Below are 144,179 nucleotides of genomic sequence, written 5' to 3' on the forward strand. Positions count from 1 at the left end.
TGAGGTATTTGATGCTTTTAAAATTTTGCAAACGTACCCAACAACTTATCTACAACTAGAATGTTTGGAAAAAGTGGATGTCCATGCCGTATTGCAAAAAGTCAATTTAGCCACTGACTTTTGCTAAGCTTTGCAACTCCCAAGACACAATCACTTTGCAACTCGAGTGCTTGCCAAAGGCTGCAAGAACACTTTTATAGAGATAAATAGTAGGCAAATAGGTAGAGATGGACCCATGGGAAACTAATTTTTGAGAGACATCTTGATTTTATTAATGAAGAAACAAATAATTTTTTTTTGCAATCAATTTGATAATTCATTTATCTCTTTAAACATCTTAATCAAAGTGAATGTGTTTTTGACATGTTCTTTATTTTTGGGTTTTCTTTACACTCTGCTTTTTGAACAAAGAAAGTCAATCCCATAGAGTGAGAGAACTTGAATAATTTTAGTGTGCTATAAAAGTTAAAGACAATGAACATATGGGAAGCAAGGAACTTGCATGTGCTTAAGCTTGCTTGAAAGAAATGACCAACCAAAAATTAAAAACAAAAATTGAGCTTTCTTAAAGTAAATTTAATAAAGGAATATTTTTTTAGCAGTGGTTGCAGATAGGGATGATATACTTAAGAACTTAGCCACAACCTTTCTTAAGATATCAAGAGCTAAAAGTATATCTACAAAACAACCTAGTAGTACTTGTTAAGTATATTTTACATCCTCTTTCACTGTTAATATGCCACAAATTTGTAAATATCTTTATCAAAAGTTAACATGTTCACGAATTAATCAATTCTTCTCCAAAACTATGTCAAGAATTGGTGGATCTCCCCAATTTGTCTGGCCTAGTATTTTGCATCAAACACCAACGCTATGTTTCACGGGAATCCACATAGTCTGGATGCATGAAAAGAAAATTGGCAGATTAAATCTTAGGTAAAAATACATTCACCTACGGTGCACATTTGAGAATATCTCTATATCATTAATGAGAGCAAATTTTCACATTAAAGTTAAGTTAGAGGATCGAAAGCTTTAATGAATAAAACACTATATTATGTTCCATGGGAATCCACACAACCTGGATGCATAAAAAGAAAATTGACAAATTAAATCTTAGGTAAAATTACACACACCTACGATGCACATTTGAGAATATTTCTATATCATTAATGAGAGCAAATTTTCACATTAAAGTTAATTTAGAGGATTGAAAGCTTCAATGAATAATTGAAGAAAACACCAAGAAAACAATGTACACACTTAAAAAAATCCTTGAAATAGAAGAAGAGCCTTACAACCTTCCCATTCAATTCTTAGAGTATCATGCTCTGCCCCATTTCCTCTTTATTAGATGTTCACCATATTAATTAAATTAAATTTCACTGACTAAAACCTTTTTCTCAATGGCTTTAGCTTAAAGATTAGGAATGGCAAGATGGCTGAAAATTTTGTCGGTGAACCATATTTAACTTCTACCTAAAATTTGTCAGGGCACTTGGGACATTCACGTGTATTCATTATTTGATATTTATACTTAACACGATAAAGCCCAATGTGGGACTCAGGTAGTGTAGGGTTAGTTTTTTGCAGGATTAGATCAACCAAAAGAAAAAGATTTATTAGCAAGCAGATCCGATCTTCAAATCTATCTAGGGAAAAATCTAGGAGCATCACAATTTCCATCCACAAGGAGCCTATGCATCTTCTTTGTCACAAACAATAGCTTCTCTCATTGCTTGGGAAGTGTTTTTAGTTGATTTCTCCCCATTTCAAACATTGCAAATTTTAGTCTGTAGGGGCAAATATGAAAAGAGGAGTCGAACTATTCACATGCAATCTTGGTGTAAGTAACTTATCATTCGCTTCAATTTGTAGTTTCAAAGTCTCCATTCATGCATAATATACTGTAGAGTCTATTTTTAGTTTCTTTGATGAAATAACTTGATATAGAAGAAAATTAAAATTAAAAATTTAAAAGAAAAAAATTGTACAAGTGAGATGAGGACATTTATAGACTGTCAAATTTAATGCTTTTAGTTTTTATTTAGAGGATTCATATATGAATATAATAAATCTAGACATAATAAATATAATATATTTTTTTGTGGAATAATGAAAAAATATTTAAAAAATTGTACAAGCGAGAGGAGGACATTTATAGACTGTCAAATTTAATGCTTTTAGTTTTTATTTAGAGGATCCATATATGAATATAATAAATCTAGACATAATAAATATAATATATATATTTTTTTGGAATAATGAAAAAATATTAAAAAATTAAAAGATTAAAGAAACGTAAACAAATAATATATTGACACAACTTCAAATGCGTGAGGAGAAACATTCAATTATTTAGAATATTCTTGGAATAGTAATTCTGTGGGGTAATGCTCGGCTGATTTTCCTTGTGTTAAAATGAATGATTTTAGGTGTTATTTTCTCAGTTGTTCTTGGCTCTGCTATGCAATTTTTGATTCCTCAAGTGTATGAAATTGGAAGCATTCGATGGTGTAGTTAAGAAACCCTGATATTCCTGATGAGCATGGTTTAATGGCAGTGGAATTTCCACAGGTTTCTTGCAGTTTCGCCGAGTCTTCAAACTGAGCTTTTAATTCAGCTCATTGATTGGGCCACCAAACATGAGAGATCAAACCAGGTATTAATTCAGGCCATTCTTCCTGAACGCCGAAATAGAGAATTTAATTTTCTTGTTTTTGGGTTAGAAGAAGAATACCTGCATCGGTGGTTATTGAAGTCAATTTCAGCATCCTTTCCTTTTGGTTTTGAATGGATAAGCGTAGTTTCGGTGAGAGCAATGATCTTGTATGCAGTTTGCCCAAAGATTGGTTAAATTTGTGGCCTCCCTCATCTTCAGGGGGTGTAGGCTATCCATTTCATTGTCTGGATTCTCAAAATTCATTGGCTTTATTTGATACCCAAGATCGTTATGACCGTCCTCTCTCTCCCCCATTGATGAGGTCTAGAGACTGGTCAAATATGCCGTTCTCCTGGTCATGCCCTTCTGCCAGGCAGGATAATCTTAAAACCACTCTTATATCTCATCTCGATGACATCTTTGACAATATAAAGAAGAATGACCACCTAGACGAGGATCAATCAGATTGTTTCCATATGATCCAAACGCCAGATGTTACAGAAACGAGCGATGCCCCGTCTTGTGATGGGATCTGTGGACTAACCTTGTGCACGGGCAACCAATGTGACAATTTCACTAGTAATGTATGCTTTGGCGATCAAGCGACCAAGCTGCCACTGTTATTCACAGACAGTGATCAAGGTATGCTCTGAGCTCTTTACCTTAAATGCTTTTGAAAAATTCCTGAACTTATCGAGCTAATTTTCACTTGCAATTAATTCAGAGCACACCGTGCTGGCAAGAATCATAAGGTGATACGGTTCAGGACACTTTTAAGGATTAAATTATGCAATTCAAAAATCTTCCTCACTTTTCTTTCCTGGAAATAAGAATACCTCCCTCAGTGCAACAAATGCTTATTCTTGGAGTGATGTAACTAACGATTATTGATGCAGCTTGTGTGGAAAAATGAGCATGCAGAATCGACAAAATATTTGTCAGCAAAGTCAAACTACTATTATGAATGAACCTAATGGTTATTAGAGCGTAGCATTCTATATGTCAAATCATTAGGCTGAGGATTGACAATGTTTATCAATGAAAAGTTCATAGTGGATCAACATCGTGCTGAGAACTAAGTTTTATACCTGAACCAATTAGGAGTAGAATGTAGCATTTTAGAAAGGCCTAATTAATAAAATTTTGGAGAGAAAGAAATGAAGTTTTATTAGTGAAAATTGAGTATCTTCACCCTGCAAATGTTTATGGCACGGTGGCATGACTAGGATTCACAGAGACTTGTCCCAAAATGTATCGGGCAGTCAAAAGCCAAAGTTGAGTCCCACGGTTAGTGTAAACTAAAGAATGAAATGTATTTCTGTAAGCTGGTTTAGCCATGGGTTGGTAGTGCAGGACGTTCTGTATTTCTGTCAGAAGGTCTATTAGGGACATTTACAGGAAAAATGGACTAAATTGACACGTGTTAGTTATGGATAAACTGCTGTCATCATTAATGCATTTCTACAATTACGGTAGAGAATTTGCATGAAAAGGTCTTTGATAGCATTTGGATTATTCTGAGGAATGGTATTTATACTTCCAAGCATCTTGCTGCACATATAAGGGAAGATAAACTTGCCAAGGGTGTCTATTAGGGAAGTTAAAGGAACTGCAATAGTTTAACTGCTAGGGAAGGTTTATCTCGTTATTATATGTCAAGACTGTGTTAGAACAATGCATTTTTAAGCATTCAAGCTCTGGTTTGGGATTGGCAATCTATACTTACAATCAAAAGGACACCTAGCATACTTTGCCAGTAATGTCGAGGGGCAATCTATAATTGCAGCTACACTCACCATGGAACTAGTGGTTTGGGTTTTAGGTTCAGCCTCATGGTCACCCCCCTCAACCTCAGGGGCATAATTAGATTCAGTACTTTCACTGTGAACCTCAACCTCATCCTTGCTCATGCCATGATAACTCATTGTGACACTGCAATAAATAATATAAATTTAAAATTTATAAGTTTATAACTCTAAAAGTTTCAGCCTAGTTTGACAAACTTGAAATTAAGATTTAAAATTTTAATGTTGAATCTTGATGACAATATGAACAATAAACAATGAACATTACAATGAATCTATGAATATGCATTTTCAGCCATGTCTATGAAATTATGGTTAAGATTAAATTTTGAAAATGAAACTTACAATTTAAAAAAAAAAGAAGGATTAGAATCCTACCTTGTGCTTGAAAAATCCTTCCTTCCTTTTCTTCTTGCTCCTTCTCACCCCTCTTGCACTTGGAGCACTTCAATCACACACTTTCACTTTTTCACTCTTTCAGTCACTCTTTTGCTCCTTTTCAACCTAGCTGTTGAATTTAGATTGTTAGAGAAAATGAGGAATTTGGAGTGTTTTATAGAGTTTACAGGGCATTGGGGGGAGAGGGGGGGCACTGGCCATTAGGGTTCAGCCTTGGGCTTTGAGGTTGAGGGAAAAAAAGAATTTTTTGTCTTTTCACATTTTTTTGCCACCCTAGGATGGGAAACTTCTATGCATCTCTAGAACAGTCGAGGGACACCTGTCCATCCTTGGGACGTCTCGAGGACATCCTGGCTGTGTCCTTATTGTCCCGGTCACGGTGACACTTTGGCGGGGGGATGTTCCCTCCCTGTCCCCTCATCTTGGGGATGTCACCATTTCTGAAACGACTTGGATTTGGGGGGGATGCGTCCTTGTGGTTCATGGGAGTTATTGGATATGGGATTGTTGGAATGTATCTAGTGTCTTCCCTCGGGATTTGTGACAAGGTTTGACAACCTCTTGTGAGATCCTTAATTGGGATGGTAGCAATTTCTTGAACATGTGCACCTTTTGGGAAAAACAACTAGCTCAACTTCTAATAAGTGATATCAAAGCGGGGTCGCAAGTTTGAATCCCCTTGGGTAATGCTGGGGGGGGGGGGGAGATTGTTGGAACATATCCAACGTCTCCCCTCAAGATTTGTGACAAGGTTTTGACAGCCTCCTGTGAGATCCTTAACGGGGATGGTAGTAGTTTCTTAAACAAGAGCACCTTTTGGAAAAAAAGGGCCAACTCAATTCCTAATAGGGACATATTAGGCCTAGCTCGAGTCCCTTTGTTTCTACAATTGTCTTGTGCATTGATTATTGTGCACTTAATAAAAAGACAATAAAAAACATGTATCCCATATTTTGGATCGATGAGTTGTTGGATGAGCCACATGGTGTAGTGTATTTTACGAACATTGATCTTTGTTTGGGATACCACTAGATTAGAGTTAGGGAGCAGCGATGAGTTGTTGGATGAGCTACATGGTGCAGTGTATTTTGCAAACATTGATCTTTGTTCGGGATACCACTCGATTAGAGTTAGGGAGCAGAATATTCACAAGATAGATTTCACGTGTCACTATAGGCACTATGAGTTCTTGGTCATGCCCTTTAGGTTGATTAATGCTCCTGCAACCTTTTAGTCTTGCATTAACCATATTTTCAACAAGCGACTATGAAAATTTCTTTTGGTGCTCTGTTGTGACATCTTCACACATCGCCCCATTGCACATGGGGACCCCCACTTTTCGCTTTTTAGAGTAGAAGTTTTGCCTAATTTCCTAGTGTTTGCCTTTGTTTATGAGAGGGTTTTTGAATTTTGAATAGGATCATGTGTTTAAAATGTCAAAACGTTAGTGTGATCCTGAGTTTTGCCTAAGTCTAGGGGTTGCCTTAGGGTTTTTGATTTATTCTTGCTAAGTGTTGAGTTTTAATTCTGCCTTGACATTTGAGTGTAAATGCATCTAAGTGTGGATCTTTTGAGCGTAAATGTGTTTTTCAACGTCCTCATTGGTGATTTTTAAGTGCCTAGGTGTTTTAGGACCTTTAGGAGTTGTTTTCTCACTCCTAAGAAGTTATTCAAGTTGATTTTGCACTTTATCCTGATAGGTTTCCTTTTGTTTCGCTCAAATTTTGGTAAATTTGCCTAAGTCCTGATGCGTTTTATTGAAAATTCTAAGTGTCCAGATGATTTTGAGTGCTTAAATTGTTAAATTCTTGATGAAAATCCATATTCTAAGGGTCAAAATGTCAAAATTCCTGATGGGAGGTGCTTTTCCCCCACATTTCCGATGACCCATGGTTTTCCCCCACTCAAAATCCCGACTGGTGGTGAATTTCCATTGGATTCCTGATGGACATCTTTTTTCCCCCTCTCAGAATCCAGACATGGGGCGATTTTCCACCAGGATGCTCAAAATTTGACTGTGGGAAATCCTCCTGATGACCCACGTTTTTCCACCAGGGCTGCGGATGACTTTGATGATGACTAAAATGATGATTCTTGATGCCTGTCGATTTTCCACCAATGCTTTTATGACAAGATTTTGAGGATTTTTATGCGGATAGTGATTCCAAACCCTAGGCGAATTTCCATTGGGGATGATTTTGACAATTTTGAGTCCGGATAACTATCCAGACAGGGGTCGATTTTCCCCCAAGGTGATTTTTTTGTGCTAAGTGGCAAGTTTGAATCGAAATTTTCACTCTAGACATAAATCGATTTTCCCCTAATGGTCAATTTTGATCTAATTTTTGAAATATTTTAATAAATTGACCCCACACTTAATTGTTTTTACAAATGATGACGATTATTTAAAAAATAAAAACAATTAATAAATGATTTGCAAGTATTAAATGATTTTCACCTTCTAGAAGCAAATCGATTTTCCCCAGGCAAGTATAAGTATCAAGGTTTTATCCCACATTGCTTGTGTGGTGAAGTTTCAAGGTGAAATGTGTTGAAGTATGCTTGCCCAACATTAAAATATTACTATAAGTGCTGATTGTGACAGCTAAGTGGCAGTTTGAAAACATTTTAGTCGCTGCCTGGAAGTTTCCCAGCTAGGCGATTTTGATTAAAGTGTCATTTTGACACCATTTTCTGAGTTGGAGTTGCAGATTGGAAGGTTTACACACCTGGGCGCTGCCATTGGAGGGAGGTTACGGCAAGTTTGTGGATGTTCATGCTACATTGGGCGATTTGGTAGGGTGGCACCATGATTGGGAGTGCCATGATTTTGTTTGGTGGCTGATCATTTTACTTTGTGGGGTGATTTTATTGGTTTTTCTGAGTTTCATTGATGCCAAGGGGCTGCCATTGCACTTAAATCTGAGTTATACTCCATGGTTGGGCGCTATTGTGGGTGATTCTAATCACCATTGTTGCTGACCATTGACTGGAATGTGCATTCTCAGACCTGATTTTCATTTCCAGCCTTAGGCGATTTGTTGGGAGGCCATTTTAGGGTGGTTTGGAGGCATTTTCTGAGTACACCATTGCTGGTGTGAAGTCTGAAACTCCATTCTCAGGTTGTCTTCAGACTTATTCTTCATTTCCGGCCACTTCTACACTTGGGAAATTTCACTTGTGCATCATCCCTATGAGTTTTTTGGGCATTTGCTGGAGCCTCCATTGTTGATCTAAGTCTGAAACTTCACTTCTAGATTTGTCTTCAGACTTAGATATTCATTAACAGCCCTTTGTTTGTACCCCAGATTTGACAATCTTCACTTTGGGAAGGTAAAATCCATCAAATACAAGTGTTTCCTATGACCGAGACAAGTTTAAATGATTGATTTATTCAAGTTGCAGGTTGTCTTCAGACATTGGGCAGCCATTGTTGGACCTTGGAAGGGTGTCTTCAGACTTTAAGAAGTAAAAATCAGACTTTTCCACACCCTTTTCCAAGCATTGTGGTATACTTCCTGTTGCAAGGTGTGCGCCTTTGGTCTCCTTGTGCTGTGCAGCGCAATGCTCGAGTTTGTGACATGGCTTAACCGCCTCTTGTGGATTCTATAAGTCTAGTGGTTGTATCGGGGATTAATAGGTCGATCTTTTGGTGCAACGGCAACCACCCTTGTAACAAGTGGTATCAAAGCTTGGTCACAGTTTCAAACCCCTCACTTGCAACAATCTGCTGATCACTTTTGAATACTTGCCAATTTGCTTGATTGTTTGGGACAAGAGGCCTCACAACAAGCCTGATGTGTTGTTCCTTCTCGCTTGCAACATGCGCTAGTATGTCGAACTGAGCACCAACCGCTGCAAGCCTATTAGCATGCTTGTTCTGACTTCTAGGAATACTCTGGATGTTGAAGGCCTTGAATCATTCAATCAGATCCCAACCCCCGTGTTTGTATGATTTGAGTAGGTTGTTCTTTGTTATACTTTGAGCTCGGATATGATTAACAACCAATTCACTATCTCCAAATACTTGCAAAGATCTGATCTTTTTGTTTTGTGCAAGTTGGAGGCCTTGGATCAAGGCTTCATACTCAACGACATTGTTGGTGCAACCAAACTGAAGCTTAAAAGGGAAGAAATTTTTTTCTTGCTTAGGAGAAATAAGCATCACACCAGCATTTGCATCGTTTTTATTTCTTCAACTATCAAAAAATATGCTCCATAACCCCTCTGAATCTCCTTGTGTCTTGATGAGGTTAGGGATAGGAGTATCCTCTTCATGGATACAATAGGTACCAAGCCCAGTCTCTTCGGTTTCAGCTAATGGGTCAAACTGAAAAGCATTGGCCCATTCGTCCAGCAAACAATCAGGGACCTCTTGCAAAAGAGTAGCAGGCTCATGGACAGTACACTCTTCCCCGTCTTCGTGCAAAGTGCAATTCATGTTTATAGGGCTAGGGGTGTAGGGCTCAATGTGGTTTTGCGCAATGGGCTCTGCCCTTATGGTAACCTTGGTACCATACCTTGTTCGAAATGGCATGTGGGACCAATCAGAAGACAAGTATCCACCTATCTTGGCGGTGAAGTCTCTAGACATACAGATGGCAAAGAAGGCAGGAAGGTCGATGATTGATATGTCTTACAAGACAGTGCAACCAGGGCATGCATGCAATGTCAACTTCAAATTTTTAACAACCCCTACTGTCTTAATAGAAGTGCCATCCAATTAGACCACCCCTTTAGTCACAGGTTCATATTCTATGCCAAGAAGAAGATCAACTACCTTCTTAGGGATGACTGAGCTACTAGCTCCTGAATCTATCATGCAGTTGTGAACTAAGTTATCCCCTATGATTAAAGAGAGATAAAAGGGGGGAGGCTTGCTGATTTTGCTTGAATTTTCTTCCTCCTTGGGCTGTACCAAACTGGTGGAGACTGCCTTCCTGCTGACTGCTGCCTCATCACCTGACTGGGTGATGTCCTTCAGTGCCTCCTTGAGCAAATCCCTTTGAGATGGGATGGAAAGGGCCTCCCACATAGCGACATTGAGGTTGGCCTTCTTCATCTGATCTACAATATTGAAAGGAACACCAGTGATGGCCCCTTTGAGGCTACAAGGTCTACCTTTGCTCTTTGGACGACTCGGGCCTCCTCTTGCCTCCTGCTCCCTTGCATAGTATTTTGGCTTGTATCCTGGACAACTACATTGGGCATTGGAGCTTGGGCTGATGTTGAAGGTGGGACAACCTCCATGGCTCTCTTCTTTGATCTCGTATAACTCACCATTTGTTTGGTTCAAACCACATAATTCTGCCTCCTGCCAATTGACAAAGGTAGAATCTCCTTGCAAGTGAGCCTGATTGCCAACACTAGGCTGATTTGGGTCATGTTGTTGGCCAGAGGTGGTTGGCTCATCTTGCACCACTAAGGCTTGGACAAACTCTCCATTTTGGCATGCACCTTGGTTGTGTGGCTGATTGCATGGTTGACGCCAATCTTGCTCTTGGGCGAGGTTGTTTTGCATTGGAACTGTTGCTTTTGAGTTGCTTGTAGCTATGGGGTTCACACCATTCAAAGGCCTAGCGTTGCTCCATCGGTTTTGCCCTTGAAAGGGTGGCCTATTCTACTGATAGTTCTGATTTTGTGCTTGATAAGGTCTGCTATGCTGGGCTTGTTGCCTCTTTTTAGTGTCACCAACTCATTGCCAAAGCTTTGCAATAGAGTCATGACTTCATGGAGCTACCTCATTAGAGGATGCAGAGGATGTGGATGGTTGACCTGTAGGTGCCATGGGGATAGGAGCCAAGGTGGGTTGTTGAGTAGGAGCTTCAGGGAAGAGAGGCATTGGAGGTCTTGGAGCAATCTTCCTAGCCTGTATCAAACAATTTTTTGCCTTTATGGCCATGTCATATGCATCCGGTAGGGAGGCTCCACCCATTGATTGTATCATGACAGCTATATCGCTGTTGAAAGCTCTCAGATAATACAAGAAGGCATGATTTGGAGATGGCTTCACTAGAGTAGGAATTCTATTGCATGTCTTTTGCAATCTAAAATTGAAATCTCCAATGAACTCATGAGGTGCCCTCTTTATTGTAGTCAATTGCTCCACAAGTGATAGGTGATCACTTTTGTCTTCGAAATGGTTGCACAACTTTTCCCCTAATTAATCCCAATTGTGAACTGGGCTAGACGACAACCCTCTATACCACTGCAAAGCTTTTCCTTTCAAAGATGTGGCTAAGAGCCTGACAGCAACATCATCTTGAGTGACATTATGGATGGAGCAGATGTTCGCAATGTCTTGAATATGCTCAATGGGGGTAGTAGCTGTTTCACCAGTGAAGTATGGTATATTCTTTAATGCAGCCACTGGTATATCATTCCATTGGGTCAAAATAAGAGGACTTCCCCCATTGAAGGTAATAAAAACCTAATTTCTGGCCATGTGAAACAATGGTCTATTGATATGAGTGGTGGGAGCCCTAGATAGTAATGGTCTTGTAAATGGAGGGGTAGAACGAGACCTAGGTGATGGGGTGTTTACAACCTTGACCCCCCTGATTGGTGACAATGAAGGTCTACCTCTCCACCTTTTAGAGCCTGAAGATGAGAGTTCTACAAATTGGAAGCTACCTCTAGAAGACGCCCTTATATGAATTCTGGGTATGAAATCAGCAACAAGTCATGAACATGAGACTGGACTTGTGAGCAGAGTCGCCAAGTGATTGAAGATGATTGCCTCTAAAGGCTGAGACACTAAGAACAATATTGAATCCTTAGCATGTAAATCGAAAGTAAGTCCCACCGGGCGTGCCAAAAACTGTTATCACAAAAGCTTGCACCCTTGCTGAGTTATCAACTCAGCAACCTTGTGAAACATGGAAACAACCCCGAAGTGTGGGACCTTGCGCAAGGGGGTTGAATCTCTGGAGAAGGCCAGCTTCCTTCTCAATCCAAGTACAAATGTTGAACCAACTCAACACTCCAAATCTTACTTCTAAACCTATCCTAACAGCTTGCAGAGGAAAAGGGAAGAGAGAAATGCTTAAAATGAAAGGAGGTGATGCACGAAGATAAGAGATGTTTCTCTCCCCACCTAAAATGGCACAAAGAATCAACTGAAATCCCCAAGAGATGCACAAACTTTAGTTGCACGAATGACCTTAACGCACGTATGGAGGTTAAGACTTGCTGAATGTCAAGAGGGGAGAAGGTTTCCTACAAGTCACACCCAGAAATAGGTTAACACAACATATATGTGAAAGAAAGCCACAAACATACACTTACAATGAAGGTAAGAACACATACACAACATGCATAAGTTGAAGTAAGGCAAGAAGGATGATTTAAATTCATTATAAGGCCAATGGACAAACGTACAGTTGCAGAAATGCAAGATAAATATGTCTTTAAGAGAAGTGAAAGAGCATAGAGTAGCTCAAGCCAGCAGGGAGAGAACCCTTTACAATGAGGCATAACAGCCTTATATAGAAAACTGGTGGCAAGAGTTGTTGGAGCATTAAAAGCCTGAGTGTTGATCACACCATCTAGAAGTGTTGCAAGCCGGAAGGAAGTTGGGAAGACTTTAGAAACACAGGTTACCGAAGTTGGGAAGACTTAGGCTTGGGATTTCGGAACTTTGGGATTCTGGAGTTTCGGGGGAGAGAAAAGGAGACTAAGGAAAGGAACTTCGGAACCTCGCGGTTCCGGAGAAGAGAAGAAGAGGCTAAGGAAGGAACTTTGGAACCTCGGGGTTCCGGAGTTCCGGGGAAGAGAAGAAGAGGCTAAGGAAGGAACTTCGGAACCTCAGGGTTCTGGAGTTCCGGGGAGGAGAAGAAGAGGCTTAGGAACTTGGGAACTTGGGATTTCCGGAGTTTCGGCCAGACAACACTTCATACCTCATAATTCCATTGCTTTCTCCTTGATCCAACTGGGGCAGCGCTGCTCCATGGAACATATCTCCGATCGGTTCTCACTGATGGACCAAGGGTGTCATAAAATGACAACATTTTTGGCGACCTTTGCGGGATGCTTGCCTGCTAAGCATAAGGTCTAGAAGCCTTGAGCATGCATTGGGCATTGAGTCATTGAAAAGACCCAAAACATGTGTGCGCCATCACTTGGAGGGAAACTGTAAACTAGAGCGCACACCCTCTTAAGGAGAATGCGGCAGGTGCACAAGCACTTATGAAAGCAAAAAACAACTTTTAGTCTAATATTTACATAGTCATAAACACCCTCTTTAGAAGCAGAGTTTGAGATGAATCCCATTCACTGGGATTGGAAGAACTTCGCCATCAAGCCTGGAGAGATGAAAGGCATTGGCCTCCTTGCAACTAGCGATGACATATGGACCACTCCAGATAGCGTCAAATTTGGAGTGTCGCCCAACTTTGGCTCTGTCTGCATCCCACTTTAGAACTAGATCTCCCTCTTTGAAGACCCTATTAGTAGCCTTTTTGTCAAAAACTCTCTTGACCTGTTCTTGATGAGTTGAGCGTATGCATAGTCCGACCTCTAATCTCTTCCAGCTTCATTAGCTCAGCTAGCCTTACTGTCATGGCATCATTCTCTGTCAATTCTAGCTGATGTCTTAGTTCAAGAGAGGGTAACTCTAGGGAAGTTGGAAGTCTTGCTTCTTTCCCATATACTAGCATGAAGGGGGAGTTACTGATCGCCCTCTTAGGTGTGATCCTGTCAGCCCATAAGGCTGTCCTCAACTTAGTATGCCACGACCTTTGGTTGTCTTCAATCGTCCTTTTGATTATCCTGATGAGGTTCTTGTTGGAAGATTCAGCTAAGCCATTACCCTGAGGGTAATAATTGGATGACGTCTTTAAGTATACACCATGCTTAACTGCCCAAGAACTGTTTTGAGTTCCAACGAATGCCTTGGCATTATCTGATATGATGGTGGAGGGGACACCGAATCTTGTCACAATTCCATCAAGGAATTCCAATGCCGAGGCTTCAATGGCATCCCTCAATGCAACTGGCTCTGTCCACCTAGTGAAGTAGTTTGTTGCGGCCAAGATCCAATTGTGGCCAGCACTAGAAGGTGGATTTATCATGCCAATGAAGTCTAAACCCCATTGTGCGAATGGTTGATCTGCTCGGATGGGGTGAAGAGGTAGGGCAACTGCTCTTTGCTTTCCAGAGAAGAAAGCACATTTCTTGCAATTCTTCACCCATCTATGTGATTCATTGAATAAGGATGGCTAGTAATAACCAACCCTCTTTATTTTGATAGCTGTAGTCCTTTCAGAGAAGTGGCCCCCTGAAGAACCATCATGAAATTCTTCTAACAATCTGCTGACTTGATTTTGCTCAATACATCTTAACAAGACTCCATTAGAGTCTCTTCGAAAGAGGGTGCCATCCACTAAGACATAGGGAATGGACTGCAACCTGAAATGCCTTCTTTTGGTCATGTCTAGACCTTGGGGGCATCTATCTTCCATTAAGAAGGTGGTCATGTCACTTACCCAATTGAATTGAGTGTCGTTGCTAGTTGGTTGATCCTCTTGTAACACAAGGGCAACCTCTGAAGTAGTCTCAGAAGATGAGACAAGCCGTTCACATAGGCCCCTGCCTCTTACAAGCTTGGTGATCTTGATGTTGATGTCGTATTCCATGACCTTGGTTATCCACCCAACCCTCTTCTCACTGATGTCCTTGTTTAGAAGGAAATCCTTGACACTTGCATGTGGAACTGTTGTGACGTATTCACACATCGCCCCATTGCAAATGGGGACCCCTACCTTTTTGCTTTCTAGGGTTAGTTTTCTTGGTCTTCTAGGTTCTTGTCTATTGACCTTTTGCATTTGAAGGGTCGCCAGGGGGCTCATTAGGGTAGTAGGCTCTGCTTGAGTCAGGTGGATCTCCTCAAGAGGTCAGGTCAATTGAGTGATTAGGGGTAATTTAGATCATTCCTAGGGTGTTTTTTGTGTACTATCTGGTCACACTTCAAGTTGCTAAATCAAACCTTGGTTGAATGCATAATGTCCTCCTAGGTCCCATCCCTTACATCAAGGGTCCAGAGCGAATTCGCCTTGAGAAGTCGGGAATGTCATTCTGATCCTCAAATGTCCTGAAATTTGGCTGTCTGGAATGTCTTCTTGATCCTGAAATTCGACAAGTCTGGAAAATTGAAGAATCCTCCAAAAACTAGATTTTGCATTATAACTCTTGGAGGTCCGAAACCACTCTCAAACATCCTAACAATATATATGGAATATAACTTAAAGTATAAGTTCTTTCTTATACTTAAATGTTATATTCCATATATGATTCCTGACGGAGAGGCTAAAATGTCAAAATTCACTCCTGACCCTTCCAAAGGGTCCAGAGCGAATTCCTCTATAAGACACTCTACATTGCCCAAAGCTATGAACTAATCCATGTCCCAGGTATTATTGAAGGCAATTCACTTGTTTGAATGAAGAAATGTGGGAAATGGAGTCAGAAATCAACCCAAAATGCAAATTTCGCTCCTGACCCTTCCAATGGGTCCAAAGCGAAATTCCCAAAATCTTCTTTTTCTCCCAATTTTGTGTCAAGCCAAGTGTGGATCAAGGTGAATTAAGATTGGAGATACCACTAGGTATGCCTTTGAATAGCTTGTGACCACCAAATGTGAAGGAATTGAGCTATAACTTGAATTTCGCTCCTGACCCTTCCAAAGGGTCCAGAGCAAAATTCTCTATAGGTCCTGTCTTTGGCTATGATTTGGAGCGAATTTCTCCTTTCAGGCCTTCTTAGGGGTCAAACAAGTGTTGCCTTCATGAGAGAGGGATCCAAAGTTGAGTGTCAAAGGAAAACAAGGTATGAAGAATGAATCTAGGTGAAGGAAAACAAGCAAATCTAGAATTTCGCTCCTGACCCTTCCAAAGGGTCCAGAGCGAAATTCCCAAAATCACCTAGTTTGCCCATGATTGAGATTAAGAGATGGATTCCTAGGCCTTGGTGGAGAGAGGGCTAGCATGTGCTTGTCTTGGGAGGCATTTTGGAGTAGAGAAATGATAGAATGTCCTAGAATGTGAATTTCGCTCCTGACCCTTCCAAAGGGTCCAAAGTGAAATTCTTAAAACCTCTATTTTGCTCCAATTTTGCATCAAACTTAGTGTTGATTGAGATTAAAGGCATCCTTAGACATGCATTTGAGCAAGTTGTGGTTACAAAATGTGAAGATTTTGTCCTAAAATGCAAATTTCGCTCCTGACCCTTCCAAAGGGTCCAGAGTGAAATTCCTTATAGGTCTTGTCCTTGGCCAAGGTCTAAAGCGAAATCCTTCTTTTTAGTCTTTTTGGGGGTCAAGTCAATGATGTCTTCAGGAGTAAGCGATTCAAAGGTCAAGTGAAGTTCAAAGCTGAAGGAATGTGAATTAAGCCTAAAATGCAAAATTTCGCTCCTGACCCTTCCAAAGGGTCCAGAGCGAAATTCCTAGGAGGTCTAATATTTTGCCTAGGTCCTTGAGCAAAACCTATTCCTAGGCAAAATTTTGGAGGAGAATGACTTGATCTTGGTAAGGTAATATTGAAAAGGAGGTCTGATTGAGCAAAGTAGCAAATTTCGCTCCTGACCCTTCCAAAGGGTCCAGAGCGAAATTCTTATAGGGCCTATCCCTGGGGAGGATCCTAAAGCAAATTCCATTTTGATCCCTTTTTGTTAATGATTTAAGGTAAAAGTGCTATGACCAGGATAAATATATTATCTGTCCTTGATCACCTTTTGGTTTGTTTTGCAGATGGAAGAAAATCAGGCCAGGACAAGGACGACCTATTCTAAGCCCATCATCATCAAGGACGTTCCAAAGGCATGGAGGACTCAAGATGCTTCTAAAGCGTTGGAAGGCTACAAGTGTTTGAGGAGTTCCAGGCTATCCTCAAAAGACTCCATTCTACCACACAAAGGAACCACTTAATGACAGAGAAGGAGGACCTTACAAGCTCTTCAAAGCAATGTGAGCCACCAGAGAAGAAAGAAATGACTTGACAGTGAGGAGGCCTCATCAAGCACATGGAAGTTTAAGAGGTACATCTTTCTTTGCATCAAGAACAGAGGAGGATCAACCAAGATACAAACGTCAGACAAGGTGGCATCCCAGTCACTTTTCCTCTAGTCGGATTGGTCCACCTCAGCATGTCCAGATTCAATGTACCTGACTCATCGGGGATGACACAAATTTCGGTGTACCTACCCCTGCTTCCTATTGGTCCACACTCATTGAATGTGATTTTCTCATTGGCTAGAGGAGTTTGTTGTAACAAACCCTAATTAGGGTTTTTCATCTTGTAATCCTAGCCATTGATTCTAAGTCAATCAGAGCCATCAATTTGTAAAGGGCTCTCCATATAAAGCCTTGGCTCCTCATTTGTAAGGGTTAATAGTCAGAGAATAGTTAGGAGTTAGCAAAAGAGAGATAGTCAATAATTAGTAGCTCAATATTAGATAGCATTTTAGAGTAGAGTAGAAAGAGAAGGCAAAGATCCAAGACATTGTTGCAAAAGACATGTAAACTTCATTGAAGGAATGGTGAATTCTCTGTGTCGATTCTACAATTTGAATGGTCTCTATACTTCTCAAATTTAATTTCATGTTATTAGATGAATGGAAGAAATTTGTATGATCAATGGTGAAATTTGTATATCCATACTACTAGCGGTTTGTTGATTGCAAGCTTGCCTTGCGTAGTCAACTGGAATCATTCAACTTAAGCTTAACTTCAATTATCGCTTTTTCATTGATATGCATCAACCTGACGGTGTTTATGCTTGTAGCGGTGATCTGAACATCATAAAGCTATCCTTAGAAGATCGCACTAACCTTGTGGAGATGATCATAGCATGTCAAAGCAAGACTTAGTTAGAGTTTCATCAAAGGTCATCCATTGCTCCTACATTCTTAGTGTTAGAATTAGATTCCTCTCCAACCCTTATCCTTTTTTCCCTTTTTTAAAAATCAAGGATCAGTAAAGACCCACGTTCCAGTGATATTCAAGTAAATCAGACGCTCAGGTCATCAAATGTAAGTCCCCTTGTGATTCCAGCAAAATCACATCATACCGCAAGAGTTTATCCACACGTAGAGACCCTACATATCAGAACCTTGGAGTTGTTCTGATTGATCCTTCGACGAGATCTTCAACAGTCGGGGAAGCTTTGTTCAAGAGAGGATAAGATACCTTGGTATTTTATTCTGTGTTTGCATGTGCATGAAAAACACATCAACAGGAACTAAGAGCTGGATCATGTTGTTAGACAACATGTGTTTGAACTTTTTTAATGCCCTTACAACAATGAGGACATGCTTCTCTACATAGCTATACTTCAGCTCATAATCTTTTAACCCCTCACTAAAGAAGGCAATAGGGTGCTCCAAATTATCATTGTTCAGTTGTGTTAGGGCAACTGAGATGCTGGATTCTCCTCTGAAGGTATAGAGGATAAAATCCCTTTCATAGTTAGGGTTGACAAGGGTAGGGGCCTGAGCAATTGTTTGTTTAATCTCTTCAAAACCGGTCCTCCCCTCCTTGGTCCAACTAAAAACCAAATTTTTCTTCAACATGGAGGTGAGGGGTTTTACTGTGGTGGCAAGGTTGGGTATGAACCTCCTCACAAAGTTGATCCTACCAAGGAAACTTTGCAATCCCTTCTTGTGATTGGGGAGTGGGAGAGAAAGGATAACCTCCACTCGCTTTAGGTCAATGGTCAAGCCATCTTTGGATACAATGTGTCCTAGCAATCTTCCTTGATCAGTAGCAAATACACACTTGCTAGGGTTCAAGGACACACCATACTCCCTGCATTTTATGAACACTTGCTCAAGATGACCAAGATGGTCAGCTGCATGCTTTGAATAAACAGTTATGTCCTCAAGGTATATAAGCACAAACTTTGCTAATACACCCTTGAAAGCCATGTCCATTGCTCTTTGAAACGTGGCACCTGCATTGGTTAGCCCAAAAGGCATCTTGCAATAAGCATAGGTACCCCACTTAGTAGTAAATGCAGTCTTGTATTGGTCTGATTCTTGGACTAAAATTTGATTGTACCCTGAATACCCATCCAAGAATGAAAATCTTTCTGAGCCACTGACCCTTTCGAGAATTTGCTCCATGGAGGGAAGGGGATAATGATCCTTGAGAGAGGCTCTATTAAGGTCCCTAAAGTCTACACATAGTGTGATCTCCCCATTCTTCTTCCTTACAGGGACAAGGTTGGCCACCCAGGAGGAGTGCTTGATAGGGAAGATGATATTGGCTTCTATGAGCTTGGTTGACTCCTTCCTCATTAGTGGCTCAATCTTGGGGTTTATTGGCCTTTGCTTCTGTCTATTTGGCTTTGCATCCGGGTTTAGCTCTATAGTATGCTGGGCTAAGCTAGGGTCAAAACCCTTAAAATCTTCATAGGTCCAAGCAACTATGTCATCATATTTTTGACAAAGCTCAACAAAGGCCTCTTGTTTGGTTGAGGAACATACCTTGCCCAAGTTTAGAGACCTACCCTCGGCAACAACAACTAGCTTGTAATCACCCTTCTTTGCAGCCAGGTTCATCATCTTTTTCAATTGATCATTCGAGTTGAAAATGCCCTCCAAGGTAACCAAACCTTTAGGCAACTTGTTGGAGTTGAGTTGCATGATTTGATCTCTATACTGGTCTTGCAGCTTAGACTAATTTTTAACAGAAAATTCTGCTTCATTTTGCAAGAAATTAACAATCTGCTGATCACTTTTGAATACTTGCCAATTTGCCTGATTGTCTAGGACAACAGGCCTCACAACAAGCCTGATGTGTTGTTCCTTCTTGCTTGCAACATGCGCTGGTATGTCGAACTGAGCACCAACCACTGCAAGCCTATCATCATGTTTGTTCTGACTTCTAGGAATACTCTGGATGTTGAAGGCCTTGAATCCTTCAATCAAATCCCAAACCCTGTGTTTGTATGATTTGAGTCGGTTGTTCTTTGTTATACTTTGAGCTCGGATATGATTAACAACCAATTCGCTATCTCCAAATCCTTGCAAAGATCTGATCTTTTTGTTTTGTGCAAGTTGGAGCCCTTGGATCAAGGCTTCATACTCAGCGACATTGTTGGTGCAACCAAACTGAAGCCTAAAAGAAAAGGGGGGAGGCTTGCTGATCTTGCTTGAATCTTCTTCCTCCTTGGGTTGTACCAAACTGGTGGAGACTGCCTTCCTGCTGACTGTTGCCTCATCACTTGACTGGTTGATGTCCTTCAGTGCCTCCTTGAGAAAATCCCTTTGAGATGGGATGGAAAGGGCCTCCCACATAGTGACATTGAGGTTGGCCTTCATTTGATCTACAATATTGAAAGGAACACCAACTGATTTTAGAGGCCCCTTTGAGACTACAAGGTCTACCTTTGCTCTTTGGACAACTTGGGCCTCCTCCTGCCTCCTGCTCCCTTGCATAGTATTTTGGCTTGTATCCTAGACAGCTACATTAGGCGTTGGAGCTTGGGCTGATGTTGAAGGTGAGGCAGCCTCCATGGCCCTCTTCTTTGATCTCATATATTGTAGCATAGACTCACCATTTGTTTGGTTCAAACCACAAAATTCTGCCTCCTGCCAATTGACAAAGGTAGAATCTCCTTGCGGGTGAGCCTGATTGCCAACACTAGGCTGATTTGGGTCATGTTGCTGGCCAGAGGTGGTTGGCTCATCCTGCACCACTAAGGCTTGGACAAACTCTCCATTTTGGCATGCACCTTGGTTGTGTGGCTGATTGCATGGTGGACACCAATCTTGCTCTTGGGCGAGGTTGTTTTGCATTGGAACTATTTCTTTTGAATTGCTTGTAGCTATGGGGCTCACACTATTCAAAGGCCTGGCGTTGCTCCATTGGTTTTGCCCTTGAAAGGGTGGCCTATTCTACTGATAGTTCTGATTTTGTGCTTGATAAGGTCTGCTATGCTGGGCTTGTTGCCTCTTTTTAGTGTCACCAACTCATTGCCAAAGCTTTGCAATAGAGTCATGACTTCATGGAGCTCATTAGAGGATGCAGAGGATGTGGATGGTTGACCTGCGGGTGCCATGGGGATAGGAGCCAAGGTGGGTTGTTGAGTAGGAGCTTCAGGGAAGAGAGGCATTGGAGGTCTTGGAGCAATCTTCCCAGCCTGTATCAAACAATTTTTTGCCTTTATGGCTATGTCATATGCATCCGGTAGGGAGGCTCCACCCATTGATTGTATCATGACAGCTATATCGCTGTTGAGAGCTCTCAGATAATACAAGAAGGCATGATTTGGAGATGGCTTCACTAGAGTAGGAATTCTATTCCATGTCTTTTGGAATATAAAATTGAAATCTCCCATGAACTCATGAGGTGCCCTCTTAATTGTAGTCAATTGCTCCACAAGTGATAGGTGATCACTTTTGTCTTCCAATTGTGAATGGAGCTAGACGGCAACTCTCTATACCACTGCAAAGCTTTTCCTTTCAAAGATGTGGCTAAGAGCTTGACAGCAACATCATCCTGAGTGACATTATGGACGGAGCAGATGTTCGCAATGTCTTGAATATGCTCAATGGGGGTAGTAGCTGTTTCACCAGTGAAGTATGGTATACTCTTTAACGCAGCCACTGGTATATCATTCCATTGGGTCAAAATAAGAGGACTCCCCCCATTGAAGGTAACAAAAACCTGCTTATTGGTCATGTGAAACAATGGTCTATTGATATGAGTGGTGGGAGCCCTAGATAGTAATGGTCTTGTAAATGAAGGGGTAGAACGAGACCTAGGTGATGGGGTGTTTACAACCTGGACCCCCTTGACTGGTGACAATGAAGGTTTACCTCTCCGCCTTTTAGAGCCTGAAGATGAGAGTTCTACAAATTGGAAGCTACCTCTAGAAGACGCCCTTGTATGAATTCTGGGCATGAAATCAGCAACAAATCATGAACAAGAGACTGGAGTTGTGAGCAGAGTCGCCAAGTGCTTGAAGATGATTGCATATAAAGGCTGAGACACTAAGAACAACACTGAATCCTTAGCATGTAAATCGAAAGTAAGTCCCACTGGGCGTGCCAAAAACTGTTATCACAAAAGCTTGCACCCTTGTTGAGCTATCAACTTAGCAACCTTGTGAAACATAGAAACAACCCCGAAGTGTGGGACCTTGCGCAAGGGGGTTGAATCTCCGGAGAAGGCCAACTTCCTTCTCAATCCAAGTGTAGGTGTTGAACCAACTCAACACTCCAAATCTTACTTCTAAACCTATCATAACAACTTTCAGAGGAAAAGGGAAGAGATAAATGTTTAAAATGAAAGGTGGTGATGCACCAAGATAAGAGATGTTTCTCTCCACACCCAAAATGGCACAAAGAATCAACTGAATACTTATTTATTGTGATCAGACTTGAATTAACTCTGAAAATCAGGTTTTCTTGAGGGGAATTTTCCAGATTTCAATCCGGACCTTCATATTTTCCAGAATTGGTGCTACAATTTCCTAATATTACCTATCACAAGTTGGGACAAATGTCAAGAACAAAGTCGTGATGGTGTCCGGATGTCGACTCCATCGAATGATGATCCAATCAACACAAAATGTTCCATGACAATGGGTTTGGATGAGGGTCGGATTTCCACTCAAAGACAAAATTACAAAGGAAGGGATAACAAAGTTTTCCAGATAGACATTAAATTTCCACCAAGTGAAAGAATGGACAAGGATAAGGAAGATCAATACTTCAAACATTGGATGAGGATTTCAGGATAGAGATTCTAGAAGGTGAAGATGAGGACTAGATCAATCATGAAGAAGACTTCACCTTGCTGGTGAACAAATGAAGGAAAGCAAGCTCAAGACATGAGCACAAAGGGATTTCACATTAAGAAATCCGGAACTACATCAAGGAATTTCAACATCAAAGTGCGTCAAGGAAGGAAATATTTCAAGATTCCAAGGTTGGGAAAATTTTCCAAACATAAGGAGGGAACGGTTCATGAGGAATTCCTTAACATAAGGATGGAATGCAAAGTATCAGAAGGAATTCTAAATATCATGAAGAATGTTCAAGGCAAATTGATTAAGTGTACAAGGCAAGCTGAGGTGGCATCCTAGTCACCATTCGTCCAATCAAAGGGTACCAAGTCAACATTCATTCAAGGAGGGAATAAGTGACACATGGCGCTACACCAAATATCATTTATCTTACTTACTCTTGTTTCTCATTGGCCAATGTAATGGTGGTTGTAAGAAACCCTAATTAGGGTTTTATCTTGTAATCTTGGCCGTTGGTCTTGAATCAATTTGAGCCATTCATTTCTTTTGAGGCTCTATATAAGCCCCATTGCCTCTCATTTGTATAAGAGAGATTTTTGAGAATTGTTGGTAGATGCTGCAAATTTGAATATAAATCATTGTTCGACTTGATGGTGATTTTTATTTAAGTGTTGTTTTGCATTCAAAGTTCTCAATTCCTCCAAGTTAGATTAGAATTTTAGATTTAGAATTTTCTTTCAATGTTTGTTAGATTGAATGAAAGAACTTGTTGAATGTATTTGTGTGGAATCCGTTAATCCATACTACTAGCCTCTTGCTGATTGTAAGTGCATCGTGCGTGGTCAACTGGAAATTTATGCAAGCTTAACTTCAATTATTATACGTCCATTGTTATGCATCAACTTGGATGGTATCAATGTTTGATGGTAGTAATTTGAATATCTTTGAGATATACCTTAGATGATCGCACTAAGCCTATGTCAAAATCTGTTTGACTTGATGGTGAGACCTTGCCTAGTTTGATTCCACTGAGTTTATTCATCACTTATTGCATTCTAGGTTTAGAATAGATTTCCTATCCCTATTTCTTTTTCCCCCTTTTTTTGAAAGTATTGTTAGAATTGAATCAAGAACTTTAGTGCAAAATCCTAAGTCATCGGCATACCTATCCTAATCCATGATAAGATTGAGCATTCATGTACAACGTAAGTCCCCTTGTGATTCCAGCATTATCACATCAAACCACTGAACTTATCCACAAGTCAAGGCCTGACATTTCATAACCTTGGAGTTGTCTCATTTGATCACGAAGCATAGCATATGAGAGACTTTGTTCAAGAGAGGATATGATACCTTGGTATTTTATTCTGTGTTCGTATGTGCATAAAAAACACATCATGCTCTTTGATGATGTTCTTATTTACAACAAGACGTGGGAGGATCACATTAGGTATCTTGATGAGGTGTTGGGTATCACAGAGGCACAATCCCTATTTGTCAAAACTTCTAAGTGTGAGTTTGGATTGACAAAGATTCTTTATTTGGGACATGTGATTGGTGCAAATGGAGTCCAGGTCCATCAACAGAAGATGCAAGCCATTTTGGATTAGCCCCTACTAGAGACACTAACGGAGTTGAGGGGATTTATGGCCTATGCAGCTATCGCATAGCTTGGTGCACCTCTTACAATTCTAATTAAGAAGTGGGCTTTCAAATGGTCAGATGAGGCCCAACACACTTTTGATAGACTTAAGGAGGTAATGAGTGCTTGTCTTGTTTTAGCCCAACCAGATTTTTCTTAGCCTTTGTTTTGGAGTGTGATGCTTCAGGTAAGGGGATTGGACAGTACTTATGTAGAAAAAGCATCCCATTGCCTATGAGAGTAGGAAGCTTTGTGGTATTGAGAGATTATATTCTATGCTCCCCCAAGTTTTGGGGATGGGGATGATAGGGGATGATGGGACATGTTTCTAGTACGAGGGTATTCTTTTACTACTTTTTAGGGACGATAGGGGATGGCTATTAAAAAATAGGGAAAATTTAAAAAATATAGAGAAATTTCAAATATTCATATCATAACATTGATAAAGCATTCATCATAGACATTGTAGAAGCTTAATACATAACATTAGACTTGAATTGAGATCTCATATGAGAATTGACAAACAAATTAGCAAAATTCAAATGCTTTCATTGTCAATGTGCATACATTTTTAATTCTTTTTTTTAAAATCTAAAGTCTCTCTTTAATCTTGTAAATTTTGGGCCGTCTTTAATGTGGTTTGGAGAAGCATTGGATGCCATTCTTGTGTGGGGATAGGATTGAGCAGTGTCGTGGGGGGTAGTCTTAGACCACATTTTGAACTCTTAAACGTTGGTCATGCTTAATTGTATATTGTGTTTATTATATCATAATCTTTCCATATCTCATGGAGATTATGAGCCACAATAATTTGAAACTTGGTCACTTCTGTTATGAGTGTCCTTTATCAACATTATGCAGCAACCCATTGGACTTTTTTTTTATAGGTGAAGTAGGGAGTAAGGGTTCCTCACCCATTATATTTAACTCTCTGTTGTGACCTTTTTCACACATCGCCCCATTGCAAATGGGGACCCTCTCTTTTCCTGCTTTCTAGGATTTTGTTAGTATCCTTTGACCTTTTGCTGCAGTTTCACCAAGCTTTGTCCAATTCAGAGCATTCCAGGCCCTGACGATTGAAAGTTAGTTTTTGCAAGTTATGTGATTCCAAAGTGTGAACACCACCGGAGTGCTTAGAGAGGCCAAGGGACGAAGATCGCAATTGATTTGGATGAATTTGGATAACTTTCTATTTTTAGAAAGTTTGCTTTTTTGCTTTTTCCTATTTTTTAGGAAGTTTCGTTTTTGACATTTTTAGCCCAATCCTCGGTATGGCTATTTTTAGAAAGTTTTCCCTATTTTTTAGGGATGTCTGCTTTTTGCTTTTTTGGGATGCAAACCTAGGGTTTACACTTGTCCTACTGACCTGCTTCAACCGGAACTCGAAAATTCCAAGTTTTGACCTAAAAAAGCTAAATCCCTAGATTTTAGGCTTTTTGCTTTTTCGGGATGCAAACCTAGGGTTTGCACGTGTACTACTGACCAGCTTCGACCGGAACCCGAAAATTTCAAGTTTTGAGCTAAAAAGCTGAATCCCTAGATTTTAGGCTTTTTGCTTTTTCAGATGATCCACCTAAAGCACGGATTTCAAATTTCAAGTTAATCCGGTTAAATTAGATTAAACTGTGAAATTTTGAAATTTCTTTGAAAATTCTTCTAAGTCTGGCTAACAAGGGTTTTGAAGTGTTTCCGCAGGTTCAAACCCCATCACGAAGGTTGAAGAGGCCATGATGGAGCCTTGCATGAAGTCCGCCATGCCTTAGGAGGCTGTGTGGGTGCTCTCATCAAAGTCCGCCATGCCTTAGGGAGGCCACGTGGGTGCCTTGCCTAAAGTCCGCCATGAGTTTGGAGGTCACATGGGTGCCCACTCTAAAGTCCGCCCCACCTAAAGAGACCATGGAGGAGCAAGGGTTAAAGTCCGCCCCACCTAAGAAGGTCATGGAGGAGCAAGGGTTGAAGTCCGCCCAAGGCTGAAGAGGCTACGTGGGTGCCAAGCTAAAGTCCGCCCAAGGTTGAAGGGGCCATGAAGAGGCCAAGCTAAAGTCCGTCCAAGGTTGAAGGGGCCATGAAGAGGCCAAGCTTGAAGTCCGCCCAAGGAGGAAGGAGACCATGAAGGTGCTAAGGCCAAAGTCCGCCCCACCTTGATGGAGGTCATGTGGGAGCAAGGGTCAAAGTCCGCCCCAATGCTTTAGTCAAATTTTCGCTTTAATAGAGAGCCATGAGGAGGTGTCTTCAAAGTCCGCCCAAGGTGGGAGTGTAGCATAAAGTCCGTCCAAGCAAGAAGAGGGGCCATGAAGGAGCTAACAACAAAGTCCGCCCAAGCTTGCCAAGTGTTGGGAGCAACCTCCAAAGTCCGCCATAGGCAAGGAGGGTTCATGGGTGTCATAGCCAAAGTCCGCGAGGATGATGGAGACCTTGAGGGTGCCCACTCCAAAGTCCGCCCCACCTAGAGAGGCCATGAAGGAGTCAACACCAAAGTCCGCCATACCTTGGAGAGGTTGGCAAAGTTCGCCAAAATTTGAAAAAGATGGAGATAAAATTCGAAAAATCAACCTACACATGGAAGGTCAAACAAAGTCAACATGATGTCACAAAATCCAGAGAGATTTCAAAATTAAATCCAAAATGAAGAAATATCTAAATAAAAAAAAAAATCCTCAAAATAAATCCAAAATGGAAAGTTTTTTTTGAGAATATTGAGAGAATATTAAAAATTTATTGAGATATTAATTCAAAATGGAAAGTTTTTTTTGAAAGGGAATATTGGAGGATTAATGAATATCTTCAAACTTAAATCAAAATGGAAAGTTTTTTTTAGAATTAGAAGTATGAGTTGGATGATTTTAGGGGTTTTGCTTAAACCTTGTCTACAAATACTTCATTATCAAATTCATTATTACACCAAGAAGTTCAAAATTACTAAGGAGAGCTTAGTAAAGTATGTCAGTTTGAAGATCATCTGGAGGAAATTCTAGATATTGCTGGAAGTGGGATAATATTTTTTGGTAGAAGGCTTACAGATTTATGGAGAAAGGCATCTTTTCTGAATTTTCTCAATATTTTTGGAGAAAAGTCTAGCCTTATTCCTATCCAAGTCAGAGGTGAAATTAAAATTGTGAATTTTCTGAATATTTTCCAGAATTTAATAAATGATTTTTTTTCGAAAATTTTGGAGAAAAAAAATCATTTTTTTTGCTAAGTATGAAATTTTTTGAAAATTTTAACACTTGATGGTGACTTCAACCGACCTCAAGGCTGAGGGTCTGGAGGTGAAAATTCAATTTTTGTGGCTAAGTATGAGAGTGAAAAAAATGGAAAATTTTCCAACACTTAGCCATTTCGCGGCCCCGTTATTTTTTTCGAAATTCTACAGAATTTTTCTAACTTAAAGTTTTTATCATTCATCTGCAGGTCTTAAGCACCATGAAGTTCCAGGTAGATAAAGATGCTCCTCCAGAGTCAAGGATGACTTCCAAGTGGAAGAACATCAGCGACACCAACCTTGGACACATCAATCTGAGGGAGTTTAAGAAGCGAATGTTTGGTCTGGACAACCTTGTGCTTACCACCATTGCACGGAAAATGATGAAGAGTGGTATCGTGCACGCTGCCGGCTTCCTCCCCACCATGCAGTGCAATGAACTAGTAGTTGAATGTGCCAAACACTACAACTCCATCAGTAAGGATATTGTTGCACTTGATGGAAGAGTGTTGGCGAATGTTAGTGATGAGGCCATCAGAGAGGCCTTCAGGATCCCAGAGTACCACAACACAGTATATATGACCAAGGACGAAGCTGACAGTCTGTACCATGATCACCTGGAAGAATATGATGCCATAGTTAATCATTCCTGGATAGACAAGCCGAGGAAGGGCGCCTCCAAACTCCAGAGAAAGAGCCTAGTGCAAGCATACTTCAAGGAGGACATTGGGGACATGATTGTCTTGCTCAATAGAATAATAGGAAATCCTCAGGGAGATCCATTCGAACCCTGGATGTATTATTTCATTAATGAAATAATCAATGGAGTAAAAATGATAGATTGGGCCCGTATGATCAGCGACAACCTAGACAACCAGCTAAGGAATCTGGAGGCGAATAAGACTTTCTTCTTGAGTTCTTACTTGTTCTACTCTTTAGCCAGCACCTACAGGTACAAAGGTCTCACTTGTAGAGGAGAAGTTGGGAACAAGGAGAACCAATTTCCGGTATATGATTGCTATCCCCAGCTCCATATGGAGGAGAAGTTCCATTTCAAAAGGGTGAATGATGCCTTCCTGATGCACATTACTCGGACCCTTCAAGGTGGCCTGCACCAGAGGCTCTCTCAAGAGTCTATGGACTTCATCGGTCGGTTCGGGTGTTGGTACATCCAATATCCAAAGTTCACTTACCATCGAATTCAGGGATTCTCTGGTCCTCCATACAAGCTTCCAGCTTACCCTACCAATCGAGTGGTGTTGCTCGAGGTTGTGAGACAATTGGAGGAGTATATAGTGATTCAAAGGGATAAGCAGAAGAAGGCAGGGACATCCTCACTTACAATTGGTAATGGGCTGGAAAAATGTCCATCATCACAAGCTGCAGCTGCCGCTGAGAAAGAACTGGCCTGGTATCCCTTCTACCAATACAAGGCAAGAAAGGATTTTGATCCATTCCATAGGATAAAGAAGATCGAAGGGACAACGTTTGAGCACAGACTGGATCTGGAAGACTACTGGGCTAATGTAGCCAATAGTTTCGAGATCCGGAAGAGGTTCTGGTCAAGAATTCCTTTAAGTATGGTGAGAGCAACGAAAGTATTCAAAGTTGCTGATCAGGTAGAAGAAAGCCTAGAACTTCAGCAACCGGGTTTTGAGAAGATGAAGAATGAACCTTTAGTCTTGATAGATTGGACAGAGGGAGAAAAGTCAGATCTAGCAGACCTCATGAGGTCAGTGGTTGAGTACTCAAGGTGGTGGGCATCTGAAAAGACAAAACAGTTGAAGGCCAAAGGTGTGGTTCTAACTTATGAATTAATGGGAGTGGATGATACTCTGTCCGTCCACCCTTGTACCTCCGTCGGTGATGCTCGGAATCCGGAAAGTGTTGGATCTCGAAAGAAAAAGGAGTTGGGTGGAAGCTCCACAAATTGCACAGGGAAAAGGGCTTTAGTTGAGAGAAGAGAATCCAACAAAAGTCACTCCATCCTAAGTGCTGCTTCCATTGCGCCTGATTAGAGTACAATTGGGGAACAAGAGATGAACATCTATGTGAGAGATGATGAAGTAAGAGTGCTTTCTTAACCAGTTGAGGAGGTGGTGGAGAAGGTCTTCCGAACTCCAGACAGAGGGCAGGATGAAGCCCCTATAATCTTCTTGGATGGCATACCAGCAAACCCAGGAGAAGCAGACGATGAGTTTGACCGGAACACTGTAGAACAATCAACCATTCCTGATTGGCTCAGAGCAAGGTTAAAGGCCAAGGTTCCCAAGGACGTCCACTCAACTGAGGAGGTTACCGCAGCATTCCTGGAGAAGGTGAATGAACCCGCCGCAGCTAAACCGCCCAAACCAGCCAGGAAGTTCTCCCTGATTCAGAGAGACAGTGCCGGATTCAGGACAGTCCAGATAGCAGTGTCCAAAGAAGGGAAGACTAGGGACAATGTCACCGCAGATGACTACAAGATCACCACCATAGAGATGGGTAAGCCTACCCAGGACCAGGAGATCCAATATTTTGACAACTCCTGTAACGTTCTGAAGACAAGGCTGGCTCATGAGAAAGAAAAGAGGAAGAAAGTGGAAGAAGAGAACCAGCAGTGGAGGAAGTATGTTCTCCACCTTACCAGCCCGCTCAACCATGAAGTCCCAGCTACTCCACCACAGCCTCTTCAGTAGGGACTAATGAAGGACTATGATGAGACGAAGGGATCATGCACTCAAGAAAAGGAGTGGATTTCAGACGCTGTGATACGTGCTGACACCTTGGTAGAAAACTTAGTATCAGCACATGAGGCAACTTCTTTGTTGATTGATCGTATCTAGGATCTATCATCCAATTGGGAAGAAGTGGATGAAATTCAGAATGAAATACTCCCTCACCTAAAGGTTATCCGAGGCATGTCAAAGAAGAGCTTAGTGGATGCAGGTATCATACAGACAAGAGACAGGTATGACTTCGGCATGTGGTACTATGCTCTGGTCACTCGGATTGTGGTTTTGAAGAAATCCGAGACCAAGTGTTTTGAGATAGAGGCAAGGGTTAGAGAAATCCCGGGCAAGGTATTCCGGGTGGCATCAGAGATCTGGCAGAAGGAAAGCCTAAGGGAGAAACATTTACAAGCAGAGAACCTGAGAGCCAGGATTCAGACAAGCTTCTTCCGAGATTCAGGGATGATTGACAGAGGCGATCTTTCGAAGATTGCAAACTTCCTCTCCATCGATGACAACTTCCTCACCCAAGCGGTGGAGTGGGAAGGCATCCTTGCTACATGCGCCGACGATGTGGATCTCGTCGACTTCCAAATTGGCGGTTTGCCAAGTGTCACCATGGAGGAGGTCAAGCTCGTGGTGTCCAGATACGTTGAATCTCTGAAAGAGGAAAGTGGCCACTCACCTCAGTAAAATTAGTAGCTGCGCCACTTGTCACTCTTTCATTTGCTTGAACTGATAGTATTTCGGAAAACCCTAATTAGGGTTTAGGACTTTGAATCTTGTCCCTTGATCATTGTTTGATCTCAGCCATTCATTTATTTTTGAGAAACTATATAAGGTTGGCTCCTCTCATTTGGAGGGTGTGAGGTTTTTGATGTATTGTTTGCTTAAGGTTATTTCCATATAATATATTGCATGTGCGCTGCTTTGTAATCTCTATTATTTGAATGATTTGCATGGTTTCAATTGCCTCAACACTTAGTTAAAATTTAACTTAGATTTGCTTTCATTGTTGTTAATTTGAATGAAGGATTTGATAAGTGTCAATTGATGGTGTATCTCCGCTCATACTTTATGTAAATGGATGATTTCCATTCAACCGTGCAAAGTTTGTCTGAGCCCACCCCCCTGTGCATCCCAACATCTCGATCATAAGCATAACCCATTGAAGATTGCACCGGCCTTGTGTAGTTGTCCCTAGTGTGGCGAAGCAAGGTTTGGTTTCTCGAGAGCACTCAGTTGATACCGTCTCCAGAATTCGTAGGATTAGATTAGCCTCCCTAAACTCTATCTCTTTTTCCCTTTCTTTTGAAAGTCTAAATCCCGGAAAATCCCCCCCCCCAAAAAAGAAGAAGAGCCTAAAATGGCTAAATCCATCTAAGTTCAGCAGTTCAAGAATACTTGTCAAACGTAAGTCCCCCTTGAAAATTTCAGCATACGCTACCCAAGAAGCTATTCCACTAAAGTCGCTTGTTCACACATATAGACCTTGGAATCAGTAGTGATTTTTCAGGAGAGGATAGAATACCTTCGGGTATCCTATCCTAATGTTTGGTAGATGATAAAACAGACACCAACACTCTCCAATATTTTTATTTAACATTTTTATCAAGTCTGTTTTTCCATGATACCGAGTTGTTAAAACCTTAACAAAATCAACTTATTTAATTATCAAAAAACAACATTCACATAGAAGACTGACAGTTGATACAAAAGCATGAAAAAGCATTACAGTGGAGGGACTATCCAGATCTAGAAGACTGTCCTCTAGAGTGACCAACAGAATTAGCTGCTGCTGTTGTTGATTCAACCCCCTGTACCACTCCAGCCACATGCAGCAGAAGAAAAATGACCTCACAAGTCTTGTTGGCTTATTCTTTCTTTGCTTAAAGTGACATAGCTGCAACGAATTGCCTCAAAGAGGAGAAGTATGAAACTTGTCTTGACCAAGAGCTACAACAGAAATGTCACAAAGCTGCTCCATCCAAGCTGTAAGAACATGAAATCTTTGTTCAAGTTCTCTAAACTTAAAGCAAGCCACAAATGTCAGAATTTGATCCTCTAAACTCTACACCCATGACATGTATTAATGGAATTGGATTCTCATAAATTGGAAATGAGAATGGAAACCAACATGAAGGCAATCTTTGAATTAACCATTTTCCCCTTCGTAGAAAAGAGGAAAAATACAAAGGACACCTTGAGAAGCACACAGCAAATACTGAGAGGGGGGGAGGAGGGGGGGTGAGGGAGTGAATCAATATTTGAGATTTTTTTAAAAAAGAAAGCAAATTTCAGAATTGAACCAAATGAAACATAAAAGAAGCAACCAGCAAACATGAACACATATATTTCTTGTGGAAAACCCTTTTGGGTAAAAAACCATGGCATCAAAGAATTCTATTTTCTTCAAAATAAAGGGCTACACCCATATTACATAGGTGAGCTACAACTCACTGCAAACATCCACTAACCAAGAGCACCAACTCTTCACAGCAGAGGCACCAACCTTTGTAAGAGCACCAACTCCCAAATGATGAGGCACGAACCTCAATACGAGCTTCAATTATTATAACACTCAATAAATTTGAACCACCCACAACTTCTGCATCAGAAGCATTCAGAACCTTCAGAAAATAAAAAATTCGATAAACTGCATTTTTTAATAATCCTTCATTGTCATTGCTCCCATTTTTGAATCTTTTACAATAATCTTTTCTAGATATAACACCCCACACTCAACTTTTACACAGCAATCTGTAACCTTCACTCCCAGAAAACAAAACCCGGTAACATTCACTGACTCTAATAGACCTGCAGAATCAAGGCATTTCAAGAAGGTTCAAAACCGAGCCTCATATTCCCAAAGTCGTATCATCAAAGAAAAAACCCATCGCAGCAACTGACTGGGCTAGGAAGGAACACCCAGCTCACACTTGTTACAGACCCCCAATTTCTTAATTTGCGATGCATATCATACCTGATACAGCTGCCTTTTATTTCTCTTCAAAAAAAAAACTTCCCAGAAACTCTCGCACTGCCCAAAAATATGTGTATAAAAATATGGCTTTTCAAATCTTCTCTCAATGAGCACAAATAGAAGCGATAATGTCTTCCATACTAAAAACAACTCACGCGACTTTTTTTCCAGATGCAGCAAAAAATATATGTCAAACACCCCATGCAAAGACCTGTTTTTTGTTTTTTAAATAAACATCGCTGTTTCAAAAACAGCTCCCAAACCTTTTACTTCCTTATTGGCACCTCCTGAACAAATATTGTTTTTCTGGAATAGATTGCGAAAACATCACGAACTCCCCGACCTATTCTCTACGCCCCTTGCATGATTTTTATTGGCTTCCAAAAACACTACAGTTTGTTACTAAATCACTTGTCTTTTTTGAACAAATGGCATCAGCAGAAAAATTAATACCAGCGCTCAAAAATAACGCACTCAGTCAAGTAAAGAAGGCACGATTTCAAACCACAAATAGCCAGCCAATAATCTCAAACCTCTACAGCTGAACACAAATTTGCCGAATCCTTTAAACAAAAAAAAAATGTTCTGAAATTATATCCGTAATTCTTAAAGTCTCCATGATTTCTGTCTGCAACTTCAGAAATTAATTCTCCACAGTTTGACATAAATTCATAATTCAAAAGAGAATCAATTTGACTAAAAAGGTCGCTTCATAATTTAAGTAAAGAATATATGCTTAAAGCATCACTCCAAATTCTGAAATGAATTAATGAAGACACCATAAAAAGATACGTATCAAAGGCTCCTTTGACCATTCAAAGGTGACATGGCAAGAATTTTGACTCAGCAGCTGACATGTTAACAAGTAAGCTTATAAGCAGCTGAAACAGGCATTCACACAACTCAAGTAGACAAGCAGCCAAGTAGTTCAAGCTGGCACCCAAACACCTCAAGCAAGTAACCAAGCAGCTGAAGCTGCTCAACCAGGTACTCAGTCAGCCCAACCACCCAAACACACAGGTAGCTCAACCAAAGTTCATAATCAAACTCAATTAAGCCTTTGACATCAATGACAAATATTCCAACACCCCCAACCCCTTTAAACAAATCTCAAAACATTTCTGGGCTGTAGGGGATAGTTGAGGGATGTTTGAATGTCCCTTCACAATCCCAAGGATGACTAGATGTGCCTTGCCATCCCTTGTCATTTTTGGGGCATTTTGGGGAGATCCTTGATTATTGGCACTGATCAGGGATGGGGAGGGATGCTTTCGAGGTGTCCTCGAGTCCCCTAAATGTTATTTCTTGAAGCAGAAGGATCTCAATGAACATCAACATAAGTGGGTTAGTAAAATTCAAACCTATGATTTTGACAGAGTATGTGAAGGGGAAGAAGAACATTGTTGCCAATGGCACTTTCTAGAAAACCCACTATTTGCTCCTTGTCAGAGATTTCAGCTACTTGGAAGGATTATCTTTTTGTTGAATATTCCAAGAATACTTTTGCATGCGAGATGATGGATGGCAAGGTTCATGATGATAAATACAGGGTGGTGGATGATATTATGTACTAAAAATATAGGATTTACTTGGTTCTTGAATTGAAGTTGAAGGAAATTATCTTGAGAGCCATTCATGATACACCACTGGTAGAACATCTAGGTTACTTCAAAACCTAGAGACAAGTTTGAGAGTGTTTTCTTTGAATGGTCTCAAGGATGATGCCTTGCAGCATGTTCGTGAGTGCATGACTGAACATACTTTCCTAGCAGGGTTATTGTAGCCTTTACCTATTCTAGAGTAGAAGTGGTAAAGCATATCCATGGATTTTATTATAGGCCTTCCTAGAGTACAAGGTGGAGATTGCATCTATGTGGTAGTTGACAGGTTGACCAAATATGCACACTTCTTTGCCATATCATTCGTATACAAGGCACCTCGGGTTGCAAAGTTGTTCTTTAGGGAGGTGTTCAAACTCTATGGGCTACCAAAGACTATTTTTAGTGTTTGGGACAGTAGGTTTTGTTGTTTGTAATTAGGGATGGGGGATTCCAATTGCCTTAGGCAACATTGGAATCCGCCTAAGGGTCTGGTCCCTCTTCTAGCGTGTAGAGCTGGGCCCTATACCTCACGGCACATCTTTAAGAACCCCCACGCTACACCATGCCACATGCAAAGGTCCAACCCTATAAACAATGCATTTCGGATTAAAGGGAAAATAATGTAAATTAAAGGATAAGCTGACACATACATGGACGATGCACCATATAAATAAAGATACTTCTCACCTCAATCAAATAAATTTATCCTTCATTTTCCATGCAAAATATATATGTGTTTGCCATTGCGAGCGAAAGGAGGAAGATTATATCTGCCATTACAACAAAATACCTCAGTTATATCAGCGAACTACTTCTGCGAGTAAAAGTGTGAAATTCATTCATGAGAAGAGCGAACTGAGGTTGGAGGAGAGCAAACTGAAGTTGCAGTCCATCAAAGAGCAGACTTCATACATTACAGACCTAAGGTTTGGACCTGATTGTTGTTAAAGGGTTAAAGGTGTAGATGTGACTATTTGATGCTTGTGAAAGTGCAGTCTTGTGGAAGACATTATCAGTCCTAAGTACAATCACCTTCAAGTACTTGAGATAAGTGTTGTAACCTTCATATGAACATAATTCATAATCATATCTGAGGATCTTTTCTGGCTGGGTTTTTCCTCCTAAGAGGTTTTCCCAGGGTAACCGTGTCTTGTTCTTATTTTGTATTTTTCTTTGTTATGGTTAAATCTAGAAATCTACAAACCCTTCATTTAATCAATTTAGTTAGTAATTAAATTCTGATTTTCTGAGTTTAGATTAATCTGAAAGTGCTAAAATTAACATGGTATTAGAGCTATAGGCTAGATCTACTTTTTGTTTTCAAAATTTAGTACTCCTTTATTTCCAGATTGTTGTCTATTCATAGGTTAGGTCAATGGGGCTGAAAGTTGAAGATAGGCTTGATGAGAATCTCAATTTTACTGCATGGAAGGTTCGAATCAGGTTGGGAAGGTTCAAATCAGGTTGGCTCTAGAGGAAGAAGATCTTCTTCAATTCATAGAAGTGAAAGAGCTAACTGAATCTACGGATGCAGCTGAGGTAAAACAATTCAAAAGGGATGCTGTCAAGGCCAGAAAGACTCTCATTGATTCAGTTAAAGACCACCTAGTCAACTCTATTGCCTCATTCACTACTGCAAGGGAAATGTTCAGCCATCTTCAAGGTACATATGAAATTAACAATCTCAGTAAGGCAATTACCTTAAGACAACAACTAATTAATATCAAAATGGCAAAAGAAGATTTTGTTATTTCCTACTTTATGAGAATTTCAGAACTAAAGAATCAGCTAGGTTTAATTGGACATAACATGGAAGACAAAGACCTTGTCATGATTGCTCTAAATGGTTTACCTCACTCATGGGAGTCCTTTATTCAAACCATAAGTGGTAGAACTGAGCTACCTACCCTTGATCGCCTTAAGAATGATTGCATTCAAGAAGAGTCTCGCTTGATCACAAGAGGGCAAACCAAAAGTCCTCATGTAGATGACCAACACATGCTTGCTGGCCAATGCAAGAAAGGAGGAAATTGGAAGAAGCATTATCCAAAGAGAAATAGGGAATTCAGACCATCTAGCTCTCAGCACCCTTGGAAGAAACCAAGAGATATATCTCATGTTCGATGTTTCAGATGTGACAAATTTGGTCACTATGCTAAAGAATGTCGGAATGATCCTACTCAAAGAGGCTTTGAAGTCTCAGAACAAAATGATGACTTCTTATTCATCTCTGCCCTGTCAAGCAGCATACCTACAGACTGTAATACGTGGTTGATTGACAGTGGTGCTTCCAGACACATCACAGGCTACCGTGATCACCTTTCAGACTTAGTAGAAAAGGATTCTAGCCTCCACGTGCTAATAAGTGATGATGCTCGATATTCGGTAAGAGGTTCTGGCCCTACTTTAAATTTAGACTCTAGTATTTCACTGCACCTTAGTGACATCTTGTTTGTTCCTGGAATTAAAAAGAAACTTAATTTCCATTTCTGCTCTAGAAGATAAAGGTTATCAAATTGCATTTTCTGAGGGAAAAGTTCTTGCTTGGCCTAAGAAATCTAGTTTTAAATCTGCTCGTGTAATCGGTAATAGATATGATAGTCTTTATAAGCTCTCTACTAACCCTGTTCAAGCCTTCATTAATGAGGCTCCCGAATCCTGTGAGCTATGGCATAGAAGACTTGGACATTTACACTATCAAGCTCTTCCCTCTTTTGAAAAGTTAGTCAAAGGTATGCCTTAACTCAGTCAAATTCATGATAATACTTGCAAAGGTTGTGCTATAGGTAAAAATGTTAAAAGTCTTTTTCATAAAAGTGAAAATAGAGCTAAAGATAAATTAGAACTTATTCACTCTGATTTATGTGGTCCCATGTCTATAGCATCTCCTAGTGGATTTCTTTATTACGTAATCTTTATAGATGACTTCTCTAGGAAAACTTGGATCTACTTCTTGAAATCTAAAGAATCTGATGAAGTCTTAAGTAAATTTAAAGAGTTTAAGGCATTAACTGAAAACTCCTCTGGTAAAAGAATTAAATGTTTAAGACTTGACAATGGAGGTGAGTACACCTCCGGTAGCTTTTATGATTATTGTGTTGAGTCAGGAATTAAGAGGGAGTTTTGTGTTCCATACAATCCTCAACAAAATGGAGTTGCTGAAAGAAAGAATAGGACTATTGTTGAGGCTGCAAAGGCTTTGATTCATGATCAAGATTTGTAGACCTTTCTATGGGCTGAAGCTTCTAGAACAGCCGTATATATCCAGAATAGATGTCCACATCGTGTTCTAAAGAACATGACCCTTGAAGAAGCCTTCACAGGATCCAAACCAGACATCAATCACCTCAGAATTTTTGGAAGTTCTGTTTATGTTCATGTGCCCAAGGAAAAGTGAACCAAGTTGGAACCTTCTGGGAAGAAAGGTATGCTAGTCGGATACAGTGAATCCTCCAAGGCCTTCAGGATCTATATCCCTGGTCAAAGGTATGTTGAGGTAAGTAGGGATGTTACTTTTGAAGAAGATATTGCTTTTAAGAAATCAAAAGGTTCTTCTGTTATTAATGAAGCTAATGACAATCAAGATATGAATGTGGATACTAACCTTGAGATTCAGAGGGAGCCTATTGAACCTCCACCTCAAGAAGAACATAATGATCCACCAGAGCCCATAAATCCCACTGACATTCCTAGTGACATTGTTGTTACCAAAAAGAGGCCACTTTGGGTAAGAAACACCATTCAAGAATTCGAAAGATTTGCTGCTCCCAGTGGCACCTTCCGTGAAACCAAGAGACCTCAAGTATTCTCCAACTACATTGCATTGATGTGCAATCTCATTGAATCTGAACCTTGCAATGTTGAAGAAGCCTTGAACCATCATGCTTGGAAGCTTGCTATGGATGAAGAGTATCAATCAATCATCAAGAATTATGTTTGGGATATTGTGCCCAAACCCAAAAAAAAATCTGTTGTTTCCTCTAAATAGTTATTTAAAATTAAACATAATGCTGATGGTAGTATTGAAAAATATAAGGCTAGATTTGTAGCTCGTGGTTTTTCTCAAAAGGAAGGCATAGACTATGAAGAAACATTTGTTCCTGTTGCTCGATATACTTCTATTAGAACTATAATAGCCATTGCTGTTGCTAGAGGTTGGAAGCTACATCAGATGGATGTTAAGACCGCCTTCCTTAATGGTGTTATTGAGGAAGAGGTCTATATTGAACAACTCGAGGGTTATGAGATTCAGGATATAATAACTCATGTGTGCAGGTTGAAGAAAGCTCTGTATGGCCTCAAACAGGCTCCTCATGCTTGGTATGAAAGAATTGATAAATACTTGTTGAGTTTAGGTTTTTGTAAAAATGATGCCGACTCTAACTTCTACTTTAAGTTATCCAATAATGAAATGCTAATTCTAGCCCTATATGTGGATGATTTATTTCTTACTGGTAAAGATGAACTTATCATTAGATGTAAGAAAGAACTAGCTTCAGAATTTGAAATGAAAGACTTAGGTCTAATGCATTATTTTCTAGGTCTAGAAGTATGGCAAAGATCTAATGAAATTTTTCTAAGTCGAGGAAAATATACTATTGATATTTTGAAAAGATTTAGAATGATGGATTGTAAACCTATGTCTACTCCTATGGAATCTAACTTAAAGAAGTTAAGTGTTTTTGCAGCTAACTCGGATTTTGCAGATCCATCAGAATACAGGCAGTTGATTGGATCGCTGATGTATCTAGTTAACACTAGACTAGACATATGCTTTGCAGTGAATGCTCTCAGCCAGTTAATGAGCATGCCCAAACATGTTCATCTTATTGCAGCCAAGCATATCCTAAGATACGTGCGAGGCACAGTTGGTTATGGGTTGAAGTATCCACTTAACACTTCAATAACCTTGGAAGGTTATTTAGATGCAGATTGGGCTGGAAGCGTTGTTATCGGGAAAAAGTGTATAGTTAGTAATGTTAATTATCAATAGTTAGTTAGCCGACGGGTAGGTAGTTAGAGTCGCGACGGTTGGGTCGCACCCCTTCGGCAGTCATATATTGTACCACCTTCGGGTGTTGAGGAATGTAATGTTAGTCGTGTGACATGTAATATGTACGACAGATATAATATGAACATCCTTTGACATTAATGGAAAGATTATTCTGGTACTTCTTTTGTAATTGCATTGTGCATTACTGTTCGATTTCTGTATTCTTCCTGTTTACCCAGTGAGGTAAACATTTGGCGCCGTTGCCGACACGAACTCAGGACCGGAAGACACGGATGGCGCACAGACACAATGGGCCTACCCGTTGGTGAGGTGAATCCCGAGGTCGACGATGCCCAAACAGAACTCTATATAGGAGAAGACACTGCGACGAGAGAATTTTCGATTCTACTCCAAGTAGCCATTCAGACCCACGTGCGACGAGAGGCGGCGGAGGCAGGAGTCCCACCAAGTGCCGTGTGGACAGCGTTGGAAGTGAGTCCGGAGGTAAATCGGTTGATGAACCATCTCCCTCGACTGCTAGCACAAGCATCGTTGGCACAACAAGCTCGCCTGGAGGAGATTGCCCGGGAGGACCGACGCCAAGAAATTTTGCAACAGTACGAGGAACGGGAAGCAGAACGAGATGGCGCGAGGGGCATTTGAACCGTGACCCATACGGGACGGAATAAAGAACACTTACTGTAATAATTATGTCATATTGTTGGCATAAACTTGTCTTCCACATTATGAATGAATAAAAGTGTTCTACTTTTTATGTCATCAAAGCGGTCTGGGAATTAATGCCCAATACACTGAATAAAGACAAAAATAAGCAACAATATATAGATGAACGTGCAGTAGCCCAACGTGCCTTGATCCTTGAACAGCAAGCGGAAAGGCGACAGAGGTATAAGCGAAGAGAGGAGGAACGCTCCGAAGGGGACGGTGAGGCCAGAGGCCACCCACGGAGTCGGGAGGAGTTACTTGCGGAAACCCGCCGCAGGATAGAGTGTACCCAAACTCAGTTGAGGGAGTTGAGGGACTTGCCACACACACCAGAGGCTAGCAAAACTCCAAGGAGTGGGGAGGAGGTAGTAGAGGGAGAAGACACCGGGGCTGCCAGGAGTGTCGGAGGGACACCGGGGCACGGCGGTCAAGCACCCCTTATAGGATCTGACCCATCAGGAGTAGGACAACAGCCACCACCAGTGGTAAAAAGGCAAGGTATGGCACAAAAACAAAAACTTCCAAAGTTCCATGGGGATGGGAAAGAAGACCCTGTCCGCCACTGTCGCACGTGTGAAACAATTTGGGGAGCGAATGGTGTTACCGACGAGGACGATTGGGTAACACAGTTTCCCGCAACACTGAGGGGCGTAGCCATCGACTGGTTTTCGGATGCGGACAAGGCCAAAATTGGCACATGGGCAGACCTAAAGAAGGAATTTCAAGCAGAGTTTCGTCTCCTAAGAGACGATAATGAGATCGTAGCCGAAATCTACAGCACGAAACAGAGGAAGGACGAGACTGTCCGAACCTACAGCCGGCGGCTCAAAGAGCTGCTAGGAAAGATGGAGAACCAGCCGGCAGACGGATTGAAAAAACGGTGGTTCGTGGAAGGCCTAAAGAAATCCCTTAGACGAAAAATGAAGATAGTACCCCCTTCTTCATATTCGGACGCCTATAACAGGGCAATGGATTTAGAGAGTGAACAGAAGACGTCCAAGAAGAAGAAAAATAAATCCTCGACGGACGATGATTCCTCCTCGGACAAAAGTGATAGTAGTGATGACGACTCTAATCGGAAGGTACGGGCTCTCCAAAAAGATATGGAGCGAATGATGAGAGAGATAAAGGCAACGAAAGGAAGCACAAGCAAGGGCGACGAAGGGGAGTTATGGTGCACGGACTGCCGTACCGACGGACACACCAAGGGGTCTTGTCCGAAAAAAGCATTTTGTGATATTTGTCAGATTGCCGGACATCTTACCAAGGAGTGTCCGTACAATATGAGGACTCGTAGCCAACAGGTCCTCTTTGCAGAACCATCTGCGTCAGCTGGCACGTCCCAGCCTGCGAGCAACAACGCCTCGTCTGGCGGCTACCGAAACAACAGGCGAGGAAGAGGCAATAATAACAATACGAATAATAGAAGCCGAATCCAATACGACGCTAAAGGGCGGCCGATGATACAATGCCGAGCTTGCAATCACTGGGGGCATTTCGCTAGAGACTGTACGGTGGAGGAAGCACCACAAAAACTTTGCAAGTGGTGCGGTCCCGGGGACCATGATGATGGCAATTGTCCCAAATCTGGCGTGAACCTGTTGAATGTAGAAACGGAGGATGCACTCGCCATAACAAGGTCCAAGACGAAAGCAGCCACTTATCCAGACCCCCGTACGGAAAAACAAAAGGCACTGGAGGCACGAGCGGAATTGGAGAGGGAGATGTTGAGGAGCAAGGGTGCACAAAAGCTGGCGGGTACTTCTCGCTTCGAAGGAGAAACAAACATTATAAACCAACTGTTACAGGTCGAGATACCTGTCAAAATGAAGGACCTCCTAGAAAGTATGCCGCACTTGCGAGCGACGTTGTTGCAATCCGCAATAGTAACCCCAGTAGGCCAACCAATACATGGCAAGGACAACCTTGGCGAGACAGCAGCAGACCCATTAACCCTGACGATCAACAATGGTAGACACCCAGCAGTGGTGGAAATGGGTATATTGGGCACCATCCTGACCGACACAATTGTCGACGGCGGGTCGGGAGTAAATGTCTTGCCAGAGGAAACATGGAAAAAATTGGGTAAACCTACTCTCTGGCCGTCCACCTTTACTTTATTGGGAGCAGACCAACACGGCATCAAGCCGCTGGGCACACTCATGGCGCAACAGGTGACGATCGGAACACAGCCATTCGTCCTGAATTTTGTGGTCATCCCATTGAAGAAGAAGGGGTACGACGCCATCCTCGGCAGAGGCTGGTTGGTGGCGGCCAAAGCAAATCACAATTGGAAGAAAAACACCTTGTCCATGGAAAAGGCTGGCCGAAGGTATACCATTGACCTCAAAACTCAACAGGTCAGTGAAGAGTTGGCGTCGGAGTCAGAGTCCGACAGAGACGATACCGACGAAGGGAAGGAGGGCAGGGAACCAAATGATGAAGGCATCTTAGGAATTCAAGCCTGTTCTGAGGATGAGACGGATTCTTTGAGAGGGCTCTTCCATTGGCAAATGGAAGACTATGAATTATTGTATGGGTGCAATATGTTGGGGATCGAAGGACCTGACATGAACGAGTTTCCGCCAGAGTACGGACAATACAAGGAAGGGGATGTCCCTGTGGATGACGCACCAGCGCACAAGTTTGACAAAAGTAAGCCCATAAGGTATGAAGAATCCGCACTTCAAGTTACAAACCTTGGAGAACCTTCAGAACAGAAAAATATTCTAGTCGGCGACGACTGGAATCCCGTCTTAAAGACGGCGGCGTTCAAAATTTTTACAGAATACAAAGACGTGTTCGCTTGGACATATAAGGACCTCAAGGGGGTACCACAAGAACTCTGTGTACATCGGATCCCTTTGGTTCCCGGGGCCGTGCCCGTACGGAAGAGGCCATACAGAATGAACAAAAATTATGCGGCCAGGGTAAATAATGAAATTGACCGCATGCTGGAAGCAGGGATTATCTTCAAGGTCCAGACGAGTGAATGGGTATCACCCATTGTAATATCTTTGAAAAAGGAGGCCGATCAGATAAGAATCTGTGTAGACTTCAGGTGTTTGAATGCTGTCACAATTAAAGACCCATTTCCCATACCATTCACAGACACCATCCTCGAGGAAGTCGCGGGTCACGAAATTTATTCATTTATGGATGGATTCTCCGGATATAATCAAATTTCCATTGCAGAGGAGGACAAATTGAAGACCACCTTTATCGTAGAAGATGGCGTCTATGCATACAACCGGATGCCATTCGGGTTGTGCAACGCGCCAGCTACCTTTCAACGGATAATCCTCCATATCTTCGATAAAATGTCCGTGGGAAACTTCAAAGCATTCTTGGATGATTGGTCCATTTACAGCACGGAGGAGGCACATCTGGCCGCACTTGGCGAATGCATGGAGAGATGCCGACGAGCCCGCCTCGCCCTAAATCCCAAGAAATGCAGATTCATGGTGCCTCAGGGCAAGTTACTAGGGCACATCGTCTGCAAGGCTGGACTGAAGACGGACCCTGACAAAATACGAGTCATCGTGGAGATGGAGGCGCCCGACGATGTTACCGGCGTCAAGTCATTTCTTGGACACATCGGGTATTATAGGCGGTTTATTAAGAACTTTGCCCAAGTATCATACCCACTTGATAAGCTGACACGAAGGGGGGAGCCCTACGTCTGGGGGACGGTCCAAGAAGAGGCTTTTCAAGAGTTAAAATCACGATTGGTGGGTGCGCCAATCTTGACATACCCAGATTGGGACAAAGAGTTCCATGTACATGTCGACGCATCCAACTTCGCCATAGGGGCCACCCTAGCACAGGTCGGCAGCCACGGGCTGGACCACCCAGTATATTTTGCAAGTCGACTCTTGTCAAACGCGGAGAGGAACTACAGCACGACGGAGAGAGAAGCCCTCGGCATGGTATACTCCGTCCAAAAATTCAGACATTATTTACTGGCGACACCATTCACATTTTATGTGGATCACCAGGCGTTGATGTATTTGGTGAACAAGCCAATCATCCAGGGGCGGATTAGTCGATGGCTGTTGCTGTTACAAGAATTTACGTTCAACATCATTGTCAGACCTGGCAGGAGCCACGTCATAGCCGACCAGCTATCACGGATCAAGTCGGGAGAGCCGGCCGAAGGCATTAGCGAGGATTTTCCGGACACCCATCTTTTCCGCATTGCCATCCTTCCTCATTGGTACACCAGTGTGGGTGAATATCTGTCAACATCAAAATTTCCGAAGGAAATGCCACCAGGTGAAAGACGGAAACTTGCATTAAGAAGCCGAACATTCCAACTTATAAATGGTCTTCTCTACAAAATGGGACCTGATCAGATCCTACGACGATGTGTCTTGGAAGAGGAAATCCCAGGAGTATTGAGAGAAGCCCATGAAGGGGCTGCTGGAGGGCACATGGGACCGGATACGACAGCAAGGAAGGTCCTACTAGCTGGCTTGTGGTGGCCGACACTGCATAATGACGCCAGAGAATGGGTGACAAGTTGTGATACATGTCAGCGTGCTGGGCGACCATTAAAAAGAGATTTCATGCCACTTAACCCGGCGCATGCTCAAGAATTGTTCGAAAGATGGGGGTTAGACTTCGTTGGTCCATTAAAACCGAGTCGCGCCCGACGATGTAGATACATTGTCGTGGCGACAGAATATTTGACCAAATGGGTTGAAGCCAGGGCGTTGGCAGACAACTCCGTCGTCAGCACGGCGAAATTCATTTATGAACAGATTATCACCCGGTACGGAATACCGATTCAACTGACAAGTGATAGAGGAGGGCACTTTGTAAATCATATTGTTCGACTACTGACAACCGAGTTCAAAATTTTTCATTCTCTATCGAGTCCGTACTATCCCAGGGCAAACGGTCAGGCCGAGGCAACCAACAAAATCATCGTGTCGGTAATTTATAAGTCCTGTGGGGTGGAAAAGGAAGACTGGGAAGAGCGTCTGCCTTCGGTACTTTGGGCGTACCGCACAACTTACAAAGTAACCACCGGGCAGACACCTTTCCAATTGATGTATGGCCAGGAGGCTGTGGTACCGATCGAATTCATGGTGCCAAGTCTCAGAATCGCCATTGACAACAAACTGGGTGACATGGAAAGCCTTCGAGAGAGACTATACGCCTTAAATAAGTTGGATGAAAGACGGACGATGGCACAGTGGGTGACAGACGTGGCCCAACAACGCAGGAAATACTGGCATGACCAACACATTCGGCGGGCGAGGTTCACACCGGGCCAATTAGTCCTAAAGTATAACGGAAGGAACGAGATTAAGCCCGGCAAGTTCAAAGTGAAGTGGCTAGGCCCTTACAGGATCCAAGAGGTCGCCGCCAACGGATCCGTCAAACTCTCGACCCTCGATGGACAGGTAATCCCAGAGGGCGTCAATGGGTCGAAACTGACAGTGTATCACCAGAGGGTGGAAGCGCACAGGAGCAGCCCGACAGGAGGTGCACAGTCGCAGTCAGCCAATAAATGAAAAAAAAAAAAAAAAAAGAAGGGAAAAAAAAAAAAAATAATTAGAAAATTCAAAAAAAAAAAAAAATTGAAAAAATATATAAAGGAAAAAATTGAAAAACATTGGAAAAAAAAAAAAAATGAAAAAAAAGTTAGAAAAAGGGCGAAAAAGACCACCGCACGGTGGCCACGTAGTGGCACCACCGTGCGGTGGCCACGTGGTGGGACCACCCACGGTGGACACCACCGTGCGGTGGCACCACCGTAGGTGGACACCCACGGTGGACACCACCGTGCGGTGGCACCACCGTAGGTGGACACCCACGGTGGACACCACCGTGCGGTGGCACCACCCACGGTGAACACCACCGTGCGGTGGCACCACCGACGGTGGGACCACCGTAGGTGGAAGCCACCGTGCGGTGGCACCACCGACGGCGGGACCACCGTAGGTGGAAGCCACCGTGCGGTGGCACCACCGACGGTGGACACCACCGTAGGTGGAAGCCACCGTGCGGTGGTAGTCCGGAGATTTATAAAAGCCGCACAAAGCAAAACGAAGACAAAACGCGAAGCAAAGGCACCGGATGAAGACAAAGGCACCGCACGAGACAAAGGCACCGCACAGGGTTAACGCCGCACAGCCACGCCTACCGAACGAAGGGAGATAAAACGCTGAAGGGAGGGAAACAAACGCCGCACAGCCACGCCTACCGAACAGCCACGCCGAACCGAAGGGGAATAAAACGAAGCTACCGAAGGGAGAAACAACGCCGCCTACCGAAGGGGTATCCCGTGGAGTTACGGTAGGCTTAGGGCGTGTTGTATTTTGGCAAACGACCTTCGCATGTTACACCCCGCGAGCTGCTAGTATCAGTCGCTGAACCAGAATAAGCCCAAAGGGCTTGAACCGAACTTGGCAGCCGCAAGGATTTTTCAAAATTACCGTGCGGTGTAGTGCGGGAGGTGGACGAAGATTTGTTTTGAGCATTTTATTAGCCGGAGGTAGTTGAGGATTACAGCCGTACGGCCTACCTGCCAGGAGGTAGTTAGGTGCCTTCCATCCGACAAGGGCAAATCAAGAAGCGGTTAGCAGGTCAATGGAGTCTGCGGGAAAAAGAAACTGGAAAAAACAATTGCAGGATAGCAGCCATAAGAAGCCGGATGCACGTATTCTCCCTTCAGGTGTTCGAATAGCAGGTGGCACAATGGAAGCCAGGCAGAAGAAAAAGACACCACAGCAGTCCACTGTACGAGGGAAGAACACCTCCACTTCACAGAATATCACTTTTGAGGGATTGAATGGGGTGGAATGTCGGAAATGGTGGCAAGACACGCCGGATGATAATTTGGTGAAAACAAGTCTCCGCCGAGCAGGGGTAGAATGGGCTATACGGATGCCTGTGTTCGCCATTCGCGAGTACGAGGGAGCATTGCGGTATATGGTTGATACCTTTGATAGCCGCTCACGGACGAGCACATTTGAGTATTTGGAGAAGGATATCACCATATCCTTCAAACCTGCAGATTTCACCAGAGTATTTGGCATCCCAGGCATACATGGCAAGAAAGTGGACTTGAAACCGAAGAAGATGACACGGGAAGAAAAAGAACATTGGATTAAGCGAGTGTCCCGAGACTTGACCCCCGCAGAGTTGGCGAGCATCGTAGACGCCACGAAGGGTCGTGGGATGCGCAGGTCCTTTGTCGCAGAGGGTCACTGGCGATGTATTATGGACGTCATCAAAAGCAGGTTGACAGGGTCGGGTAGGGCATCAGACATCGCTCTACCACAGATAGTATTGATGAACGGGTTGATGAACGGAGTCGTCTATGATTGGGCTACCTTGTTATCCGAGCGGATGTGCGCCTTCTTGATGATGGAGCAGCGCACCTTTTACATGCCCCACTATGCCATTGGACTGTTCTTGGAGGCTACGCGAGAAGCAGTGCCAGAGGCTGAGTTGGAGGTACGGCCACAGGGACCCTTGGCGGAGGGTGAGCCTCCTATCATGCATTGGCGACATCTGGATATTGGACACTCTTCCGCGAAGCGGAAACGGGTGTTAGAGACCACCGCAGCAGAACCAGATAGTGGGCGAGAAACTTCTAGCAGTGCAGAGGATTCCGAGGATTCAGAGGATGAGGACGACAGTAGTAGGGCCACAGACGAGGGGAGGATGGAGCCCGCCGGAGAGCGAGTGTTGTTTGCACCACTCACACTCCCACTTGGCACACTTGTGGGGCCGTCCGCGGGTAGTACTTCGATTCCGGCATTTGGACAGAGCCGCACGCCCGTTACACTCAGGCCCATGCAGCCGGCCGCAGCACCTTCCGTCATACCAGCCGCAGGACCGATTCCCGCGGAGGCATGTACTGACAGCACGGCGGAGTTGTGTGGTCCACCGCAGGGAGGCCTGGCAGAGGAGATAGTTGAGACGGAGCCTCAGGTGCGACTGGATGTCGTAGGATCCGATGCAGTGGTGACGGTTGCGGCCTCCTTGTTGGAGGAGCCCATCACGGGACATGTCTCCACGGGGGCGAGAGGGTCGGAGGTGTTGAGTGCAGTTCCATCAGTGGCGGCTATGGGGAGTTGGCTGACCCGGAGATTCCAGATGACAGTGACGCCACCCGTAGGAGCAGCTGTACTCTCACCTCGGCGAGAGCCTCCCACTGAGGTGGTGGATCTGGAGGATTCCTCGGCGGAGACGCAGGCAGAGCGACAGGTCCCTGGAGAGGGTGTTCCTACCGGCTCAGAGCAGGCGACTGCTACACTTGAGGGGGCGGGAGACACACCATTGGGCCAGCAGGATGCAGTTGGTGTGGTTGAGGAGACTTTTGAGTTACCACGTGGGCCTCCTGTACCTACATCGGGGCTAGAGGGAGAGGACATTGAGGTTTATCTGGCAGATATGGTGACGAGGGGCCGGCGAGTGGTGGCCGCAGCCCAGACACGGTCTCTACAGCAGGTTGTGGAGGAATTAGAGCAGGTCCTCCAGTTTATGCGAGAGGGCTGTCCCGCAGCTTTTACCTCATGTTTTGAGGCACGAGGGTGGCCAGTTACCCAGACGGAGGCGATGTTGGAGGCTTGGCGTGTGCCTCAGCCGGTCGTGGAGAGTAGGGTGACGACTCTCGTCCGGGAGATTGAGCAGGTTTATAGGGAGGCCTACTATACCTTACGCCAGACACAGCATGAGTCCGCGGTTCGCGAGGCTGCTCGAGTGGAGTTGGAGCGGGACACGGCCAGGCAACAAGCCTCGTGGGCAGCTGAGAGATCAGAGTTGGTCGCACAGCTTGAGGCAGCCCGTGCAGAGAAGGTTGCGGTGGACGCCCGTCTTTCAGAGGAACAGGGTGCGCGGAGTCTCATCCAGCAGGAGTTAGATGTTGTTCAGGCTCAGTTGGTTCGCATGATGGAGTCCGCCGATACCAAGGAGAGGGAGCTACTGGAGGCTGCGCTTATGGTGAAGACTGCCTTAGAGAAGGTGTTGGTAGCAGAGCGGGATGTGGCGGCACGCACCCAGCAGGTCTATGAGCTCCGCGCCTGCCTGGCGGCCCAGCCACCCGCATCTCACCCTTCGACTTCAGGGACGCTTCCTCAGCCCCCTCCTTGACTTTCACTTGGTTGTATATTTATATTACATTGTCTCCATTTTGTTGTTAGTCGTCGGAGACGACTTCTTTTTTGGGGGGGATGATGTTATCGGGAAAAAGTGTATAGTTAGTAATGTTAATTATCAATAGTTAGTTAGCCGACGGGTAGGTAGTTAGAGTCGCGACGGTTGGGTCGCACCCCTTCGGCAGTCATATATTGTACCACCTTCGGGTGTTGAGGAATGTAATGTTAGTCGTGTGACATGTAATATGTACGACAGATATAATATGAACATCCTTTGACATTAATGGAAAGATTATTCTGGTACTTCTTTTGTAATTGCATTGTGCATTACTGTTCGATTTCTGTATTCTTCCTGTTTACCCAGTGAGGTAAACAAGCGTCAAAGACAGGAAAGGCACTTTTGGCATTTGCTTCAGCTTAGGATCCGCAGTGATCTCTTGGGCTTGCAGAAAATAATCCTCAGTGGCACTAATTACTGCTGAAGCTGAGTATATTGCAGCAAGTGTAGCTTCCAGGGAAGCAGTATGGCTTCGTAAGCTTCTTGCTGGGCTGTTTGGTCAGCCTTGGGATCCTACAGTTATTCATTGTGATAATTAGAGTTGTATCAAAATGTCTATCAATCCAGTGTTTCATGACAGGTCAAAACATGTGGAAACTCATTATCATTTCATTCGGGATATGGTGCAAAGAGGCGCCATTCAGCTGAAGTATGTCAACACTAATGAACAGGTTGCAGATATTCTTACCAAGCCTCTGTCCAAAGTGAAGTTTGTGTACTTCAGGGACAGACTTGGTGTTGTGGAAAATGAAACCTTGATTGAGAGGGAGTCTCAACCTCAGTGATACATTGTGTTGTATCAAACCACCCTCTGCGGGCAATGTAAGGTGGTATTGTAATCTTCTTAGGGAGAAGTGTAATTGTTAACCATCCTCTGCGGGCAATGTAAGGTGGTATTGTAATCTTCTTAGGGAGAAGTGTAATTGTTAACCATCCTCTGCGGGCAATGTAAGATGGTATTGTAATCTTCTCAGGGAGAAGTGTAATTGTTAACCATCCTCTGCGGGCAATGTAAGGTGGGTCTAGTCTATGCTTGTGTGCGAGCTGGAAGATTATATTATGTAGTTCCATTCTTTGCTTGTGTGCAAGATGGAAGATTATGATTATGATTCTCCTCCCTAATTAAGAGGGAGTGTTGTTTGTAATTAGGGATGGCAGATTCCAATTGCCTTGGGCAACATTGGAATCCGCCTAAGGGTCTGGTCCCTCTTCTAGCGTGTAGGGCTGGGCCCTATACCTCACGACACATCTTTAAGAACCCCCACACTACACCACGCCACATGCAAAGGTCCAACCCTATTAACAATGCATTTTGGATTAAAGGGAAAATAATGTAAATTAAAGGATAAGCCGACACATACATGGACAATGCACCATATAAATAAAGATACTTCTCACCTCAATCAAAAACATTTATCCTTCATTTTCCATGCGAAATATATATGTGTCTGCCATTGCGAGTTAAAGGAGGAAGATTATATCTGCCATTACAGCGAAATACCTCAGTTATATCAGCGAACTACTGCCAGTAAAAGTGTGAAATTCATTCATGAGAAGAGCGAACTGAGGTTGGAGGAGAGCAAACTGAAGTTGCAGTCCATCAAAGAGCAGACTTCATACATTACAGACCTAAGGTTTGGACCTGATTGCTGTTGGAAGGGTTAAAGGTGCAGATGTGACTACTTGATGCTTGTGAAAGTGCAGTCTTGTGGAAGACATTATCAGTCCTAAGTACAATCACCTTCAAGTACTTGAGATAAGTGTTGTAACCTTCATATGAACATAATTCATAATCAGATCTGAGGATCTTTTCTGGCTGGGTTTTTCCTCCTAGGAGGTTTTCCCAAGGTAACCGTGTCTTGTTTTTATTTTGTTCCTTTCTTTGTTATGGTTAAATCTGGAAAACTACAAACCCTTCATTTAATCAATTTAGTTAGTAATTAAATTCTGATTTTCTGAGTTTAGATTAATCTGAAAGTGCTAAAATTAACAGGTTTCTCAATGTTTTTTGTTAGGAGCTTTTCAAGTTGGCTGGCATTGAGTTGACCTCAGGGACCTGTTACCACCCCTAGAGATATGGTCAAATAGAGATAGTCAACAATTGGTGGAAGGAAAGGCATGGATCAAGTGACATTTGGGTGAGCGTTGCTACAATACCACCTATCATATGTTGATTGGGATGACTCCTTATTAAGCATTGTATGGTTATGATGTTGTGTCTTTTGTAGACTTGGCATTTGGGGATAGCATAGCTCCTAAAGCAAAGGATTAGATTCAGGAGTGGATATCCTTAAGGCCCTTAAGGATAATCTTCAGAGTGCTTTGAATCAGCAAAAGATCTATGTAGATAGGTACAAAGTTAAGAGAAGTTTTGAGGTTGGAGATTTGGTCTTCTTGTGCTTACAATCTTATAAACAGTCGTCTTTGAAAAAGAGTGGTCCGAAGAAGTTGAAGCTTTGATTCTATGGCCCTTACAGGATTGCATGGAGAGTTGGTGAAATAGCCTACAAGCTGGAGGAGCTTGATAATAGTGAAATTCATAATGTGTTCCAGGTCTTTTGTCTTAAAAGGGCACTTGGGCAGCATATCACTTCATCAATAGAGCTTCCACCATTGGATGAGGAGGACAAATTGGTCTTGATTCCTTATTTTATCTTGGATGTCAGAGAGAGGAGGTTGAGAAGCAGGGTGCTTAAGGAGTATCTAATCAGATAGAAGGATTTTCCAAGAGGATGCTATGTGGGAAGCTGAGCAGATTTTGCAGCATCATGATCTTAGATTGCTTGAGGGCAAGCAATCTTGAGAATGGACTATAATATCCCCTTTTGAGGAACAACATAGAGGACCTGTTTAGCCTATTTAATTCCCATAGGCTAATTTTGAGACATCAAGGAATAAATTAAATTAATTAATTAAAGTCATCCTATAAAGTATATTTAATGTATACTTACATATTAAATAATTTGATAAAGTGACTTAAAATCAATAAGGAAATATTAAAGTCACTTTATTAATGTAATTCAAGGAATTATTTCAAAGTGGGGATTCAAAAAGACCTTCAAGAAAGTTCTAAGGGATTTTATAAAAGGAGATTTTGGAGCTCATTTGTACATGCTTGGTTTTTATTTTCTCTATTGTGGATTTTGGAGCTTCATGTGGAGCGAAACCCAAGGATGGAAACCCTGAGGGAAATTAATTTCTGTGGTGGAAGATCTACCCTAGCCGGTTGTAGGTGGAACTACATTGGTTTCACATAGGCAAGACAATTTGTATGAATGTTTGATAAATATTTCCAGTGGCTGGTGCATTTTTAGATATCCATGTTGAGCGATGGAAATTTTCAATTCTAGCCTCTTTAATTTATTCTTTAGCTGAGCAACTGCCTTTATAATTTATTGAATGATTTTCAGATTGGATGCCATAACTAAAATTGATGACTGGAGCTGGGCATTAAATCTCTAGTGAGTTTGGGCGACTGACATTTCCAGATTTGTTGGTTGATGAAATCTTTCTTGCTGATGTTAAATTCTCTGTGGCTGGGCACTTGTGTTGAAGGGTTGGCATGGAAATAGGCGCACATTGGGCGGGGGAGTATTTTCCTCATTGGAGTGCCAAAATTAACCCTTGCCGGGCGTAGCATTTCCAGCTGCTAAATTATCACTGTGGAGGTCTATTCAATGCATAGGGCCTTCAACAAGCTGGTCAACCCATGTTAGTGGCTGGGCATGGAAGAACAGAGGCAAATCAAGGGTAGTGGCAGCCTTTAAACCTGTTTAGGAGTGGCAAAAGACAGCCACTGCAGGTTTATTTGGAATTTGATGGAGGCGTGAGTGTCTAGCAGATTTCGCGTGGCATTTGACTATCAAAGTCAGCCTTGCCGTGAAGGTTTATGTCACAGTATTTCAGATGCGTGCATTGCTATTGTTGTCCATCTAAAGTTGTAAATGCTGGTGAATATCATTGTTCCAGTTTATTGAAATAATGTTAGAACTTTTATGCTTAATATATGTGCAATTCTGTTTTCATATCAGCGGTCCTTTGTGTAAAGGTTCTGTCTTTATTCCTTATTTGTAAAAGAGCGGTTATCTCTTATTTTTTATGTATGAATGCCAAGTTTATATGAGACCATTGCAAAACAAAATTCATACAAACCTGCAAACAATAATCCATTTCATTCATGCAGAGTGTTGATAAAATTCCTGTTCAGTGCAAGTGGAAAAAGGCGAAAATTTGGTAGAAAATTGTGAAGGGTCCTTACAATGTGTGCATTTCTAATATGTTTTCATTTTTTCCCTCTATTCTTTGTGAAATGTTTGTCTCCCAAATAAGTTTTGCAACTTTATTGACATATAAAGATATTGTTTTTTTTTTCCCATTTATGGTTAAAATTGCAATTAGATAGATTAGAAAATCTAGAATATTTATGAATCATCTAAAGCTGATCCTTTCTTTCATACTATAATATTGAATATCTTGTAACATAAATGAATAGTTTTTGTATTTCCAACTCGATTTGAAATTGATTATACTTGTAGTTGATGTAGGTATTCATCTATCAGCTGGGAATGGCTGCAATAAACATATGAATGGAAGCCATCAAGTTCTAACAGAAGATATTCCCTTGAATTTTCAAGAACTACTGCACCAAGATGTAGACTCAGACGACTCCTATCCTTTGTATGATGGATATATATATTCCAATGAGTGTTTACAAGTTAGAGTGGGGCCTATCCTTCCTGGTATCCATGAATTTCCTTTGCAAGGTACGTTTGAGTCACCTACTTTTGAAAAAGTTTGATATTAATGTTTTGTTCATTTTTTCTTTTCTTTTTTACTTTAACCTTGAAGATATCAATCGCTGGAAGAACCTTTTGAGGAGTTTCCAGTTGTGTGATCTAAATAATTGAATAGGTTGAGATCAATTGTTCATGAGAGGTTATGATTCCTTGTAAATCATTGAATGCTTAATGTGTAGTAATGTTATATGAAATAGAAAGTTCAAATAAAAGTTTGTCATTCTAGATTGATGTTGTATCTTTGATTGTTTTGTTGATAGCTGTAGATGTAAGTTAACTTTAAAGAGATTTTTCTTTGGAAGTCACCTCAATGAGCATCTGTTTCTTGATTGATCTTGATAGGTAAAATGGATAGGTAATCTCTCTCTTTTTTGATAGGTAAAATGGAGGTATCAACAGGAATCCCACCCTTAAGATATCCTTTGAATTCATAGAAAAGAAAAATCCAAAAACTGTGCAAAAAATAAATGAAAACAGATCCACTTGCTTCAAAAATGCAACCTGTGATGTGATATAAATTAAAGAGTACCTATGAAATCTAATACACGCAACTCCGACCCGGCCAAAACCAAAAATGAAGGATATTCCAAGATAGAAACACATGAATAACCCAGGCCGCACAACAGAAAGCATGTGTAAGAAGACCATCACCAGGACTTTGAAGCAGAGCTGCATGTGCTAGCACCCAAAGTGCCCGCCTCTACCCTGTCTTTAATCTTTCCATTTCTGGTCACCAGGTTCAGGTCCTTTTTGATCTCCATCACCACTGATTGCTGAATATTTAAAATCTCAATAATCTTCTTGACTAACTCATACGTGATTGGTCCCATAAAGACTCATCACAGATTCACAAGTACCTCTCAAGGTCATTCTTTGCAGCATACTGCATTGCGAACTGCTTATTGTCACTTGGGCATTACTCCCTGTTCCATATTTCCTCCATTTCTGTGTTGTTCTGTGTCTCACCTTATTTCTATGCTAAATCTAAGGCCTATAGGTCCTAGTTTCTAGCTTTGCATCTTGTCGTTGGATGCAAGTAGATCCTTGATATTAGAGTAAAATTTTTGTAGTGGTCTATAACAATCACTTTAGGAGCAAAGATATCCACACAGTTATTCCAGCCACTACAAAAACAACTTTAAAAATGCATAACTTATTAGGGATGATGATTAAATGAGGCAAAATGATTTATCTATATAAATTCAATTAAAATATTAATATATGGAACAAAGGTTAATGAAAATGAAAATATATTTAAGGAAATACGAGAGAAGCAGAAGACATTCCCTCTCTCCTCTCTTGATGACAAAGGATAATAAAGGTTGATTTACCAACGTCTGATCCCAAGGGCATTGGGATTATTTAAGAGTGGTTCAAGCTAGTTGACAGCTTTTTCAATTTTAGGATTGGCGCTAGAATGGAACAACAGGTATCAAAACCAAAGCTAAAATGAACAAGAAAATAGATACCAGGTGCATGCTTAAAATTTCTTTGGATATTACCTTCTCCCCTTGAAAAACTGTATTTGAATTCTTTAGGAAAAGCCTAGGACTCAGACAAGCATTTAGCATCAATAAGTTTAGTGAAATAACAGAAAATATAATGGGAAGGTCCACAAAAAATAGGAATTGCTTAAATGCATAAAGTCCTCAAACATCACAATAGAGAGACAAAAAGTTTCGATGAACCAAAATTGTGGAGTCACATATCACTAGCCCTCAATGTGGAGAAACCAAACATATTATCTATACCACCCTTTCAATTCCCAAGGAAACAACCATGACAGAAAAGAAGATTGACAATATTTGCTTCTGGATTGCACTGTGTAAATTTTTTCATCATAACGTTTAGGATCAAACAACATGATCCATCATCAGGATGAAAGCGCAATAGTTAGAGAGCAGAATTGGGAAGATAGCAGCAGATCAAACAACATGATCCATCATCAGGATGAAAGCACAATAGTTAGAGAGCAGAATTGGGAAGATAGCTAGCAGAATTGGGAATTCTGCTTCCCAATTCTGCTAGCTATCTTCCCAATTCTGCTCTCTAACTATTGTGCTTTCATCCTGATGATGGATCATGTTGTTGATCTGAAACGTTATGATGAAAAAATTTACACACTGCAATCCAGAGGCTATCTTCCCAATTCTGCTCTCTAACTATTGTGCTTTCATCCTAATGATGGATCATGTTGTTTGATCCGAAACGTTATGATGAAAAAATTTACACAGTGCAATCCAGAAATAAATATTGTCAACATTATGGACTGGAAATCACATGACAGAAAAGAAGATTGTCAAAACATGCCTAAAAGTGACTAACATATTAAATACAGTTTTTTGAACAAAAATACCTCATAATTGGTGCCTGGATTTTAACAAATATTATTTTGTCAAATGCCAGAGGAAAAACATAAAAGAAAATACATTTTGTCCACAATTTGAAGATACCAAACTACAAATGTAGATTTCAAAGACTTGGAAAAGCTTAGACAATAAACCTCATAAGTTGTGGAAAACCATTCAAAAGATTCAACCCCATAAAATCACTTCCGAAATGAAAAGTTGAAAACAAAGAAGCTAGAATACTTGGAGGCCTGGGTGTATGCATAACTTTGTTCACAATTAGTTTGCACAAAGAAAAGCTAACATGCCCTCAATAGTAGCAGGCTACACATATAAAGTAAACAAACCTAACTACAATTTGAAAAAGGTATATCTATGCAGCCAACACCAAAAATCAGCCTCTACAGTATCATAACCCACTGATTTTTTTGCAATGTGTGTGAGTAGATGTGATGCAATTTTAGGATACAAATGGACCTACGAAAATGACCTAATAACTGAATGAAGCCATTGTTTAGGCAATAGAAAAAGACAAGAAGGTTAAGCCATATCAAGTGAAGGGAGACTAATTGTTTTAATAGTATCATGGACTATCACCTATCAAATTGAAGAGATTCGCTAGATAGTACTTTTATTATCTAAATCAGTACAGTGGGAACTATTTCTCCTATTCTTAGTAACAACACTAATCATGGCAAGAATATAACAAACTTGATTGTGGTACAACATAATGAACTTCATTTTAACTCTTTAAGTAAAATATGAAAAGTTACTACAAAAATGCATTTTTTATACCTAACAAAGATCCCCTTCAATAAAAAACCCTGTACAAATTCCATGGTAGTCTATCCACAAGCCATGTAAGAATAAACAAAACTAATGAAGTAGCCAAAACGTATTAATATGGAAAAGAACATGATAAAAAACATAGATATATAATTGTATGTAAAAGTGTTAAGTCATTTAGTAGAGAGAGGAAATCTAATATTTGTGGGAAAAGCATATCCATTGGCTTTATTACTTATTTCTGAAAAAGCCGAGACAAATCAATCAAACCACAGCAGTAGATTAACTAAGCTAGTTAAATTTTTTCCTTGCAAAATGTCAGACAAAGCCTCAATTTTGTTACACATATATTGGACCAAGGTATTTCCAGAGTATGGAATATTATTAAAATTAATCACAAGTTAGAGAGGCTCCAAATTCAGAGGAAAACTATAGAAAGATATCTTCCACTTATGAACATGACTAAGCTTCAGCAATTGTAGTTGCCCATAAATTTAGGGTCAGCAAAGGGCAAAGGTACTTGCGATCCTATTTAGTAACAAGAATAGACGTTTTAGGAAGGTTTTTATATCTTCCATAGCATTTCCACTCGTAAGAATATTCAATATATATTTGATCACAAAAATTAACTCCCCCAAACCATTATATCTATATATGAACCCCATACATTAATAACATCAGATTTACACAATAGCTAGGGAAATCAGATATTATAAGGAATGCATGTGAAACTAAGTAAAATATTGAAGGAATATGCAAATAGTCCAAACAAGAGCAATACTCTAGCTAGACTACTCTATAATATCTGACCATTTGAAATAGGTTTAAAGTATAGTCAAGAGTTAAACCAAATAGTGCAATATCATTAAAGAAATGCACCAAACTTTCTGTTGGTGTCTGTTTTATCATCTACCAAACATTAGGATAGGATACCCGAAGGTATTCTATCCTCTCCTGAAAAATCACTACTGATTCCAAGGTCTATATGTGCGAACAAGCGACTTTAGTGGAATAGCTTCTTGGGTAGTGTATGCTGAAATTTTCAAGGGGGACTTACGTTTGACAAGTATTCTTTTGAACTGCTGAACTTAGATGGATTTAGCAATTTAGGCTCTTCTTTTTTTTTTTTGGGATTTAGACTTTCAAAAGAAAGGGAAAAAGAGATAGGGTTTGAGGAGGTTAATCTAATCCTACGAATTCTGGAGACGGTATTAACTGGGTGCTCTCGAGAAACCAAACCTTGCTTCGCCACACTAGGGACAACTACACAAGGCTGGTGCAATCTTCAATGGGTTGTGCTTATGATCGAGATGTTGGGATCGTACACTCAAGAAAAAGAGTGGATTTCAGATGCTATGATACGTGCTGACACCCTGGTAGAAAACTTAGTATCAGCGCATGAGGCAACTTCTTTGTTGATTGATCGTATCCAAGATCTATCATCCAATTGGGAAGAAGTGGATGAAATTCAGAATGAAATACTCCCTCACCTAAACGTTATCCGAGGCATGTCAAAGAAGAGCTTAGTGGATGCAGGCATCATACAGATAGGAGACAGGTACGACTTCGGCACGTGGTACTATGCTCTGGTCACTCGGATTGAGGTCCTGAAGAAATCCGAGACCAAGTGTTTTGAGACAGAGGCAAGGGTTAGAGAGATCCTGGGAAAGGTATTCCGGGTGGCGTCAGAGATCTAGCAGAAGGAAAGCCTAAGGGAGAAACATTTACAAGCAGAGAACCTGAGAGCCAGGATTCAGACAAGCTTCTTCCGAGATTTAGGGATGATTGACAAAGGCGATCTTTCTAAGATTGCAAACTTCCTCTCCATCGATGACAACTTCCTCACCCAAGCGGTGGAGTGGGAAGGCATCCTTGCTACATGCACCGACAATGTGGATCTCGTCGACTTCCAAATTGGAGGTTTGCCAAGTGTCACTATGGAGGAGGTCAAGCTCGTGGTGTCCAGATACGTTGAATCTCTGAAAGAGGAAAGTGGCCACTCACCTCAATAAAATTAGTAGTTGCCCCACTTGTCACTCTTTCATTTGCTTGAACTGATAGTATTTCGGGAAACCCTAATTAGGGTTTAGGACTTTCAATCATGGCCCTTGATCACTGTTTGATCTCGGCCATTCATTTATTTTTTGAGAAACTATATAAGGTTGCCTCCTCTCATTTGAAAAGGGTGAGGTTTTTGATGTATTGTTGCTTAAGGTCATTTCCAGATAATATATTGCATGTGCGCTGCTTTGTAATCTCTATTATTTGAATGATTTGCATGGTTTCAATTGCCTCAACACTTAGTTAAAATTAACTTAGATTTGCTTTCATTGTTGTTAATTCGAATGAAGGATTTGATAAGTGTCAATTGATGGTGTATCTCCGCTCATACTTTTGGTGTATGGATGATTTCCATCTCACCGTGCAAAGTTAGTCTGAGCCCATCCCCTGTGCATCCCAACATCTCGATCATAAGCACAACCCATTGAAGATTGCACCGGCCTTGTGTAGTTGTCCCTAGTGTGGCGAAGCAAGGTTTGGTTTCTCGAGAGCACCCAGTTAATACCGTCTCCAGAATTCGTAGGATTAGATTAACCTCCTCAAACCCTATCTCTTTTTCCCTTTCTTTTGAAAGTCTAAATCCCAGAAAATCCCCAAAAAAGAAAGAAGAGCCTAAATTGCTAAATCCATCTAAGTTCAGTAGTTCAAAAGAATACTTGTCAAACGTAAGTCCCCCTTGAAAATTTCAGCATACACTACCCAAGAAGCTATTCCACTAAAGTCGCTTGTTCTCACATATAGACCTTGGAATCAGTAGTGATTTTTCAGGAGAGGATAGAATACCTTCGGGTATCCTATCCTAATGTTTGGTAGATGATAAAACAGACACCAACATAAAATGGCGCTAGAAGGAGGGCTTGATCATTATCAAGTCTTCACCAGCTGAACTCGAGTTTGTACTTGTAGAAGTCATCCACAACTTTTTCTTTACCCTCCTCCCACGCACCAACATAAAATGGCGGTAGAAGGAGGGCTGAACAATTGACATCTAGATTCTATCAATTTATGCTTGAGGGAGTAACTTTAAGGACCTTTTTTTTTTAACCCTCCTCTCAAGTGCAACATAAAATGGCGCTAGAAGGAGGGCATTACCAACAAAACAACTTTCTGAGTAGTTGAACTCCAGATTCTACCAATTCATACTTGTGAGCAATTACCCAGAGCTTTTTAACCCTCCTCTCAAGCGCAACATAAAAGGGCTTGATCATCGTCAAGTTTTGACCAGCTAAAGTAACCTATTCTGGATAGTAGATATGAGGCAGCATGGTATTGCCGCATGAATTCCCATTCAATCTGCCTCTTGAACAACCTGAACAAGGACTAAATCAGTCCTGCATTACAGATCAATTGCGAGCACTTGCTTGGAAGTCCAAAGTAAATTACTCTCAGTTCAGGCAAGTAAGTCACGTGGTTGCCAAAGAAGAAGAAAAGGGAAGACAAATAGAGACTGTGATCAAAGAAAATCTAGAGAGACAAAGGATTTCTATCCTTCACAAGCAAGTTTTGAAAGAAATCCTACAATTTTCTTCCCAGTCCACTAACATGGTGAAAGATGGGTCTGCCCATCAATCCTCCTGAACTAGGAAGAGACCCCGAACCAGGGATACAACCAAATTTGAGCTTCAACAACGAACAAGAAGACATCATCACTGAGTTATATAGCTTAGCCTGGTCCGTGAAAAGAAATTATCCTGACTGGTGTTGGATGTGCTTCATCCTAGAAGAAGAAGAAGATATTGCTAACCGCATCGACGCACAAAATCAGAGAGAACAAGAGGAAGTTAATCCAGCCGCTGAACCTGCTCCTGCACCGCCTCAGCAAGAATAAACGCTACGTTGGATTGCATAAGTTCTTTCGCCCCGGATAAATTTCAGAGGATCCTCAGATCAGCACAAGGTTCATCCAAAGAGTTCGTAGAATTGGAACGACCCACCAGATCTAGACAAAAAAGAGAAGTTTCGCTAGAGAAAGGAGAGAATCAAGCAGAAGAAGAAAGACTAGAGGTGGAAGACATTTCCAATCTATTCCGAACCCCCTCCCCTCAAGTCCCAAGCACTTCACCTACAGTCTCCTCTACACCAATTGTCCAACAAGTTCAGCCAGTGCTTTCCCCAGCAAACATCCCAATGGCGTGGCGTCCGGCCAATGCGTCCCCTATGGTCTTCACCGCCTATAATGCAATGCCAAAGAGCCCTGAACACTTCTGTTCTAGGTTTCATAGTGGTGACCTGAGTCGCTCAGCTGATGAACATATCAAGATTTTTGAAGATCTCCTGCATAATAGAGATATCCAGCATGAAGACGTGGCTTGTAGGTTGTTTCCTTACACCTTTGATGAAGAAGCCTCTCACTGGTATATCCACCTGCCAGCTGACTCCATTCATAATTGGCAAGAGATGAAAGATATCTTCTTAGAAAAATTCAGATCGCCAATCTCTCCCTCTGAATTATATCGACAATTTGTGGAAATAAGAAGACAAGAACATGAACCTATTAGCACTTTCAATAATAGGTTTCACAAAGCATATACAAGACTGAGAGATCCCTACAACCTGAATAATGCTGCTGCACTACTAGTTTACTATGCAGCATTGGACCGCCTCACTTCCATGTTTGTAAAAACAAAATGCACCCCCCCAACCAATTTAAAAGAAGCCTATGCTTCAGCTATTTCAGTCAGCAATGATCTGGAAGTAGGTGCCGCTACAGGACCCTTGAACTATCTGGGAAATCTTGCGGCACAAGGACAAGTCCAAAATATCAATAGAGCGTTGTCTCAGAATACTCCAGTGATGAACCCAATTCCTATGGCCAGTAATCAGTTGGTTCTTCACCCTGGAAATCCTGTCTCACAAGTACCACCGCCGCAGTCGGTATACCTCCAAAACGCGACAACTTCTAGTCGGACCTCAGAGGAGAAAGAAGAAATGAGGGAATTAATCAATCAAGTAAAGAAATTGTCGACGGAGGTAACCTATTTGAAAGGACAGAACAACCAAATGCAGAGAAATTATCAAGGAAATCATCCAGGACAAGGTTCTTCCGGATATGCAAGAGACGGTCAAAATTTCCAAAGAGACGGTCAGAACTACCAAGGGAATAATCAGAATTTCCGAAACAATAATCAGGTTCCCCAGAAGAGAACATGGAATACTGGGCCCAACAACGGTACTGTACCATCCCCTTTGGATAGCCAACCTGTTGCAGATAGTCGTCTCGCAGACAAAGTATTCCTAGCAGAAGCCGCACTATCAGGATGGTGTAGGCTGCACAGTACTGATCAGCATTCCGAGTTACAATGCCATGAATTCCAGGTAGCAGTAGACATTTTCCAAAGCGAGAGAAGGAATTCAGGAGTAGAAGAAGCTCCGCCGACTGGGTATGAGATTGTTCCTGTAACTAGATATGATCAGGCTTTGGTCATAGAAAACGTCAGGTCCCCATTCCAGAATGGTTCATCATACCAGCCTAGCCAGAGATTCTCACCTGCGTCTACTAATAGCCCCGTGGAACCGCCACAAGATCAAGTTAAGCCTGAAGTCCAATTAGTATCGAACCAGCCAACCACTGTCAATGGCTATAACTTCCCCCCATTATATGATATTGTTCTAGTTGAAGGCACAAGGGAAGTACAAGCATTCCAACAAACGTCCGGAAATCAACCTCGTGTATACCAAAGGAATGCTCGATACAATGAGCCTTTAACCACATCTATTCCTCCCAACAACTTTCAGACCCCACCAAATCCCAATGCCACCAATGCACCAACACCTCCTAGGGATTCTCCTGAATATCACCAGCAGAATGTCCAACCCAGTAGTTCAAAACCTGTCAGTTCCCATCAAGTTGACCAAAGGCGACTAACAGATCCCCAGCTAGGGCCCGTTCACACCTTGACCAAAGACAGCCCTAAGGAGGAATTAAAGAGGCTAAGTTCATTTGTGTTAGAAGAATTCAAAAGGATAAAAGTCAGTCTGCCTTTGATTGAATTGATGAAATTCCACGAAATAAGAGAAACAATCTTCGGTAGTATTACTGAAGCTGGGGCACCAAGAATCCCTCAACCAAATGCCGTACATAGAGGAACGGTCAATGTTCCCGCTAATAGCAATATTGTGTCATCCGATGCCCCCCAACAATCTCCAAATTTTGTAGGCATGATGCAGACTTCAGTTGAAAATCAGGAAAGCATCACACCAGAAGAAGTCCTCATGGACACAAACATATTCCAAGAAGAAATTCTAGCAAAAGGATTATCACAAAGCTCACACAGTGGGGATTCTCCCTTCAAAGAGCAAGAAGAGGAACCAGGAAAGAACCAAGTAGTTTTCTACCAAGGGAAAGATGAACCTGCTCCATTCTTGTTGTCGGTGAGGATATTTGGTAAAATGTTGCATAATTGCCTAGTAGACTCTGGGGCCTCCAGCAATGTAATGCCATTCGCCGTTTGTCAAAAATTAGGGCTTGTTCCGGCAAAGACTAATAAGAAAGTCACACAATTAGATAAGACTGAGGTACCGGTGATGGGAGAGCTCAACAATATTCACATGCAATTGGCAGCAGACCCGAGAGTGCAAAGTTGTATCGATATCTCTGTCGTGGACATCCCAGATGGATATGGCATGTTGTTAAGTAGGGATTGGTCTAGAAGACTGAATGGATACATTTCCACTGACTTCTCTCACATGTGGTTGCCATGGAAAGGGGTTCCCAATCAAATCAAAATTGATAGTACCCCAAGACTCAGACTAATGATTACAGAATATGGAGAAAATAACGAGATATTGTTCCTTGAAACAGACCTAGGGTCTTATACACCTAGGGCGAATGAAATTCTGACACTACAAACTTCCTCCATAGGGGAAACCAATGTAGACCTTTCCGACTTCACAGTGATGGACGATCCGGATAAAGAGAAAAGATTGTTCGAGAGTTTCAAAGAATTCATATGGACGAACGTGTGTCGGAGAGCTGAAATGAGGAGTAAGATTCATGAGCTATTGCTGACCAATTGGTGTCGGGTTCACGACGCATCTCATTCAGAATTCACTTGTAAAGAATGTCACAAAGCAATCATAGAGGTTCGTCGGATGCTACAGCAATTTGCAGATCTCGGAAGTGACACTAAGAGTAGACAAGTCCATCGGGGATTCTCCGAGCCTCAACAGAATATAGAGATAAATATGGAGGAAGATCAACTACAAGATCGTCGAAGACGCACCTTTGAAATACAAGCTTCACCATCTTATCGTACAATCGAACAAGAGGTTGAAGGTGAGATCAGTCAGATATTAGAAAAATTCAACATGGAAACTCAAACTCCACCACCCCCACAGGAGGAAATGGAAGAGCCAGCTTCAGTATGGTCTCAACATGAAGAGGCAACATGGATCCTAAGGTTTGACGGATCCTATTCCAAAAGGGGGGCAGGAATTGGTTTTAAGTTAACCAGTCCTGATGGGGAGATGTTTCTCATAGCTCGTCGACTCCAATACCCCTGCACTAACAATGTAGCTGAGTATGAGTCGCTAGTTCATGGATTATTGTTCGCCATAAGCAAGGGAGCTAAAACGGTACAAGCCTACGGTGATTCAGAGATAGTGGTCAAGCAAGTGAGAAAGCAATATGTTTGCCATGATAAGAGATTGTCCCACTACCGTAACAGAGTCTGGGATCTTCTGGAAAGCTTTGACGCCTTCGACATCCGGTCAGTTGGGCGAGCAGATAACCAAATTGCGAACACGTTAGCTCAAGTAGCCAGTTCACTAGAACCTCTTACCATAGGAAACATGGATCATCTGTCCATAGAGTTGTCACTGAATCCCTCAATCCCAGACAACATCACTAATTTTCAAGTATTCGAAGACGATGGTCAAATCCAAGAATTTTTAACAAGCTCAGACATATTTGCAGCCCAAATGATTGATGAGGAGGAAACAGAAGAAGAAGCAGAGTTGGATGATGACGGAGTTTTGAACTTGAAAACAAATTTCATCCCTAAAGGAATGATACAGTTGGAAAGAATGTATGATCAGGACCAAATTAATGAGACAAAAGGTCAGAAAACTAATGGTGACAAATTTGAAAAAGTAAATATGGGGACGGAGGACAATGCCAAAAATGTGTACGTAGGCAAAATTTGTACACCAGAAGAAAGGGTCGGAATAATTCAAGCCTTAAAAGAATACTCCGATATCATAGCATGGAGTTACGAGGACCTAAGGACCTATGATACTTCTGTCATTACCCACACGATCCCCTCAAACGAGACAGTAAACCTTTCCGGCAACGCTAGAGACTAGTCAACCCATTACTGGAACCTCTTGTACACCAAGAAGTCAAAAAGTTGCTAACAGCAGGGATCATATTTCCAGTACGCCATTCGACGTGGGTCGCCAACTTGGTCCCAGTCAGGAAGAAGAATGGAGAAATTAGACTGTGCGTCGATTTCCAAAATTTGAACAAAGCCTCTGGAAAAGACAATTACCCTCTGCCGTCCCTTGACGAAGTATTACAAATTGTGAATGGTTCACAGATGATGTTCTTTCTAGACGGATACTCAGGTTATAATCAAGTACTTGTGGAATATGAAGATAGATTGAAAACCGCGTTCACTACAAAATGGGGAACATTTGCTTACAAAAGAATGCCCTTTGGGCTGATCAACGCTGGAGCCACGTTCTAGAGAGCTATGGATATCGCCTTCAGAGAGCTAATTGGGAGGAGTATAATCATCTACATGGATGATCTTACTGTATTCTCAAAGGAAAGAGAGAGTCACGTTAAAGACCTAAGGAGGATATTCCAAAGATGCTGGAGGTATGGGATTTCCTTAAACCCAAAGAAATGCATATTTGGGGTCACCGAAGGCAAACTATTAAGACACCTGATCACAGAGAAAGACATATTGATTGACCCTGAGCGTATTGATGCTATTTCAAGGATCAGTTTGCCATCCAGCCAGAAGGAGCTGAGGTCTTTCTTCGGAAAGATTAATTTTGTCAGAAAATTTATCACCGGTTTCGCTGAGATAGTAAAACCTTTAAATGAGATGTTGAAAAAGGGTGCAAAGATGGAATGGACACTGTCATCAAAGAAAGCATTTGAAGAAATCAAATTGGCTATAGCTGACGCGCCAGTTTTGGTCAGTCTAGACTACACTAAGCCATTCTACTTGTACTCCTTTGCATCTAAACATTCGTGCACCGCAATACTCACGCAGTGAATTGAGGAAAAGGAAGAGCATCCTAGAGCCTTTATGAGCTCGCCTCTCAAGGATGCAGAATTGAGATACCCTAGTGTTGAAAAGCAAGCTTATGCCTTGGTGAAGGCTGTCAAGAAGTTTAGGCACTATATATTAAGGACTAAGATCTTCGCCATTGTACCTGATGCAGAACGAACTAGGGGAAAGGCGAGGAAAGTGGGTCGCCACCATCCAAGAATATGATGTAGAGTTACAACCGATGAAATTAGTTCGAGGGCAGTCTCTAACGCAAACTATAGCAGTCGAAGGACCTGGACTAATACAACAGGCATATGTCTTGACTGATGTCTCTCAGAAAGAATGGTACTATGATATCTTGTCATATTTAACAGACCACAGATACCCCGCTCCCATGAATTCTGCATAGAAACGAGCCTTCAGACTCAAATGCCAGCGATATATGCTCCAGGGATCAGTGCTCTACAGAAAGAATCATGAAGGTATATACCTTCGATGTGTCGGATACGACGAGGCCAAGAGAATAATAGAACATTTTCATTCCAAGTTTGGAACGGGCCACGGAGGGAGTCAAGCCACTGCCTTTCAAATCTTAAGGGCAGGATATTATTGGCCTACTGTTTTTAAGGATGCCCATGAACACGTAAAGACATGCCACATTTGCCAGGTTGCCGCTATTAGAGACAAGAACCCCACAATGCCATTACAACCAATCACAGAGGTAAGACCATTCGCCATGTGGGGGTTAGATTTTATTGGAGCAATAAACCCACCGTCATCCTCGCAGCACAAGTACATCCTGACAGCAACCGATTACTGCACCCGGTGGTCTGAAGCTCAGGCATTGAAGAACTGTACGACAGACACAGTGATCAAGTTCCTTGAAGAGAACATTATCACCAGATTTGGATGCCCTCATGCTCTAGTGTGCAATAATGGTTCTGCCTTCACTTCTCTAAAGTTTTCCAACTGGGCATTCGATTATGGCATCACTTTGAAATTCTCATCGAATTATTACCCCCAAGGTAATGGACTGGCAGAGTCAACCAACAAAAATTTGCTCAATGTGATCAAGAAGTTGCTTGATAAGAACCCGAGAGATTGGCATACACAATTGAGGTTTTCTCTATGGGCAGACAGAACGAGAGCTAAGAAATCTCTAGGCACTTCCCCATACCACCTGGTCTACGGACAAGACCCGATTTTCCCTATTCAACTAAGGATCCCGACTCTAAAGTTCATGCAAGAATTTTTGGATCCAAAAGAGTGAGTCCAAGTTCGTCTCTCCCAACTGCTTTTTCTAGAAGAACAAAGAGATCAAGCCTTGGAGAAGTTTGCCAAGTACCAAGGGACAGTCAAAAGATGGTTTGACAGACGAGCCACTATGAAAGCATTCAGGATCTCGGATCTGGTCTTGTATTGGGATAAACCCCATGAATGAAAAGGGGATCACGACAAGTTCGATTGCTTATGGAAGGGACCATACCAAATTGCCAAGATACTGGGAGAGAACGCTTTCAGATTAAAGACTTTGACAGGTGATGACATTCCTTTGCCCATTAATGGGCAATTCCTGAAACATTATTTCATGCCTTGAGTTCCGTGGTGGAATTCGTTTGTACATAGCTAGGGTAGTTTTTGCTTTGGTTGTGTGTCTAGTTTAGTTGTTTTCCTTTCCTTAGTTTAGTTTGCTTTGTCAGCTTAGTTGCTTTCGCCTGCTTCCGCGTGGTTTAGTTTAGTAATAAAGGAGGATTCCCTTTGGTGAGAAGGTGATGTTGCTAAAACATGCACACATTGGTTTGACCCCGCTAAGCTATGTTCAGGGTATTCCTTTGATGAATATTTATGAAGATCTTTTAAAATTTTTAGATTAATTGTCTCTAAAGTATCTCGAAGCTAGGACGAACATTTGACTAGAAAGGGAATCATCAGTTGTATCTCGACACTGAGTCTTTTGATCATTATATTTTTGTACACTTTAAGAATCCTCTGAGTCATTTTTGATCTCCCACAGTGAAGTTATGGCAAGAAAACATAAGAAAATTCGTCAAAAGTCTTACTTCAGTGCTACTATAATACTCAAGCCCATGGTACGCTTCATTGCTTACACGTCAAAGTGTGGAAATATGTGAAAAGAAAAAAAAAGAATATCAAGAAAGAACAAGAGAAAAAAAATAAAAAATCAAAACACTTGGCGTTTGAGGTGTGCGGAAATCTCTATAGGTGTATCCTTCAAATCAAAGTATAAATCGCCGGAAGTAGAGCAATCTCCGTGAGATTATAGAGATAACTTCGCCGGGGCTATGGACGCTCGCTGGCAGTGAGGCTCTATCCAGGGATGCTTTTGGAGTAAGGCAAAGCACTTAAAATTATGCAACTTGCCATGATGGAACCAAAGAGTCATAATGATCTTAAGAGACGGGAATTAATGCATTTTTGCACACACTTATAATTGAAGGATGAAAGATCTTGATACAACTTAGGATTCCTCTTTCCTTTTTGAATGCCCTTCCAAGCCGGCAGGTAAGTTAGTTATAATTAATTTTTGATTCTAAATGATCAGAATGGGTTTTATCCTAGGAATATTCAAGAACATTCCTCTCGTGGAGTCGCCAGATGTTGTGACCTTTTTCACACATCGCCCCATTGCAAATGGGGACCCTCTCTTTTCCTGCTTTCTAGGATTTTGTTAGTATCCTGTGACCTTTTGCTGCAGTTTCACCAAGCCTTGTCCAGTTCAGAGCATTTCAGGCCCTGACGATTGAAAGTTAGTTTTTGCAAGTTATGTGATTCTGAAGTGTGAACGCCACCAGAGTGCTTAGGGAGGCCAAAGGACGAAGATTGCAATTGATTTGGACGAATTTGGACAACTTTCTATTTTTAGAAAGTTTGCTTTTTTGCTTTTTCCTATTTTTTAGGAAGTTTTGTTTTTGGCATTTTTAGCCCGATCCCCGCTATGGCTATTTTTAGAAAGTTTTTCCTATTTTTTAGGGATGCTTGCTTTTTGCTTTTTCGGGAGGGGAACCTAGGGTTTACACTTGTAATACTGACCTGCCTCGACCGGAACTCGAAAATTCCAAGTTTTGACCTAAAAAAGCTGAATCCCTAGATTTTAGGCTTTTTGCTTTTTCTGGGATGCAAACCTAGGGTTTACACTTGCACCATCGACCAGCTTCGACTAGATCTCGAAAATTCCAAGTTTTGACCTTAAAAAGCTAAATCCCTAGATTTTAGGCTTTTTGCTTTTTCCGGGATGCAAACCTAGGGTTTACACTTGCACCATTGACCAGCTTCGACCGGAACTCGAAAATTCCAAGTTTTGACCTAAAAAAGCTAAATCCCTAAATTTTAGGCTTTTTGCTTTTTTAGATGATCCACCTAAGCACGGATTTCAAATTTCAAGTTAATCTGGTTAAATTAGATTAAACTGTGAAATTCTGAAATTTCTTTGAAAATTCTTCTAAGTCTGGCTAACAAGGGTTTTGAAGTGTTTTTGCAGGTTCATCATGAAGGCTGAGGAGGCCATGTGGGCGCCTTGCCTAAAGTTCGCCATGAGTTTGGAGGTCACATGGATGCCCACTCCAAAGTCCGCCCAAGATCAAAGGAGGTCACATGGGTGCAAGGCTTGAAGCCCGCCCAAGGCATAAGAGGGGCCATGAAGGAGGTAACTCCAAAGTCCGCCCAGCCATGAAGAGGCCAAGCTAAAGTCCGCCATGCCCATGAAGGGGCCATGAAGAGGCCAATCTAAAGTCCGCCCATGTTTGAAGGGGCCACGAAGGAGCACTCTCCAAAGTCCGCCCAAGGTTGGGAGGCTAAGGAGGAGGAGTGATCAAAGTCCGCTCAAGGAGGAGAAGCACTAGAAGTTCGCCCAAGATGGAGAAGACACCAAAGTCCGCCATAGTCATGTGGAAACCTTGCTAGAAGTCCGCCCAATATGCTAAGTCAAGCAAGAGGAGCCTTGTCTAAAGTCCGTCCCACCTAAGGAGACCATGGAGGAGCAAGGGTTGAAGTCCACCCAAGTCTATGGAGGTCACATGGGTGCCCAGCCAGAAGTCCACCATGTGCTGAAGAGACCATGATGGCCAGCTAACACCAAAGTCCGCCCAAGCAAGGGGAAGGATGCCTAAGTCCGCCAAGGGTTAAGGAGGTCATGATGGAGCACTCTGCAAAGTCCGCCCAATGAGGAGAGGTCACCAAAGTCCGCCATAGGCTAGGAGATACCTGAGGAGAGGTCACCAAAGTCTGCCCAAGGTTGAAGGGGCCATGAAGAGGCCAAGCTAAAGTCCGCTAAAGCTTAAGAAGCCATGAAGGGGCTAAGGTTGAAGTCCGCCCAAGGTTGGAGAGGTCACATGAGTGCTAAGGTTGAAGTCCGCCCAAGGAGAAAAGAGACCATGAAGGTGCTAAGGCCAAAGTCCGCCCCACCTTGATGGAGGTCATGTGGGAGCAAGGGTCAAAGTCCGCCCCAATGCCTTAGTTAAATTTTCACTTTAATGAAGGGGCCATGAAGAGGCCACCAAAGTCCGCCCAATGTGGAGAGCCTTGCCTAAGGAGGCCATGGAGGAGTCAACATCAAAGTCCGCCCCAATGCCTAAGTAAATTTTTCACGTTAATAGAGGCCACGAAGGAGTTCTAGACAAAGTCCGCCATACCTTGGAGAGGTTGGCAAAATTCGCCAAAATTTGAAAAAGATGGGGATAAAATTCGAAAATCAACCTACACATGGAAGGTCAAACAATGTCAACAAAATCCATAGGGATTTCAAATTAAATCCAAAATGAAGAAATATCTAAAAAAAGAAAAATCCTCAAAATAAATCCAAAATGGAAAGTTTTTTTCGAGAATATTGAGGGAATATTAAAAATTTATTGAGATATTAATTCAAAATGGAAAGTTTTTTTGAAAGGGAATATTGGAGGATTAATGAATATCTTCAAACTTAAATCAAAATGGAAAGTTTATTTAGAATTAGAAGTATGAGTTGGATGATTTTAGGGGTTTTTCTTAAAACTTGTCTACAAATACTTCATTATCAAATTCATTATTACATCAAGAAGTTCAAAATTACTAAGGAGAGCTTAGTAAAGTATGTCAGTTTGAAGATCATCTGGAGGAAATTCTAGATATTGCTGGGAGTGGGATAATATTGTTTTTTGGCAGAAGGCTTACAGATTTATGGAGAAAGGCATCTTTCTGAATTTTCTCCATATTTTGGAGAAAAGTCTAGCCTTATTCCTATCCAAGTCAGAGGTGAAATTAAAATTGTGAATTTTTTGAATATTTTCCAGAATTTAATAAATGATTTCTTTCGAAAATTTTGGAGGTGAAAATTCAATTTTTTTGGTTAAGTATGAAAGTTTTTTTGAAAATTTTAACACTTGATGGTAACTTCAACCGACCTCAAGGCTGAGGGTCTGGAGGTGAAAATTCAATTTTTTTGGTAAGTATGAAAGTTTTTGAAAATTTTAACACTCGATGGTAACTTCAACCGACCTCAAGGCTGAGGGTCTGGAGGTGAAAATTCAATTTTTGTGCCTAAGTATGAAAATTTTCGAAAGTTTTAACACTTGATGGTGACTTCAACCAGCTTCAAGGCTGAGGATCTGGAGGTGAAAATTCAACTTTTGTGGCTAAGTATGAGAGTAAAAAAGATGGAAAATTTTCCAACACTTAGACATTTCGCGGCCCCGTTATTTTTTTTCTAAATTCTGCAGAATTTTTTCTAACTTAAAGTTTTTATCATTCATCTGCATGTCTTAAGTACCATGAAGTTCCAGGTAGATAAAGATGCTCCTCCAGAGTCAAGGATGACTTCCAAGTGGAAGAACATCAGTGACACCAACCTCGGACACATCAATCTGAGGGAGTTTAAGAAGCGAATGTTTGGTTTGGACAACCTTGTGCCTACCACCATTGCGCGGAAAATATGAAGAGTGGTATCGTGCACGCTACCGGCTTCCTCCCCACCATGCAGTGCAATGAACTAGTAGTTAAATGTGCCAAACACTACAACCCCATCAGTAAGGATATTGTTGCACCTGATGGAAGAGTGTTGGCGAATGTCAGCGATGAGGCCATCAGAGAGGCCTTCAGGATCCCTGAGTACCACAACACAGTATATATGACCAAGGATGAAGCTGACAGTCTGTACCATGATCACCTGGAAGAATATGATGCCATAGTTAATCATTCCTGGCTAGACAAGCCGAGGAAGGGCGCCTCTAAACTCCAGAGAAAGAGCCTAGTGCGAGCATACTTCAAGGAGGACATTGGGGACATGATTGTCTTGCTCAATAGAATAATAGGAAATCCTCAGGGAGCTCCATTCGAACCCTGGATGTATTATTTCATTAATGAAATAATCAATGGAGTAAAAATGATAGACTGGGCCCGTATGATTAGCGACAGTTTAGACAGCCAGCCAAGGAATTTGGAGGCAAATAGGACTTTCTTCATGAGTTCTTACTTGTTCTATTCTTTAGCCAAGACCTACAGGTACAGAGGTCTCACTTGTAGAGGAGAAGTTGGGAACAAGGAGAACCAATTTCCGGTATATGATTGCTATCCCCAGCTCCATATGGAGGAGAAGTTCCATTTCAAAAGGGTGAATGATGCCTTCCTGATGCACATTACCCGGACCCTTCAAGGTGGCCTGCACCAGAGGCTCTCTCAAGAGTCTATGGACTTCATCGGTCGGTTCGGGTGTTGGTACATCCAATATCCAAAGTTCACTTACCTCTGAATTCAGGGATTCTCTGGTCTTCCATACAAGCTTCCAGCTTACCCTACCAACCGAGTGGTGTTGCTCGAGGTTATGAGACAATTGGAGGAGTATATAGTGATTCAAAGGGATAAGCAGAATAAGGCAGGCACATCCCCACTTACAATTGGTAATGGGCTGGAAACATGTCCATCATCACAAGCTGCAGCTACCGCTAAGAAAGAACTGGCCTGGTATCCCTTTTACCAATACAAGGCAAGAAAAGATTTCGATCCATTCCATAGGATAAAGAAGCTCGAAGGGACAACGTTTGAGCACAGACTGGATCTGGAAGACTACTGGGCTAATGCAGCCGATAGTTTCGAGATCCGGAAGAGGTTTTGGTCAAGAATTCCTCTAAGTATGGTTAGAGCAACGGAAGTATTCAAAGTTGCCGATCAGGTAGAAGAAAGCGTAGAACTTTAGCAACCGGGTTTTGAGAAGATGAAGAATGAACCTTTAGTCTTGATAGATTGGACAGAGGGAGAAAAATTAGATCTAGCAGACCTCATGAGGTCAGTGGTTGAGTACTCAAGGTGGCGGGCATCTGAAAAGACAAAACAGTTGAAGGCCAAAGGTATGGTTCTAACTTATGAATTAATGGGAGTGGAGGATACTCTGTCTGTCCACCCTTGTACCTCCGCCGGTGATGCTCGGAATCCGGAAAGCATTGGATCTCAAAAGAGAAAGGAGTTGGGTGGAAGCTCCACAAAGTGCACAGGGAAAAGGGCTGTAGTTGAGAGAAGAGAATCTAGCGAAAGTCACTCCATCCTAAGTGCTGCTTCCATTGCGCCTGATCAGAGTACAATTGGGAAACAAGAGATGAACATCTATGTGAGTGATGATGAAGTAAGAGTGCTTTCTCAGCCAGTTGAGGAGGTGGTGGAGAAGGTCTTCCAAACTCCAGACAGAGGGCAGGATGAAGCCCCTATAATCTTTTTGGATGGCATACCAGCGAACCCAGGAGAAGAAGACGATGAGTTTGATCGGAACACTGTAGAACAATCGACCATTCCTGATTGGCTCAGAGCAAGGATAAAGGCCAAGGTTCCCAAGGATGTCCACTCAACCGAGGAGGCTACCGCAACATTCCCGGAGAAGGTGAATGAACCCGCCGTAGCTAAACTACCCAAACCAGCCAGGAAGTTCTCCTTGATTCAGAGAGACAGTGCCGGATTCAATACAATCTAGATAGCAATGCCCAAAGAAGGGAAGACTAGGGACAATGTCACCGCAGATGACTACAAGATCACCACCATAGAGATGGGTAAGCCTACTTAGGACCAGGAGATCCAATATTTTGATGACTCCTGTAATGTTCTAAAGACAAGGCTAGCCCATGAGAAAGAAAAGAGGAAGAAAGTGGAAGAAGAGAACCAGCAGTGGAGGAAGTATGTTCTCCATCTTACCAGCCCGCTCAACCATGAAGTCCCAGCTACTCCACCACAGCCTCTTCAGCAGGGATCAATGAAGGACTATGATGAGATGAAGGGATCGTACACTCAAGAAAAGGAGTGGATTTCAGACGCTGTGATACGTGCTGACACCTTGGTAGAAAACTTAGTATCAGCGCATGAGGCAACTTCTTTGTTGATTGATCGTATCCAGGATCTATCATCCAATTGGGAAGAAGTGGATGAAATTCAGAATGAAATACTCCCTCACCTAAAGGTTATCCGAGGCATGTCAAAGAAGAGCTTAGTGGATGCAGGCATCATACAGACAGGAGACAGGTACGACTTCAGCACGTGGTACTATGCTCTGGTCACTCGGATTGAGGTCCTGAAGAAATCCGAGAACAAGTGTTTTGAGACAGAGGCAAGGGTTAGAGAGATCCTGGGCAAGGTATTCCGGGTGGCGTCAGAGATCTGGCAGAAGGAAAGCCTAAGGGAGAAGCATTTACAAGCAGAGAACCTGAGAGCCAGGATTCAGACAAGCTTCTTTCGAGATTCAGTGATGATTGACAAAGGTGATCTTTCTAAGATTGCAAACTTCCTCTCCATTGATGACAACTTCCTCACCCAAGCAGTGGAGTGGGAAGGCATCCTTGCTACATGCGCCGACGATGTGGATCTCGTCGACTTCCAAATTGGCGGTTTGCCAAGTGTCACCATGCAGGAGGTCAAGCTTGTGGTGTCCAGATACGTTGAATCTTTGAAAGAGGAAAGTGGCCACTCACCTCAGTAAAATTAGCAGCTGCGCCACTTGTCACTCTTTCATTTGCTTGAATTGATAGTATTTCAGGAAACCCTAATTAGGGTTTAGGACTTTCAATCATGGTCTTTGAAAACTGTTTGATCTCGGCCATTCATTTATTTTTTGAGAAACTATATAAGGTTGCCTCCTCTCATTTGAAAAGGGTGAGGTTTTTGATGTATTGTTGCTTAAGGTCATTTCCAGATAATATATTGCATGTGCGCTGCTTTGTAATCTCTGTTATTTGAATGATTTTAATGGTTTCAATTACTCAACACTTAGTTAAATTTAACTTAGATTTGCTTTCATTGTTGTTAATTCGAATGAAGGATTTGATAAGTGTCAATTGATGGTGTATCTCCGCTCATACTTTTTGTGTATGGATGATTTCCATCTCACCGTGCAAAGTTAGTCTGAGCCCATCGCCTGTGCATCCCAACATCTCGATCATAAGCACAACCCATTGAAGATTGCACCGGCCTTGTGCAGTTCTCCCTAGTGTGGTGAAGCAAGGTTTGGTTTCTTGAGAGCACCCAGTTAATACCGTCTCCAGAATTCGTAGGATTAGATTAACCTCCTCAAACCCTATCTCTTTTTCCCTTTCTTTTGAAAGTCTAAATCCCAGAAAATCCCCAAAAAAGAAAGAAGAGCCTAAATTTCTAAATCCATCTAAGTTCAGCAGTTCAAAAGAATACTTGTCAAACGTAAGTCCCCCTTGAAAATTTCAGCATACACTACCCAAGAAGCTATTCCACTAAAGTCGCTTGTTCGCACATATAGACCTTGGAATCAGTAGTGATTTTTCAGGAGAGGATAGAATACCTTCGGGTATCCTATCCTAATGTTTGGTAGATGATAAAACAGACACCAACACTTTCCCTTTGGTAAACAATATTAGAAAATTGATCAATTTACATAAAAATTAAATTACCACTAAATTGCTGAGAACTGGAGCATGGAGTGGATTACAAATGTAACAACAGACAATAGAAGTTTTAGGGTCTTTGAATTTCAAACATAAATAACTTTTTATATTAAAGTTTCCATTTATACAGTTGACATTGCAAAATGAATTAGAAGACTTTCCTTTGCCAACCATTGGTTGACAATTGACTAACTACTGACAACCTAATTACAAAACATTAACGCATTCATTGACTATAGACTACAGACCACTTTGTATTATAGTCCCAACGTTTATGTTAAATAAAATGAATATGCCTGTAAGCTTCGTGAAGAAAACATTGATGGGATACAACAACATTATCTTGTCATACATAGATGGAGTAAATCTAACTAAAAATTCACAAACTAATAAAATCTTGGAAGAGATAAAACATATTTAAGGAATAGAGAAACCATGGAATACTAATTAAATGGCTGGATAGACCTATAGAAGAAGCATTTAAGAAGAATCCAGTATTTCCTAAAGTTGGTATTACCCAGGATCACTAACCCTTGAAAGGGAATCACTTTTACAGCGTTGAACAAGCCTTCACTCAATCAAGAATGTCATTCGCTACATTAGTGATGGAAGGAAACATTAATCTAAAAAAAGGGGAGAACATCCAACTTAGGGGATACAAGAAAATTACATCACCATGACATCATCCGAAATATTATAATAGATCTGATTGCTGAATGGCTCTACCCCCCTAGCTAGAATTCCCCGACTTAGGCCCCTGCCTACATCATACTTGGTACTTATTCCACGTCTTACATTCAGTGTGATGGTTGTTGAACATGATACATGCATATTGCTATTAGATGGGACTTTTGGTCCACACATCTGACCCCTGGCTAGGTATTGGTCTACACATTTGACACACTTTAGGCTTGACTCAACCACTCAACTTTTGCCGAGATTGTGATAAGTGAAACACAAAAAATGTGCTTGGTAGTGAGAAGAGATACTTCAGCGGTAGATCTGATAGGAGAGACACCCAATAGATCAAAGACAGTTTAGAGTGCACCTCAACTGGTTAGAGTAGAGTTTTTATCCTCCTACATAGCAAAGTACCTATTTTAGTCATCTAGGACAACATTCTACAAGTATGCATAATTTATGGCAGCTTCCATATCCCTATTTTTGTATATGTATCATTGAAGGGGATAGTGAGAATATGTTCTTATGGTTTTCTATTCCTTTTTCTATGATAATCAATCGGGCCGATTCTAGGATTTAAAAAAAAATAGTTTCCAGAGTTTCTTATATCTGTTGGGAAGGGCTTTTAGAGTTTCCAATGCTAGGGTTTGGAAAAGATGAAAATACATGTGTAGCTGTCAAAGTGTTGGAGTTATAGTCATTTGTAACATTCCTAGGCTTTCATTTGATCTGTTTGATTTAAGGACAAATTCTAGGGTTTTTGGTAAGATCTTTAGTAGGCAATGAAATAAATCTTGAACGTCTTTTAGTTATAAGGTTTCAAATTCAAATTTTTTGGCATAGCATCATGCTAGGGTTTTGATTGTTCAAAAGGTCCATTAAGTTTTAGATCAATAGTTGCTTCAAAATCTTAGGGGATGCTCATGTGCAAGTTGCTATTTTTAGTAGTGGTTAATTCTAACAATGGCTCTAATGTCCTATTTTGGGAAAGCATGAAGGGCTATTTTTAGCTCCAGCTAAGTAGCTTTTATTTTATTTGTTAAAGATAATATTTGCTTTGAAGTTCCTTTCCTTCTAGCTTTCTAGTAGCCTTTAAGCATTTTTCTTTAAAGCTCACTTTTTGGGTTAAAATAAGATTATTTAACATCGCAAGGATTGAATATTTCTTTCCTTGATAAGTGCATGAGCACATAAATTTTAGAGGATATTTGATGCTATGTTTATGCTGCAAAAATTGTTGTTTAGATTGGTTTATTTGAGTTTGTAATTTTTTTGATTAAATTGAAATTGGGAAACTTTTTCAAGTTTTGTAGTGATGTCAATTAATCAATAAATAGTAGCTTTTTATGCAACTTAGCAATTTATTTCTTGGAATCATGTGTTCGAATCTTGGTTGCACAGAATAATTGCTCTCTAATTTAGCTAGGCCAAAGGTGTCATTTGTGTGTGTTTGTATTAGTTGTTTCATCCTTTTGTATCTAAAAATATCATTTGCAAGACAGGCTTGTTAATAATCCCGTGCAAAAACCATTTTCATTTATGCAAAAACCTCCTTAGTGAATCTTGTATAGTATGTGTTAACATTTTAATTCACATATTTCAATGTAACACAAACGAAACATGTATAGTAAACTGTTTTTCAAATTATAAGGGGAAGCTCCTTTGATTCGGAATTTTAAAGTCTTTTGAGTTTGATATACAAACAATTGAAAATTAATACCTATCTTTTTGTTTCTTAGTCTAGGACACAAGGTGATTTAGCTCTTTTATTCTAGATAAGAGATTTTTTGCTCATGAATCTTTCTATTGCAGAAAATAATCTAACACAACTAAATGATGCTTATAATTCTGAATTAAATGTGGAGATCAAAAAACATAAGTTACACAAGATTGAATTAGGAAAAACCAAACATGAAATATGAAAGAATCGCACACAAAGTTGCAAGACTTTGATAATAATTGTATTACAAAGCTTACAAGAATTATCAAGTTGTCCTCAACACACAGATACAATTGAACATCAATTCTTAGAACTAAATGAACAACAATTTCAGTAATATGTAGGTTTGAAAATGTCAATTAGAAATCTAAGTTCAAATAACACATTTATACTATTTATACTTATGGAGCATTGTATGAAAATAAATGAAGGAAATCAATTGAATTTCTATTCTAGGAATAGCTTGATTGCATGACTGCAGGCTTTAATACAAATTATTTTATCCACTAATAATAAATCTAACTACGTGTAGCTATTAGCTACCTTGATAGTTAAGAATATTACAAAAAATTAATAATAAACTTTTCCAAAGTTCACATCATTTGTATGAAAAAAGATATAAGACTAGATTACTCTTGAAAATAGAGTTTTCTTTCCAAAAGCACACTAAAGCCAAAATCATGACTTATTTGGAAACTTCGCTATATCCTCCTGCTGCAATGCCTTTCTGAAAGCTCTGAGTAGACTGATCCACTTTGGTTTCCCTTGGAATTGATGCTGAATGTATATATACACTTTTGAGTTTGAAGGGTAAATTCAACCTCTAAAATTATTGTTTCAAACTTACTAATTCCTTTTCTCCTTATTGAAGATGAAGCACAATCTTTGCCAAACTATACATTTCATCTGCGTGCTGATTTTTCCCAAAATTCTTCTTGATCATCTACTGAAATTGTCCTCGCATCTCATAAACATCAAAATCAATTCCTTACTCATTTGTATACTTACATGGAATGTGATAAATGACTCCATATGCAAACTTTTTCATTGAAATAGTATATTCCTTTGTTTAGTTAAAATGGATGAAGCTTCGTTCGGTGTTCTCTTGAGAAAAGAATAATGTCCATTCCATGTAAACATCTCTTGCTATTAATTACTCTTTTTGAACAATTATTTTGTTAAGTTTTTGAACAATGCCCCCTACTAGGAGGCTGTCTGTTTCCCAATGATTAACATACATCACTATATATTATTATGCTTAAAATCAGTTTATTAAAACTTGGGAACAATTAGTATTCATAATACAATTGATAGCTACTATACCTAAGCCCCAATCCTTACTTCTTTCCTAATCGTCAGCCCTAATGAAGGATGGGGAATTACTTGTTAAGGCGCTACGAAACCAATCTACAAGTAGGCTCCCTCAAGGTCTCAGGACTCCGTCCATACCCCATCTTGGGCTCACCTATCTTGTGAGGAATTACTCCACCTTTCCTTAACAAAACCAACCTATCCTCAAGAGGGGCAATAGAGAATGATTAAGGATTAGGCTATGAGTATACTAACTTCTCATGTATTATGAATATATATGTAAACAGTTGAATTTAAGCAACTTGTTATATAAATCTAATTAACAAATATAGGTCTTATTATTACTGTTATATGTGTAAATAAGAATAAATGTAACAGCTATACTATGAGCCATAATTCAGACATAATATTTATGTAATAAGCATGTAGTTCTTGGGATAGATACAGCATACCAATCTACCGTCACCACAATAATTGCCAGTAATATAGCAATGATCTGCTAGTATATTAATATATTCTGTCCCTTCAATGCTCCTTTCCTTTGAGTAGCAATCTGCAAGTTACAACTCTCAATTGGTTTGGAGGATTATGAATTTTCATGACCACGTCCCTTCCAAAGGTGGCGTCTTCTTGCAATCTGACCATTGCCTTTTAATTTAGTAAATCGCTGCCTGATTGAGACCTCTATTGCCAAATGCACCCTTTCATGGCTTAATCGCTTTCCATAACTTATTATTGTTAGTCTTAGCAAATACCCTGTTCGTGTTGGAGGGAACTATTGCTAGAGGATAGACTCAGAAGGTGATTGTTATCTTATTTCCCTGCAATGCTATCTTGGTTCCCTATGATCTGTTTGGTAAATCACGACTACTGTTGCATTCATTATTGACGTTAAGAGCAGAAATTGTGAAGTCTCACGATCTTTCAGAATCGCTTGTCAGATTGGGGCTATGACATTTATCCACTAATAATAAATCTAACTACATGTAGCTATTAGCTACCTTGATAGTTAAGAATATTACAAAAGCTAATAATAAACTTATCCAAAGTTCACATCGTTTGCATGAAAAAAGATATAAGAATAGATTACTCTTGAAAATGGGGTTTTCTTTTCAAAAGCACACTTAAGCCAAAATTATGACTTGTTATGAAACTTCACTAGAACCTCCTGCTGCAATGCCTTTCCAAAAGCTCTGAAGAGACTGATCCACTTTGGTTTCCCTTGGCATTGATGCTGAATGTATATATACAATTTTGAGCTTGAAGAGTAAATTCATCCTCTAAAACTATTGTTGTTTCAAACTTACTAATTCCTTTTCTCCTTATTGAAGATGAAGCACAATCTTTGCCAAACTATACATTTCATCTACCTGCTGATTTATTTTCCCAAAATTCTTCTTGATCAACTACTGAAATTGTCCTCGTATCTCATAAACATCAAAATCAATTTCTTACTCATTTGTATACTTACATGATAAATGAATCCATACACAAACTTCTTTATTGAAACAGTTTATTCCTTTGTTTAATAAAAATGGATGAAGCTTCATTCAGTGTTCTATTGAGAAAAGAATAATGTCTATTCAATGTAAACATCTCTTGCTGTTAATTACTCTTTTTTGAACAATTATTTTCTTAAGTTTTCTAGCCGTACCTTAATAATAATGGACATTTATCATGCATTTTTCAATATCATAAACCCCTTGCCTAACTTTCTTTGCATTTGCCATTGATTTGTACAAATTCTACAATGTATTTGAATCTCACCGACAAATTCCTTCCAATCATTTTCTAAGTTTTCTTCACAACCAACCAATTGATCTAGTCTAATCCTTGGTAAACTCCAAAATGCTTGGTAAAAACAAGGTTATCACTAGAGAAGGTTGTAAGAGATGAGTTACATGTATTCTCGGAGTTGATTTTATCCATCAAAACTACCTTGTTTTTACTATCTTTTATCACCCTTTCTTTGATGTTTCCTATCACAATTTCAAACACATTGACATCTCCTTGACGAGTACTTGAGCAAAAATCCATCCTTAAATTTGAAAATCAGCAACTTGAGTATCTCGACCACTTTTATCTAGGAACATTAGCTATTTTTGTAATTTCCCAAACTGAAGGTTTTTGATCTTTGAGAAATTCACAATGATAATGGATGAAAACTTCACACCTTTTGATTAGTGAGATCTTGATATGAGCAGGATGAGAGGTATGAATAATATCAAGTCCTTATGTTTGTTGGCAGCAAGTTGCAGAACTCTATTACAAGATGGAAAATAAGTAAATAACTGTTTTGGCAGCAAGTTGCACAACTCTATTACAAGATGGAAAATAACTGTTTTTGGTGGCAAGTTGCACAACTCTATTACAAGATGGAAAATAACTGTTTTTGGTGGCAAGCCTTTAGAACAATTAAAAATATATAACAACTTTGGTTGAGTACCGTACAAAGTTACAACACCAAATTAGAGATTAACAATACTGGAAATGTACATATACAAAAGTTGAAAGCCATACAATTTACCCAGAAGCTACAATAATCAATTTATCCTCAATATCAACCAAAGAATAGATCTGAAAGTCAAATAAAAATACTAGAAATGATGTTGTAGACAGTAGGGCCAAGTATGAAATGGTATTACAAAAGATAAGAGATATTTTATAACTTTGAAATGGTGCGATCATCTTTCGTAAAGGTGCTAAAAGTCAAAGTCCCATATTTTGGAAATGATTAGAAAATACCTTTATAATATAATATTATATTTATAGTTCAGAGACTTGGATTTGGAGAGCACTCAAAAAGGCCACAATTTTCGATTTAGCAAAAAACTCAACAACTTCAAATAACACTTATTTTTCTTTTTTGGCAAAATTCAATTATAAAATGTATCAAATGAGTCTAAAAAGGAAATATTTTATTTTAGATTTGATTTTTGAATAAACACAGTTTACAAAATCGTATCATCATGCAAAGTCGAATATAGGAGCTAGCTACTAACTAATAACTATTAAGAATTTATGATTATTGTATTTGAAAATCATCATAAATTGCATATCTAGGCAAATAAAAAATTACAAGTTTTTAAATTTTTCTCTTCTTCATTCTAGTGAAAAATCGGGCAATAAAGGGTATCATCCTTGCACTCTGTAACAATCCACCCTATTTCTCTTTTGGAATTTTGCAGTACAAAGATGCAAACACAATGTCTTCAACACTTTCTGATCACCAAGATCCTAGAGTGGGCAAGGTGAGAGCATATGATGCTTCCAACTACACAACTATCTAAATGAATGCAATTACAGAAGTAATGGCAGCAAGCTGACTAAAGCACTTAGGTGGCATAGCTTGCCAAATCCACACCTCTTCGGTGGATTGCATGATGCAAAGCAAGCCACTGGCGGAATTTTTAAGCTTGACTCAGACCAAAATGGTTGATAATGCCAACTTGTTCAACGCCAAAACAGGCTAAATCAACACCAAAATGGTGGATAATGAAATGCTATAAGAACTTGCAGTGAACCATCCAGTTTTACAGTAATGTATTTATGTGATTTTAAACCCTTTGAGGGTTAGACTATTCGAAGTTATACTAATTTGTTTTGAAATGCATACAAAGATAGCCCCCAATGGTACTACCATTTGGGGTTTACAAGATTAAAATGGAATGCATTACAAAATAGCACAAAGCTGCTACAACAATAGATTTATTATTATGATCAGACTCATAAAATTGCTGCAAGCACACATATCTGTCCCCAAAGACTCAATTTAAACATATAATATCATTCCTACAACATCAATTCATTATCGATGCATTGCTGATAAATCACTAGAAACACCATCCACAACTAAAAACACCATTTTGATGCATACCAACACAACCCAACTGATCTTAGTATCTTACTGATCTCAATAACTTCTGTAATATTGAAAATCACTGGTAAAGCCCAGGTTAATAGGGGGTACCACCGCCATGCTACTGCTGGGGGTGGGTGGGAGGCGTCTACTAAACCAGCACGCCCAACACACCTCCCAACACATATGAACTCGAAAACCCACATCAAACTCACTGCAAACATCCATAAGACATATCCAAACTCAAGTATTTAACTGAAAATCAGATTGTAATTAAAAATCAGATTAGTGCAGGTATGAAATGGAGTATTTTAACTGCTGGTACAATAGGTACAGAAAATATAATTTCAAAGAAATTGCATACAAATACCAAAGTCCACCTTGAAATGGATTATTTTGGTTTCCCAAGGCCTAGGTGCCTCCAACCAAGGTAAAATAGGTTCCCAAAAGGGAGAGCTTCACTCCAGTTCTTCCCATGCCCCCTTTATGATGGTAAAGCTTGTATGGTTTGCCCACAACATTTTTCAAGTACTTCACAAAACACACATAACTTCTTGAATCTGTATTATACCCTTTGTTAGAACATAATGTTATTAGGGGTCATACCCTTATAACATTTATATAATGTTCTAATATAAGATTATAAAATATATTATATGCTTTATAAGCATATCCCATTTGAAATTATTATAATCTAATAACTATTAGATTATTAATTATTTGTGAATGGGGTTATTGAAAAGGTGTGACTAGTGAAGCCACCCTTCCTCCTATATTTAAGGAGGTTCTCTCAAATTTGAGAGGGTGATGATTTTGGAGCTTTATGGTGAGTTGTATCACTATGTATCACTATGTACAATGTGAACAATGCCAAGTTTCAAGCCATAAAAATCTGCAAAATAGTGCTATGGCGCACACCTGATTGAAAAAAAGTAGAGTAAAAAAAAGAAAGTGTTGGGCTGTAGTCAGGCATTCCCTTCCTAAGGATTGACAATTTTTCAGAATCCAAAAAAATGCAACACCCATATGCCAGCATGCACCTATGAATGGTGAAACAAATTTCTAAAATCGTAAAAGTTGCAATCATATTCAAGAGCGCACACCACATTATAAGCCTGCAAATATATTATAAACATGAAAATTGCTCTGTAATTCCCAGGCACAGACTGCCATAAAGTGTGACATTTTATTTCAAAAACAAAATATGCCACCCCATTCACAAATGTGCTCCTCGTTGAAGGCTGACTGGGCTCTTTGTAATGTCCCCATTTTGAAATAGGATTTAATTATAAATAATAATAATAAATTAGAACATAAAATAATAAAAATATAATATAATGAAAAATGTAATTAAGCTAATGAATGGTCAAAAGGCATAGAATGAAGAGTTGTGACTTCCTCAAACATGAGATATAAGAGGGAGAAGAGATCATTTAAAAAGGTGAGGGAGGAGGAAAGAAATGAATGAAGCATGTGAATCAAGGAAGGATTAATGGAAGAAGAAAGGAATAGGAAGTATACAAGGAAGTGGGTTGCACTCTTTCAAAGGGTGTTGATTGTGAAAGGTTGTGTCTATTCCAAAGGGCAAAAATTATTAAGGGTTGTATTATTTCAAAGGGTGGTAGTTGTGAAAGGCTGTGTCTCTTGCCAAAGGTGAGGCATGATGAAGAGATGTGACCTCTCCCTCTTATGGGAAGATATAAAGGGAAGAAGGTTCATTTGAGGAAGAGATGGAAGGGAGACCAATTTGGAGATTAATATATTATCATCAAATGCAGCAATGAGAAGTGGTGACTCAATTGTAAGAAAGGTGGTGCCTCAATATCTATGAAAGGTGGTGACCCTTCCACCAATAAAGTATAAAGGAGAGATCATTCCAAGCATTCAAGGATGACTAACTTAATCATTACTCATCACTCATGGATTCACAAAAGCAATCATCAATTATCAAATCAAGCAAACAATCAATCAGCAACTTATAATAGTATCAAATCATCGTTCACCAATATATGAAACCAGCATTCATTACATCATCACTCTTCAATTGCCTAATCAACCATCACTTAATCATGATTCACCAATACTTTGAGTCATACAATCAAAGCAATTCATTAAATCAAAGAGATCAAGTTGATATTGATAATAAATTAAGGCATACAGCAGACTGATCATATACTGTGATTTTGGCATGAGTTTCTTGTGATATACAATGCATAATGAATCTTGTTTATGACTGATCACTGTCGATTGATATGCATACAATTAAGAAATATGATATTTGTTTATGATTGCATATATATATATATATATGCCATTAATGTAGGACTCTTTGTATGTTTTGCTTATATGTTATAATCAGCCATGATAGGGGTTTTAAGGGCTTACAAGTAGGGGAACAGCGTTGGGATCCTCTTTTAAGTAGGCCACCTCATGGTGGTGATTGGGGGTCCCATGAGGCCAAGGGGGTACAAGGAGTTCTGCCCTTGGGCTTAGAAGGGAAGGATTTCCAAGACACCCTATTGTAAGTGTCCCCCCAACCCTCTATCATGGTGGATCACTATGCTAAGGAATCCAATCATAGGAAGTGGAAAAGGATGTCATGATGAAGGGGAATGGTTATAGGACACCTCACTAGGTACACCACCTCATATGGATGGCAAGGGCCACATGAGGCCAAGAGGGATGGTATATCCGCTCTTGGGCCTAGGGTAGAGGATCTCTAGGGCACCCTATCAAGTCACCTTATTATAGCTTCCTTGTGGTTTAATTAGAGATATCTTATGATTAGGTCAATGTTCCTAACCCTAGTAGGAAAGTTACTTGGAATTGTGATTTTAGGGCAAAAACTAGGGCATTTATAAAAGGGGACATTACAAAGGGTATCAGAGCAATGTTCTTGCCAGCCTATGGGGCAAACCTACTTTAACTGCCATTCAATTAGTGAAGTATTCAGTCCTTTTATTAAATAAGTAAAAAAAAAATCAAATAGGCCAACATTTCAATTCTATGTGTGTGCCTTTCAAATGCTTTTTGCATTCCTTATGTGCATTCATGTGTATGATTCACACGTTACATGTATATGTGTGTATGCTTCATGCCTTACGTGTATGTATGTGCATTATTCATGCCTTATGTGTATTCATGTGTAAACTTTATGCTCTACGCCTTATGTGTATTTGTGTATGATTCATGCCTTATGTGTATTAATGTGTACACTACATGCTTTATGCCCTCTATGTATTTGTGTGTATGATGTGTATTCATGAGTATACTTCAAGTGATTACTTTATGTCTTAGATGTATGCTTCATGCTTTCCATGTAGTTACGTCTGTGCTTCATGTGTAATCATGGACATGCTTCATATCTTATGCATATTTACATGTTTCCTTCACGTCTAATGTGTTTTCAACATGTTTACTCCATGTGTGTTTGATATATGCTTTGTGCTTCAAGTATTTACTATTTATGTGTTTGCCCCATGCTTGTCATGTTTTTAGCATGATTATTTCATTGTGTGTGTGCCTTCCTAATGTATGCCTTGTGTCTTGAATATGCTTTGCATCATGTTTGATGGGTTTTCAACAAGTTTGTTCCATGTGTGTTTCCAAAGCCATTTCATATTGGGAACCATCTTGAACACTCCACGATCATTGCTTGAGGACAAGCAACCTTGAGCAGGGCGGACTGTAATGTCCCCATTTTAAAATAGGATTTAATAATGAATACTAATAACAAATCAAAACATATAATAATGAAAATATAATATAATTACAATGTAATTAAGTTAATGAATGGTCAACAAACATGGAATGAAGAGTTGTGACTCTCTCAAACATGAGATATAAGAGGGAGAAGAGATGATTTAAAAAGGGAAGGGAGGAGGAAAGAAATGGAGGAAGCAAAGGATTAATGGAGGAAGAAAGGAATAGGAAGTAGATAAGGAAGTGACTCTTTCAAATGGCAGAAATTATGAAGGGTTGCACTCTTTCAAAGGGCGCTGATTGTGAAAGGTTGTCTCTTAAAAAGGGCAAGAATTATGAAGGGTTGTACTATTTCAAAGGGTGGAAATTGTGAAAGGTTGCCTCTTGCCAAAGGGCAGGCATGATGAAGGGATGTGACCTCTCCATTTCATGGGAAGATATAAAAGGAAGAAGGTTCATTTGAGGAAGAGATGGAAGGGAGCTCAACCTGGAGAATAATATATTATTGTCAAAAGTAGCAATGAAAAGTGGTGACTCAATTGTATGAAAGGCAGTGCTTCAAATCCTATGAAAGGTGGTGACTCCTCCACTAATAAAGTATAAATGAGAGATCATTCCAAGCATTCAAGGATAACTAACTCAATCATTACTCATCACTCATGGATTCACAAAAGCAATCATCAATTATCAAATCAAGCAAATAATCAATCAGCAACTCATAATACTATCAAATCAGCATCCAGTCAATCACATTCACCAATATATGAAACCAGCTTTAATTACATCATCACTCTTCAATCACTTAATCAACCATCACTTAATCATGACTCGCCAATACTTCGAGTCATATAATCAAAGTAATTCATTCAATCGAAGAGATCAGATTTTGATAGAGATAATAAATTAAGGCATACAACAGATTGATCATATACTATGATTTTGGTATGAGTTCTTGTGATATACATAGCATATATATATAATGTAGGACTCTTTGTATCGTTTGCTCAAATGTTATAATCAACCATAATAGGGGTTCTAAGGGTTTACAAGGAGGGGAACAGCATTGGGATCCTCTTCTAAGTACACCACCTCATGGTGGTGATTGGGGGTCTCATGAGGCCAAGGGGGTACAAGGAGTTCTGCCCTTGGGCTTAGAAGGGAAGGATTTTTGGGACACCCTATTGTAAATGCACCCCAACCCTCTATCATGGTGGATCACTATGCTAAGGAATCCAATCATAGAAGTGGAAAAGGATGTCATGATGAAGGGGAATGGTTATAGGACACCTCACTAGGTACACCATCTCATATGAATGACAAGGGCCATATGAGGCCAAGAGGGATGGTATATCCGCTCTTGGGCCTAGGGTAGAGGATCTCTAGGGCACTTGATCAAATCACCTTATTCTAGCTTCCCTATGGTTGAATTTCCTCAAATAAATTAGAGATATCTTATGATTAGGTCAATGTTCCTAGTAGGAAAGTTACTTGGAATTGTGATTTTGTTGGATATTCCATCATTAAACTCGTATGATTTGTTTGTATTGCCTATTTGTATGTTTTGTTATAATTTGTTATTTTGTTAAGGCTACTATTTGTTATTTGGTTGAACTCGTGAATGCTATTTAGAGCGCACGGTTACCATCATCCAGCCTACATATTTGTAACCTTGATCGGTATTTGATATGGAATTATGAAGGATTTTCTCTGATATGGTATCGGAGGAAATTGATGCTGTGCGTATTCTTTGGTAATAATGATGTGATAGATTGGTGAGCCAACATTTCCATCAGCTTGCATCCTCTGTGAGTTGGCAAGCCACACATTGGCATTTGATCTTGGTGAAGATCTGTTCTTGGCCTATGTTTATCCCTTGTCATCTGATTGACATCTCTATTTGTGGTTGTGTGGAGTACAACCTTCAACGACTGTTCGATCATTCAACCTCACTTTGACAGTAGTGCATCATATGTTGGACCCGATTATACTTCCTTTGGTATCCATGTTGAGAGTATGCAAGAATGTAGGGATTTGGCCGCTATGTTGATTAATCAAGAGTCCCACGTTTGTCGCTCGTGAGTAGTTGTGAAGCCTATGCAGAAGGAAGAGAAGTGAGGCCAATCCAGTTATCAGAGCAAGTCATCAAGATCTCAATCAAGCTTTCCTTTGCTGATGCCATTGGAGCTTTTTGTTGTAGAATATGCCCAATATTGTAGACTAGGTGATTCTTTAGAAGCAAGAACAAGCCATTCAATTCGATTGGCTTTACATCAATACACTCTGACTGAGGTGGAATGACAGACAGTGTGAGAGTCGATGGGGATTCAACACTATGTCTCTTCACAAGCAGTCCCACAAAGCCACTACCATTTAACTTGAGTGGTGAAAGGGGAGTAATCTTGTCTTCCTTCTATAAGGTGGTTTTGGAAAAGTAGTTCTCGTAAGAATTTATGAGATTACCGAAGATGCCCTTGCTCTCCAATTCACGTCCCAGTCGTCTCACAACAGTCATGTTTTTTGATCTCCCGGTTGCCGTAGAGTCCAATTCTTAGACGATGATTTAGAGATAAGTTTTTCTATTAAAAATTCATAGTTTTGATTCATACAATGCTTCTATATATACATTGTTTGTCTATGCATATAAGCCGTGATTGTGAGAGTTGTTATTTTTATTTTTTCAAGTTTGAGTCATAAAGAATCAAGAAAAGGAGAATTTTTTTTTTTTCTTTGACTTTTATTGAATTCTCTAGTCTTGTCAAAACTTGTTAGTCTATGGTCATTAATCCTGGTCTATAGTTAATATGAAGAGTCCATCTTGCAAATAGGAAAAATTGTTTCAAATAATCATTTTTCATTACTTTTGTGGTGAATAACTAGTGAGGGGTGACAAGAAATAAGCATCTAGTTGAATAAATGACATGCAGTTCTCCGAAGTTTCTTCTTCCAGATTCCTTATTGCTCCACGAGACTAATTATTTTGCATGGAAGACGAAACTCAAAAGTCAACTCAAGTTTGAAGAAGTTTGGTATGTGATCAGCGGTACCACCTCACGGCATAAGACAGATGCCGATGAGCAAAAGAAATTTGATCAAGCCGATAGAAAGGCAAAATTGATCATTTGTTCAGTGTGTCTAATGAAGTTCAGCTTTTCATTCGAGACTCGTCCACTACCAAAGATGCATGGGACAAGCTCAACACGATGTATGAAGTGAAGAATCAGAATTAAATCCCGAATTTGCAGAGTTAGCTACACAACCTGAAAATGAAGAATGGAGAACTGTAAGAATCCTTCCTCCAAAGGATTGTGGAGTTGAGAGCTTCCCTACAAGTATTGGGCAAAACAATTGATGATGCATTTTGGTGCCTATTGTTCTACCGACATTACCTTCCAGATATAAAGTCTTTGTGACAACTTTGAATGTCATTGAGACAACACCAACTTTTGAGAAGCTAGTGAATCTTCTCCAAAAAGAAGAGTCTATCAGCCAGGAACATGATTAGGATGATCATGCAATGACCACATGCCATAAAGGCAAGAAACCTATGAAGCAATTTTGTGGACCTCCCAAATCTGGTAATTTATCCAGACCTTAGAAGAAGTGTCCAATATGTGAAAGAGTTGGACATGATGTGAAAAATTGTTGGTACAATTCCTTCAACAAAGGATCATCCAACACATCACATCAAAAGAAGCTCTTTCAAAGTGGTAAACCATGATGGGAGTAGAAGGACAAGCAAAAACAACAAAGCAATGTTGCAGATTGGATGAGGAATACGTGCTTTCAGCCCACACTTCAAAAGATGGTTCATAATCCACCTCAATATGGTATGTGGACTCAATTGCTACAAAGCACATGACTAGATAGAAGGAGTGGTTTCTCACATTGAAACCCCATCATGGTATAGTCACTCTTGGAGATGATACCACCCATCAAATCAAAGGTATTGGTGACATTCTCTTTGCAGTTTGGCATAAATCGTTGTAGGCTTACTAATGTCTTGTACGTGCCAGGACTTACCAAAAATCTATTTCTATTAATCAATTTCTTGACTACAACCTTAGGATTGAGTTTGATAGCAATTAGGATAAAAAGATTATCTTATCAAAGATAAGTCTAAAAATGAAAGATTGTTGCCAGTGCTATGTGCTACTGAGATTGGAAAAATGTTTAGGTTTGATACAATTGCTATAATCAGGCTTTAGTGACTAAGGACAATGATCTTGCTATGCTTTGGCATTGTAGATTTGGTCATTTGAGCACTAGTTACTTTCTAAAACTCAGTCTTGAGAACTCAAATGGTGTTTATACTAGTTGTATTGCTAGAAAACAACATAGAGCACCCTTCTATCCTAGTGAGCATCGTGCAAGCCAATCCTTGCAGCTGGTGCATACCAATTTGTGTGGCCCTATGACACCTCATAAAGGATACATGTATTTTCATCTTTTAGTTGGTGATCACACAAGGAAAATGTGGGTATATTGTTTCCAACATAAAGATAAAGATTTTTCCTATTTCAAAGAGTTTTGCACTCAGGTGGAGAAAGATATGAATCACTGTATTCGTGCTCTCCATTCAGATTGAGGGGGGGAATACACTAGTGCAGAATTATCCATGTACCTGAAGGAAAATGGAATTCGGTGTCAACTCACTGCAGTATACACACCTCAACAAAATGGAGTTTTTGAACGAAAAAATCGCATCATCGTGGAGATGGTCTGAAGTATGTTGAAAGATTCTCAACTAGTGCATGCATATTGGGCTGAAGTTGTTCACACAATAATTTATGTGCATGCATATTGGGCTGAAGTTGTTCACACAATAATTTATCTTTCAAATCATGCACCAACCAAAGCCCTTGATGGCATCACTCTAGAAGAAGCGTGGATAGGGGTAAAGCCTTCTATCTCACGTCTTCGTGTGTTTGGATGCACTGCCTATATGCACATTCCTAAACAAAAGAGGAAGAAACTAGATGAGAAATCATTGCAATGTAATCTTCTTGGATATAGTAATGAATCTAAGGCATATCACCTTATGGATCCTAAGACAAAGAAGATATATATTAGTAGAGATGTAATTTTTGATGAGAAGAGCGAGTGTCCTCCCACATCATCATATACTTATATTCAACATGGATGGGAAAAATGATGGGAACGTTGATAGTCAATCAACTCCCACCAATGTCACAAAACCTTTACCAAAGTGGTGTACTAGTACCATTCAAGATGCAAAGCTAGATGGAGTCCCCAACACTTCCACTTTAGTTCAAGGGCTCGCAGCATGGCTCGCAATGAGGTAAACTTTGCACTAATGATTTCAGTTATTGATAATATTGAGTCGTCCACTGTTAAAGAAGCACTAGAGTCAAAGCCTTGGAAAGAGGCTATATGGATGCAGAGTATCAATCTTTGATGAACATCAATAGTTGGGAGCTTGTTGATCTACCACTTGGTAAGAAAGCAATCAGATGTAAATATTCAAAACTAAATATAAGGCAAATGGTAGTATAGATAAACACAAGGCTAGACTTGTAGCCAAGAGTTATGCCCAGAAAGAAGGGATAGACTATGAGGAAACATTTGCTCCCACAACAAAGATAGAAACAATTAGAATGATTTTTTCTTTAGTAGCTCAATTTGGATGGAAATTGTATCAAATGGATGTTAAAAGTGCATTTCTCAATGGAGATCTTAAGGAAGAGGTCTTTTTGACCCAACCGGAGGGATATATTGCACTTGGTAAAGAGGAAAAGGTATGCAAACTTGTCAAGTCCCTATATGGTTTCAAAAAGGCTCTTGGAGCTTGGTATATGAAAATTGATGAACATCTGCTACAACATGGTTTCACTAGGCATCCATATGATCCAAATCTCTACCTCAAGGATCAAGGGGGGGATATTGTGATAATTAATGTATATGCTGATGACTTAGTTGTTACGGGCAGCTCAGAGGCAATGGTTGAATCAACCAAGAATGATCTCAAAAAGGCATTTGACATGACAGTTCTCAGGCTACTGCACTATTGTCTAGGCTTAGAGGTATGGAAAACGAATCACTGTATCTTTGTACCACAAAGGAAATATGCCAAGACATTGCTTGAGAAATTTAGAATGATAGATTCCAAACCCATGTCTACACCTATGGAATCAGGATTGCAGTTATCTACATGTGATACATCTCCTTAGGTGAATGCAACTCTCTATTGTCAAATGATTGCAGGTTTGATTTACCTGACATATACTAGACCAAATATCAATTTTGCTGTTAATTATCTTTCATGATTCATGCAAGAACCAAAGACGTCATTGGTTAGCAGCAAAAAGGGTCGTAAGGTATATACATGGTACAATGGATCATTGTTTGGAATATAAAAGGAGTGATCAATTCTTCTTGACAGAGTACACAGATGTAGACTATGCAGGTTCAATTGATGATAGGAATTCCACATCTGGATTTGTTTTCTTTCTAGGTTCAGGACCTATTTCATGGGGAAGTAAGCAACCCACAGTTGCTCGTTCTTCAACAGAAGTGGAGTATTGTGCAGCAAGTGCAGCAGCAAGTGAAACAGTTTGGTTGCGTCACATATTAGAAGGATTGTGGGCACCACAAAACCAGCCTCAGCCCTCTATTATGACAATCAGAGTGTTCTCAAGCTTGTTTGTAATCCAATGTTTCATGAACGGACCAAGCATATTGAAGTTGACTGTCACTTCATTCGAGAACATGTTCAGCAAAACATCCAGCTCCAATTCCACTCCACATAGGAACAACGTGCAGATATCTTCACCAAGCCTCTTGCACGTGTGAAGTTTGAAACTTTTCAGGATACTCTTGTTAGTACTTTAAAACAATGATGTAATAAGGGGGGAATGTTGGATATTCCATCATTAGACCCGTATGATTTGTTTGTATTGTCTATTTGTTGATTTTATCTTCACATCTTGGTGCATCACTTGTGGTATGAAGGAATTTATTCTCTTTATTGACAAGGAGTCATTACCAATCAAGCAAACCAAGCAGCTAAGCACACTAAATCATGATTAAATCATTTGCATATGCAGTGTTGACATGGTCTTTATAGTTCTATCATCATTCTCTCTTTTCCATTGCCTTATACTGAATACATCCTCTTGCATGATATCCTTTCTTGTATCTTGTCTTATGTCTTTAGCCCAAAACAGAGAAAGAAAGATTGGATTAGTTATCAAAGTTGACTTGAAATATAATTGAAACATAATACGCTAAAACATGAATAATCCTCATTATTAAAATTTGTTTAAACATCAATAAATCCATCTGCAACATTTCATATTATTTTATTTGAGTAGTAAACTTCTGGAAAATCTGTGTACATCTATCCAGATTCTAAGCACATGGACTGTGAAAACTCTTGTTCACTAGTATTTTTATTATCAAACATTAGAAAATAGAGATTCTAGTCTACTTATTACAAAATTGATTGAAGTCAATTTTCAATAATATAATATTTATAAAAAACTATGGGGTACTACATTGCAATCACTGATTTAAACTGTGGACAGCTGATTATAGATGGTCCTTTTCTATTTTAGCTGGAGTTTGAAAATTCCCTTCATATTGACTCAAGGCTTAATCCATTTTCTCCTTGCAACATTGTTTTATAATGCATTCTTTTTGATCTGTTGAGCAATCTCTTTGATGAGAGAGAGCTTTGAATGCCAACGCTAGTGCAATCCAGTTGCTGAAATTTAACTTAACAAAATTTATGGTACTCGGGTTTCAGTTTCAGCTTCTTTTGTTAGTCTTTGCTCAATAATGAATAACTAGAATAGTGGAATTGCAGTGAGTATAAAATCTCTGTTTCCTTAATGGGATATAACTTCTCACTTTGGCACTGATATTTCACAACTTCATTTAACTTCTATGTTGTCTTCTATAACTTCAAAATAATTTGCATCTAGGGCTGGCTTTGTTCTGAAATGTATTTTTTTGTGTTAAGACAGTTATTTGAAGTCTAAATCAATATTTTGCAGATCATGTTGCATAAATATGTAAGGCAGCTAAAACTCCAGAGACTTATGCATCAATTTTATCTTTAGGATATAGATAAATCTTTAACCAGATTCTAATTCTTTATGTGTGATACCCTTAACATAATTCCAATGAGGATAAGCATCCTGCTTTGGCTCAACCATTTCTGAGTACATATCAAGAACACCAATGTTTGGTAAGAAACCATGCCCAGGAATATTACATGCTTGTTACTCCAGGTTTATAATATGTAGAAGTTTACATTAGTTGATGAATTCTAAAGTGATTGTCCATTGTCCTTATTGATACAAAATAAAGTTCTTATATCCCCTATTGAATTGGCATACACTACTATCCAAGTTGGTATTATCAAATGCTGAGATGCATTAAAACTAAATATCTATGTTACAGGCATGTCCTATTATTTTATCATTATGTAAATATTTTTCCTTGTATGGTTATGGTTTTAGGTTCCTTGGAGAGCTCCATGATGGTTTCTGGACCAGAAAATAACTACTGGGGATTCACATGCCCAAGTTGTCAGAGTATCACCAACAACAACCATCAGGAAAAGTTAAAAATGAATTGCAAGGTGCCTCACAATCAACTGCAGGCATCCATTCAGTTCTCTGAGTTGTCTTCTGAAGGAACCACTGATGACTGGTGTAGTCCTGTCCAAGATGATTTTTCGACTGACACTGCTATTTTTCAAGATCAGGGCAGTTTGACAGAAGATTGCCTCGTACCAAGAAGTAAAATGTCCTCTTATACTTTGTATGAAAACACAGGAAGTGTTTCTATACCACAGGTCACAGAAGGTCTGATAGACAGTGAGAATATATGTGGGAAAGGAAAGTGTGCTTGCTTACCGTGTAGTATTCATGCAACAATTGGTCATGATGATTGTTCTCAGTTTGATAGTGTAGATTGGTGGTGTCAAAGAAAAATTGATGAAAAAGTTTCTATAGCTTCAAATTCAGCAGGACATACTTCATGTATTGGTTTTGATTATTCACAGAAAATGTATACGCAAGAGAAGAACAGAGCTGAGGATATTTCAGCTGCTAGAAAATTGATGGTTGCCCAGAGTTCTGCTGCAAACTCCAAGCACTGTTTAATGAACCCAGAACCAGTAAAAAGTGGATTAGATCAGCTGGATTCTGTCACAGATTGTCACAACCTTGTAGAAAACATTTGGAACTCTTCTCTCATGCTGTTAGACAGTCATTCATCTGAATCAGATAGATTGGCAGAGCCCGATGTTGAAATGTTGCTTTCTGTCATTCACAGTCTTTCCAATTATCTTACAAGTAGAGCTGGAGTTTCTGCTAAGTGTATCCAAGCTGCTGCTCAGCCTGATAAATCTCATTTTGGTGACGATTCAAGTATCAGCAAAAAGGTCTTCTCACTTTCGATGATGCAGCATTTCTAATTTTGTATACTTAGTGTGCTTGGGAATTGTAGGTTGTAATGTGCTAATAAACAGTATATATATCAACAAAAAATCTAGTGATTACTTTTACTTTTAATGGATCATATGTAGGGTCAAGTGATTAGGATCTCTTGGTGTGTTTTACTAAACAGTGTATATCAATAATCAACAAACTGCAGATTCTGCCATTTACATGTGGAATCAACAGCATTTTATCCTTTCTTGCTTCCAATGATTTGAGTCTAACTTCTGGATTTTACAAAAGGCATATTTTCAAGTTTTAGTTAACTTGGCAAAATAAATAAGTTGTGGTATATCAACTATGTGGAGGACCATAACCGAGCAAGGGACCACACTCTAAGACCAACAATAATTTTTTTTTTCAGATTTATAACAAAATCTTGTTCAATGGACCTTGATCCACTTGCTATCTTATCCAGCCCAACTCTGCGGTCTATTTTTGGCCTGCTACAAATTTTTGTTTTTTATAAAAGAGGTTAAAAACAGGTTTTGAAGGGGGTTCTTGAAACCCTTTACAAATAGTGAAACATCAGCAAACTAACAGTTGACCAGCAAAAAGACAACAGTCGAGAAGCATCAGAAACCAGAAAACAAAATAAAAGATTGGAACAGCAGATTACAATGTTTTTTCAGAGAATCAGTAGCTTCCAATTCTTCCACGGTAGAAGCTCTCATGGAGATAAACAAAGACCCGAAGTGCAACCTTCTCCTCATAGCTATTTTTTCTGTTGCTCCTAGTTCTAGAGCTAGGACCCACTTTATCACCTTGGAAATGGGTTCAGAATCTTTAGCCGTTCTCTTCTTTTCATCCCTTAACTTTTAATCCAACTTGTTAATTAGAGAATAGCTTCCTAATTCTGAAAAATTCTAGCATCCTCCAAGAAAGAGACCTGAATACCTCCTTTCTGTTTTTTATCAATAGTCTCTATCTTGATTTTGAGCCTATTAATCTCAACATAAAACCACTTGATGAGATTACGCTGACTCTCAAAGGCCTGTTGGAGATTCAACATTTTGAACAAGAAGTTTAAGATCCTCAAGCAGCTCTTGTAAGAAAGCAGAGTTAGATTGATGTAAGGCAAAGTCCTTAGGGAGCAGGGGGTAGGGGTCTTGTATTCTAGGGAAGGGCTCACTAATAGATGGTTCTGAGAAGGCCTTAAACATTTCCAATCCCCTTATCATTTGTCCTAGGACCTTGCTCATCTGAGAGATTTCTTGGACCCAATCCTCACTCCTCTTAAGAGAACCCCTCTTCCCTATCTTACCTACAGTGGTTTAGATTTTTTGCTTGAGGAGTTCCACCATTTTCGTTTTAGTCTCCCTACCATCCCCAACACCTTTATCACTTCTTTCTAGATTTTCTTCTTACTAGTACTCACTTCCCTTATCTGACAAGTTACCAGGTATCCACCCATGTCATTTACCAAGTATTCAACATTGTCATTTATTTCAGCCCTTTGTGGCTTCAAGCTTTCATAGATTGCATGAATGTCCAAGCATTCATCATTAATAGAAAAATACAGTAGAGGAACAAAGTACTAAAAAATGAAGTCAAGAGAGTTCTGTGAAATTGCAAAATATAACAGGCTTGAGAAGTGAATAGAGGAGAGGAGGAAGGAAAAATGAAAATTGTTGCATCATTATTTTGCTTCTTTAGACATCAAATCAGTTGGATATATCTCCTCCTAAATTCCTCAGATTTTAGTTACCAGGTATTCAACCATGTCATTTATTGCAGCCCTTTGTGGGTCCAAACATTGCATGGAAGTCTAACCATACATCTTTAATATGAAAATTGGAAAATATAAGCAAAGAAACAAAGCATTAAAAAATGGAGTGAAGAAGGTTCTGTGAAATTGCAAAATATAATATGCTCGAGAAGTGAATACAGGAGAAGAAAAGGAGGAATGAAAAATGAAAATTTGTGCATCATTATTTTGCTTCTTATGACATTAAATGAGCTGGATTTATCTCCTAAATTCCTCATTAGCATTTTCCTTCGTTTCTGAACTTCATGATTCTTCATTTCCATGTATATATTGATCGTTCTAGCTAAAAAAGAACTTGCAAAGTCATTGTGATTTAATTCATATATTTTCTGTTTTACTTCCAAACACCACAACTAATCCATTAAGAAAAATCACATGCCACAGGTTTGCATCTGGTTTCAATCAGATATGTACTATAGCTTGTCTGTAGATGCCCTTTGGATTCACTTATATATTTATTAATAATAGGAATTGTGATCGAATCCCCAGGTTTCCAAGTTGGCTGAATGCTATTATAGGGAAATTGATGCTGCAGATTATGAAACACAAGTGTCAAAGTCATCTGACATATGTTCTGCATTGAGAGGCATTAATGTTGGAGAAGGTGGTCCATATATGAGTGAAATTTTTGCAGAATCTGACCAGATGCGAGGGACTTACTACAAAAAAGCAAAGCTCTCTGATCTGGAAAAGGAGAGAGAGTCGAAAAGGGCAGTCTCTGAATTGCAGGCACTCGTCAAGAAGTTGAGAGATGACTTTGAGTTTGAAATCAAGGAAAGGGATGCTGCAATTATTCTTTACAAGGATTTGTGGAGTGAAGCTCATGCAACACTGTCTACCACAATGAGTGAAATGGAGCACATTAAAACAGAGGTTGAGGCACTAAAGAAAAAACAGTTTAACACAGGTAGGTCTAGTTTATATATATGAGAGGTGTTAATTTTTATGTTATGTGTTTGCAGCAATGTTGATTTCTATGTTGAACCACACAAAAATGTGTGAACTATCATTTGATAAGGTGAAAAAGAACTCGACCATTTTGTTTTTAATTTCCTTAGAGCTGTAACATCTCTTAAATAAAATTTATAAGATAAAAATAAATTCTTTCCTTATAATGGCGTAGTATTTTGAATATCCTTTAATCTCTATTAGTGTCAAAATTTCACTTTGCCACACCGTTGGCCTTGATTGCATTTATTGTGTATATTTCTTTCCCTTCTAACTTTGAAACTTAGAAATATGTCACCATGTATCTTGTTTAAGTAACTCTTACCATCTGTCCTCTTCACATTACTGTAACAGATGCACATGTTCTAGATGTTATAGGAGGAGGAACATGCAAGATCAGAGAGAGGACAGGCTTGGAAACTTGTCTTGAGGAAAATTCGAATAAAAAAGAAAATGTTATGGACCATTCTGCAATTTATCAGGGAAAATATCACAAGGAACCTGATATGATTACAAGCTTGATCTCTCCAACAGATATTGTTTCTAAAGCATATGATGAAAGGGCCTTTTGGGAGAGAGCATCTGTTCTGATTTTTCGTGAGGAAGGTCTCACAGAAACTTATAACGTTGAGGAAAAAACAAGCTCTATATGTTCTGTGGAGGATGATTTGAATCCAGAAAGAAATGTCATGGACCAGGCAGCAATGTACCAGGGAAAAGATCATAAGGAAACTGATATGAATACAAGCTTGGTCCCTCCAACAGATATCGTTTCTAAAGCATATGATGAAAGGGCCTTCTGGGAAAGAGCAGCTGTTCTGATTTCTCGTGAGGAAGGTCTTAGGGAAATTTATAAGATCGAGGAAAAAACAAGCTCTATATATCATGTGGAGGATGATTTGAATCCACAAAGAAATGTCATGGACCAGGCTGCAATGTACCGGGGAAAAGATCATAAGGAACTTGATATGAATACAAGCTTGATCCTTCCAACAGATACCGTTTCTAAAGCATATGATGAAAGGGCCTTCTGGGAAAGAGCAGCTGTTTTGATTTCTTGTGATGGTGGTCTTAGGGAAAATTATAAGATCAAGGAAAAAACAAGCTCTCTATGTCCTGTGGAGGATGATTTGAATCCAGAAAGAAATGTAACGGACCAGGCTGCAATGTACCAGGGAAAAGATCATAAGGAACCTGATATGAATACAAGTTTGATCTCTCCAACAGATATCATTTCTAAAGCATATGATGAAAGGACCTTTCGGGAACGAGCAGCTGTTCTGATTTCTCGTGAGGAAGGTCTTAAGGAAAAAACAAGCTATATATGTCCTGTGGAGGATGATTTGAATCCAGAAAGCAGTACCATGGAACAGGCTGCAATGCTACCTTCTTTCAGAAAAGATTGTGAGGAGTCTCAAACAAAGACAAACTTGAATTCTCTAATCAATGTTACATCGCAAGTACATTGTGAAGATAGCTATTGGGAACGGGCAGCTAGTTTGTTTTCTTGTGAACAAAGTCTTGGAATATCTGAAATAAGCAGAAATGGATATTATTTTGACAATGATATACAGGAGGTAAATCCTGAAATAGAAGATATTAATAGAAGATTTAAAGTTTTAGAAGAATATAAACAATCAGATATGATGGGAAGAGATTCCGGGAAGCAAGTTGGGGAGGCCAATTCTGATGTTTCTGTCTCATTGAACAACTCTCTTCATCTAGAGGAGATTATAGCTGATGATCTGAATCCGGAAAGTTGCAAGTCTAATCAAGTCCTTTACCGGGCTAGACAAGGGGAAGGGACCTTTCAGGAACGAGCAAGTCTGCTGCTTTCTCGGGAGAAAATTCAGAGAGAAAGTGTAACTTCTGAGACCAGTGGCAAAGCAAGCTCTGAATGTTCTATAAAAAATAATTTATACCCAAAATTAAATGTCACAGACCAAACAACAATACTTTCTCATCAAAACGTTTCTGAGAGTCCTGTGACAAACAAAAACATGAATTGTCTAAGGAATGTTATACCTCAAGAACACAATGAAGTATGGAAACAGGCAGCCATTATGTTTTCTTCACAGGAATGTCATGGAGAATCTGATAGAAGCAGGAATTTGATTATGTGCAATCAAGATACAATGGAAAGGGAAAAAATTCTTTGCAGATTCAAAGTTCTACAAGAGTGCAGTCATTATTCAAATATAACAGTAAGAGATTCTTGCAAGCAATTTGGCGAGGCCAATTTTCAAGAGTCTGGTTCATGTAACTGTTCTCATGTAGAGGAGAATGTTAGCAATGATTTGAATACAGAAAGTTATAAGTCTAATCAAGATAATAGCCAAGCCATACAGGGTGGAGGACTTGCCAGCCAGAATGTATATCCAAACACAGATGAAGTTCAAGAACGCATTGCTGTTCTTTATCACAGGGAAGCTTCAGGGGGTGAAATGGAAAACTCTCAAACTGTAGTGATGTCCAACTATTTTGAGAAACAGGCATCATGTATGCTTGCATCAGAAGACATTCATGATATTGTAAGCTCTGCTTATGGTACTGAATATTTTTCCAATTCACATTTAGGACTAAAAACTTATATGACATTTGGCAGGGAGGAGTTTCCATGCATTGTTCCTGCAACAGAATCTTCCTCCCAAGAAAGTACACTAATCAGAAATCCAAGTATCCTGTCTCGATCAGAATCATTCAGTTTGATTTCAGTACCTGATGTTTCAATTGACAGCCAATCAATAAATTTTGTTCAACCAATATCCAATCCATACGGTGATCTTAACGATACTTTTACTGCTGAATATTCTGGTATAGCAAGTGAAATTGGCAATGACTTTATAATGGATGGCCATAATCAAATGTCGTCTGCTGGCTCCTCTTCAATGCCAAAACTAGACTTAGACAAAAAGGATATCATTGGAATGCAGAACCAAAATTGCAGCAATCTTTCTAGAGATAGTGCAGATGCTAAATGTCTCAGTCAGGAGCTTGGTTGCATTTCAGAATGCCAACATGACTTTGGTCAGGATACATTTTGCTGTGAGATGGAAAGTTCAAGCACAGATTCAGAGTCTAGTTGGCAATATGTAGAAGAGGAGGAAGTTACTTCATTTCAGTGTTGACTATTCAATTTGCCTGTGTTGGAACTTGGTCCCACACAAGAGGTCCATAGAGTCAAATCAAATGGTTTTTCTTTTCAGTGTGACGAAGAAAAACGTATATTTATACTGTAGATACAATGGAGGAAAACAATGGTGTACACACCTTAGCATTCAGTATTTTTTAGTTTCTGTGTCCAATATTGAAAGTAGGTGAGACAATCATTTGGAGAAATTTATAACATCAAAATCTCAAACAAATGTTATACCCTTTCATTCACTTTTAAGGTCTTTTTCTGTGACAAACTAATAGTCCCACATTACCTGCTTCTATAGCTGCTACTAAATTCTTTCTTCTAGTAGAAATATAATCTATGAATGTTTTGTAAACTAAGATTAAGGGGGCTTGCTTTTTTATTTGAGGAGACCTTTTATAGCTTTTCTGGCTATTAGCGTGCCTTTCGTAAGCCGTTTTTTTGGACTTCCATTGGTTTATTTTTAGTCCGAGTAATTTATAGATTCGGTGATGGTTAAAATTTCAACAAGCTAATTACCAAATCATATGTGATGTTTGGAAGTAATTGCCTTAGAGACACGAGTTCTATGTATGCGAAAGTGATCAAAACTTGTAGCATGGAGAAGTTATAAAATAATCAACCCAGAATTTATAATTTGAACTTTGTTGGGTTTCTAAAGATTTGGCATAAATTTATTATTAACAGTAAGTCTTAGATTCAGTTTTTTCATTTATGTACATGTAGAAATTCAAGTTTAAGAATGATATTTATGCACTTCACAATGTTCTCTTTTCTAATGCTTTCATTTCTTTAGAATTTGTTTTACATTAAAAGTTTATTGGAGTAATGGTTTTATAAGTTAAATTATCAGTCTTGAACGATCCATGTACAAGGATGACTCAGATTTTTTTTCATAGACACCATTGCAATTAAATACCCTTATCCATCTCCAATCTATTATTGAGAAGAAGATGATGATTATTAAGGGATAGGCTGTCTGCACAAAGATTGAGGATGCTCTATGCTATATGACAGCAATGCCACTCAAGTAGAATGCTTACAGCAGGCCAACTCCTTTTCACATGTTAGCTAGCATCTAGTATCCTTCACACATTCTTTCTATATGATAGAGTGTTTCTATCATAATTGTGTATGTGATTTTCTGTATTAATATTTTAGATCATAATTCCTAATCGATTAGGAACAGAAAGAAAAGGATAAGAAGAATACTTTAATATTAAAAGCATACATGTTTAATGGTTTTTTAACTCACCATACAGTATTTTAATTGCATCAATGTCTTTTTATTATCTCATTAGAAGTAATCTATCCTAAGATAGAGGACTTTATCCACATGCAAAGCAAAGATCATTAAATCTCTGAATTAATAAGTATACTTTAATTTCAATTCTTACAATTGATTTTCTATTTTTGTATATTAATTTGCAATACAAGAATGATGTAAATAGACTACCAAAAAAATTGAATTATAGTTAAACTTCTAATTTTTATAATTTTAAATTTGTAGGAAACATGTAATTAACATGTATGTTTTTAGTAGAAAAAATTATAAATATCTTGTTATGCTGAAGGCGTATTATATTCACATATGAATGCAAAAACATTGTCAATAACAGTTAATTTGACACTTAAATGTATGAAAAGCAAGTTAAACTTAGAGTGAGTGGGAGTTAATATAATAATAATATAATGATATGATAATAATATGATAATATAATAATAATGTAGTCTAAACAGATTTTTTGTTGCTTTGGTTAAGAATTTAATAGAAATATAATAATATAATAATAATAATTTGGTACTAAAAACTTCGAGACTTTTATAAAGAGTTTAATGGAAATATATATATAAATAAAGAAATATATTCAAACATCATAATATAATCATATTTTAATAATAATTTAGTATTAATTACAATAAACAATATAATAATTTTATAAATAGATTAATGAACAAATATGATATCTACTTTACCTATATTCCTTTGAAGATAAATATATTAATAAAATATTTCTTATATATTTATAAATTTCATTCCTTTAATAAAAAGTGATATCTCTTATATATGTATAAATTTCATTCCTTCAATCCATTTACTATTGGAAATAACTTTGTGAGCTTTATATTCATTAAAAGAATTGGAAATAACTTTGTGAGCTTTATATTCATTAAAAGTGATTTTGCATGCTTTTAATATTCTGTTATCTTCCAACTTATCTATTCTATGGAGCATCTATTAGTTGCAATTATTGAAGATTATTTCCCCAATTATCTATCTTCTTGTAATTGCATATTTTATTTTGGAGCTTACTTTCAATAAAGTAATCAACCTCCTCTTGTGATCAAATCTAATATTCATTTTTTGATCACATGTAAAAGTTTGTTGTAATGTCTAACCTTATTGTATTTCTTGTGATATCTATGACCTTGATCTTGATTTTGATACACGTGTTACATGATTAGTTAGGCTTGAAAAGTGTTTGTTGTTGATTTAATTGTTGTGATTATTAAAGAAAGATGAATTACTACAAGGTTGATATTAGCCTTATTTTTAGGAATGTTTTAAAAAAATCTATCGTTCACAAATATGAACTTGCAATTCTAAAATTTGACTCAATTTAGGATTCAAGAAAAACTTGGTAAAATTTTTTAATATTAAAAAATTCAAAAAAATTGTAAACTAATCTGACTCCTCTCAAGAGGATGATGACTCCTCTTGGGATGAGGTTGTGCCTCTTATTGCTGCTGAAGCTTCTACTATTCCCCTCGCTACTACTGATGTGGCCTCCTCTGTCACTGAGGCGCCTACTCTTGCTACTCCTATTCTACAACATTGCTCCACTATTGGTGAATCTACATCAGATGTTGTTCTGTAGTAGTTTGCTGCTTTTGCAGACTGGACCCTTTCGAGGACCCCCCTGCTTGATTCTTCTTTTGATGTCCCTAATAGTAGTATTGTCTGGATGGTTATTTGTCGTAGGGGGAAGGGGAAGTCCTCCCCCCTCCCCCGCAAACTCCTCTATTTCAGGGTGTGTCACCCCACTCTTGAGTTGGGTTTCGAGTTGTTGCTGGTTTGGCAGACTTATATAGTAAACTTTTGGTTTGCTGTTCTTGGTCCGTTCAACCTTGTCTTGTTTTGGGTTAACACCTTTGTTTTGTTGCTTTTCTTTTGCCACCTATGAGTTGTTGTACAAAGGGCCAACATCCTTGTTTTGTTGCTTTCTTTAATAAAAAACATGAATAAGATTGAATTTACAAAGTCCATGAGTAATTTTTTTTTCATTTATAGATTTAAAATGAGTTAAATTCAAATCATAATATCATATGATCCCATAGATATTTGTGTCCTTATTTTTCTTACATGATTTGTATTGGTTTATATGTTAATTGTTTTATGATCATATTATATACTAACATGGTTATTACAAATTAATTTTTTTATTATGGTCCATTTAATTTCAATACTTTGATTATTATGATGAGATCTTAGTTTAATTTCAATGTTTCTATCTTACTAACTTGTTGATCAAATATGATAAAATCAGGCATCTTTAATATTATCCTAATTTTATTACAATCAGGTGCATTATTGAGACATGACTTATATGATATGATTATTCAAGATGTATGTGACCTATGTGAATGTATGCATGTATTGGTTATTTATTAAGTTGTGCTTTAAATATGTAATGTTGGATCTGCTTGATTTGTATGTGAGCATGTAGGAAACATTTTTAGCCAACAACATTATTTTTAGAGATGTTCACATCGATTTGTTTGATTGTGTGTATTATGTAATGCTCTGCCATGTAACCCACAAGACATTAGCTAAGAAACATGGAATACCTTTTTTCAAACATTAAGATAAGATTTTATCACAACATCATCATAATAGTGCACTCAAAGATGACTTTAAACATCACCTTAGAGCAATAATGTGCAAAGGACATCACATGCCATCATGTCACTATACAATATTGCACATGTAGAAGACTTTCAATTTCAAACCACCCTTAAAACATAAGGCATACTCTCGTTTTAGGAAAGTGACAGTTCAGTAGGTATTAGGAAGAAGAAAAGGTGAAAACGATTGGCATGGGCTAACTGTTAGGTGTAAAAAATTATTTAACCACATCAATGGACTATAAATACCCCCATCTACTTGAGGTGCATAATATTTACTCTAGTTTTTGTATGGGGAACATGGCCACCCAAAAAAGGCATAGGGCCACCTCTGTGTCAAAAGGGCCACCTCAATATGTTGTAGGGCTGCCCCTTTGGTTACAAGGCCCCCAAAACATACTTAGGCAAAATTTTGGCTATTCCTAGGTAGTTTGGGCACACAGGGCCACCCAAATATAGTAGCAGGTCGCCCAAACACACAAGAACAAAAAGATAGGTTCATTTTAAGCCCCAAATGAAATATTCCTACAATTTTTTATCATGTTTGCATAAGCATGAAATCTATTACTACTCTTGTGCTTGGCTTCAACACTGAGTCAAGTAACCATGATTATATCCACTATCATTTTGTTCAGTTACATGTCATCTCAAAGAGAGGTCCAATATGAAAATATTAAATTTTGCATTTGAATTTAACTAACTATAATACATAAAGTAAAGAGAAGATGAATCCATTTTCGCATTTGATCTCAAACCCCCAATCCCCAAAGTGCCCACTGCACCACTTGACCATGTGGAACTCGTAGACCCACCCCACCGTGCTAGGAGATAATCACACAACACACAAGGAGAGAAAGGCTTGCACTCACACCAATCACAAAAAATACACAAATAGAAATAAAATAAAGTAAACACCAATGTGGAAATGAATACTACAACTCTCAAGTGCGACTCAAGCTACATAGGGGTTAGATATTAGAGGTCAATAGAGGGAATTCCATCACATAGCATGAAGGTATGGCTCAAATAAAACCGAGTAGTCATCTCCAAGAGACAAGGAGACTCGACCATACCAGATTGATGTCCGATGGATGACTAGGTCTTCTTGAGTCATTCCAAGCATATATAAACACTCTAGGTGTGGGAGGGGCATATTTTATCTTTAGTTAATTCATTACCCAAGTCTTATTTAGTTTTCACTTTTTAATCACAACTTCCCAATAAGGTATCTTGGCATCCACTTTGTGCCATGGCCCTCATTGGAAGCCACTCCCATAACTGAATCTAATACCTACACCCTAGACTCATCACTTACTCCAACAAACGTAGAATTAAAATCAAACAATACATTTTTTTCACAAAATTTCACATCACAAATGTAATTTTATCAATTCTCAATAACTACATATGACACAATCGAAATGGACCCAGATTCATATTTTACAATATATACATTTACTTCCACATTACAATTCGTCATAATTTGCCAAAATTTCAACTTATTCCCATTTTCACATTTTCATCAAAACCAACAAAAATCCCCAAACTCCATGGAAATAGTTCAAAATTCATAAAAAAATAGATACCCTTTTGGTTCAAAAGTGCCATATATGATGAAGCTTTCTCCCGTCAAAACCCATAGACACTTGTAAGCCTTTGCTAGCTTCCATTGATCCTAAATCCTTTTTTCAATGCCATTGTTAGGTCAATCATGATACTGAGAAGTGTTACAAATTGAAGCATGTGATTCAAGATCTTATTGATTCTAACACTATAGCTATGAAGGGTGTGAGTGATAAAGGAAATAAATTTCTGACACCTTCTAATCAAAATTTGTAAATCTTTACCAATCCTTTTCCTTCTCATTCTACCAAATGTTGTTGAGCCTAATAACCCAAACTTCACGACTACTAGTGATATGTCTACTAAAGCCAACAATGTTGTGAATCTCATTGATCAATATAAACCATGACCCTTGCATAACCTTTGACCCAAGAGAGATTATTGATGCACCGACAGACCATTATACATTATTGCAAAGATTAAATAAATCTCTCATGAGGAGTGCTCATTGATCCAATATGTATAGTGAACGTTATCATTGAAGAACATCTGTATACACAACAATTGTATCAATATACATATGATAAATCTGATGTTATGATTAAGGTGCGTGATGGTTTCACTTGCCCCACCATTGGCTCCATCACCCTTCTTTTAGAGGTTGGTACTAAGTGTTTATATGTTACCTTTGCCATTATCCCTACCTTAGACCGATTTCGTGTGAAGTTGGGACACCCTTGGCTCAATTCCATGAAAGTTATACCTTCCACCATCCGTAAGTGTTTAAAGTTATTGCACAATGGGTGTACTATAACAATTAGTCATAGCCTTCACCAACCCTTATCAAGATGTGGAAACTTCACCCTTGATTGGTTTTAGCCCAGGAAACCTGAACCTTTGCAACCCTAAGAAGATATCATTTTCTTATCTTATAAAAAATTCAAACCCGAAAGGATATCGAAGTTGAGTAAGCCTAAGGATTCTTCACCCATGGATATGGAAATTCCTCCTCCGCATCCCAAACCCGGACTTCTTCCTACCCCTCCTATTACTCTTATATATGTTGTGGTCCCACCTCCTACACCTTAAAAAGGTCAAAGAGAAAAGCACCCAACATCCTGTATCTCTCAACCTAGTGAGGTTTCTTTAATTCCTCATACAAAGGAAGAACATAAGCCTATGTTGATTAATCCCTAAACTTCCCAGGCTTTGATTTGTAACAAGAGAAATCATAATGTGAGAGAACATTGATGAAAATAACATGCCAAGGCCTACAAGATTGCTTTCCAAAGTGTTTTCTCCCCTAAGTTGCCAAATGTTGACTTGGTCCCATTTTCCCAACCTTCGTTTGACCCTAGGGAGGAGTTTTATCTTAACTAACCATGCCAAAAGTTAAAATTATCTATGAAAAATGATTGTTCTTCTTCATCTCCTTCGTGCATTAGAGATCCTATTATGATTAATTTGGATTATGATGTTAATGATGATAATGAGTATACTAACAATTTTGATGATATGTATGAGGTTATTGAGATTAATCATAAGCTATCTTCAATATTTTCAAAATCTTTAATCCTATCTCCTAGTGAGAGACATAGTGATTCATCATTAGAGCATGGTCCTTGTTTGGAACTTGTGATAGATCCTTCTACCATGCTTTTTGTGGATCCTCTTGCATCTTGTCTACCATCTCTAAATGATGTTAAGAAATATTGGGAGGGGGATGATTTTCTAGACTAGCTTCACTTGTTTAGTAGACTCTTTTGTGTTGTTTGCTTTCATGTGATACATTTCCCTTGTAATGTGATGCTTGATGTGTCTTTGTGCTATGTTAAGCTCTCTTTGGATGACTCCTGTTGCTTCATTGGCGTAAGGCAATGTAGGGACCAAAACTGTTGTCACATTCCTCTATTTGTATCTCACTTCTTCTATATGTCATATTCATGTTATGTCATAAATATTCTATTGTGGTAAATGTGCTTTTGTGTTGTCTAATTGGGGACAATGGGAAGCATTGAGATCTCTCTTTTTGGTCTCTTTGTTGTTGACTGAAAAATACTTTTTGTTGTTCATCTTATGTGCTCTTCTTCCATTATGCTCATAGTTCCACTACTTTTGGGGCAAGAGGTCAATTCAATACAATCATACTTGATATACATGATTTATTTGATGAACATATTGACCCCAAATAGTGGATCCCTGGGTGAATGCACAAAGTTGTGGTACCAAAAGGGTGCCACACTTCATTTAAAAAAAAAATGCTCATTTGGAGCGGGCCATATTTGGCACACGCCAAAATTAAAAAAAAACACAAGTTTAAAACTTGCAACCACCATTTTTTTCTTCATTTTGCTACAAACTTGGGATTTGGATGATTTTTTGCTCCTCTAACCTATGCTCGCCAAAGGAAGAAGCTATTTTTTTCCCTTGCAGTTGTCCATTCTTCACCAAAATGTCTCCACACTAATGAAGAGATCAAAGAGGTATGTATTTCTAATTTCTTAGTGTCAATTTTTTATTAAGTTGTAGATTAAACTAGGTTTCTTAATTTAAATTTATTTTAGTTGTCAGGAATTGAGATTCCACAAGAAAATATTGAAAACACTCAATCAATCCTACAATCCCTAGACATCCCATAGGTACACAAGAAAACATATTAGGAAAATAGAAAATAATGAAAAAAAGCTTGAGGAATTGATCACAAGGTGAAAAGATCTCACTGGAACAAACTTTTATAGGACAAGCCTTGATAATTCTTTGCAATCTATCGTATGTCGTATAGAATCAGTGAGTGGGAAAATGAATTTTTGGTTCAATAAAAAAGGAAGAACAAAGACAATTTTATGCCAACAAACTATCATATGAGGGTGTGAAGAAAAACAAAATTAACGAATTTGACTTGTGTGCACTTTTCACAAACCCCCAAATGAATCAACCTTTACACCTTGGATGTAGGAGGTTCCTTATCCATTGATGCCACTATGAAGTGATTAAGAATAATTTTTGGGATAGGTGGTGGATGGTTTTTGATCAACTTCCATGCAATAATCATGAGGCACCCTAAGACTTTTTGAGAAAATTCTATTGTGAGTTTGTCCTCAACAAGATCTTAAACTATATTGATTATCTAGATTTCTAGGGTAGAGGTGGGGGTTCCTCACATGATAGAGTGGGGGCACAATGTGACCCAAACCTCACATCAAGAACCTTGGCCAGACCTATGGTGGAGCATGTCATTATTCCTTCTGTTGTGAAGAAGAGTGTTGTGGTCGAAACTTTAGACTCCATTAGCTCACTCACTCAAACCCTTATGCAATATGCTAGGCCTCCAGTAGATGGTGATGTGAGTGATTCTTCTAAGCCTTGAGTTCCACCTCACTTTTGTTGATCTTGCAGGTCTCTTTACACTTATGGTCCTGAGAATAGTGAGCATGCACATGCATGAGATAAATCCACTATAGAGAATATTGTCATGACAAAATATTTTCTGAATAAATCACTTGACATTGATACTGACATGAATTTAATTACGAGTTCATTTCATTCTTTTTATTAAATTTTATTTTAAAATATAAGAATATAACTAAATTAGTAAATGATTATGATAAAAAATTAGGGTCAAAGTGTTCACAATACTTGCAGTGTTCCCACAACACCCCTTTTCATGACTTTGTCGACTCCACAGGTGTATAACCAGTAAAGAAATATAATTATTATATGTGAATAGTTTAACCTTACGTGAATGATTTTCTCATTACTCATTTTGGATGTCAAGTAGTTTGATGTTGGAGCTTCAACATCAACACCTCTGAATGAAGTTGATTGATAAACTTACACCCAGGTAAACAAGTTATTCATTAATGTTGTTGTAAAACAATTTAGATAGTTTTGGTCTTTGAACAACATTTATTGTTTCACTTTTATATGGTGACATCATAGACTCCTTTTGGTGTTCGGGCCACAATGGAGTGTGGTGTTGTTGCAACAGTAGAAAGTTCAGTTGCTTTGACAACAGTATGAGACACATTAGTAAATTTAACATTACATTTGTTCTTCTAATAGTATATTATTGAAAATTTTAATGATACTTGTATTTAGTTTAATTTCTATCACGATTCTTGTAGGAGGGTCTTGTCACTCAGGATAATGAACATGCACTTGTTGTGGATGAACATCATGATTATTTGTATGCGGTAAGTGGTTATTCTATTATATTAACATCTATACTTTTATTGTATCAAGTGGAGTTATCAAATAGTCTAGAGAGGAGGTCAAGTGGGTGCACTCAAAAGATGCCTACATCATATACATCTCCATCCATTTGACAAACAAAGATATCTCCTGATATGTTTCCTTCCCCTAGAGAGAATTGACTAGATTAGGGTCCTATATTGTATGCCTATATGGCATTTTTGAACATATGTTTTGTATTATGGATATGTGACATTCTATGTCCATATGGCTTTTGGTAAGCCTATATGACTTTATTGGATATATTTAATACTTTAATCGACATATAATGTTGTATGGATTTATGACTTTTTGCTTAATGCAAATCGTTTTTATCATTGTTATCCATAATTGTAGTACAAATGATTAAATGAACAATTGCGCAAAGTTGATTGTTAATCAAGATTCCAACCTAAATATGAATCTCTATAGCACATATACTTACCATGTTATTATCATTTTCAATGATTACAAGCCTATTACATGTTGTAACAATTGTTGATATTACAAGTAATGCGATAAAATGCTTATGTCTAGATCAAAGGTGCTTCCATATTTGATTTATTCTTTTACTCAATTTCCTACATCCTATGTTTATGTCATAGGTTCATTAGGAATGTATGAATTTTCCAAATTTGAAAAAAAAAAGTGTATATGAGGACTTTCCCAAATTTTATCATGAAAGAGGTTTCTTATATGCTAGATTAATGCTTGTTTTTTATATTTGGAAAACTTTATGTTCTATAGGTAATTATGATTGATTTAATTGATAACTAACCTACCAAGACCTTTATTAAGGATTGAAGTACATTGGGAGTTATATTTTTATTAAGCAGAGAGGGATCTCTTATGGCTAGCATCCACGAATTTAAATTACACAAAAAAATTATGATTTATAGTTTCACCTAGCATCGCTATTTCAAAAGAATGGTGTAGAATTTCACTAGCTATATTCATATTCACCTAGGAAGGGTTCATCATAATGGTAAAAAAAGAAGAACATAATACCACATTTAAACACTCCCTAGAATTGACTTCATCTCAATAAATTTACCTACTAATAACATGGTTTTAAACATGAGATATCTATCAAAACAAGATTATGCGCCACTACAACCTCTGATTTCTTCTTCTTTTAGAAGTTCCTTTCTCGTACCTTTTATGATTCAAAATTTGACCTTATATTGATTCACTTTACATTTGAATGTGTTCATTTTAGCATCATTAGAAGTTACCTCAAAATTCACACAAAACAACCATAATAAATCACCTCAAAATTTGAAACATTTAAGAGAGCTTGGGCACAAAATAGGATCATTCCTAGCATAAATGTTCCCACCCTAACATGTTGGAACTGACAATTTGACCCCAACATAGAAAAAAATAGGCTATCTTGCAACTTCATATTGCATGCATTTCATGAATTTTCGGGTAGCAAAAAAAATTTCACCATGGCCATATGGTTTTGAGTCCTTAAAATATAAAAGAGGTTGTTGTAGAGGGTCCTAACATGGTCCCATAGGTTCAAATGGACCATTTGTATGTGCCACAGACTTTGAGAAATGCTTTGTCAAAGTTTGACAATTTTCACACTTAGGACACTTAAGAGAATGTGTCGGTAGGGTATGGCCTAGAACATTCAAGCAACTTGAAGAGAAAAAAGAGGGCATGCCTATCATAAAAACAAACTCCTAGATGTATAGGTGTTGATGGTTTGCGCCCACGACAAGAAAAATGAAAGTTAGGGCATATTGCAACTTTTGACTAAATGCATTTGATGCTTTTTAAGGCAGCAACAAAATTCTCACCATGAGAAAATGGTTTTGAGTATGAAAAAATTGAGAGAGGTTTTTATAGAGAATATTTTTGGTTGTTAGATAATACTAACATTTCAAAATTCAAAGATTGTTGTACGTTGATAGGATCGAGTGAGCTACACTCTTTTAGAAGCTCTAATGTAGGTTCAAGGAGTATCCATACATGACAAATGGTATATTATTGTTATTCATGTAGAAATCAAACTTGAATTGAGTGTGAGTCAAAGGAGTGGGTGTACAAATGGTGTACAAGGCCTCTAAGCTCGATTGAGCCATATCAACCCCCGAGTGCACTACAACTCACATAGATGGAAGCATTAATTGACTTTGGTTGCATGTCAAATCCAGTCCAACCGAACAAATTATCCACATGCAAATTTAATAAACACTAATATTTTACCTTAATTGTTTGTTAAATTCAATTCATTTTATCATTGTAGGGCATGTTTATGCAGTTATTGCAGTTGAAGACATTGAAGAAAGAACATATTATTATTTGTGTCATTGTGTAGAGGCAAAAAGGAAATTAGATGGCCTTGTGGTAGATGGAGAAAATATTGAATACCCTACATGATCAGTGGTTATTACTAGTAAATGGCTTAGAAGGTACCAAGTGAAGAATTCTAACTTGTGGTTATTCGAGGACTTTAAGACACATAAGAAGATTCTTCATTATTCTAACCTTGTCATGGCATAAAATGTTTATTTGATCAAATATGGGGGTAGAACATTGATAAGAACCTATGGAAGGTTCATGAGTCTGACCATGAGGAAATACTTGACACAATAAAGAGTAGGGCGGTCTAGATGGTTCATTGGATTGAATGTAAATGCAATAAAATTGTAATGTCAATCTTAACTGTATACATATATACATCTGATTTTTATATTTGTATAAATGAAATATTGTTCCTTGTATACAATTGAGGTATGATTTTTCTAATGAAATCTAAAAATGCATTGAATTTTTAAATTATAGTAACAATCTTTCTTATGATTTTATTTTCAAGAGGTTGCATGTGTTAATTGTTGATAATGTATGCATTGCGTTATGATTTAACTAATGATGTTGCATGATTTGTCACCTAGAAATAACTAACATAGTGTACATGGAATGTGATTACATAATATAGACTTGTTATTCCTTATTATACATTCATTAAGGCTAATTTAGGTTTATTATGGATGACCTTGATTCATTAGGGATATCTTAGATTCATTACAATTGCAAAACTTGCAAAAACGTTACGAGAGTTTTTTTGCTACCCTAAAAAGCGTAATGCATTCAGTCAAAAGTTGGAATATGCTCTAACTTTCATTTTGGTCATCATGCAGAGAAACCATTAGTGCATACATGTTCAAGAGGCTAGGTTTTTTCTGGGCATGCTCCCATTTCACTCGTCAAGTTGTTGAAACGTTCCAAGTCATACCCTATTGGTGCATTCTCTTAAGTGCCTTGAGTGCTGAAAAATAACTGAACTTTGATGGAGCATTTCTTGGTGTCTATGTCACATAAAAATAATTTATCTAATCTTATGGGGTTGTGTTAGGCCCATCTACAAAAAACTCTAAGATTTTGAATTCTCAAAACCATTCGCTTGTGGTGAGAGTTTTTTTGCTGCCCTAAAAATTGTAAAATACATTCAGTCAAAAGTTGAAATATGCCCTAACATTCATTTTGCTTTTTGTGAGCACAAACTATCAATGCCTACACATCTGGGAGGCCAGATTCATGCTAGGTGTGCCCTCACTTCACTCCCCACTTGCCAAAATATTTCGAGCCATACCCTACCAATGCATTCCCTTAAGTGCCTTGAGTGTTAAAACTCTCAAAGTTTGACAAAGTATTTCTTGGTTTCTATGGCACATACGAATGAGCCGTCTAATCCTATGGGATCATGCTAAGCCCCTCTACAAAAAACACTCTTAAATTTTGAATGATCAAAACCATTTGCTCATGCTGAGAGTTTTTCTTCTGCCCTAAAAAACATAAAATATATTCAGTTAAAAGTTGCAATATGCCTTAAATGTCATTCTACTCGTCATGAATAGAAACCATTAGCGCCCATGCGTCTAGGAGGCTAGGTTTATGCTTGGCATGCCCCCATTTTTCTCGCCAATTCATTGGAATGTTTCAGGCCATACCCTACCAATGCATTCTCTTAAGTGCCCTAAGTGTTTAAAACTGTCGAACATTGACAAAGCATTTCCTTGTGTCTGTGGCATATACAAACAAATCATCTGATCTTATAGGATTGTGTTAGTCCAATATACAAAAATATTTCTTAGATTTTGAATACTCAAAACCATTTGGCTATGACAAGAGTTTATGCTTTCCTAAAAATCGTCAAATGTATTTAGTCAAAAGTTGTAATATGCCCTAAATTTCATTCTACTTGTTGTGGGAACAACCTATCAATGCCTACACTTTTTTCAGGTCAAGTTTATACTAGGCATGCCCCCATTTTTCTCACCAAGTCACTGGAATATTGTGGGCCATACCCTACTGATGCATTCTTTTAAGTGCCTTTTGAGCTAAAATTGCCAAAATTTGACGGAGCATTTTCCAGTGACCGTGGCACATACAAAAAATTTGTCTAAACATATGGGGTCATGTCAATCCCTTCTACAAAAACCTCTCTCTGATTTTGAATGCTTGAAACCATTTGCTTGTGGTGAGAGTTTTTCTACTTCCCTAAAAAGTGTCAAATGCATTCAGTCAAAAGTTGCAATGTACCCTAACTTTCATTCTGTTCATTATGCATAGAAACCATTGATACCTATGTGTCTGAGAGTCTAGGTATATGCTAGGCATTCCCCCTTTCTCAGCAAGTCGCCATAATGTTTTGGGCCATACCCTATTGGTGTATTCTCTTAAGTGCCCTAGATGCCGAAAATTGTTGAACTTTCACAAAACATTTCTAGGTATCCGTGGCACACACAAATGAGTTGTCTAATGCTATGAGGTTGTGATATGCCCCTCTACAAAAAAAACCCTCAATTTTTAAATACCTGAAACCATTTTCTCATGTCAAGAGGTTTTTTGCTACCCTAATAAGTGTCAAATGCATTCAGTCAAAAGTTGCAATATGCCCTTGCTTTCATTCTACTCGTCGTGGGCACTAATTGTTAGTGTATAGATGTCTAGGATGATGGGTTTATGCTAAGAAAGACCCCATTTCTCTTTCCAAGTTGCTATAACATTTTGTGACATACCCTACCGATGCATTCTCTTAAGTGACTTGAGTGCTAAAATTGTTGAAATTTGATGAAGCATTTCTCTTAAGTGACTTGAGTACTAAAACATTCCGATGAATTGGCGAGTGAAGTGGGGGCATACCTAGCATGAATATGGCCTCCCAGATGTGTATGCATTGATAGTTTGTGCTTACAAAAAGAAAAATGAAAGTTAGGGCATATTGCAACTTTTTAGTGAATATATTTTACACTTTTTAGGGCAGCAAAAAAACTCTCACCACAAGCGAATGGTTTCAAGAATTCAAAATATGAGAGAGATTTTTGTAGATGGGCCTGACACAACCCCATAAGATTAGATATATTGTTCGTATGTGCCATATACCCCAAGAAATGCTCCATCAAAGTTTAGCTATTTTCAGCACTCAATGCACTTAAGCGAATGCGCCAATAGGGTATGGCTTGGAACGCTTTGATAAATTGACGAGTGAAATGGGGGCATGCCTAGCATAAACCTAGCCACTTGAAATTGTAAGAATTTATGGTTTCTCTACATGATGATTGGAATGGAAGTTAGAGCATATTACAACTTTTGACTGAATGCATTTTACGCTTTTTAGGGTAGCAAAAAAACTCTCGTGACAAGTAAATAATTTCTAGCATTTGAAATTTGAGAGAGTTTTTTGTAGAGGGGTCTAATGTTACCCTGTAGGAATAGATGACTCATTTGTATGTGCCGCGAACACCAAGAAATGCTCCATCAAAGTTTGATAGTTTTAGCACTCAAGAAACTTAAGAGAACGTGTCCATAGGGTATGGCCCAGAATGTTCTAGCAACTTGGCGAGTGAAATGGGGGCATGAATAGCATAAAAATAGCCTCCCAAACCCACAGGCACTGGAAATTTATCTGCACGATGAGTAGAATGAAAGTTAGGCATATTGCAACTTTTGACTATTGCATTTGACACTTTTTAGGGTAGTAAATTTTTTTTGGCCATGAGCAAATGGTTTCAAGCATTCAAAATTTGACAGAGGTTTTTGTAGATTGGCCTAATATGACCTCGTAAGATCAGATCATCATTTGTATGTGCCATAGACACTAAGAAATGCTTTGTCAAAGTTTGTCAATTTTCAACACTCAAGGCACTTAAGAGAATGCATTGGTAGGGTATGGCCTAGAATGTTCCAACAACTTGGCGAGTGAAATTGGAAAATACCTTGCATAAATCGAGCCTCCCAAATGTGTAGGCATTGATGGTTTCTTTGCACGACAAGCAAAATGAAAGTTAGGGTATATTGTAACTTTTGGTGAAACAAGAGCATGCCTAACATAAACCTTTCCTCCCAAACACGTAGGCACTGATGGTTTCTCCACATGACAAGCATAATGAAAGGGCATATTGTAATTTTTGATTGAATGCAATTTATGCTATTTAGGACAGAAAAAGAACTCTTGCCACAAGCAAATGGTTTTGGGTATTTGAAATATGAGAGAGGTTTTTGTAGATTGGCCTACATAACCTTGTAGGTTTAGACAGTTCACGCATATGTGCCACAAAAATTGAGAAATGCTCTGCCAAAATTTGATAGTTTTTAGCACTCAAGGCACTTAAGAGAATGCACCAGTAGGGTATGGACTAGAATGTTACGACAACTTGTGAGTGAAATGGAGGAATGCCTAGCATAAACCCAACCTCCCAAACATGTAGGCAGTGATGGTTCATGCATGTGACACTTTTTGGAACTTTCACAATTTTTTTGCAACTCTCGTAACTTTTTTGCAAGTTTTTCAATTGTAATGAATCTAAGATAGCCCTAATGAATCAGGTGCATCCATAATAAACCTAAGTTAGTCTTAATGAATGTATAATAAGGACTAACAAGTCTATATTATGTAATCACATGCCATGTACACTATGTTAGTTATTTCTAGGTGACAAATCATGCAACATTATTAGTTAAATCATAATGTAATGCATACATTATCAATAATTAACACATGCAACCTCTTGAAAATAAAATCACAGGCAAGATTATTACAGTAATATATGCATTTTTAGACTTCATTAGAAAAATCACACCTTAAGTGTAGATAAGGAACAATAATTCATTTATACAAATATAAAAATCAGATGTATATATGTATACAGTTAAGATTGACATTATAATTTTATTGCATTTGCATTTAATCCAATGAACCATTTGGATCACTCTACTCTTTATTATGTCAAGTATTTCCTCATGGTCAGACTCATGAACCTTCCATAGGTCCTTATCAGTGTTCTACCCCCATATTTCATCAAATGAACATTTGATACCATGACAAGGTTAGGATAATGAAGAATCTTCTTATGTGTCTTGAAGTCCTTGAATAACCACAAGTTAGACTTCTTCACTTGGTACCTTCTAACCCATGTACCAATAACAACCACTGATCTTATAGGGTATTTAATATTTTCTCCATCTACCATAGGGCCATCTAATTTCCTTTTTGCCTCCACAAAATGACACAAATAATAATTTGTTCTTTGTTCAATGTCTTCAGCTACAAAAACTACATAAACATTCCCTGCAATGATAAAATGAGTTGAATTTAACAAACAATTAAGGTAAAATATTAGAGTTTTTAAAATTTGCATGTGGATAGTTTGCCCAGTTGGACTAGATTTGACATGCAACCAAAGTCAACTAATGCTTCCATATGTGTGAGTTGTAGTGCACTCGAGGGTTGATATGTCTCAAGTGGGCTTAGAGGCCTGTACACCATTTGTCCACCCACTCCTTTGACTCATACTCATTCCAGGTTTGATTTCTACATGAATAACAATAATATGCCATTTTTCGTGTATGGATATTCCATGAACCTACATTAGAGCTTCTAAAAGAGTGTATCTCACTCAATCCTACCAATGTACAACAATCTTTGAATTTTGCAATGTTAGTATTATCTACCAACCAAAAAAATATATGAACTAAAGAATCACCTTCATTAAATGGACCCATTGCAACATTTCACCACTTGACAATCGATTTCACATCTTTCAACTTTATGTTCTCTTTGTACTTTAACTCTTCTTGTACTAAAGCTCTCTTAATAAATGCTCCTGCATTACCATGCTACCCCTTCCCATGCCTAGCCTCAAAGAAATTACACATATGCTAAACACCAATGATCTTATGCATCCTATTCAACCAATAAAACATCTAAGAGTTCTTTAATTTTGACGCACACTTATCTGACCATATGATATGTTGACGGGATGATATGCCCTTGCTAGCCAAATCATTATAGAATATTTGAAAAATGACCTTGCACAAATTCTATTGAGTGTGTGCGATCATTGTTGATTTAAAAATGTCACTCCCTCAATATCTTCCTTTCCTCCTCCATGCTATCACCTACATGAATGAATGCTATATGCACAAATAAAACAACTTGTGTTGAGTTGGAATGTTGTGATTGCACCTCATTCTATGGTTGTAGTGTGTAGTTCTCTACATAGTAAACAACTAAAATTTAGGTATCAAGTGGTAATGTGTCCTTGCGTAACTTGAATTGCGAGTACAATCATTGAGCTCTATCGTTATGTCATGCATACTCATACACTATATTCTCATGAAAGATACCCATAAACTGATACACTAGAATCTTTTCACTAACCAATTCACACCTTTTTTCTTCTTTGCCATCTTTTAGCATGTAGGCCACTATCTTATATTTTCCAAATTACACTAGTTCATTTCCAACTACATGTGTACTCTGCATATGTTCACAAATTTATAAATGTTGCAGGCCACCACAATGAACACACATGCCATCCAAGAAACAGTTCTTGTAACATAGTTGACCATCGACTCTTTCACATAAAATGCTAGATATTAATCCCCTTGAAGATGTAGGTGGAGCATTTACGTATCATTCCTGTAAAGCATTTTTAGTATGCAAATCTACACATATATATTGATAAACATCATAATGTTTAGAAAATTCAATGTGTACTCTACAACAACAAGTAGTGCATGTGTTATTTATTTTGACATAAAAAGGATTTACCATTTCAAAAAATATTTGACTGACTTTAATTTGAGGATACATATGTAGAAACTTGGCAAAAAAATGTATTTGAGTCATATCCAAAACATGTTTCAGATGTGGATCACAAGTTTGACTACCAATCCTCCTTCTTATAACATCTCTTTGATTGGGAGAGACCCTTGTGTTATTCTTCCAAAATTCTTCAATTAGAGATCTCAAGGCTTTGACAATTTCTTTATCTTTCTGTGGTAGTCTACTAGAGAATGCCCACAATTCATTATTGTTTGGATCCTCCACTCTTTGATGCCTTCCCATAGTTCTCATTAGAGTCCGCCTACTTATTTTCAATGATTTAATTTTCTTTCTAATGGGTGAGCTTTCTTGGTTTGAGTGATTATAATTGTTTATGTAATGACATGTTGTGTGGCATTACTATCTTTTGTGCATGAGGTAGAAGCCGCACTATCATATGCACTTATTACATTCTTTACAATAGATTTGTCACTTGATTCACTTGGTGTTCTTATCCCAAGAATCTTCATTATGGGCCTAAATTTTAGATTTATCATCATTTCAAAAAATAGTTGACATCTTCCGATCTCATTTAAATTCTTAAAAACTAATCTCCATATCTAGTTAGTATGTCTTTGACAAGTACGCTTTGGAATCTTATCAACCATTGGTTTCAGAACATTAGCATCATTCAAAACTCTAGGATGTGTTCTCAAATTTTGAGTTTCCTCAACATTAGGAATTCCAAGAGCATTATCATAGATGGAATACCTTGAATCATAGATGAAAATGATGACATACCTTGAAATTGAGGTGTACAAGATAGTGTAACTCCAACATTTGATGTCAATCATGATGCACTTGCAATGCGAGATGTCATAGAGGGAGTGCATTCAATGTGGGATGTTATTGTTGGCCATTTGGTGGAATTGATTATGTGTTGCATTGATGTTTTGTCATTGATGCCAACACTAGCTATTTGGATGCTTTACCGACACCCTTCTGGTCCCGATAGGTTGAGTGGTTTCTGGTTGATTTGGATTCAGCATAATCCGGTAGGCTCCGACACCCTTCTAGTCCTAGTAGGTTGAGTGGTTTCTGGTTGATTTGGATTCGGCATGATCCAGTAGGCTTCAATATAGTTTGGTGATGGAATTGGCTTGTTCATGATACTTATGCTCATATTTGGTCAGTTGGTTTTGGTCTGGTGATCGGATGCTATCCAGCTTGCTTAGAAGCTTGGTTTCTGGTTCCGACAAGGGTTTCATCGGTAGAGCTTTTGGTGGAGATCTTTGATGAATTGCATAAGTGGTGTTGGTCCAACTTTTGGTGGAGTTTCAGGATGTTGTTGGTGATCATGTTTGAGACTTGGTGATTGGAGATCATTGCTGAAGCGTGTGGATCTATATTGGGTCTTGGTTGATCTAGGTTATGGGCCAAATTTAATGTAACGTGTGGATTGGAGCTATCGATGTATTTCCGGGATGTCTTATGTGTTGGATATTATTTGTTTGGTCTAAGGATGACATGGTTTATAATTATGTAATTGGTTTATTATCTGGTGGCCGACCTGATTGTTTATGGTCGAGGGTTTGTATATATAGATGTAAGATCTCATTGTAGATCATCATGGTTATGTTAGAGCTCATGATCAAGGAATGTAATGTGCGAATAATGTAATATCATTCAAGAAGAGGAGTTGGTCAATCATTGGAGATCAAATTGGGTTTATGTAAGAGGATTTAGTCCTCTGGTATTGAGCTTAACCAGAACTATACTCAGGCATAGGAGATGCTAGCTTTTGCAGTTCAACACTTCTCCAAATTGTAGTCTAGATTTATATGTAGTCAGTGAGGCTCCTTTTGTGATGAGCAGTACACTCTAGGTTGTTGGCCTTCCTGCAAGTGCAGGCCCCTCAATTGTAATCCACATACTTACTGCAAAAGTATTATTTGACTGTGGGCAGGCTTCCCACCGTGGTTTTTCCCTTTACCGGGTTTTCCACGTATAAATATTGGTGTTATGTTGATGGCTTTTATTATGTGATTATTGTTTATGCTTAATTGGTTTAACTGCTATTCCGGTATTAATGTTTTGGGTTCTGGTATTTAAGTTTAAATTGCTAATTGTTCCGGTAATTTGTGGCAACCGATTCACCCCCCCTCTCAGTTGTCTTCCGGTTATTTGAACTGTCTAACAATAGATGCCAATGGTGTGCATTCAATGTTAGATGTTGTAGATGGTGTGTATTCAATGTTAGATGTTGTAGATAATGTGCTTTCAACACGAGATGTAAGAGAGGGTGTGCCTTCAACTTGACATAGATGACATGCTCTCAACCTCTGAATTCAATTGTCTCATTGCACTAAGATTTTGCATCCATTGCCTTTGTGCAGCCAATTCTATCTCTCTTAGATTGGGTGGATGTTTCATGTTTCTCTTCAATTGGCATGTCTTCTTCTATAGTGTTCAATTTTCATACTTCACAAAGTTGCCATGTTACTTCTCTTTACTTTGCATTCTTAGCTTCACGCTCTTTCGGTGTTACATTAATTGGTCATTTCCTCGGCATGATGATGATTACTACATGTACATGTAAATACAAGAGAATGAAGTTAATTCATAAACATAGCTCAAGTGGTGTAAGAAGAGGCAGTCCTAATGAATCTATGACTGTCCTAATGAAGTTAGGGTAGTCCCAATGAAGTCAGGTTGGTTCAATTTTAGTATGGTTGGTTAAATTTAAGCAAGGATGATTCAATATAAGTACATGGTTGGTTGTCCATTTCATTATTGTTGAATTTGTAACCTTGATCTGTGGTGTAGGAGCACCTAGTTTTGCTTATACTCTCCATTTTTAGTATTTTCATGCTTAAGTGTTTGTAAGTCTTGTAATAGGTTTTGAATGTTGTCATAGGTTTTGTTTAGTCATCTCATAAGTGTTTGATCTCATTTTTTTCTTGAGAAATCAATTTTTGCTTCTTAGGGCTTGAATTGTCAATTTTGTGCTTCTAGGTCAAAAAGGGTTAAAAAGTGGAAAATTGCCTTATAGGATTAGCCATGCTTTGGAAAGAATTGAAACATGTTTTATGAGTGTTTTTAAACATTCCTAAGTGTCTAGGAGGGATAGATAAGTTAGGTTGCTCAAAAATGTCATTTTGAGCAACAAAAGTTGTTTTCTTTGTTTAGAAAAGTTGTCATTTTTAAGACAAGTTTGTAAAAGAAAACCCCCTTCAGCTGGTTGTTTGTACAAGACCTCATAACTGAATCATGATTCTATAAATATTCCTCCCTCTTCTTTGTATAGGGTTGGCAATTGTATTTGAAGGAGATCCTCAATTAGAAATATGAAAAAATTCTAGCTTTTAATGGTTGTTGAACTCATTTTCTTGTGACAGTCCATACTGGATAGTTTCCTTCCATACTGTACTTGCTGGAGATTTATTTCAATTTACATTTAAAGAATTTGATGTAATAGTTTCATTGGTTTTGCATTTGGAAGTTGGTTGTACAAAATAGTTTCTTTTTTTGCTCCTTGACTGCCCTGTCAAGGGTTTTGGTCTCCAAAATGCATCAACTTGTCTAAATCCAGGTCTGGGCTCCCATGGATGGACTTAGACAAGTTTTATTACACATGTATAGTGTAAATATTTCATATTTTGGCCAGGGTTGTGAAAAAGAAGTGCTTTTGAGCATATGTTAGGCAAGTTGGAGATGGATTTGGCTAGTATTGTGAACAAAGACCAAACTTGTTTGTTCTCAAGGATCAATTTGAGTAAGAAAACCTAAGGAAGAGGTCTGCACTAGTCTCCTTGGAGTTTGAGATATTTTTGGAGCTCCAAACAATGTTTATTTCACCTTGTAAAAGTGTTAAGTTGTGGCTGGCAACAAGTACCCAGTTTTGGGGAATTTAATGTCTTTTTGAATCCAAGGTTGATTGATGAACATATCCATGTTTGGGAATATTGTAACAGGTGCTAACAATGTTTCTTGGAGGTTGTTACATGTTTTGGTGAAGTCTTCCATGAAGTTCTAACTTTCAAAGTGCAGAAAATAGTGAATTTGACAGTGATAGTGCATTTAACAGTCATTTTATTGTTGTATGGCAAGTGTTTGATGTAATGTCATGCAAGAAAGAGTTGGAGGATTGTTCAAAATGATGTGGCAGAGGTTATAGAAGAGTTTGGAAGGTTGGTATGTGGTGTAAGAGAGACTTCCTTTGTTTCATGAGCAAAACCCTCTCAAAACCCTACTTTCTAGGCTAAAAATGTGGACAGTCATTATACTATCTTCTCAGGAGCCAAAACCATAAAAATCCTTAAGTTTAGACCTTGTTGAAACCTCCCAAGTTAGGTTCCAAGGTTGTCTTGGCCATCGTTTCCCTATGCAAGCAAAATTCACCCAGTTAGGCCTCCTCGGGCTAGTAGCCTTTTATCTTTGTTTTCACTAAAAGTTGAACCCGATTGCCCCAAGGGTGTATGAACCTTCCAAACTTGTGAAAAATAGTTGAAAGGCACACAATGGAACTATTTCAATCAATTTTGATATTTAAGACATAACTTTGGGGTGTGGACCTATGGTGGAGGATTTGAGCAACATTGAGGAATATAAGCTTGAGCAAGGGAGTATAACACACAATGGGGTGGTTGTTTGAGAAGAGGTGTGGGTGTTGAAGGTTGTTGTTGCAAACACTAATTGAAAACAAAAAGAAAAGTATATCCTTTGGGTCCACTTGATAGATTAAACCAATTTAGACCTATTGAGCAACTTCTCACTCAATCTCCCTATCATAGTGGTATCAGAGCCTAAGAAAGATTCAGGTGAAAAGAGAAAACAAAATGACTTAGGATCAATAGAATCCTTAGAAGAAAACATGGTGACTAATGCTGAATTAGCCAAGAAGGTCAAAGACCAAGAAGAAGAGAATAGTGCACTCAGAGAGAGGTTGGAGCAGCTAGCAATAAAACTAGTTGAAGTTGAAGTTAATATAGAAGAAGTCCATGATAAGGTAGGAGATAAGGGCAAGATGGTGGCAATAGAAGATGAGGTTCCCATACCTGACCCTGTCCTTGAGAAAGAACCATCCTTGAAGGCTTTGAGAGCCATGAGTGGTAAAACCTTAGAGGGAGTGGCTCTTTTTAGTGGAAAGATGGATCCAGATGCTCTCATAGAATGGATTGAAGGCCTAGAAAACCATTTTGAATGTTATGGAATAACTGAAGCACAAAAGGTTAAAGTAGAAAAATCAAGGTTGAGAGGGGAAGCCTTAACTTGGTGGAAGTTCATCCAAGAGGAAAGGGTGAAAGAAGGTAAAAAACCAATAGCCACTTGGAAGGCAATGGTACCAAAATTAGAGAAACCTATCTTCTTGAAGACTATGAAATCCAACTATATAGGAAAAGACAAAGCTTGAGGCAAAAAGACTTAGATGTCAGTAGCTACACTGAAGAATTTCAAAAACTATGCATGAGATCCAAGGTAGTAGAGGATGAGAGTATAAAAGTAGCAAGGTATTTGAATGTATTGAGGTGGAACATACAAGAAGAGAAGAGTTTGTTATATCCACAAACAGTTCACAAGTGTTATCAACTAGCACTTAGAGTGGAAGAGAAGAATAAGAAAAAGCAAGAACAAAGAAATAGAGGTAGAGGTAGGGGTAGAGATGGTAGAGGCCATAGAGGAAGTTTTGGTGGAAGAGGAGATCAAAGGTCCCAAGGAGAATCCAAACTTATTGAGCAAAGTGGGAATTCATATAGCAAGAGCAGCTATAGAGGAAGGGGATCTAGCAACCCAGGTAGAGGTAGATCTAGTGGACCAGGAAGAGGGTCCTACTTCTCCACCATGAAATGCTACAATTGTCAAAAGTTGGGGCACCCTGCCTACAGATGTCCAGAGAAACCCACTTCATCACAAGGAGGTGAAAGAAAAGTGAATTATGTGCAAGAAAATGCAGCAAGCAGCAAAGCTCATGAAGTGAGATTAACATCAGAAGATGGTGAGAGTTTGATGATGAGAAGAGTCTTGATAAAGGAGCCAATCAAGGAGGAACCTATTCAAAGAAGGTCATTGTTTAGAATAACTGCAAGATCATGGGAAAGGTACGCAAGGTGGTCATTGATTCAGGATCCACATATATCATAGTCTCAGAAGAAGCAGTGAGGAAACTCAAACTAGAAAGAATCCCTCACACACATCCCTATAGAGTCACATGGTTGAATAGGGAGTAGCATGTTCTTGTCAATGAACAAACATGGGTAGAATTCACTATAGGAGGGTATCAAGATAAGATCTTATGTGACATTCTTCCAATGGATGCTTGCCATCTACTTCTTGGAAGACCTTGGCAATTTGACCGGAAGCCATACACAATGGTGAGAAAAACTCCTACTCATTTCAAAAGGATGGTGTTACATACAAAATTCAGTCTATAAATGGAGAGAAAGAGGACAACAGGTCAAAGAATTAGAATGTTTTAATAGTGAATAAGAAAGAGTTTATTAACACACTTGAAGAGGGTAAAGGAGTGGGATTTGCACTCATAGTGACACCCAAGGAAGAAAAGAAGGAGAAGAAGCTTGAAATACCACAAGAAGTGCAACAAATACTTGATAACTTTAAAGAAATTATAATGAATGGAACACCTGCAACCTTACCACCTCCTAGAGCCATTAGCCATCAGATAGACTTCATACCAAGAGCCTCTTTACCAAACAAAGTAGCCTATAAGATGACACCTGAGCAGAACAAAGAAGTTGCAAGACAAGTGCAAGATTTCCTAGATCAAAATCTGATAAGAAAAAGTATAAGTCCTTGTGCAGTACCTGCCGTTTTAGCACCTAAGAAAGGAGGTACATGGAGATTATGCACAGATTCAAGAGCCATTAATAGAATCACTATCAGGTATAGATTTCCTATTCCAAGGATTGAGGATTTGATGGATTGTTTGGGAGGTGCAAAGTATTTCACAAAAATTGACCTCAAGAGTGGTTATCACCAGATCAGGATAAAAGAAGGCGATGAATGGAAAACAAACTTCAAAACAAATGAGGGTCTTTATGAGTGGCTAGTTATGCCATTTGGTCTTTTTAATGCCCCAAGTACATTCATGAGACTCATGAATGAAGTGTTGCATGATTTCATTGGTAAATTTGTAGTGGTATACTTTGATGACATTCTAATTTTCAGTAAAGCTCAAGCAAAGCATTTGAAGCATCTTGAAATTGTTTTGAACAAATTATATGATGAACAACTGACAATCAATTTGGAAAAGTGTGATTTTATGAAACAGGAATTGGTTTATCTTGGATTTGTGATCTCAGGTGGAGATTTGAAAATAGATAAAACCAAGGTTGAAGCCATCACAAATTGGCCTACACCCAAATCAACAAGTGATGTCCGAAGTTTTCATGGTTTAGCACAGTTCTACAGGAAGTTCATCAGAGGGTTTAGTGAAGTTTGTGCACCAATGCTTGATACTATTAAAGGTGGAGCTAAGGTAAAGTTTCAGTGGACAGATGCAACAAATAAGGGGTTTGAACTTTTGAAAACCAAGGCTGCTTCTCAACCAGTGCTTATACTTCCTAGTTTTGACAAGTTATTTACTATTGAATGTGATGCTAGTAATATTGCAGTAGGTGCAGTGTTGAGTTAGGATAATAGACCTGTAGCTTTCTTTAGTGAAAAGTTGAATGATGCTAAAAAGAAGTACTCTTCCTATGATTTGGAACTCTATGCTTTAGTTCAAGCACTTAGAAAGTGGAGACATTATTTGCTTCCAAAGGAGTTTGTTGTTTATACAGATAATCAGGCTTTGAGTTTCTTGAATTCACAAGATAAGTTAAATCATAGGCATGTCAAATGGGTTGAGTACTTACAATCATACACTTTTACTCTTAAGCACAAGAAAGGACAATGCAATAAGGTAGCAGTTGCTTTGAGTAGAAGGCTTCTAACAGTGCATGAAGTACAGGTTTAGAGTATTGACATAGAATGCTTCAAAGGAATGTATCCTGATGATGAAGATTTTGCAGCCATCTATAAGGTTTTCCAAGCATTTGATAGTTCTTTTCATAGTGAATATGTTGATTATACTTTGCAAAATGGTTTTTTGTTTAAAGGTGGGAAGCTATGTGTTCCTAATAGCTCAATGAGGGAGAATATGATCCAAGAAAAGTATAGTGGGTGTTTGAGTAGACATTTTGGTCTCAACAAAATATTGGAGTTGGTGCAACATTTCTATTATTGGCCTAAAATGTAGCGAGATGTCAGAAGGTATGTGGAGAAATGTATGGTTTGTCAGAAAGAAAAAGGTAATACTTCTAATGCTCATCTTTATCAGCCTCTTCCAATTCCTACAAGGCCTTGGGAATGTGTTAGCATGGATTTTGTGGTAGGCTTACCTAAGACTACAGCTGGTTTTGATAGCATTTTTGTGATTGTGGATAGATTTAGTAAAATGGCACACTTTATTCCTTGCAAGACTACACATGATGCTAGTCATATAGCCTATTTGTTTTTCAAGGAAGTGATTAGAATCCATGGTTTACCTTCTAGCATTGTTTCTGATAGAGAAGTTAAGTTTCTTGGCCATTTTTGGAAGACATTTTGGAAAGGATTGGGTACTAATCTTTCTTTTGGTTCAACTTATCACCCACAGACTGATGGCCAAACTGAGGTGGTCAATAGGACTCTTGGCAACCTCTTAAGGTGTTTGACAAAGGAATATGGCCAACGTTGGGATTAGCTCATACATCAGGCAAAATTTGCATACAATGAGAGTGTTAATAGGTCAACTGGTAAGAGTTCCTTTGAGATTGTTTATGGTATGCACCCAAGAGGTGTCATGGAGTTAAGGGATCTTGGTAAAATGTAGAAAAAGAGTGGTATAGTAGATGACATGGCTCAATCAATGAAGGAAGTTCATGAGCAAGTGAGAAAGACTCTTCAAGATACCTCACAAAAAGTGAAAGCTAGAGTGGATGCATCAAAGAGGGATGTTCAATTTTTAGTTGGGGACTTTGTGATGGTGCATTTGAACAAGTCTAGATTGCAAAAGGGAGTTCCCAGCAAGCTCCAAATGAGGTAGATAGGTCCGTGCAAGATATTGGCTAAGTATGGTTCTAATGCATTCAAAATTGATTTGCCTACTGATCTTTCTTTGTCTCCTATTTTCAATGTTTCAGATTTGGTGGCATTCAAAGGTCAGCTTCCTAAGGAGGATGATAGATTTTAAGATGTTCACAAGTCAATTTCAGACCTATATTTTCCTCCTCCATCCATTCCTCAAGCTGAACAAGTGTTGGACTCAAGAGTTTACAAGAGGAGTCGCCATCAAATGTACATGGAGCATCTCATCAAGTGGAAAGATAAACCACTTTTAGAAGCCACTTGGGTACATGAGTCTGAGTTCTCTAAGTCTATAATTCCTTCTTCTTTTCTTCCTCTCAGAGTCACATGACTTCTTTGTCTTTGGGGGAGTATGGTGCAGGAGCACCTAGTTTTGCTTGTACTCTCCATTTTTAGTATTTTCATGCTTAAGTATTTGTAAGTCTTGTAATAGGTTTGGAATGTTGTTATTAGTTATTTTTATCCATTTAATAATTTTTTGATCTCATTTTGGGCTTGAGAGATCAATTTTTGCTTCTTAGGGCTTGAATTGTCAATTTTGTACTTCTAGGCCAAAAAGGGCTAAAAAGTGGAAAATTGCCTTATAAGATTAGATATGTTTTGGAAAGAATTGAAACATGTTTTGTGAGTGTTTTTAAACATTCCTAAGTGTCTAGGAGGGATAGATAAGTTAGGTTGCTCAAAAATGTCATTTTGAGCAACAAAAGTTGTTTTCTTTGTTTGGAAAAGTTGTCATTTTTAAGACAAGTTTGTAAAAGCAAACCCCCTTCACCTGGTTGTCTATACAAGACCTCATAAATGAATATTGATGCTATAAATATTCCTCCCTCTTCTTTGTATGGGGTTGGCAATTGTATTTGAAGGAGATCCTTAATTAGAAATATGAAAATTTTTGGCTTTTAATGGTTGTTGAACTCATTTTCTTGTGACAGTCCATACTGGATAGTTTCCTTCCATACTGTACTTTCTGGAGATTTATTTCAATGTACATTTAAATCATTTGATGTAATAGTTTCATTGGTTTTGCATTTGGAAGTTGGTTGTACAAAATAGTTTCATTTTTTGCTCCTTGACTGCCCTGTCAAGGGTTTTGGTCTCCAAAATGCATCAACTTATCTAAATCTAGGTTTGGGCTCCCATGGATGGATTTAGAAAATTTTTATTACACATGTATAGTGTAAATATTTCATATTTTGGCTAGGGTTGTGAAAAAGAAGTGCTTTTGAGTATATGCTAGGCAAGTTGGAGATGGATTTGGCTAGCACTGTGAACAAAGACCAAACTTATGTGTGCTCAAGGATCAATTTGAGTAAGAAAACCTAAGGAAGAGGTCTGCACTAGTCTCCTTGGAGATTTAGATGTATTTGGAGCTCCAAACAATGTTTATTTCACCTTGTAAAAGTGTTAAGTTGTGGCTGGCAGCAAGTACCCAGTTTTGGGGAATTTAATGTCTTTTTGAATCCAAGGTTGATTGATGAACATATCCATGCTTGGGAATCTTGTAACAGGTGCTAACAATGTTTCTTGGAGGTTGTTACATGTTTTGGTGAAGTCTTCCATGAAGTTCTAACCTTCAAAGTGCAGAAAATAGTGAATTTGACAGTGACAGTGCATTTAACATTCATTTTATTGTTGTATGGCAAGTGTTTGATGTAATGTCATGTAAGGAAGAGTTGGAGGATTGTTAAAAATGACGTGGTGAAGGTTATAGAAGAGTTTGGAAGGTTGGTATGTGGTGTAAGAGAGACTTCCTTTGTTTCATGAGCAAAACCCTCTCAAAACCCTACTTTCTAGGCTAAAAATGTGGATAGTCATTATACTATCTTCTTAGGAGCCAAAACCATAAAAATACTTAAGTTTAGACCTTGTTGAAACCTCCCAAGTTAGGTTCCAAGGTTTTATTGGCCATAATTTCCCTATGCAAGCAAAATTCACCCAATTAGGCCTCCATGGGCTAGGAGCCTTTTAGCCCTATTTTCAGTAAAAGTTGAACCCGATTGCCCCAAGGGTGTATGAACCTTCCAAACTTGTGAAAAACAGTTGAAAGACACACAATGGACCTATTGCAATCAATTTTGACAATTAAGACATAATTTTGGGGTGTGGATCTATAGTGGAGGATTTGAGAAACATTCAAGAATATAAGCTTGAGCAAGGGAGTATAACACACAATGGGGTGGTTGTTTGAGAAGAGGTGTGGGTGTTGAAGGTTGTTGTTGCAAACACTAATTGAAAAAAAAAGGAAAAGTATATCCTTTGGGTCCACTTGATAGATTAAACTAATTTAGACGTATTGAGCAACTTCTCTCTCAATCTCCCTATCAATTTGTATGATTGTTAATCTTTGATTTGTATGACAGTTTAACTAGGAACATGCTAACATAATCATATTAAAGTCAAACTTCAACATTAATAATACAAAAAGAACAAATCAAATGAAAAGAGGATCGGTAGTGTCCTTCCTAGACTTGCATTTTGATTTACATTTTGATAGACTTATATAGACATATGGTGGATATTTAGATGTTTATTTATGACTCTATTGCTATCTTAGCTGGTATCATTGATGGTAGTACTCTATGTGGATTTATGTTATTTGATATGAATCATCATATTTGGAGATTCATGTGATTGATGATGCTATACATACTATATGATATATGACATTTGATGGTCCTTCATGGATAGATGGATTTATATGATTCATGGATTTATATATGATCATTATCATGTGGATTATATGACTTATGATGGTACTAACCCTATTTCATGACTATGATTGTATGCGATATTTGATGATTTATTGTGTGTCTATCTTCATGAGTAGAGACGATGTCATATCACTCTTAGAGAGAATGATATGCCATCATGATTCTTTATCACTTGTCTATTTTTTATGATATATATATGTATCGTATATGTTGTGCTTAGTGTTGATGAAGGTTTGCAGGTACTAGACATCGACTCCACCTTGATTCATAGGTCTGGGCATGTCTTTATCCCAAGGGGAAGTTTTCGAAGATGACATAGTTTCTTTCACACACTCTAGGTCTAAGTTGTTTTACATGTGGACAGTTAGGTTACTATGCATATTAGTGTCCTCAGAGATCCACATAGATGTCAGGACAGAGACTCACAACTTCAGAGCCTACATTTGGTGATGCTAGTAGATCCCATCATGTTTTTGTGGGGGTTGATAATCATCAGGCCTAGCATCAGGGCATAGTTGTAGAGACTACATGTGAGATAGGTGGTAATTATTGCCTGGTATTGTTTGATTCTGGTGCTTTTGATTCCTTTATTTTACCTTCTTTAGTAGAGAGATGCAGGCTTGCTTGGCATAGCAGGCTGATAGGTGGCAGGTTGAGTTGGCCATGGGATCCAAGGTGGTTGTGAATTCCCTTGTGCATGGTTGTGTTTTGGAGTTGGGTGCGCTCTCTACCACAATGGATCTTCATGTCCTATCTTTGGGATCCTATGGAGTGGTGCTAGGTATATATTGGCTTGAGTCTCATCAGGATAGGATTGATTGTTAGGGTAGGAGAGTGTAGTGTTTGGATGACAACAGGAAGAGCATGGAGGTAGTAGGTATTCAACGACCTATTTCTCTTTGCATGAATTTCATGATGCAGATGAAGAACTGCATGCGTTGAGGTTTTCATATTTTTGTAGTTAGAGTGGATGAGTTGGACGAGGGTGAGAGTCGAGATGATGTCTTTACTTGTCATCCCATTTTGTAGGAGTTCTCAGATGTGTTCCCGAGTGAGATTCCAAGTATGTTGCCTAAGGACAACGTTGATTTTAGGATATATTTGATTCAAGGAGAAGAGTCTATATCTAAGGTTCCCTATCAGATGACCACTCAGAAGTTGAGATTACAGCTAGAGGAGTTGTTGGCAAATGGATTCATTCGGCCTAGTGTTTTTCCTTGGGGTTCTCCAATGTTGTTTGTAAAGAAGAAGGATAGGTCTCTTGGGTTGTAGATTGACTATAGGTAGTTGAATAAAGTGACGGTGAAGAACCATTATCCTTTGCTGAGGATTGATGATTTATTTGATCAGATTAAGGATGCAAAGGTCTTCTCCAAGATAGACCTCAAGTCAAGGTACCATCAATTGTGAATTCATGAGGTAGACATTCATCATACAACTTTTGCACGAGTTATGACCATTATGAGTTTATAGTGGTGCCTTTTGGGTTGGCGAATGTTCCATTGGTTTTCATGCGTTTGGTGAATGGAGTGTTCAGGACCTATCTCGACAGATTTGTTCTTGTATTTCTGGATGACATTTTGATTTATTCAAGGATAGAGGAGGAACATGAGGAGCATATACGACAAGTCTTACAGTGTCTTCGTGAGAGTCAATTGTATGCCAATGTGGTGAAGTATGAGTTTTTCCAATCTGAGGTGAAATACCTTGGCCATGTTATTTTAGGAGTAGGAGAGGGTATCACTATTGATTCCTCTAAGATTCAGGTGATTGTGGATTGGCCAACACCCACCAATGTGGTGAGGTTCGTAGCTTCATGGTTCTTGCAGGATATTATTGGCGCTTTGTTCAGGATTTCTCCAAGATTTATCATCCTATTACTTCTCTTCAGAGGAAAGGGAAGAAGTTTGTTTGGTCAAAGCAGTGTGAGATGAATTTTTGGATCCTCAAGGATCGGTTGACCAGTGCACCTATTCTAGCAGTTCCAGATCCTTTGGGTGATTTTGTGGTATGTACAGATGCTTCTTTCGAGGGTCTTGGAGCAGTTCTCATGCAAGATGGATGGGTGATTGCCTATGAGTTGCGTAAACTCAAGGTTGATGAGTTGAATTATCCCACTCATGATTTAGAGTTAGTAGTAGTTGTTCTTGTGTTGGTTAGATGGAAGCATTTCCTTTTAGGGCATTGATTCGACCTACATATCGATCATCGTAGTTTGTAGTATATCTTCACACAACTGAATCTAAATGCTAGGCAGTGATGTTGGATGGAGTTTTTGTTTGAGTATGACTTCGAGGTGAAGCGCATATAGGGTAAGGAGATTGTTTTGGTAGATGCATTGAGTTGCAGGAGACATGAGGTGTCAGCATTATCTCTCAGTGTCAATTTGAGGAGCCACATTCTTAGTGCACTTCCATCAGATGCTTGGTATTAGGAGGTCAGTGTGGAGATTGCTTCAGGGAGGCCTTTGGAGGGTAGGTATTCAGGTTATTCATTGGAGACTGATGGTCTTGTCCGACTTCTAGGACGTATCTATGTCCCACCTTCATATGGTCTTCAATCATTGATTTTGTTAGAGGCTCATCATGCACCTTACTTGGCACATCCAGGTGTCAAGAAGATGCACACAGATTTGTGACAGTTGTATCATTGAGCAGGCATTAGGAGAGACATAGGAGATTATGTGTCATGTTACTTAGAGTTTTAGCGGGTGAAGGCATAGCATCGACATCCAGTAGGTTTGTTGCAGTCAAACCTAATTCTAGAGTGGAAATGGGACATCATATCTATATATTTCATTATCGGTTTGCCTATGTCTTCACACTGTCACAATGCTATTATGGTCACCATTGATAGGTTGACCAAGGTGGCTCATTTCTTTCCGGTTAGATCATCCTACTCAACAGAGTCAGTGGCTCGTATCTTCATAGAGTAGATAGTGAGATTGCATGGTATTCCTCAACGGATCATATCAGATCATAATCTAGTGTTTACTTCATCATTTTGGAGAGGTCTTTAGCATGATTTAGGAGTGCAACTGACCTTTAGTTCAACATATCATCCAGAGATAGATGGCCAGATAGAAAGGGTTAAGTAGGTGTTAGAGGACATGTTGAGGATGTACGTCATGGATTAGTAGTTCAAATGGGGGGAGTACATCCATTTGGTGGAGTTGGCATACAATAATGGTTATCATAGTTCGATTGGTATGACTCCTTTCCATGCATTATATGGTCACCCATTTCGCACACCCTTGAGTTGGGACAGATTAGAGAACATAGTGCTTCCTGGTTTATAAATGTTACTAGATATGGAGCAGCAGGTGAGGCAAATTGGAGAGCATTTGGAAACAATGCAGGATAGATAGAAGAAATATGCAGATGCTCATTGGGTTGATCATCAATTTTCAGTGGGTGACAAGGTGTTTTTGAGGGTTTGTTCACAAAAGAGTCCTATCTAATATAGAAAAGGCTCTAAGTTGGTGCCTCACTTTGTTGGACCATTCGAGATTTTGGAGAGGATTGGTTCTATAGCTTATCATCTAGCCTTGCCACCCAACTTGTACTACATCCATGATGTGTTTCATGTATTGATTTTGAGGCCATATTTCCCTGATGTGACACATGTTTTGGATTGGCATTCATTGCAGGTAGAGGATGAACAACTTTCTCTGGAGCTCGTATGCATTCTTCAGCACCAGGGGCTAACCCTCAGGGGTCAGGACATAAAGAAGGTAAGGGTCCAATGTGATCCGAACAATGATTCTTGGGCGACTTGGGAGGGCAACATGGATGAGAGAGTTATACCCCTATTTGTTCCCAGGCTTCCAGGAGTAAGCCTAGGCAAAGGGGGGGAGGATGTAGTGTCCCTCCTAGACTTGCATTTTGATTTGCATTTTGATAGAGTTATATAGACATATGGTTGATATTTAGATGGTTATTTATGACTCTATTTCTATCTTACATGGTATCGTTGATGCTAGTACTCTATGTGGATTTATGTTATTTGATATGAATCATTATGTTTGGAGATTCATGTGATTGATGATGCTAGACATACTATATGATATATGACATTCAATGGTCCTTGATGGATGAATGGATTTATATGTGATCATTGTCATGTTGATTATATGATTTATGATAGTACTAACCATTTCATGACTATTATTCAATGTGATGTTTGATGATTTATTGTGTGGTTGTCTTTGTGAGTAGAGACGATGTCATATCACTCTTAGCGAGTATGATATATTGTCACGATTCTCTATCACTTGTTTATTTTTTATGATATATATGTATCCTATATGTTGTGCTTAGTGTTGATGCAGGTTTGCAAGTACTAGACATCGACTCCACCTGGCTTCACAGGTCCGAGCGTGTCTTTATCCCAATGGAAAGTTGTCGGAGATGACATAGTTTCCCTCACACACTCTAGGTCTAAGTTGTGTACTTTGTCGATTGCGCCACGACACAAGTTGAGGTTAGAGTCTTGAGTTGTGTTCTTTCCCTTTGGCGTAAGATGTGATGTCTATGTTTATTCCTAGTTAGAGATGTGTGATTATTTAATTATTTAATATTTATTTTTATTTTGATTAATGTTTATTTGGTTTAATTTATTTACCATTTGATTTATTGTTTAATTGAAGTTTAATTATTATTTATCGTTTATTCTAAACATTATTATTATTTATTGTATATTTATTTATATTTTAATTGAATGTTGATTATGGGATTTTGTATTTATTTTAATTTATTTTAATGATGTCTTTATGATTTTCTACTATTACAATTTATCTATGGTTATTTATTTAAATATTGATATTTAATTAATTAATATTATTTAACATGGCATTAATATTTTATTTATGAATAAATATTATTAGTTGTGAATAATAATTTATCATGGGATGTGTAAACTGTTATTTAATTATTTGTCTTTTTACTCCCCTCTTTAGTTAATTCATGTTATAATAAATCTACCTACCCTTTTATTTAATTGGTCAAATTGTGGGAGGTAGGTAACTAATATCTTTATTTATTATTTCCCTCAAACTTTGTGAGGGTTGGTATAATATCTGGTTTTACAGATTTTTCTGATTGGTCATCTCAGTTCTATAGTTTGGTTTAATTTTTCTATTTATTGGTTATTTTTTGTGTATTGCTGGGTTACCATTCGGGAGATTTTGGATTGCGATTTGGATTTTTATGAGTTGAAGCTTGGATTGAAGTTGGATTTTTGGTTGGATTTATCTTCTTTGAACCTACCTTGTTGGATTGCGTTTTCCAAGTTGGAGAAGCTTAGCCTTTGCAATTTGATTTATGGAAAAAGACTGTTTTCTCCGTGTTTGCATTCTTGTATTTTGTTGTGAATGACTCTGTGTGCATTTCGTTAGTTCCTTTGGTTGATTGGACTCAATTTATTGGATAGTTGAATTGATTAAATATTTTTCCACACTTCTTTATGTGTCTTGGAATGTTTCCATATGTTGTTCATGACTTTCATTGTGTGTATTGAGTTTTCTACTCTCTGTGTGTGTTGTCAGAGTCTCTATAGCTTTTAGACTGAAATTGGAATCTATGATTCGATTAATTATTCTAGATTTCTGCTTGATCTTTGTATTTTAAATGTCTTTGCATCTTTTTGGGTGGATTTGGAGTCTAATTTTATGCCTTCAAATTTTCCTCATGTCAGTTGTGAGTTTAAACTTTCTGCTTTATGATTTTTTGCTCTTTGTTTCATATGCACTAGAAGAAATGTCATATGTGCCAAAAGAATAATAAAATGCACCACTTAATGATTTAAATGCACCATTGTATAGGTCAAAGGCACCAGAGAATTGATCAAATGTGCCATTCTACTTTTTCACTATGTTTTTGGCAGTTTCAATCAATTTGCTTGATTCTAGCTTTGTACCAGAGACATGTTGGGATGTTCTTGAGGCTTGGAAGGATGTGTATAGCTCTGATTTATATTTTACATGATTATTTTAGCTCCAACAAGTGTGTTTGCGCTTGTCCATTGCGGTGATGATATGTTGCTCCAACAAGTTGAGTGTGTCCTTGCTATTGAGGAAGGTTAATGATAGCTCCAACGAGAGGATTTGTTGTGCCTCACTGTGGAGGATCATTTTATGTGTTGGATTAATGTATTGAACTTATCTTATGTGTATTTGACATTTTTGAGGCTTCCTTTATTATTGCATTTTGGTATTTTGAGCTTATGGCCCGATTCTTGATAAGTGGTTCTTGGATTGCATGTTGATGGTTAGCTTGTGATTCAACTGTATCAGATTTGTTATGAGTTTTGGATGCATTTCATGATAAGATTTATGTTGTTATTATGATGTATCTTGTTATGTTTTACCCTATGGTTTTGGCCAAAGGTAGGGAGATTGGACTCTTGAATGTGTAGGACTAGGGTCATGAGCATTAGATCTCTAGGAGGGGGTCTATACCTATGGAACCACATGGAGAGTTTTCTTGTAATTGAAAGTGAATATTAATAATTGATTAGTGGGTTTGGGTATTTATGAATTCACTAAAAAAGATAATAATTGCTTTTTTGGCCCCACCTCATAACCCTAGAAGCATGCACGCTCAGGATGAGCTTGGGAAGACTGTTGGAGCGGTAAACCGATCTCCCTTGAATGGCTCCAAGGTTGAGATGGTTCCACATGTCTATCAGGGTGAGGCTTGACCCCTTCTTTTGTGAGGGTAGCATGTGATGACACTCTTCCCTACATGTGTCCATTATCCATATACCCTTATTGTTGATTATGCCTTTGGAAGTTTCATTGATTTGATTGAGCCATGTGATGTAATATGATGTTGTATTCTTATGCTGGGTCTCGTGGTGTCATGTTGTATCTTATGGATGTTAGGTGTCAGCTTAGGTCTTGAGTGTGAGTGGGAACCTTATGTCATCTCCTATCACGGGGGGTGGTTCCTTATTGGTTCCAAATGGTCGGGTGGTTTGATTCCTACTTCCATTGGGATATTCTTCTTGGATGCTAGCATGCGTGGATTGGATTCTTGAATCTTCATTATGTGGATATTATTTGGAGCTGATTTCTATTTATTTGGATTAGAAAGTGATGTATCATGATGGTTTGAATTAGTAAAATAGATTATGCACTCTGGTGACATGTATCTTCATGTATTGTAAATGTAATTAAAAAGGAATATGATGTAGTAGTTTAGGAGTAGTACTCATTCTACATTCATTGATGTATTGGGTGTTTATTATATAATGTTAGATTATGAGTTTTATGTGGAAAAGAAAGAGATAGTATTCATGCTTTTGTGTTTCATTGAAATTGTAAGATGGAATTGTATGTATAGCTTTAAGGAATGGAAGTTATCTAGATGAAATGGACTATGTTACTTAGATAAATGAGCTAGTTTTTTAGAGATATGTAATGAACTTAAAGGATAAATCTAGTTTTATTGAAGAGAATGGTTATATAATTTATGATGTTTCTTGTGTAGGGGAAAACGTGAGACTAAGTATGGAAACCCTAATCCCACTCTCATACACACTCATGGAATATGAAAGACCTAGGGAGGTAGCGCTCATCGGATACTTCTTATGAGAAAGAGAGAGTTGTGGATTACCTCTTAGGTTTTCTATTCCTTTGCTATAAATTAGAGAGATGAATGATGCAAAATGAAATCTAACCTAGAAAGCAAGTAAGAAAACAAATCCTAATCTAAGAATGCAGATCAAAGAACAACTGATACACTACTGAAAAGTATAGACCAGAAGGCAAAATTAGAGGTACACCCATTTCTGAAATCTGAGCAGAAATGTCTGAGACCAGGGAACCATGCCACTGTCCTGATTCTGCAATTCTGGAGTTGCAACTAAGAGGAGGGATTCTAAGACATGTGAGTTGTTGTTCTGCCAAGTCTTGCTAACAGAGGGTAGGACCAGCGTGCTACACTCCTATCCTTGACACATTTCCTACACTTCTGAAGTTTATGAGTGATGTAGATGCCTGTTCTAGACGTGTACCTACTTCCATATTCCTGTTTCTGCATCTACAATTTGAAAAATAAGGTTTGGGGTGGCTATATAGGGTTTTCTTGTAGTCAACCCCCATGTTGGTGATTTCCACCTCCACGAATAATCGATAATGTACTGAAAATGTATCTGCAAGAACCTTGTGCATATGCAAGATCTTAAGAATGAAAGTAAACAACCTAGAGCAACCCTAAAGAGTAAACCCTAATTGCTTATAATTGACAAAGTAAGTACTCTAAATCTATAATGCAAAGTGATCTAATGAATATGAATAAAAAATAAGCTTATGCAAATATTTGAAAACAACATGAAATCATACCCAACCCCAAGGGAGAGGTACAAGCCAATCGTCAGTTGATGATCTCCTATTGTTCTTCTACATTTTCAAAAGCCCCCAATTGATAAAATGATGCTTGATAAATTTTTGATGGATGAATGATGAATGCTGTTGAAGACTTCAAAGATCTACTCTTTCGCTGCAAAGAAGGCTCTAATGCTCCAAAAACCTATCCTTAGATTCTTAGCAGAAGACCCCTTCAAATGAAGAAAGAAAGATCTTAAGTATTAAACCCTAGATCTTAATTTCATGTTTAGGTTGACCTAGGATTTGAACCCGATGATCTTTTGGGGTTAAGAATTATCATATCATAGGATTGTGCTCCCGAAATTCGGGAAAATATCCGTGGACCATGTGCATTCCTGCCAAGGTCCGACCAACTTTTCACCAATTTTTTGGGGCCATTAGATATGATGATATTAGGGCACATCCCAAAGTTACAACTGATTTTGAGATGTTTTGATATGCGAAATCAGGCCTAAATGGTTGAAATAAGACATAATTAGGGTTTATGATTAAATGATTCATTGGATGAATAAAATGAAAAGGGGCTCACTTAGGGTAAAGGGCCCAACTTTATAATGTGTAAAGTGATGAGTCATGACCTTAGATTTAAATAAATAAATAAATAAAATGCTTAAAGGGGAATGAGAAATGCAAGATGCAAGACACACTAAGGCGAGTGCTAACCTAAGTGTGAAATTATACCACCCTAGCAAGGGTGTATAATTTACGACAATACATTTAGCCCCCACTTTAGTGGTCATATGACACTATGTGCATATGCAAGCTAAAGTACATAAAAGTAAACATCATTTGAAAAAGGATATATCCATAAGTTGTCGAACGAAGCCCCCAACGGTATCTGTAGTACATAGTTAGGAACTACACCCTACAAAACCACATGTTAGATCACAAAATCACCTAATTCTTACTAAGAAAGGTGATAAAATTCGTGGGTAGCTATATGCCCCCCTGTTTTGACTTGCTTATTTGTGAGGTGAAACAGGGTATCATATTTTCCACAACGAATTGTGATAAAGATTGTGATGAAGAAAGTTCACAACAAGGCTTTATTACTCATCCAAGAAATTATGGAACTAATGCAGAGTGAGGGAAAACTCATGATTCCAATGCCACCGATGGTGCGAGAATCAGAGCTTCCTATCTCAAGATATGATAGATTGAAGAAAAGTGCAGAAACTAGGGTTTTAACTTAAAAACATAAAGTCAAAAAGTGCATAATACATAAATATGAAAGTGACACCTTCATTTGTCACTTTCTAACTTTTTGTCACTATTCATTGCAGAGGAGCCCACATACAAGCTATCATACCTCGACACCAACCTGAGTGACCTATGCAGATGGAGATCCTATGCCAGTTCATACTTGTCGATCGTCTGCTCGACGAGGTGAGTTGGCTTTTTGTTGACTGCATTTGACTTTGTCATGTTTTCACAGTTTTCATAATTGATGATGTCATTGCTTAGTCCAGGTCAGGGCCCACCCTTTGGACACCCAAGGGTCCTAGGTTGCCCTGGTCCCCCTAGGCTGCCATGGTCCCAGTAGAGCACCATGGTCCCAGTAGGGCACCCTGGTACATACAGGGTGCCCTTGTCCCTGTTCAGGGTGACCAACAACGACACTAGATCAGGCAATGAATGATAGAATGATTGCTTTAATTAGATCATGATAGATGATTGATTGCTTACTAATGAGAGATTTCTTTGCATTTTGTAGACACTACCGTACATCCATGAGAATACCACCGGTCTCACCTTTTAGAGCCTTCAGGAGAAGATCCCAAGACTGACATCGGGGGAGAGGGATTTTTTGCATGCAGTGGGTTTGTGGGATGCGATGACCATGCCGACCTTCCGATTC

At 39.0% G+C, this 144,179-nt stretch overlaps 1 protein-coding gene across 4 annotated transcripts; it reads left to right on the plus strand.

Moving 5' to 3' along the window:
- Nucleotides 1–2,380: 2,380 nt before the first annotated feature.
- LOC131075709 (uncharacterized) lies at nt 2,381–103,736 on the plus strand. Of its 4 annotated transcripts, none has more exons than XM_058012584.2 (5): nt 2,381–3,304; nt 54,184–54,411; nt 96,497–97,425; nt 99,738–100,155; nt 100,551–103,736. In XM_058012584.2, exons 1-5 carry the CDS (start codon nt 2,794–2,796, stop codon nt 103,322–103,324), a joined length of 4,860 nt encoding a protein of 1,619 aa, XP_057868567.1. In that variant the 5' UTR covers nt 2,381–2,793; the 3' UTR covers nt 103,325–103,736. The 4 variants fall into 4 exon arrangements, with proteins under 4 accessions (XP_057868567.1, XP_057868571.1, XP_057868581.1 ...); XM_058012588.2 differs by having other exon boundaries at nt 54,193–54,411; XM_058012598.2 differs by having other exon boundaries at nt 2,382–2,662.
- The last annotated feature ends 40,443 nt before the right edge of the window (nt 103,737–144,179 follow it).

The sequence above is a fragment of the Cryptomeria japonica genome, chromosome 10, assembly GCF_030272615.1.
Source record: "Cryptomeria japonica chromosome 10, Sugi_1.0, whole genome shotgun sequence".
NCBI classification, from domain to species: domain Eukaryota; kingdom Viridiplantae; phylum Streptophyta; class Pinopsida; order Cupressales; family Cupressaceae; genus Cryptomeria; species Cryptomeria japonica.

Bases quoted from the DNA above. Each gene is read 5' to 3' on its own strand.
- LOC131075709 (XM_058012584.2), top strand. From the start codon at position 2,794: ATGGATAAGCGTAGTTTCGGTGAGAGCAATGATCTTGTATGCAGTTTG. The intron at 3,305-54,183 runs GTATGCTCTGAG...TTATACTTGTAG, and splicing joins ATTCACAGACAGTGATCAAG to TTGATGTAGGTATTCATCTA. The intron at 100,156-100,550 runs GTAGGTCTAGTT...TTACTGTAACAG, and splicing joins GAAAAAACAGTTTAACACAG to ATGCACATGTTCTAGATGTT.